Consider the following 144179-nt stretch of genomic DNA (forward strand, 5'->3'; position numbering starts at 1 on the left):
AGCTGAGCTGTGTGGCAGCCCTCTGTAGACATCCCTGCTCCTGTGGACATGACACCACAGCCTGGCTCAGCCAGGAGGGCTCCCAAGAAGCAAACTGCAGACAGGGACACCCCAGATGGCAGCACCAGGGCTGGGGTGGGCACAGCAGGCTGTGCCACGCAGCAGATGCATGGAGAGATCTGTGCTCTCACACCTCGCAGATGTCTTTGTCCTGTTCTAGGACAAATCCCTCAAAACACACTTGGAAGTGCAAGTCTGGAAACTGAGACCTTGCTACCTCCCCACTGCACTTCCCAACCTGCATCCTGCAGCACCTGCTGAAAAGCTGAGCTGAAAACAGTCCTTCAAATCCAGCACTCTGCGCTGGACCCCTGTCAAAGGGCTACGTTTATAGCAGAGATTATGGGTAAAGATCTTCTAAAATGCCCCTGGATTCTCCCATGACATCCCTCATCTGTCTGAATTTGAATTAAGCTGTTCATTCAACAGCCCTATTTCCTAACTTTGTGAAATCTTGTCTGTTACTGGCAACACAGAAACACATAAGCAGGGAAAAAAACAACAAAAAGTGTTTCTATTACTACAACTTTTAAAATGAGGGTAAGAAATTAACATAGAGAGATACTGTATCAGCAAATTGATTTAATTGCACTACATGAAAGCGAAGGCAGGTCTTACTGAAGCAGAGCAGTAAGACAGCATGCCAGAACAAAATTCCTCAAAGCAATGGCATATAAATATTGAATAAAATGCAAAAGCCAACTCTGCAGATGGCTTTGGGAAAAGCAGCCGCTCTGGCTGCAAGTATATTTCAGAGAACACACTACAAAACTTGGAAATCTGCAAAGCCAAGGAGTGAATAATCCACTAGAGGGAAATCCCCAGCTTCCACAATCAAGAACAGGGATTAAAAAGACATTTCTAAATTACTGAGGGATGGGATGAGACAGAAGACTGAATGTTAGGATTTTGAGTTTTTCCCTTAGCATCCCATACTGCCATGCCAGGCTCATACCTATTGCTGGTCTTTGGATACCTGTTTTGGTATTTAACTTGGGGTGTTAATCTCTCAGCAAAACAATATAATATCATCTCTGTAGCCATTACTTTCTTCCAGAGGCCTTTGCAAAAGGCATTTCCAACAGATTTAAATATATGATTGCCAATCAAGTGAGCTGCATCCACCCAATTTGCTTCTTGCCTTTTGCTCAGAGAACCAGCTGTAGGATTCACTCACAATAGCTTCTGGAGCAAAGAAAGAGGGGATTTTGTTAATCTGGATTTGTGAGCCCCAAGCTACTGGTTTAAAATTTCATGATGAATGTGTGTCACCCTGTGTTTCCTTCTCCCTTGGGAAAACAAAGGGCAAATGGATGTAGAAAATCAGGCTTATTCCTCTTAACTGTAAGAAGCTACCAAGGAGAAATAGATGAAGAGAATTTGGCATCACCCTACTCAGATAACCAAACCACCTGCAGCTTTATGTGATTTGCAGAGTGGGAGCAAGTAATATATATGTTAAAAAACAGCAGCCAAACCCCCAAATCAGACCCACAATGCAGTGTTTCTGTGGGTTGCTGAGGCAAGAGAATTGCAGTGGATGCAAACAAGGCCACAAGAGTGAGACAAGAGTGAAACAAAACACAGTGTCCTTTGCAGGACAGCTCTTTCAGAAGCTTGCAGGCTTTCCTCTGAGAGGCTGAGAGCTCACAACCTCTCTGCACCCAGGATATCCAGCACTATTCTTTTCAGTAGGCTGAGACAGAAGGTATCAGTGTGAGCTGGACAGCAGGCACCTTCAAAGTGGTGATGTTTAACGCAAAGAATTGGAAATTTTTCTTACAAGAGGTATTTTTCATCTGCAGGATTGGAGGTGCTTGAACATGCGCAACCAATGCCAGCTGCATCTTTCATACAGAGTAATGTGCCAAGAAGCATCAAGTTCCTACACCTACAAACACATTTCCTTAACTTGCTTTGAAGGGACAGCTATCCCAGTGTGGACTGGGACCAGAGGACACTCCAAAAGTCACACAGCAAGTAAGAAGGGAAGCAGCAAATGACCTCCAGTCACTCTGCTGCCCTTGCCATGCATCAGCCTCATCACTGGGCACCACAGTGTGTACAAGAGGTCTTATGGAAATCAGTTCTAAAACACACAAGACAATCTGAAAAGGACACTGAGAAATACAAGCAGGTTTGTCATCGTGCCTTGTGCCAACTAAGCTTTCAGCCTTTCAAATCTAGTACTCTTCTCATCCTCAGGAAATATTTCTGCTATGTGTTAAAATCACAACGAACCCCAAGGTTTTTACACATAATACTAAGAATATCAGAGATTAGTATAATGCACAGTATGTTTAGAATTGCAGAATTGTTAATGTAGATTAAAGTGCTTTGCCAGTAATCACTCACTTTCCTGACCCAGCCACATGGCTTTTCCATTTGCTGCCCTCCAGCACTGCCAAGCTGCACAGCTGGTCCCGGGGGGGCCCTGTGGGGCAATGACAAGTGCCATGAGACTGCTCTGGCCCCAGCCCCTGACTACAGCAGGGTAAAATGTGCTCTGGGAGACTGCCAGAAACATGGAACTCTCTGTGCTGAGCAAGTGGACTAGAGCTGGTGCTCCCATCACACACAGCAAAGGGTGGGGCAAGCAGAGGAAGCAGACCCAGCAAGACCCCATGCCCACAGTGCCGTGTGTTTTGTGGAGCATCCCCTGGGAGGCAGCCTCCGTGGCGCTGGTGTGACTGGGATGGGCAGCTCCGCAGCAAACACCCACAGCCCTGCAAGGAGCTGCTGTCCCTCTCTGGTGGTGTGAGTCACACCAGTGACACACAGGCTCTCCTTAGCAAGCACTCAGGCACTCCACTGGCTGGGCAGGATGCTGGTAAAACATACTCCTGTAAAACCACTACTATAAAATCCCTGCTCCTTACAGCACGGAGCACTCGTGAAGAGGGTGTCTGAGAGGGGGCAAGAAAAACTGTAGGACTGAATACCACTGAGGCAATAAAGGTAGATCTAGTATTTAATCATCTTTTCCAATAACTGTTTCATTTTTTAAAGAAGTATTTCTGAGAGATTTCTACATTTCATCACAGTGAATGGGTGATGATGAAAGATTTTGTCTAGACAGAAGGTAAGGTTTGAACTTCAAAATTAAGTTCTACACAGTGGGAAAAAACCTAACCAGCACAATGTCACGTTTGCCTTAAAGCATTAAAAAAAAAAAAGAAAAAGAAAAAAAAAGAAAAAAAAAGAAAACCCCCAAAAGTTAAAACCCCCAAAACAATAAATTTTTATTATTTTGGAAATATGTTCTATCTAAAGTAAATATTTTAAATATTTCTTAATAAACATTAGCAAAGATCGCTTTGTAGAGATGAAAGCAACATCATCAGGGAGTTTCATAAACTGTCTTAGTTTCTGGGTAGCTGCTCTTCAGCACTAACAGCACACAGCAGATTTGGTGCAGTGTAGATTTCTCTTTTTTTTTTTTGGTAGAATATACTTATTTAGTGCCATAGCAGAAGAAGCAATTAGCAGGCATTTCACGGGGCAATCTCCCAAGAACAGTCCTGAGACAAGAGTTACTCCACCACAGATCAGACACTGGAAGGAGTTGCAGCTGGGTGCCCCGCAGACCTGCAGGTGTGTCAGGCTGCCCCACCTCAGACCTTCTTGCAGGTTTCTCTTTCCACAAGCAGCCTTGCCACTCACAAATGCTTCTTCTTTTTTATCGCCTCTGCCCTGATAGCCAAGCTCTTGGCACAGATGGTCAGGACCACGATGAGGACTCCGACCAGGAAAGTCACCACGGGCCAGAGGAAGCAGTGCAAGAGAACAGTCTCATCATGGGTGCGCTTCAGCATCACATCATCCGGCCTGGGAAACAGAAGACGGAGAAAAGATAAATCAACATAATACCGCCAATTCATAAGTGAGAGCCATCTAACATGGTAAGAGTAGAGGTGATTTATTTGCCAAAGTGTTAGAAAATGATTAAGTGGATTATTTCGTTCACTGCTTGCATTTGCCTTTTTATCACCAGCACTCACGGCAGACTGGGAGAGCTTTCCACTTGCAGTGTTTACAGGCTAACAAGTTCACTTGGATTAAGAAAGAAAAAAAAAGTGTTGGTGCTCTAGATCTTCCAGCAAATGTGGTCATCACAAACAGCCATGAGAGATACAGGATCACACTGACTGTGGATTGCCAAACCACTCTGGCAAAAACATAATACCAGGCAGCATTTATACATATCTACCTCAAATGTTATCAGGCCCTGTGAAAGGATTTAAACAGTAATTAAAGCTTCACTTTTAGCTTTGAGCACTGATGTGTCCATGGGGCTCCATGGAGGTTCCTGATGAAGCAAGCCCTGGCTGTGGCTTGGCTCTGGGCAGGGAGCTGATCCCTGTCCTCAGCACTGGCCTGCTGGTGGCCCAGGTTAGCCCAGCTGCACTGGCAGGCAGCAGGCTGCAAGAAATCCATCCCCACCAGGACTACAGCCTGCCCTGGGTGGCCAAGGCTCCCAAGTCAGCTCCTTCCCAGCAGTGGCTGTTTCAGCAATAGGCTGGGATTTGGGGCTGCACACAGCAGGGCCTCAGTAGACTTGAGTAGGCTCCTACAGGGACAATTTGTCAAGACTCCCACGAAGGTCTGAACCTCCTTGCCTCCAGCAGCAGCATCTAATACGCACTCATGGTGGGGTCTGTGACAGGTCTATGCACTTCCAAAGGGAAACGAAGGAAGGAGGAGAATTGAGGTGGAAGTATCTTGAGACATTTGGAAATATAGCTGTGCCACATGTCTGAAAGACCTGTTGTCTATCTGCCTCTTCCAAGTCTGGAAGGTTGTTGGCAAAATGTGATGGCAGATTTTTCTCAGCTCTGGCTCTTTCTGCTCTCCCTTGCAGTTTAATAGTTATTAAATCGATCTTGTGACATTTGCACTTTGCTCTTGCTTTCCCATCTACAGCCAGAGACACACAGTCTGCTGGAAAACTATCTGCAAAGGAGGGAAAGAGAACTTTCTCCAACTAGAAAAATATCTATAGTCTCGACTCACATTGGTCCTCACTCACATTGAGCACTCCCATCGCTTGTTGCTTCACCAATGCCACCTGACACTTCTTGGAGCAACAAACCTCACAGCCTAAAATCCTGGCAAACCAGGCCCATCCAGCAACATCCTGGGAATCAAGGTCTCCTAACATTGTGGCACATGGGAGCAGATACCTGCTCAATGACTGTGCTGTCTCTCCCATGATAGCTTTGTCCTGATCAGACAGGAGCCCTAAGAAAGAATTCTCTGTCGAGGAAAAAGAAGGAACTCTTCTTCCTTCACTGAGAAATTGAATGGAGATGCTTGCAAGTCTACAGAGTTTTATCCATCCTTAAGGAGCTACTGGAGCCAGACTGTCAAGCTACACCTGATGCCAGATTTAATTACACCTGCATTTGCATTTGGGGGTCTCTCACCCAAAATTGCTGTGTGGAGAATCCTCTGCACTGTGCCAGCCTGAAAGTCTCCAAGGCCAGCACCATTCATCTCTTTTTGTTTCTGTAGTAAGGAGCAGAATAAAACTCTGATTGTGAGCAGCTCAGCTATATAAAATCTGAAATTCAGCAGCATAAAAAGATAGCAAAAGAATCCCAGGTGTATTCAGTAGTGGAATGTATGAATTCTGCACAACCAAAATCCTCAAGATATATAAGCAGGCACAGGTGGAGACTATAAATTGAATAAAGCAGTATTAACTTCATGGGTGCAAATTCACCAAACTGTGCACCTGAACAGAGAAATCCTCTCACAAGAGGCATAAGCCTTCTCCCCCACAGTTACTGTATCATCACCTGTAACAAGAGAGTGCTAATTGGCAAGGAGGCCATAAATAGGCAACACTCATTCTTCACAGCTCTGAACTTATTAAGTATTTTTTTAAGCAGATAGTTCAGAAATAAGGGACAAGCAAAAACCTAGAAAATTGGATTCAATTAAAGGAAAGAAAGTGTGATTGGGGAAAGTAAGATATCTTTTAGACTGAATCTTAAATGTTTTGAAAACCATAGATACCAAAGGTACCAGTGATGGATGTCAAACACTCATTATAGATATGACAATGACTTAGTAATTTAAAAGAGTTTCCCTTTTAGAAAAGAGTCAAAGACAAAGCCTTTAAGTTTGGAGCTGAGGTTTGGGTTTAGATGGATATTACTGCTATTTTTAAGTATAGCAAGAGTCCCTGCACACTGGAGTGGCCTCACCTTGATTCCTGTGTGCAGTTTTGGGTGCCACAACATAAGAAAGATGTTAAGATGTTGGAGAGCACCCAAAGGAGGGACATGAGGATGGTGAAGGGCCTTGAGGGGAAGCCGTAATGAGTAGTGGCTGGGGTCACTGTTCAGTGTGGAGAAGAGAAGATTGAGGGGAGCCCTCATTGCAGTTACTTCCTCACAAGGGGAAGAGCAGGGGCAGACACTGATCCCTTCTCTGTGGTGCCAGTGACAGAGCCCATGGGAACGGCAGGAAGCTTTGTCAGGGGAGGTTCAGGTTGAAAAATGTTCTTCATCCACAGGGTGGTTGGGCACTGGAACAGGCTCTGCAGGGCAGTGGTCACAGCACCAAGACTGTCTGAGTTCAAGAAGCATTTGGACAATGCTCTTGGGCACATGGAGTGACTCGGAATGGTGCTGTGCAGGGCCATTGGCTGGATTGGATGATCCTTGCGAGTGCCTTCCAATTCAGAGTGTTCCGTGATTCTGCAGCACTTGAAACACAGTAATGTAGCTGCTTTGGGTTTGCTTGGCAAACCTAGCAGTTTTGACTTTTCATGCTACCTTTTTAAAGGTGACCTGCCTGCTCCCACAGTCTGAAGGCTTGTTGTTTTACTTAGAAACAGAAATGGAAAGGCTCTGTCCCCAAGGGAAGACTTTTCATGGCAAAGACCAGTCCTTGCTGGAAAGCCTAAGAGCATCACTCCCCTGGTGCTGAGGCAGTGATGTTGAACCAAAAGGAGGTACATCATGCCTAGAAACATGTTTCTTTTCCCTATGAAAATCAGCTGATATAATTAAATTTGTTGCCTTGCCCCTGTTAGTACAGTGTCTTCAATAAATCCATCTTTGCTCTGTGACTTTCTACAGTACTTCATTTCAAAGATGTTGGCAGAGGGGTTGTGCATATTCACCCTAAGCACGATTATTGGCAGTCTCTTCTTTCTAGCAATGCTGCCAATCAGGTTTCCAGTAAATGTAAAGCCTCTTGAGGAGATGCACCCAAAATCCTACCACCAGTTATCCATGCATAAAACAGTGGCAGAGGCAAGAAAAAGGCCTAGTGGGACAAAGGGGGGAAACCCTGCAGTGATTGCAAGCCATGCTCAGGCATCCAGAGCTGGCTCTTGCTGCCAGCAGTGATGGCCACTGTGCAGCACCACCTCTGCCCAGCAACAGCCCCAGGGTGAAAAAACAAACAAACGGAAAAAAACATCCCCGAAGAAGCCTTTGCCCTACCCCTGAAAACACAGCTTTCCCTTTCCCTGAACAGACAAAGAGGAAGGAATTTTGTTTTCATTGCTAAAAGGTGAGACCAGGACTTATTTTTAGCAGGACTTTGAGCTCAGGGCTAGACCCTTGTGAAGCTTTGAGCAGGGATAACTGGATTAGTTGCATTATACAACACATCCCTGTTAGGTTCTGCCAGGTAGCTCAGACACCAAATAAAACAGGCCTCCATCAGAGCCTGCAGAGCAATTACTGAACATCATGGGGAGAATTGGAGGGCACAGATTACCAAAATGTCATGTAGGACCAAAAGGTTACAGGCACATAAGCATTTCAGTCATCACTTATGAACATAATGTCACACAACAATAGCTGACAGAGGTGGAGGTGCTGGATAGGGAAACCTTACTAATATCTTGGTATTCACACAATCTGGATTTAAAGATGGTTGAAATACACTGGCTTTTTCCCCCCAGATATTCACATCCCTTCACTCTGACAAGCAGTCATTTTTTCCCTTATTTTTGCAAGTTGCAGAGATCCTCAGCTGGATGGCTGCATGCAGAGGCAGCACAGTGTCTTACTGACAGTCAAGCCCTTTCCCCCTCAGGCCCAAGCACTGCTCCACAGGTGGAGGGAATTAATTTAGAAAACTGTGAAGTAACAGAGCAAACCAAGATTTATATTCCAACATTTTATGGATGAGCAGCCTTACTACCTGAGCACCCTTGGCTTGCACACATAATTATTCTGAGATAAGTGGGAACCCTGCAGGGCACCCCAACAACACACAGGTTGTCACTAATCACTTGACAGGGTTTCCTCTTCAAATCTCTGATGAATTTATGTACAGCATCCTGCAGCAAACACAGAGGAGGTTAAAGCATGGCTGGCTCATCTGCTGTGCCACAGCAAAGGAAACACAGAGTGTTCTTGTGTATGGGACAAACCCAGAGCTAACAAGCAATAGTGCCATAGAAATCAGCCACTAATAAGAAATGACTTGCCACAGGTTGCTCTGCCTGTCTCTGCATGGCATGAGACAGTGATGTCTCAGCTCATGGCAATCTTGGCTTCTCTCTTTTTTGTTCTTGTCATGGATGCCAATGGCACCTGGAACATGAAGGAATAAAGTGACAGGATCTTCCCCATCCTGCCTCTTCCCACAGGCCTCCCACTTTAGGGCATGCAGCCATGGCCCTTGTTTGCATGAGGTCATGACTGCAGACTGCTGGGACACTGGGTGTGAGACCCAGAACACCAAAGCCCTAGAGCTCAGCTCCTTCTCAAACCTTTGGCAACAGCCTGAGAACTTCATCTGGATTTGTCCTTTATTTTAGAGTCTGAAACCAACTGAAGGTTGGTTTCTGCTGTGCTGGGCTTCCTTCAGACTGGGGTATCATCATGCCAACAGACGGGCACCTTCACCAGAGATCCAGAAAAGCAACTTGAACATGCAGCTTGAACCCCTTGTCCCAAAGCTTGTCAGAGAAGAGTGCAACATTGAAATTAAGTGCCTTCAGTGGCAAAGCAAAACCTCACTCTTCAGTAAAGCACTGAGCTCCAAGATAAGCTGTACTTTGGTTCCCTAAGACAAATGTGAGGCAGCTAATTTTGCTGGGTAGTTTGATTTACAGTAACTAAGAATGGTTGAAATTGCCAAGTCTGCTTCTCATCCCTTTTACATAAGCTTGAACTGTGAGAATGGCACCCCTTTTTTTCATCTTTTCAAAATAACCTGTTGAACCCACCAAACTGAAAGGGAGAAGTTACCCAACAGTACACTCTGCATGCAGCAACAGTTCTGACAATGAAAATTGAGTAACCTCAATGTAGAGAAGATGTTCATTCATTGCCTGCATATTTACCTACAATTTTATTCTGCTGTTTCAAAAGAGGGAGTATTAATATCACAAACACTACATTCTCTAAGGAACTATTTACCATACATTTTATACAGACTGACAGAGAACAGTTCATTTATCCACACAGTGAAAAAATACTGTCAGAAAACATTTTGAGGGGAACAGATTTCTCCCTCTTTGTTGTGGTTTCTTTTCACTGCTTTTCAGGCTGCTTAGTCATCATTGCTCTAAAAGTATACCCAAGCAAGCACATTCCCAGTCAGCAGAACTTATCTCCCAAAGCTCATTGCTATCTCCAGAAGAAAATAGATGGTGTATACATTTCAGCTTAGACTATCTTCTAGTATCTCTGGCAGCAAGCCTCTCTCATCCTGTGTATGAATTGTTGCATGATCAGCAAAAGGCAGTGTTTCAAGGCAGCCATTGTGCTGGCAAAAACTTTTAGCAGTATAGGATTCAGCATCTTTAGGGAAAAAAACCCTTCCTGAATGCTGCATAATTTCTCAGTGCCAGCTTACATAAATGTCAGATGCTAGGCAGAAAGAAAAGGTTTGTCTTTGCTACACCAAAATGTAAGGTGAGAATCATCTCCCATAGCTCTGGACACCTATCACCCTCCACTCCTCTACAGGAGAGAAATAAACATCTCTGGGCATCTGACCTGTATCAGGCTTTACTTTGGGGTAAGCTAAAAGGCTCCTGCTTCTCTCCACTGGCTAAAAAAGTCACACAGTTACCTTTTACATCATCCTTTCCACACCAGTTTAGATGCATCCTAGCCATGACTTCTCCTGCAGACAATCCCATGTTTCTGACTCTCCTGCTCACTTGGGCAGTGGGTGCTGCAAGTCCCAGTTCTCAGGAGTACAAGGAACAGGCAACACCTGCCTGCCCAGACAAACCAGAATCATAACTCGGCTCCTGGTTACCAGATCCAAGCTTTGGCACCTTGTGGACCAGAGGACTCCCAAGAAGGTCCCCAATAGGTCTGATGCCATCACTCAGAGTGCCCTAAGTGTTAACCTCTGCATGCTGTAATCAATGTTTCTTTCCCTTCTAAAGGAAAAAGTTTTGCTTCAAAGTTTTGGTGGTATCCCTCTGCAAAGGGTTAACCAGGGACAACAAACTCATCCTGGGTATGCTGACTGGGTCTACAGTCTCTTCAGGACAACAGCTATTATAGCCAGCCTAGGACAAAGCTGAAGCCCCCAAGGCACTCGGCAGGACACTCACAGTGAGTCAGGCATTTCTCCACCTGCCATCCATTTTCCTCCTGATTGTCTTTCTGAACTTAAATATCTGGTGCCAACACTCCCAGACTGAGCCCTGAATTGCACCTGCAAGTCATGGGCTATTCCCTCATCTATTTAACTTTCTAGTGTTTGTGGGACAGGACTAACCTCCTCCTGCAGCCACATGACCTTTTCTTTCCTGGCATATCACATCAGAAAGAGACAGGAAAAAGGACTCCCTCCCCTTTCTGTTTACTGGAGGAAGGAAACCACACGTCATACACACGGAAGTCACATCAACACTGGCAGCAAAATTAAGAACTCAGACAGAAGGGGAGATTCTTTTTTTTTTCTACTCTGCAAGCATGTATGAAACCTGGCAGTTTTGTTGCTGTTTATTTTTATCTGATCCATTAACCCTCTATGAACACAATTGCTGAGTTAGTTTGTCGTATTTACTGATCTCCCCTTTTCTTCCATGAGCACAGTAGGGTTTCTTTCCTGTGGAGGAAAGGAATGTTAATATCCACACCAGAAATCTGCCATCTATGTGTTAAAAGGCAAGATGTTTTTTGCTATAAGAATTGCATGCTTTAAGCAAAAACTTTTCTCAGAGTTTTATATTTTTACTTCAAGCTGTAAAAATACTCCTTTCCTTTCTATATAGCTTTTCATCAGTAGAGCTGTCTTGCAAAGTTCTTCACTGAGCTCTGTGTGATAAACCACATTGCCCTGGAGGGGGTCTGTGTGTGTATGTACATATGCATGCATTTATATGTATGTTCAAACAGAACCAATGGACAGCTGTTAAGCAGATGCACTCCTGCCCAGCCAAATGGAGATTACTCACCTCAAGTGCTGGTTAAAGTAGCACGTAAACGGTTGAGATCCCACTTTCTCTTTCCAGTATTTCTGCTTGTACGTGACATTCTCAGAGTTCTCCTGATCGTCTCTTGCACAGGGAGGGATGTACGAGCACTGCCAAGACACATTGCAAAACAGGGTTACTGCTGTGCTCAAGAACTCAGGGCATCACTTCTCTGCCTTTTCCTCATGATACCAGCGTGACTGAAATGGACTGAGAATAATAAACAAAAGCTCCAAAGAAACAGAAAAGAAATATCTGCTGAACTTCATTTCAATTGCTAATTATTCTGTGCGGGTACTGGAAAAGAATAGCATTCAGATAGTAGTAGCATTCAGAAAGAAAATAAAGGCTTTGCCATGTTTGTTCCACTCTTAAACCAAACCACCTCATAATATTTTGGGGTTTGGCATGATGAATGTAAAAATGATAATTTCATTTTGATGTATTCCGAGCCAGCTGCATGGATTGGATTTGCATAACTTCCTATTTTCAGTGAGGCACGTAATCAGAAGTTTAGCTAAGTATCATGCTAATAAATATCCCAAAGAGTCCAGCAAGCTTTCCCAGATGATGGGATATCTGGCTGATGTCCACTGATGTAAGAAGGTATTCTTCCACTGTGTACAACACATGGAAAGAAGAAAAAAGGCTCAGAGCCCTGCTTCAGCAGAAAGGTTCAGCATCTGCTTCTGCTGTACAGAAGTCAAGGAGAGTTGAGCATGCAGCTGAGCTACCTGCAGATCTCACCCTCAGACATCTGCTTCAAAGCCCAGAGAGCAAGGGAGATTCCTCCCATAGCTTGGTGCCCTTGGGACTGGGCTTTCAGAGTCTCCCCCTCGGTCAGACACAAACCCCACACACACACACACTCCTTGTTTCCAAGTCTCTGCCACACCACCCTTAAGTCCTAGCCACAGGCAGTTCAACAACAGAAAACAAACAGTGCACTGAATTAAGTGTCAGCCTATCAGAGTTCAGTGTCCAAGCACAATCCCTCTTATTTTTACCAGGCATCCACACAGGAGATCATGACAGGAGCTGTTGAACCCCACTGAGTGACAGAGCTTGGCTGATCCTCCCATAACACAGAGGCTTTTCACCCTGCAGGACATACGGACGCCAAGTGAACTGAACACTCTGACTTTCAATCCCTTTAAAACTGGGAGCTGCAAACAGAAAAAAGTGTGACTGGGAAGGGAGCTAAAAGGCCTCCTGCTTAGGAAGGATGAGGAAGCAGGAGGTGAAGGGTGTGGGAAGCTCCTTAAGGGGGGCCCACAGCTGATCACAACATTAATTTCTCCTCTGTCCTGAAGGCAGGAACAGCAGGGAGAGTGATACCCTCTCTGACATGAGCATAAACATCACCATGGCCTAACACTGCTTCCTCTCCTCCTGCTGAGGTTTCACAGGGGCTTACCTTGCCCCCAGCTGCACACTATACCTAAGATGTACAGACCTACAAGACCGTGTTCACCATACAACAGCTTGAAGATTTGCCATTCCAATGGCAAGGGAGAAATCTCAGGATTTTATTCCCCTGATCATGTAAAATCTGACCACTTCTGCCAGCACCTGCAATTGCTGCCAGTGTTTTGCATGCTTCAGAATGAAAGAATCTGCAAGGTCTTCCTTGCTGCTTCCAGACTGAAACCTACCTTTCCACATGCAAGGATCTTCATTTTCACATGGGCTCCTGGCTGGTGTTGCCATGGCACAGAGCTCCATTTAGCTCCCTGTTCATAGGACCCTGAACAAGGGTTGTCCCACTGCTGATGATGGAGGACAGAAATGAGGGCAACACCGCTCTACTTCAGAAACCAGAATGCAGGGCTTATCACATGCTGTTATTGCCATCTTAGATTATATTCCTTGGTCAGCAGAATTTTTGGTTTGGTTGTCCACTTTGGAAGCATCAAACACTCCCCTTTTTCCTCCACACTCCCAGTGCACAAACACATTGTGCAGCAGCTGGGCAGAGTCAGCAAATTTGGCACAAAGACACCTGAGAGCACTGCTGGCTCTGCTCTGACCCCCTGCCAGCACCAATGTGCTGCACCTTTCCACCTGGTCCCCTCCTCCCTGCTTGGCCCGGGCTCCAGCGCTTCCAACATCCTCCACTCCGATGTTTTCCTGTAGGGAACTTTTCCTGCTTTGGAAATGGCCCCAAATCCCACGAGCTGTGCACTCACTGCCTCCCTCTGACAGTAATCACCACACTGCTCTTCCCAGCCCCAGCTTGTAGGCAGCCCCCAGATTTTAGGGGCTCTAGAAAGAGCTCCCAAACCAGACACTATTTAGCCAGCACACAAAATGCACAACTAGACAAACCAGCTAAGTACTAATAGAGATTATTTTGCCTAAACACACCCAGCTATCTCAAAACTCCTATTCCTGTGTTCCTGGCTCCAGTACACATATTTCCTCTATCCTCTGAAATGTTTCCTCTTCCTGGCTGAGCCTGCTGCTGTCCTCTATGAAAGTGCAACCAGTGCCCCACCAGTCCTGGTTAAACTTTCTCTGGATCCTTCAGAGACCTTCCACCCCACAAAATATTACTTGAATCCTTCACAAAGTTCATAACCTGGTGAGCTGTTGGTAAGCCCCAAGCTGAGTTTCAGGCTTAGAAACAACCAGAGAGGTCTCTTTCCCCAAGAGATGTCCATCTGAACAGACAAGTATCAAGCCTTAGCAATCTCCCAGGACATTTCACCACAGAGAGTTTCACATTTTTTTCCCATCAGTCCTCATGCTCAATATGAAGATATTAGAAATTGAGTTTTTCAGGGCAGGGATTTTTCTTCTGGTTTGGAAGATGTAAAGGGGCCCACAGAGTTTCTCTGGGCAGCACTTCTGTGTTTTCCTGTGCCAAAGCAAGGCAGTGTATAGGAGTGCTGCCAGTACCTACAGGAGGGACCCCTGGAAGTTGGGCACAACAGTGAATGCTTTCCACGGCCCAAACTTTACATCATTCTCTGCACACATAATCCCAGCTGACAGAAAGCATGCTGGATACATTTCTACCTCTTCCTCTTTGTCTCCATGTGGAAAACACAAAGGAGATGCCTGGAGTCTTGCCATAAATTGACGTGGCCTCAAGGCTTCTGCCTGTTGAGGATTAACAGTCCTGAGGAGAGGAATGGTCCCTGTCCAAATATGAATCCCAGGGACCACCCTGAAACATCAACTCAATGTGACAAAGGCCTTGAGCCCCAGAAAACACCCAAGATGCAATCTCAGGGTGAACATTATCAGCTGCTGCACAAACACTGGAGCTCGTTTGCCTCCCCAGGATGCCAGCACTGTCCCTACCAATCCAAGGTGATTTTTGTCCCTTTCTGACCCACACAGGGGCTGGATCTCTCTTCACTCAGCCTCCCAAGCACACTTCTAGGGCACTTTGCTCAGCCAGCTCTATCACCCTCCAAAGCAGATTCAGCAGGCAGATAAAAGGGAATCGTGTCCTCACAAATTTTGCTGCTGTGACTTGATGGATGGATGTGAAATAATTTCTACTTTGGCAATAGGCAGTTTCTGAAACATTAAATCTGTAGTCCTCCCATGCAGGACATGGCATGAAATACTGATATCAAAACATAAACAAATGCCAACTGAAAGCAAGCTAGGACACCAGTAAAAATGTCAGTTAATAGCCAATACATCTTTACACCAAGGTTTTGTAGGATTTGTATCTGTGTTTGCTGCTGGATGCTCCCACTTCAGTCTCTGCAGGTGCCTGGAAAGATTTCTGGTACTTCTGAACACTTAATGAGGACAGATATTCTTCCAAATCACAGAGAAAGAACAGATGCATGAACTCTTGACTATGGTTTAAGTTCCAGGTTGAATTTCATGCTTTTCAAAGATCAATTCTTGCCTAATTCAGTCACGTTTTTAATTAAAAAACGTGACAGACTACAAGTCAAAGAAAGTTTCAAATGTGAAGAGACATCCCAGCCCAAAGTAGAAGCAATTCAACCCAACAGAAGACAAAGTAATTCAGGAGCAAGATTTCAAACTCAGTTTCCAAGTGACCTGTGGAGGATCATCCTGCTGGCTCCTGGTGAGCTGTGGGACAGAGCATGTGCCATTGTTTGGTGTGGCACAGCCCTACCACACCTGCTGGAGTGGAGATCCACCTGCAGCCCATGGTGAACCCCCCAACACAGCAAAGGGATGCTCAAAGAAGGTTGGGGCTTTGAGGGAAGCCCACATGGGAGCAGGGTCCTGGCAGGAGAGGGGAGCCCATGCTGGAGCACTTCATACAGAACTACAGCCTGTGGGAAGGACCCACGCTGGAGAATGTGATGCAGGACTGTCACCTGTGGGAGAGACCCCACCCTGGAGCAGGGAAACAGTGTGAACAGGAAGGAGTGCAAGTGTGTGATGAACTGACCACAGCCCACATTCCCTGTCCCTCTGTGCTGGTGGGAAGGAGGAAGTAAAGAAAATCATGAATGAAGTTAAGAAGTAAAGTAAAGAAGTAAAGAAGTTTTCTTCTTTCTGGAAGAAAAGATGGGTAGGGGAAAAGCATTTTTAGATTTGATTTTATTTATGCAGTACCCTTCTCTGATTTAATTGGCAATAAAGCTGATTAATTTCCCTGAGTCAAGTCCATTTTTCCCATGATGATAAAGGATGAGTGATCTCTCCCTGTCCTTATCTCAACCCACAAACCTTTCATTATATTTTCTCTCCCTTATCCACCTGAGGAGTGATACAGCAGCTTGGGGGGGGACCTGAAGTCCAGCCAGGGTCAACCCACCACAGCAAGTAATAGATGAGCTTCTCCTAACTCAGTGCGCGTCTCCATGCACTCCTGGGTTACCTTCATGGCGTGGAAGGGAGGCACAACCATCCCACTGGGCAGGGCATGAGCAGGGGCACTCGCTCCATTAGTACAGAAATTGCCCCCTCCCAGCTGAGTGTCCTGAGGGAACTGGAGCTGAGCACCAGGCCTGGCTTTCACCTGCATCTGTCAGTGCAAATGATCATCAGCAGCACAGCCCACCAGGAGTGATCAAACCCATGACCCCTCACAGAGGCTCGAGGCAGGGAATGGTGCCCAGGTGAGACAAGTGGGTTATAGGGTTTATCCATGGCCCCTGGGCCCACTTCCAGAGGAATTGCTTGGCAGCCTCTGCAGAGTTTGCCTGTCACAGGTACCAGCCCAAACACAGATCTGAATGCTTCACCAGCCAGAGGCTCCAGACTCTCACAAAATTATTGTCAAGTTGTATTTTGTTATGATACCTCCTCTGCCATGGGCCCTATTTAAGAGAGTCCAAAAATTAAGCCCAAGTCTATTTACAGGTGTACAGAAGAGATGACTGCACATCATCTTGTCATGTGGAGCCATTACACAGAGGAGCATGACAGGAGCACGGGCAGGTGTGGAGAGCAGACAGGGGGCAGCAGCTGCTTTGCCCCTTGCCTGGGGACAAGGAGGGGGAGAACCAGGTCCTCTGCACAGCTGCTAACACCTGTCTTACCAGTCACTCCCCTAAAAGTTTCCTTGGCAAAACAGGGGGCAACTTCTTCCAACCCTACACTTAATTGCAGATGTAGAAAGGGAAATGTCTAAAAAGCCAGAAAGCAGACATTTTCAGCAGCTGCCACGCTCCCCTGGGCCTGGTCCCTGCGCTGGCTGTGAGCACCACCAACATACCCCATGGCCAGAGAGGAACAGCGACAAATTGACTTTGGAATTAATCCTGCTTAAGCCTTATCTCCCAGATTATTGTTGCTATCAAGGCAGCTGAAGAAAGGCTACAGTCACTCCAATGAATTTCTTCCTCTGAGACAGCAATCAGAAAAGAAAAAAAAAGGAAATCCACAGATCACTCAGACTGAACACAAATGTAATCGTGTTCGGTGCTTTATATATACATTCCTGGATTATCTCTGACCCAGCTATATAATCTTTTAAGAGCTAAAATGAATCCTGGGCTGCACAATGATGTGATTATCTTAGAAAGCAAGAGAAGAAAAAAAAATTCTTTTTCCTGCATCTAGAAAAATATTTTTCTTCACTGGAACAGACATTCATATCTGTGATATGTTTATATGTCAGCCTGCTCTACTACAGAAAGTAGAAGATTTTTAATCAAATACACTGGGGATTTTTGGGTGGAGTGAAGCTACCAACTGATTTTTTATTGTTGTGTGTTGTAAGGAGCTTGAACTATGCCCTTTCAACACTATTGATTTACAGGGAAAAATTGCTACCCCACAAAGAGAAGCACCTTAGCAGAAAGTAAAATATAAAAAATGTTCCAAAAAAAATTGGTCTTCTTCTTCCCTTCTAGCTAGTGAGAACTGATTAACATGTTGTATGTATGTCTAAATGGATGAACATAAGGAGGCATAATGTAAAAATATGATGGGAACAGGAAGGGTTAAACAGCTCTAAGTGTTTGTTCATCAGTACATACAGGATCCTGAGCATTAAATCCTGCAGATTCCTACTCTGTGGCTCTAGCTAATATGTTCCAGCATAAAATCCTGAAAGCTTTCAAAGACAGCAAGACTTTAAATCAAAAATTAAAGGAGGGTGTAAGTGTTTGGCTCCACAGGCATTGAAGTAGGGAAAAAAGGGAAAACCAATGAAACAGATGCAGACTTCAATCCCTTACAAAGGTATTTTTTCCTGAAGAGACCTAACCAACTTTCCTTCTTATTTTGTTTTTTATTTTACATAAGCTTCTCAAAGTAGGAAAAATAATTAGAGTACATTTTTTTTCTACCCATTTTTCACTGAGATAAATTCAATTACTACCAAAGATTACAGTTACATCAAAAAAAAAATGCATCCTTTCTGCTTGGTCAAATCTGGTAAATCAGATTTAGTCCTCAGCAATCAATATCCCAGGGTAAACAGCCCACATCTAGAGATGCAAGGTGGAAGGTAAAGAAAACAGATTATATTTGTAAAAGCGAGAAAGTACCACACACTGCCAACAGCCCTGTTTTCTTATGTAGAGTTAACATGAAATTAATTGTTAAATGGAAATAGTTTTCTGAGTGACATTTACAGGCATTACTTCTGAAGCTCGGAGTGCCTCCCTGCAATTGCAATTCAGCCAGGTGCAATCCTTCTCTTCCCGCCACACTTCCAGAAAGGCAGAAGAAAATAAGATCAAGAAGTAAAAACAGAACAAAGCCCTTGGACTACTCAGAAAGGCAGTGTGGTCACGGTCCAGTTTGAAAGCTGCTGCTGAACCTGCGGGTGCTGCCAGAGCTGCTGAGCCCAGGCACTCTGGTGGCAATCAGCACTCACCTCCCAGCTCCCACTTTCCATCTCCCAGCTCCCATCCTTGCTGGAATGGCCACAGCAGGGCCATAGGGCCGTGCTCGGGGACAGCCACGCTGCGTCCTCTGCAGAGCCACGTCATCCTTACCCCCTCTCAAAGGGTGACTTTTCTCCTGCATTTTGCCAACTCCCCCTGCCCACCTGAAAATGGAGAGGTGTTTAGAGGAGTCCTGCGGCTCGGCCAGCTAGGGCACTGCTGGCACACCTCTGCCACCACAGTCCTCTGCACAGGGAGCCTGGCAGCAGCACTCCCAGGAAAAGGTTTGCAAAGCTCCCTCACAGGCCAGCATTTCATCTGCTTTGTGATCAGGCTCCATCCAGCACTGCAGCTTCAATCACTCATCACTTCTTAGCGGTGCCAACAATTTAATCCAAATCCTGCCAGATTTACCATCCTGCTACTTACTCTGCTGATTTTTACTCCGACCACCCTTCCAAGCTGCCAAGGGGGAAAAAGCAACCCTCAAACCCTGAGTGTGAAACTTAACCTGCCTTCCAAGGGATGGAGCACACCAGCACAAGTATGACTGAGGAGATGTGAGGCTGCACATCCCAGCTGGACACCCAAGCGTGCTTCCCAGTCCCTGCATCGTGCTGAGCATGGCCCTTGGCACTATGTTGCATCCACATCTCAGTCAAAGAGCTGAAATTTCCTTCTCCAATACACTCCTAATCTCAAGTTCTTTCAGGAGTAGGAGGATTCTGACATGTTTTTTATTTCTTCAAACTCCTTAATAAGATCTCCACCACTTAGGTGTGTGCTGTCATCCTCACCCAGCGTAAAAAGAAAAAGGAGAAGGCAGAGTAACTGCCTTTAAAGAAAGAGAAAGCACAAGTCACACATTTGCCTTCAGACTTCCCCAGTTTGCTGGAAGATGCAACTTTCACGAATTCTTCATTTGGTCCCTTTTCGTGTGGGTGATGGAGGAGTTTAAGAATCAAAACAGCACGGGGGAAACTTTTGTTTTGGCGCAGCCGCTTCCCCAGCGCCCCGCCAGCAGCAGTTCCATTACCGTGTCTCCGTGCGCTTTCGGGAGCGGCGCTGCGAGGTCCCCACGCTCCGGGACGCGCCACGCAGCGGCACCGGGCGCTGCCCGGACAGACAGACCGCCCCGCCGGCAGCAGGAGCTTCTGCTCCTCTCCCGCCTGCAGCAGGAGCTTCTGCTCCTCTCCCGCCGGCGTCCCGGGCTCCGGCGGGCCGGGCCGGGAGCGGCAGAGGAGCCTCCGCTATTGTCCCTGCGCCACCGCCCGGGGGCTGCGCTCCGGACGCGGGCGGGACGGACGGAACGGGGATGGCAGTGAAGTGTGAGAGTGTGTGAGAGTCTGTGTGTGTGTGTGTCTGTGTGTGTGTGTCTGTGTGTCTGTGTGTGCATGTATCATACTTAGTATAGTACATAGTACAGTGCAATACGCTAGATAGTATATTATAGATTATACACAGTATGTTATACTATGCTGTATAGAATCACAAAATATTCCGAATTGAAAGGCACCCACCAGGATAATCAAGACCATCTCCTGGCCCTGTACAGGACAGCCCCAAGAGTCACAACATGTGTTTGCCAGCGAACGCTTCTTGAACTCTGTCAGCTTTGGTGCTGTGACCACTTCCCTGCGGATCCTGTTCCAGCTCCCAACCACCCTCTGAGTGACAAACCTTTTCCTAGTATCGAGCCTAAACCTTCCCTGAGATTATATAGATATAAACACAACACATAAATATAGATGTACAGTGTATAGCATGTTTACAGATACACACTGTAGAGAGACGCACTACTTTTTGCTCAGCAACAAGCAGAGCGGCATTTCGGACGGATGCCCCCACACTTCACTTACCACCCTTCACTTCTAGAAGAGAAATCCGCGCACTGAACAGAGGGCGGGAGCAGGAGCGGTGAAAGGGCACCGACCGCGGCGGGACCCCCGCCCGCACGGTGGGAGAGGAGGGAGCGCGGGTCTCACCTTGGGGTTGGTGCGCAGCTGCCGCTCGTCCTCATGGAGCAGGGCGGGCGCGGAGGAGCGGGAGGTGCGGACCAGCACCTGGAGGCAGGGGTAGCGGGCGGTGCCGCGGCAGGCGGCTCCGCAGGAGAAGGTGCAGGCGAAGCGCTCCCCCAGCTGCCGCACCGCCAGCACCGTGCAGTTGGCAGAGCCGCCGCCGCCCCGCTCCTGCAGCGCCGGGCGAAGCCAGCAACAACCCAGACCCAAGAGGGAGAGCAAGCCGGCGGCGATGAGCAGGAAACCCAGCCGCATGCTCTTGTCCTCCGCCTCCGTGTACTCGTAAGCCGCCCGGCTCCTCGCCATCGCCCGGCTGCCGCTGGCATCCGCCGCCGGGCATCAACCACTGCCATCGGCTAAAGCCACCGCCGCTCCCCGCCTCCCTCCCCGCCTCCTCCGAGGCTGACTGTGCGTGTAACCAGCACGGAAAAAAAAAAAAAAAAAAAAAAAAAAAATGCAAATGTAATCCCGTTTGACCTAATTCAGGGCCCTCCGGGGGTGGAAAGGGACAGATTGCAACGGGATTATCTGACCCTGGAGATTTGCTGTGCGGAGGGCTAGTCCGGATTAATACTGGGTACCATCATGCAATGTACAATATCTAGAAGGGGGTGGGTGGGTGGGGTCCTTTGGGTGCATTGTGGCCCCCATCTAAGGCAACATCTCACCACTGGCTTGGTTAAATCCTGGAGATCTTGTGTAAAGTCCCATTTAGTACCCCCAAGGCATCAAAGTCTGCAGGGTGTCTATGAGTAGAGGAGGAAACTAATCCAAAATTAAAGAAATTAAATATCTGTAAAGCTACTGAAATAGCCAGTAAATATTCAGTAGCTTTACTGAATATTTCAGTAAAAATACTGAAATATTCAGTAAAGCTATTGAAACTATTAAAGTGAGAAGGTAGCTTCTATATTTACCTTATTAATTAAGAAGGGACATAATGGGAATTGGCCAAATGTTAACATTTTTGGGGTGCAGGGTAAAGTATTCTGGCCAGCCCCATAACGACCATCTGCACAGCAGTGACAGAGAAAACAGACAAGCAAGATGATGGCTATCACACACAGGAATTGCTTTGAACAGGAAGGTATTGACCTTTGAAGGTTCACCCTAAGAAGTGCTCTCTTCCAAGCAGGTTTGCAAGAAAAGCAGCTGATTCAAGAAAGTACATTTATTTGGCAAATAAAGTTTGGTTATTACCCAGCATTTCCCACAGTGGCAACACAAGTTCTTTGGTGCCAAAGTACCATAAGCAATACTTATAGTTCTATTCTGTCATCTTTATCACAGGTAATTAGGTAGAACAAAATGTGAGCCTCAGAGCTGATAGCTTGAGGCTTGAACTTGATGACACAGCAGACAAGAAGGCATAGAAACACAGAAAAAGTTCGGGAAATAGCACTTTCCTTTTTCAATCTCTTTCCCACTGCAGAGTGCAACGTCAAACTTTTATAAATGAAGCTGATCCATAGGTTCTCCAAATGGACTATTAAGCAAGGTTTGTCAGGAAGGCTATTAGGAGTCCACACTGTGCCATGAATATAGATGGATGTAAATATTGTCCTTGCTTGCACAAGTGCACTACCACACTCCTCTCAAGCCAGCTGCTTTGCAGTAGCCTGCCCTGATTATCAAAGGGTTTCTGAAAAAGTATACCAGCTCTGAGCCAGAATTATGGGTTTTTCACTTAAACCTCCTACAGGTGTTTATACTAGAAACACAACTCCTCTTGCTTAGTCCTTAGCTCCATTCATTCATTCCCATCATCAGGTTTTGCTGCCAGCACTTGTGGTGACAGCAGTCTCTAATGGTAGAGGCTTGTTGCATACAGTTTTCAGAATATAAAAAATAAAATTATAATCAGGTTTATTGGTCACTTACCACCTGAAAGAGAAGCTCCAGCTCTGCTTTCTCAGTGTAAATGAGCTGCAGCTTCTTTCTGTCTTACCTCCTGAACAGCTGGCCTTCCGCACTCGGTCCAACTCCCTGCAGTCCCTTGTACATCAAGTGCTGTCAGGCGGAAATTAAGGCAACATCTCACTGGGTGACAGAGCACCCTCGAGTTAGTCCTCCTGTGTGCATCCAATCCCTACATCCTCCACAGCTGGGGAGAGGCTGAAGTTGTATTTTAACTGGGAATGGCCTTAGCATTCACCAGGTGATCTCATAGATTTTGAACTTTTCTGCAAAATGACTCAGTCAAGGCTCAAAGTCTATTTGGATCAATTGGAAGTGAAAAATGATCATGAATGCCTGATCATTGTAGCAGAGTGAAGGGGGCCTGCTGTGAAGATTTTAGCTCTGCTGTCACCTGCTGAGGGCAGGAGTGGGGATGCTGGCTCCAGGACCCTGGCTGCACCAAGAGCCACCAGGGCTGAGAAAGCCGGCATACGAAGTTCAATGTCTTTGAAAATCTCAACAGCAGGAGAACAGATCCTGCTCTTTTGGGCCCCTCCTTGCCCCACAGCCAAGGGACAGCCTTACCTGTGGCCAGCTGCCTGCAGTGGATACGGGCAGTGCTGAGAACACCTTTGCCTTGGTGAGGCAGCTGGAGGCTGGGCAGGCACAGGGCAGCTCTGCCACCACACCCACCCAGGCCGCTCATGGGGACCGGGCTCACAGCACCCTGTTCCTGTTTCCTTGCACAAGCCCAGTGCTGTCTGTGGATGCTGACTCTTCCAGGAAATGAACTGCCTTTTCCAAAAGCAAATGTTTATATAAAACAACAGAGTGCCCTCATAAAAGCAACACTGTGATGCCCACCAGAAGTAAACTGGCCTTCCAAGGGAAGAGAGATCTCTGGAACAACCAAAGCCACCCTTTAGTTGAGAATGAGTTTCAAGAGCACTGAAGGGTTTCCACAGAGGTTCATTAACGCCTGCACCAGAGCAGCTCTGGGACACCTGCCTTCCTTTGGCTCCCCATCAGGACTGTTTACAGCTGATGCAGGATGGCCCAATCATGACAAATGGCTGCTTCACTGGATTGTTTGCTAAACCACAGGGAGTTCAAAAGGTGATTTTACAGAAAATTATTTTGGTAGTTTCATCAGGAAAAAAACTTGACCTATACCTACATATATCAGCTCATTAGTACCAATAAGACAATATGAAATGCAAAAGAGAAACTGAAACCTAGAAAAAAATACACAAACTTGGTTCATGACTGCTAATCCAGAAGTGAGCTGAATCAGTAACAGTCACGACTACTGTTCAATGTAATGAATGTAATGCTTTAACATTATTTTCAAAAATATAAAGTTTACCTCTAGCATTGAAGTGGTTTTAAGTAGTAAAGCTACTGAAACTATTAAAGCCAAAATTTCAAAAGTAGGTTATCCAGCTGCATTTCCTCAGATCTTTTTAATGTACTGGAAGCTTTCAGATTTATGGAAACGAGAGCATGCATGCTTATCACAGAGAAACAAAAACTTAATTCACAAGCTATATATGAAAATAAAAGCATCAGCCACATCTGCCATCAATCCAGATTAACTTCTTAGTCCACTCTGCATTATCAGAATTTAACTTCTACTAGCATTAATTTTGGTCAGTGGCAAATTTTGAGGGACACAATGAAAAGGTACTTGAAAACTAAGCACACTCTGAAATTGGCTAGAATAGCAATTGTTATATTTAGGATCTTAAACCAAAAGCACTTAGCTATCCCATGCTTAGGATGGCAGCTGTGCATTTAGAGGCTTTTCTTGAGTGTGACAGATAGCAACCAGTTTTTCCTTTTTGTTTCATTCAATGTCCAGCCATGGAAGTATTTTCAATTGAAAGCTACCAGGAACTTGGGGGGGGGGGGGGGGGGTGGTCACTTTTAAGTTTTAGAAACTTTAAACAGTATAATTTAGAAGATAGACAGCCTTCTTCCATAGCCATGGCCACCTAGGAGCCACTCAGGACCAAGATGATGGCCCTACAGACCTCTCTTTCCCAGCACTGCCTAGGTCATCCCAAAGACTCTTTCTGGTCTCTTCATGGTCAACAGAAAGAGTCTGTCAAGACTGCAAAAATCTTGCATCTGACTACAACACACAAATTCTTATTTGGGTACATTCTCCCTTTTGTCATGGAAACTGTAAAATGGAACCAGACCAGTACAAGAAGTACTGGCTGGGGGTCAGAGAGGATTTCAGACCTGCCATGCAGCCAAGTGACACAATCATACATCTCTGCACTGCAGAAATGCTACAGAGCCACGAGGAAGTGGTGTGGTCAGCTGTGAATCCTGACACAGGTGCAGCTGACACTCCACTGAAGGTCACAGTCACATCAAAAATACTTTTACCCATGTGAGTACCTGCAGGCTTCCCTGAATTACTTGGGTCTTCAATTAGATTAATCAAGCCCATGAAGGTTCTCATGTGCTTACTTACATATTTGTGGCACCAGACCACTAAGGTGGAGGAGATTGAGTGCAGGGTGATTTTTGTTTGTTCATTTCTAAACACCCCAGTGGAGCATCCTTATCCCTTTCCTTCATGATTTTTCCACAAGCAGGGTGGTTTGAGTAACAACTGTTGAAATACAAAGTATCTTCTGCAATCCCGGGTGTAATCAAATCAGTGAATCTTATGTTAAACCCTGGAAGTTGAAGGTAGTGGATTTGCAGAGAAAGTGGAGCTAACTATTCAATGAAGATCTCTAAACAATATGCAACAAGAATTATGAAAGCATGTTGGACAGGCCAGAAATAGGAATACTTCTAACTTCTTTCCAAGAACACTGGGTTTTCTACCCAGAACTTACCTTGCACATTGTTGTACAAAACTAGCTATGGGGAAAAACACCCTCCTCAAATTAAAAAACAGGCTTCTAGTATATTCCTATTTATAGTGTTAGTGGAATGTAAAAACATATTAAATAAGCCTCAGACCTTAACTGTCAGTCTGAAAATCTGCAGGGCACTTCAGTCACCCATTTGCCATGTGAGTATGTAAATGAGGTTTGAAGTTTTCTTCCTTTCAGTAAAAAAAGCAGTATGTTCTTTTTTCAATTTTTAAAATTAATATAGTATCAATTAAGAAATTGCTTCAATCTTACACCTTGTTTTCTGTTTATATCTGTTTCTCTTGCTTCAATCCACAGTGTAATATGAAATTAAGTCACCGATTTTAAAGTCTCCATATGTGCTCATTTAACTGATAAATGAGAGCCAGACTGTCCTTCCACTGGAAGGAAGAAAGCACCAGTTCTGTGCACACCGGTGAGAAGTTTCCCAAAATCAGGCATTTCAGATTTCTGAAACACTGGGCAGTTGAAAACAACTGTATCATCAAGTATTTTTTGGGAGAGCTTAGGTTCCAAATTTCAGCTAAATTGTTTTTAGAAGTGTCATAGGTATTTAGTATTTTAATGTAGTTGATCTTGCGCCCTGTACCATATGCTGATTTCCATAAACATAAGAAATAATGACATTCGATTTGAAGAAGGAAATGTCACTTCAGGAAACCTTACAAAAAAGAAAAAAAACCCCCAAAACCAAAACCAACCAACCAACCAACAAAAAAAACCCCAAAAAAACCCAAACATAAAAACACCCAAAAACCCCAGGTTATAGTGAACCTCTGACAGTAAAAAAATGTAACATTAATTGTAGCAGGAACAATATGCTTTTCAAAAATTATTCTGAAAATTTATAAATTTATATTTGGATAATCAAATATATGTTTGAATCTGCTCTGGTTTGAGAAACAGAACAAGCCACGATCTTTTTCAGCTGTGTTAATTATATGGATTATAACCATTCTCTTCTTTCAAGCTGGAAAAACTTTGCTTTAATAATAGAAAAAAAATATAATGAACAGAATAATATCTTTATGTTTACCATCTTAAAATAGATATTAAAAAAGTTCAGAATTTAAGATCCGCCATACACCTGATACAGAACCACAGCAAGGTCGCTAATGGTCCAATTTCCAAGCATAATTCAATACATGCAAACAAGCTGCTTTTGCACTACATAGAAAAATGGGTCAAAATGGAAAAAAAAAATCCCAGGATTCACTAACATGTCTTGCTTTGGTAATTTCAGGTATTTTTCAATGATCTGCATCACCAGATGCAACTCAGTGAGAAGTGGCAATCATATCTAGAAAAAGAAAACCATCCCAACAGTTCAGGTTTTTCTTACTCTGCTCAGAACAGTTACAGTTTTCAGAACCAGTCTATATTCATGTTTATTTGCATCTGGAAGTTCAAGTAATAGCAATCACCAAATGAAATGTATTTCTGTTTTAAGTGGGAAAACACCAACATGGAACTAAGCTGTAATCAGCTCTAACCCAAGCTTCTCCCAGGTGATGAATTCTTGAAGCATCTTCCTATTATTTGACTTGGTACCCACCCACCTTTCTAAAAATTATTTGCTATCATAAAGAGGGGATCTGAAACCAAGGTTAACCAAAGTTTTTAGACGTGAAAACTTTACTGTGGAAAAGAATATGAAATTCTCATAAATTTACTTGTCAGCAGCAAAAAGACTCTTCAAGTGTCTTAACCACTGTACAGCTCGATAGTTTTAATACTTCAATTTTTTTCCATTTTTCATTGTTGAAGAAATAATTTCACAATCTCAAATCAAAGTCAACACTGCAGTGAGGAGAGCTTTTCTACTTTATTACAAAGAGAAGAAGCCTTTATGTGGTCAGAAAATACAAGATTGATCTTTTTTTTTCTCTTCCTATGAAACGCTGCTGTTCAAACAGCCAGAGTGAATTGTCTCAGTTCACTTCTTTAAGTCCCATCACATTCACTTGGGTATGGATGTCCTTGGCTGCTGAAAATCTGGCCCTTTAGTGCACAGGGCGACAAAGTAGTCCCCTGACCAGCAGTTCCAGAATGTCCCGTTTTCATATATTGCATCCATGCACACCTCCTAAAAATGAGGTACAGCAGGGCAAACATTTTCCAAAATAGATGTCATATATATAATATATACACATTCGTACATACATACCTTTATTCATGTGATGTCCAAAAATTTAAAAAAAATGTACACATTTATTACAAAATCGTAACAAAGACTGGACAGTGTTTTGCTCATTCTGGAAAGATGAAGCTCAGTAATACACAACCCTGGAAACTAACCAGAGACTGTGGCAATATCTTTCTTCTAAACAGTCAGATATTCTTGCATTAAGCTTGGCGAAAACTGCCTTTCAAAGACAGAAGGGGAAGTAAAATGAAGGAAGCAAACCTTGCTCATCTTTCCAAATGAAATACGAGAAGGATCTTCACATAAAAATGCACAAACATTTTTTATTACCAATAGTGCTACAATGAACAATGCAAATTTTGTTGTCTAATTTTTTGTCTTTTTTCTTTTTTTTTGTTTTTACATTTTGGAAAACTAAGTGGTAAACTTTTGTCAGTGTACTCGCTTGTCTTTACAGACCCAAGCTTGTCTGCTGGCAAAAAAGGAAACAAAAACAAAAATTCAGACCCTGCTCAAACTAAAGAAAAACAATTACAAATTTAGTTGTTGGGCAGCACATAATTAGTAAGGCAGGACCTCAAATGGTGACCCTTCGCATGAGCCAATTGCCAGATCCTCAAGGAATTAAAACCAGGATGCCTGAGCCACATCAGTTCTGCAGTTATGTTGAGTATTGTGCTGAGACAGCCATACCCCAAGAAAAGGGAAGTCTTTAGAAGGCTTGCTGAGCAGGGTTGTAGTTGAAGGTTGATGGCAGATGAGGCCTTTCTTCTAATTTGTCATATTCCAGGTGGAACTCCTACAATTAAAAAAAAAGAAAAAAAAGACAAACACAATAAAACAATGTATAATTTACCTGTCAACACCTGGTCTACCAGCCATACTTGAAAAGCACAAATACAGAGGAGATCAAGTACTAACTTATCCTAAGGCAAAGCCACATGACTTTGCTACCTTGAATTCCATATTTTACGAAGAAAAAAGTATAAATTACAACAACCCTAGCCTTTACACCCACAACATGCAGACTCTCCTACTCTTTTGAATGCTACATGACTCTCAGAACTCCTGTTATAATCTCAAACAATTTTATGTATGCACATACACAAAACACAAATACACAGTCACAGCATGAGCTGAATTATAAACAAAAGCTGTCTTTCAAGGAGACAGAGTACAGAGGATTATTCTGGATGAACTGAAGTTTGGGAATATTTTTGTGTCATACTTCCAGACCAAATAGCTTCATGAAGCAGCAGGGGAGGTTCAGGATGGGCACGAGGGAGGCGTTCCAGAAACAACTGGACTTAATGCCAAGGTCTGTTTGTCATGGTCATGATCAGTCAAAGGCTGGATTTGATCTTAGAGGTCTCTTCTAACCTAAATGATTCTGTGAAAATGTCCAGGTACAAAGTACTGAGACCCACTTAAGCCAAAATTTATCGAAATATTCCTCCACATTTAATACTCATATTTATACCCCATACCCACCAAACCTGAAATATTATATTCTTCAGACCCTTTCAGCAGTTTAATTGTGTCTCATCCCATTTAATTGTCATTCAAGAAACAGCGTAAGCAGAAGTTTCAGAACTGTTTTTTAGGGGTACTTCTTGGTAATTCAACAGCAACAACTTTGGACATGTAAATTATTTTATCTAACTTGGTGGAGAACCTCAGCAGAACAACATCTGTATCTGCAAAGCAAACTTAGCCCACTATTTTCACACAGAGATGAAAACACATGAGCAATGAATAGATTATTTTAGAACACTCTTTAAAGTGATTAAATAGTATAATACTTCGGTACATGTAAATCTGTACTAAATTAATGCAAGAATAGAAATAATATCTAGGAAATCCAACTCTTATACCTCTCTTCTTTCAAGGCAAAACAAGGTCCATTTAGCATAGAAAGAACATTCAGCATGGTAAGGAAACAAAGTAGTGGAAAATGCAAACCATTGTGCACTCCCCTGAGAATACTGTCCCCAAAACTGGAAAACCCTAGCAAAACCTATGTGAAGTTACAGCCATCTGTACTGAAATGCTGCACATCTGCTTCATTTCTAGTTCCCAGCTCTCTACTCCAACCAAAGATTTTTTTTTGTTGTTGTTGTTGGGGTTTTTTTTGGTTGGTTTTTTGGGGTTCTTTATTTATTTATCTAGGTGGTGTGTTTGTTTGTTTGGGCTTTTTTAGGTCATATATACTCAAGTGAATTACTTCTGGCATTCCTAATAAAAACTGCATGCCAGTTGGTGTATGCTCTCTTTTTGGGCAGATACACAATGCTGAGACTGAAGAGATGCTGCACCTTCCCCCTTGGGTAAGAAGCAAGATCAAGGGGTAGAAGTCCATACGTGTACTTTGGTGTCAAAGGCTGGATTAGGCTGGGTGGATCTCAGGCGGCCTACAGGAAGGGTGGAGAGGGACTTTTTTGCAAGGGCACAGGACACAGGGAAGTGGCTTTAAGCTGAAGAAGGGCAGCATTTAGATTGGGTATTAGAAATAAATTCTTCACTATGAGGGTGGAACAGGCTACCCAGAGCTGTGGCTACCCCATCCCTGGAAGTGTTTAAGACCAGGCTGGATGGGGCTTTGAGCAATGTGGTCTAGTGGAAGGTGTTCTTGTCCATGGTACAGGGGTTTAACTAGATGGTCTTTAATGTTTCTTCCAACCCAAATCATTCTATGATTCAATAATCTCCAGTAATTCTGCAGCCATTTTATAATAGATACCACTCAAGCTTTCTCTGCCTTTCATGGCTGTCAAAGTTTCTTTCTTTCACATAACCATGAAAGGGCCAGCAAATACTATCCATCTATGGTCAGCTTCAATCAGTTAACTGAGCTTCCACGAGCTCTGAAATGCCTTCAAAATTACCCTTGGCAAATTGCTAATTAAACCAGTAAGATACTGATACTCTCTGGTTTCTGATGCTTACTGTATCTTAAAAAAGGGTTTTCCAAACTTCAAGTTTTTGTGAGCCTCTACTGGCAGTGGGAGCTGCTAACAAGGTGTCTTAATAAATGCTCAGGGCTCTGAGCAATCCTTTGTGTCCTACAAACTGCAAGTCCCTCCTTCAGAAGGAGTATTCTTCCCTATCAAATTTTCTCTAGAAGAATGCGAGTTCATACTTCAAACTGCCATTGACTGTTAAAATAAACAGGCTTAAAACAGCCTTGATTTGCATCCCAGTGTCAGTAAAGCTCAAATTCAATATTCAGTAGCATGTAGGAACACCTGAAGTTCTGCCTGACAATACCTAAAGAAGAATTCACTGACCAGGATTTCTGGAAACTAAAAGCCAATTATTTATTACATAGGGGAAAATACTTACAGGTATACTGTATGTTTTTGCTTTTGCCACTATAGCTTAGGATGTCAACAGCAGCAGTGGTACTATTTAACATAAACAGATATAAAAAAAAGTAAAAAACCCCACTCATCCATTGATAAATGTGCTAAATTGCTTTCTTTTCCACATGGAGGTAAGAATTAAAACTTAAATACCCTTTATTAACCAGGAATAATGAATACTGAATGTGTGTGAAAACTTACAGCATGTGTGACACTAAATAAATTGTTCTATGCAAAGAAAATAATCACCTCTCATGTCATCCTGAAAACTTGCTTTGATGGCAAAGTTACATCAGTCTGTACATGTACAAACACTAACAGGCAAGGATACTTAAGGCAGGAGAGGATTGCTTAGGATGATCCATAGCAGTTATAGAGTAAAACTAAACAAAAAAAGTTAGCAGAATAGGCCTGAGGACAAAAGATTCTGGATTGTGGAAGTCCATGAGAACAGAGTAGAAATCCCATGGCTAGCTTAAAAATTCCCAATGGAACTTAAATTGGGAAGTCAGTAGCATTTATACTGACTTAAAGATAGATGCAAAGACCCACTTTAGGGGCTGAACTAAAATACTATGCTACATCTTTACTGGACTAATAAATTTAACTTTCTAGTAATTATAATAGAAATTATTATTTCAATTAATACTGATCTTGACAGGATAGGGAATAATTTAGTCTAGACAGCAACCCTGACAAGCAAATAAACACTTAAAAATTTAATTTTCTCTCCCATGAAGAATTCCATGTTTTAGAACTACATCATCAATGTAAAAAGGTTTTATAATCTGTACTCTAAATTTATTCTCCTTACTGAAAAGTAAGAAGAAAATTCAAGCAGCTTACTTCAGACAACTTAAGTCAGGATTTCAGTAAGCGTGCCATTGTAGAAAGCACTTTTGGTGTCAGAGCTACTTCCCCTCCTCTCTCATGTCTCCTCAACAGCAGCAAACTATAGCCAAAACCTCAGTGAAAAAAAAAATCAGTGTCTTTAACCTCAGCATACTTTCCACATGCCCTAGGATGAAAAACCATATAATAAACATGTCTAATCAGAATTTTTCTGCTTTTTATTTTGCATTTAAGGTGAATTTGAAGTCTGTAATTTATATTTTTCTCTCTTTTTACTACCATGTATCAAATCAGAATTAATTTTATTTCCTAGTAGTTCAGGAATTCTCATTACCCTGCTACTTTGCTTCTATTACCCATTAAGAATATAACAGTAGAGCCTACAGTTAAATAAAAAAGATAAAAATATTATTTGATTTTTCTTGAAAGAAGTTATTCAGCCTTCTTTGCTTTTGTTATAACCAATCCAGAACACTAAATCTACTACATCACAACTGGTTTATGTTTTTAAAAATGTAAGTTTTAAGATTTTAGTTGTGCTATCTAAAGTAAACTGCTGTATTTCAGTACAGCAATATTTCACACTGCAGTGTAATTTAAAATAGGGACAATAAATACATAAGCCCATAATGCAAAATACACTATGTCTGCAAAGCACAGCATATTAGGGTATGTGCTGCCCTATATTTGAGCAACTACACTAGAACAAGAACCAAATTTATAAAGCACCTTGAAAAATAATTGAATATGCACATATGAGACAGTAATTTATGAGCAAGTATTCCTGCACACCAGCTTCAATAAAGGACTAGTGAAACTGTTCAGCAGCAATTATTATTGTGGCCTTCTAAGTAACTGATATTCCCAGAATCCACTAATAATGTAACAGTTATAATAAGAGATTGCAATTTATCAGAATTCTTTCTTTTCCAGCTCCTTATAGGTCTAATTTCCTGAAATATTTTTTAATTCTGCATTTGTTAGGAAAAAAACTACTTTGCTGTACTTTTCTTTGCATGCAAAGCAACAGGGTGTTACCAAATATTGCTGTTCTTCTTAGGGTGAGTCTGTATTAGTCTTCCTCAGAGGAAATGTCCACTACAGAAATTAATACCACAGGTAATATTACCATGGAATGCTAAGATCACACGACATGTACCTAAGTTCTTATTTGTTTATCAAAGGTGAAAATGTCACAGAATTAATTCTAGTATGCAACTCATTTTCTATGCAACAAAAATCTCAGTTTTCCCCAAAATCATTCTCTAGCTTCCTCTGACCAATGGTCAATTTGCCTGCTCAAAGTTAAATAAAAATTTCAAAACAATATTCCCGTTCAATTTTTTACATTATGGAATACACAAGCCTAGAAGAAATGATATTATTGCTTCTTATGGACATTAGGGGAGAATAAATAAAATAATCACATTCATTGTTGCAATACCACTACAAGCACAAAACTTTAGAAAATCCAATCTCTCTCCTTACTAGCTATCCATTGGTTCCTAATGCTGGGGAATTACTTTCAGGGTGCAAATAAAAAGAAGAGAATCTATGTAGACCTTGTGAAAAACCATTCAGAGAACAGTAGCGCTCCTGTCTCTCCATATCTCAGGAATGCCCAGCAGGAGGATGGAGTGTACATCACTCAAGCACTGGATCCTGAGTTTCAGAATAGTACTCAAGATTTCAAACAGAGACAATACTGTCTTAAAGTAATGCTAAGCATCAAATAGCAGCTGCATACATTTACCACAGGCAGAAAAAGGAGACACTGAAGAGGTTATTATTATCCTTTACAATGGGCATTATCTTTTTCCTCCTAGTAAAAGAAATGCTGTGTGTCCACACAAACTAAAACCACAATTCCCTTGATATGTGAAACTACACAAGGCTTGTTGCTTGTAAATAAACAGAACATGTTCATTTGACTCCAGAAAGAAAACTATCCTTTCTAAAGGTAATTACTTCCCCTCTGATGATCTTAGGCAATAATAAAATAGCTTTAAACAGCATCTTGGGGAACCTAAGGAAGTATACCAAATGAGTAATTCAAGTAGAAACAAATAGTTTTCTTTTGTTTGTGTTTTCTTTTTGAGGCATGGCACTTTTGTTTAGAAGTTTTGGAATTACCTTGCACTTAGGAAAAACTATAATAGCAGGGCTCACCATTAAACCTGTCAGTTACAGATTCCTGGGTTTTCCTGCAGCAGTAGAAAGTCAGCAGAAGCAAGGAGTCACACGTACAACTGGATAAAGAACCTCCCGTAACCTTCAGGGTAACTGCAATGTTAATTCCTGAGGGGACTTTGCACAAACTATGCAAAATTACTGGGTGGAGTGGGGGAGGAAATAAAAATATCATGTATCTAGTTCATGTCTAGATGCCAAATGGCTGTATAGACAGAGGAGGACACTGAACTTTATTCTCTTTAAAATAGGTGTTTATAAACACATAACAGACATGTAATTATTTCATGCAATGTTCCCTAATCTCCAAATGAAATGCCTTTTCAGTGAACAATTCATAAGTTGGGCTGCAGGTGAAAAGATTTCTTATTCTATGAAATACCTAAGCCTGTGGAACCACAAAATGTAGTTACAACATGCTGGAAGCACATCTATTGAGTTCAAGGCTTCAAAGTTAATCTGATTTCATCTGTTGTTTTTTAGAGAAAAGAAGAATGTGATACAGTATCTACAGATGGTCTGACATAGAACATTATTGACAGTATTAATGGACAGAATGGGACCAACAGATTATGGCAGCTGGGGAGGGAAAAAGCCATAGCTTTCTGATTTTTTAATGCCTCTTGGTCTACAGGACAGAAAACAAGCATCATGGAAATATGCCTCCTCCTTAGAAGAAGTTATTTATTTCAAAGGACTCTGATTTTCAAACAACAGAGCATGGAATTCCTAAGTATGTTAAGGAGAGATTGTACCCAAAAACCAAAAAAGCGTTCCCTGCACCCATCCAACATCCATTTTAAATTCCTAAGTGAGGTGTGGGAGCATCCTCTTTAATTTTCTAAAACAAAGAAATAAAATGTTTGCAAGTGCAATTTCTAAAATGCCAAATAATGCTTTCCATTCAACTCTATGCTGTGAGAAGAGCTTTCAATTTTAACAAAACTCCTAAAAGAAGTCCTATGTCCTTCTACCTCCCAAAGAAAACTGGAAATAAGAGAGACAGCTCCTTTTCCACAAGCAAGGCAGTGTTTTAGACAACGTTTTTTCTCTCAGACATCAGGAATTAAGGTAATGAACCTATATAACAGGAGAAGAAAAAGTCAGAGATTTTTGTGAAGATTTTTGTGTTTTACTCTTGTTGTTGTAAAAATACACAGCTGACAGTGTATTTAAAGTATCTACACAAAGGAAAAGAGATACCTTAGCTACTTTCCTCCAGTTAAGACAGTCAAAGAAGTAATATGTTCCCCTCTCGTACGTATTGGTTTTCATTGTTGGCTCCATGCCAGGTGCCCTGGTGATCCATACTCGTTCTTCTTTGTGGTATCTCCAATCCCGGTTAAATCTTTCATTTGTGATAGAAAGGAAAAATAATTCTTAGTGTTAGTTATCTGAAACTGACTTAATAAACTTTAAAGGTTTCAATATTTACTGTACAATGCATTCAAATCCCAAACCAAATTTCTCCGACATGGTTAAACCTGTGATTTCATACCTCTTCCATACAGTTCTTATACCTCAAACTAAAATACACAAGAAACTTCAAGTCTGGTAGGTTCTAACAGTAAACTCTTTTTATGAGTATTTACTTGGTTCTGATTTGGTTGATGACAGGCAAGTTACACACTCAATAATGACTGGCACCTGCCATTTTTTCCACAGTGCTTCATAATGCAAAATACATGAGATGGGCTTTTGATTTCCACTATATATGTAAAAAAACTCTGTACAAAATGACACCAAGGTTGGAGGAGGTATTTTAAAAAAAGCTTTACCGTTCAAGATTGACTAAGCTTCCTGCTTTCAATGTCTAACTTGTTTGGGTGTTCTGGTTTTTATTTTGGTTTTTTTTTTTAACATCTGCCATTTCATTATTGCAATAGCTTAACTCATATAAGACTGACAAAATAGTTTGAACGTACAGCTCTACTGCTGCTAATAGCTGTAATACATCTCCTCCATTCATGTAATAGAGATAAAACAGGAGATCTTCTCCATATCGGCCAAGTTTTATTGCAGCCAGCTGCAAAAGATTGAAGAAAATGAGGATGAAAAATCACAATAGATAAATGTTTTAAAACACACTACCCCACTTAAATAACATAAGAACACATCCAGAACTTCCATCCTTCTATTCTAAGTGTGTTGAAAATGATATTCTAATACAACAGGCGTAATAATTATTAAAACAATTAATTTTTCTTCAGTTTGAATGAGCCTTTCCAAGCTAAAGGATACAATAGAAAAATACAGATGTAACAAACAAGCAAGACAGAATTTTCTACCTGTTAAGTGTATATTCCCATCTACGTATTTTATTTCAAAAAACCCAAAACCGCAACTTCTGCATGTATTTGTTCCCTTCACACCCTATTAAGTAACACTACTAAAATTTCTTATGCTATTTTTCAATGATCCCTTCAAACAGTTGAAAGAAAATATATCTCAAAAAATCTCTTTACATGTAGATATGGAATGCAACAGCTAAATGAGAACACAATTCTGATCTTATCTCAAGAAGAAATACCTCAATTTAATTTGCCATTTGAACTCTATCACAAAAAAATTCAACTTCACATGAAGGGCAAACTCTTAAAAACACGTTGTGCTTTTTAGCTATTCTTTTGCATGCCCATTCTCTTTTTGTAAGATATAATGGGGCTCGATGTGTGACATCAGCCTGTTAACTCAACACTGCTTCTAGAAAGACTGAGGACATGCACAAAATGGACTGACTTTGAACATCTATCTTAAAGAAAATTTAGAAAATTACTGGTAATAAATTAACAAAAAATGCACACACATACACACGTACTCACCTTATCCCTAATGTGAATGTTAGTTAAGTATTCAGATGGAACATGGAAGTCTAAAAAAGAATCGGAATTGATGCAACTATTAAGACATGTAAATGAATATAATTTGCAAATATTAATACTGAATTTTAGTTGTTTCTCTCTTACCTATGTCTTGAGGTCGACAAGGTGATGATGCCCATGGGGATGCAAATTTGGGATAAAGATTTCTGAAGAAAAAAGAAAAGCATAAATTTATAAAAATTAACCTCCAAACCAACCAACAAACCCCTCCATAATCAATTTTGCAAACCTAAGAGCTATATCACACAACCAAATCCCTAGCTGGGGTGAGAAGATAAAAGGAAACTTTCCTAAAGCAGTTACATTTATTATTTTTCTTTTTAATATGCAGAGCAATGTTGCATTTAAACTGCCACTGGAAACTACAGGGTCAAAATTTTCTTTTAAATCTATCTTTCCTTCAAGTTAGGTGCCAGAGGTCCCAACCTTTTTCAGGTATCCAGTGTTATTATGCAAGGTTTCAACTTAACTAGGAACAGTTGCCACAAGCCTGGTGGGTTCTGATTTATTAGCCTATGATTTAAAAGGGGAGGAAAAATTTGTACTGGCAGGTTGCTTTTTAAAACTAACCAGTAAAGATTTTACTCTTCTTCAAAACAGGAGTTAGAAGGGATAATTTAAGCCACTAGCAATAAATACAAAATTCTAAAATTTTGTTTCTAAAAGAACATTCATTTCTAAGTTTTTATGTCACACAGGTATTTTTACCAACCAAACTACCACACAGGGCAGAAACATTTGCCTTTTCATATGTGACACAGTTTTAGTTTTTCCAACAACAATCCACAGAGCAAGGGAAGAACATTTAACATAAGGAGAGATGTAAGGCCAGACACTGAGGTCTGCATGGGCTGTTTGCAAAGCTTTTTTGCAGCATGAAGTAAAACCAGCATTATAGTATAGGAACTGTCTGCATCAAATGTTAGCTCCTATCCTCTCCATCCAAGAATCTAAACACACTAAGTATGGTAATTAAATATTAAAAATACAGTTATTTACAGCATAGCTGCTAAGAAAAGCGGAATAATCGGGAGCCATTTTTCCTGTGCTTGATATCCACATTCATCAAGCTTCCCTGATTACATGCAGCTCCATATAAGTTTATGAAAGATGGAAACTATGTACATACACTGTCTGGTCTTCTGGGTTTTTTTAATATACTATGTGCAAACCTTAAAATATATATAGTACTCTGTCTATAAGGCTAACACTATATAAATCTGTGATAAAACAAAAAGGTGTGAGATTTTCATCTGAAAGAGCACCAGAAATTAATTTTTTTCCACAACTGCAGTCATCTGAAAGACACTAGTTTTGTCTAAACTGATCTGAGTTCCTTCAGTAATTAGTGTAAAAAGAAAGGCACCCTGGGTTGGCTGGTTATTCATCTCCCCTAAGTCTAAAGCACTCCTTCTAGCATTTGTGCAGTCACTAACTACTTTTCTCCCCATTGCCTCTATAGCAAACCTAGATGACTAAACTAGTTTATTTAGGTGAACTGAGTCACTGGAAGTCAACTGCTTTCATTTAAATAAATCTTCAGTGCAGCCTAACACTGCAGGTGTTCTGTTCATCATTACACTATATAAATCTAATTTATGCCCAAACTGCTAAGAGTTAAGTGTAAATATCCCCAAGGAATATTATTATTAGAAAAGGAACGTATACATTACATTTATAAACAATATACTGTCAATTCCTTGAAAAAAGTCCTAAAGAAGTTAAGAGAATAAACAAAGCCACTAGGTTTATTGAAAGCTTTCCCTGAAGCACAATTCTCTTTGTTATGAAAATTTTATTTTATTGTCATTACATTCTCAAATTTTATTTGGCAAACCAGTTTGTGGGTTTAATAGTCGTGAGGACTAAGTGAACGGACTATGAATGACAGCATAATAAAACCAAAAGTGAAAAGAGGATTAAATCCCAGAAACTTACTCAGGAGAGTTGAGATTGAGACCTAGTGTTGTTAAATCACTTCCTAATGCAAGATGTACCATTCCTGGATCTGTCTCTGCTGCCCTGATGAATGTTAACAAGCCAATCATTCCAAACTGGTCCGTCACCATCCCTTGGGGAATGTTGGTAACCCGACCTGGGAAAGAAGAACAAATTAATTTTCTCTTTTTAAGAAATAGAGGAATCAACAAGGTAATCTAAATGACTGTCAAAACTTTTAAAGGAGAAAAAGTGGAATGACACATACCATCAGGTAACACCTGGATCCCTTTTTTCTGCTGGTTGTTGTTTTGCGTAGTTGAACTTTTATCTCCAGGAAACTTGGGCCCATCTGTGCTGGATGATGTTTTGCCTGATGTACTCAAATTCTATTAAAGATAATTTGTAGAGTTGGTATGATAAAAAAAAAAACCAAAATGGAAATACTTATTGTCCATATTTTTTCAGTCAGGCACTCTAAGCCAGTACATCAAGTCACTTCAATAAATGGCATCAAGCTGAAGCCCCTGAGTTCTGCTGACAAACCTTATGTACTATTTAACCATTTTCCAAAGTATACCTGTCATACAGAACTACTATTAATAGGCTAAAAGTTTGAAGTCTAAAAGAATAAATTATTTTACACTCGAGTTGGAATACACAGTGGATATCCCCAGTGCCTGTGACTAGAGGTTCCTTTGGCTCACCACATCATTAATACTCCCCCATAGTCCTGCTCCTGAATAAACACTCCATGACACAGTAACAGATAATACTCAAGCCAATTTCAGGTGCAAGCAACATACAACTGGCACATTTGCAGCTATCAGGAAAGACATATAAACATTATGTCTGATATAAACACTATGCCGGACTGTGTCTGGCAAGAAAACAGACTATGCTCCAGGAATCTATCTACTGACAAAATATATTTGCCATATGTATAATTTCTAACTCTTTTATAGTCTTTATAACAAGTCTACAGTTATACAATTAATCACATTTACTCTCCCTCTCCTTACTGTACACAGTACTAATCCTATCAGAACATTTTCCTCATGATAAAACTGCCCACAACACTGGGGGGCAGGGCCAGACTTCCTCATGTCTCTCTTTTTGAGCAGTTCATTTTTTAGTTCTTACATGAGTTTGTAGTCACCTCTACTATATATTCAGTATTTATGGCACTGTCATTAGCATAGTTTTTGCAATTAGAAGTAATAAACCAATCAGTAACTAGAAACTAGTCCGCTGTTTGCATATAATAACTTTTTTTTTAATTACAAAGTTTTCAGAGTAAACAATGAATAAAAGCCCATAATCTTATGCTCTAAGCTATATATCTAATGGACAATAATTATGCCAATACTTAAGAGATAATGTACCCCACTAGTCTACAATATAGTCATCAATGCTCTCTATTAAGAGAGTTTGTTCCCTCTGATTCCACATCTCCATTAAGCATTTCACCTTAAAGAGATATTGTACCACCTAACTTTTAAAGGACTGGACAACTTTGAAGAAAAATCTTATAATGTGTGTATAACTACTACTGATGAGAGGCATCAGTAGCAAAAAGATGAGCTACAATTGATAGAAAAAAATTACAAATTGTAAACTTAAAAAATATTACGAATTCGCAAAAATAAGTTTTGACGTGTCCAAGCAGGGTGACTGTTTGGACCAAAAACCTTACTGAGAAATTCCATTTACATTATTACATTTTAAATGCTGCTTATACAAAATCTCTCATTAATTTAGAAGGGTAAATTTGAAAATCTCTTATTACAAATATAATCACTGACCATTTTAAAGTAATCACCAAAAGAAGTATGAACACTGAAAATAAGAGAAGATTTAAGGTTTGCTTACAGATTTATTGTCATCATTACTCGATGTTGGATCTTTGTAGCTGGAGCCTGGTAATGCTGGAAAATCTTCATTGTGTATTGAAAAGTCCTGGGACTGCTCACTTGCTGGTTTTGTTACCATCCCAACTATCATCAAAATGAAAGCAAGAATAATATTAAATGACTGCTAAGTAAAAACGTTTTCTTCTGCTGATCTTGCTTACTGTCCATTTTCATTACACGCAAGCTGTACAGCGATGACTTAAGAAACAGGTAAAGCAAAACAAAGCATATTCATTCAAAACATCCACACATATTAGATTAAAGCCTCTTATTTAAGTGTGAGCTGAGACACACTCTGGGTTAAATTCATAGGCACATCCACTGCACCTGTTTTGCACATCTAAATAATCAAATAATCTTTACGGGCATTGTTAAAGCTGTGTTTGGGTAAATCCACTGATAAGGATGTACTGCTTTTAGAAGTATAATACATTTTTTCTCCATCCCCTAAGTGCATGAAGAATTTTTTTGCATAGTATCTTCAAAAGCACGTATTCTCAAAGGACAACCAGCTAACTTGCAGCAGAATATGTTAACAATTAAATACTTGCCTGTGACATGAAGGTGACTCCTACTTCCAGTACAAAAACTGAAAACATTTAGCCTGCAACTCTCAGTGCTCTGATCCTAACTTTAAAAAAGCAGCCCAGTCACACAGAGACATGGATTCTGACAACTGAACAGGAACTTGTTTTTAATGCCAGTTCAAACCAAACCAAACAAGCCACCACACCACACACCCAAGGGTGACTAGACTTTGCTGAGACATAATACAGTGATTTGGTTCCAAAGGACACTGCACTAGAAGAAAAGAAGGCAGAAGGAAGTCTAGGTCCTGGTTTTTGAAGATTCTTAGTAGATGGATAGGACTAAAATGGTTCAGTAGATGACAACACATGACTTTCTTCAGTGTTCTGGAATTAGAGATCAATGCTTCTTTATTTAAGGAAATAAACCAACATTGAGTTAATCTTGTTTCTGCTGTTCAGCCCTTTCATCCAGAGTTATTACAATTTCTTCCACTGGATGAATAAAATTGATAATGAATTAACTTTAATGGATATTCTTATTCCATCTAAAAGCTATTTGAAATACAATTTTCCTGAATAATTAAGCATGAGGAAAGTAGGTCTCTGCTCTGTTTTGAGCTTGCTCTTTCTTGTCCACAACCAGAAGTGCTCTCCACATTTTGTGCTGGAAGACAACATCCAAAGTATTTCACATTTTCATTTTTTGACTGTTTCTACCTCCATACTCATCTGCTGCACTAAGCAGATGCTCAGGGTAGCTCTTTGGAGAACTTTATTTCGTGGTTTATCATGCAGTCATGCAAATAGCTATGCTAGCACCAAAATGGGGAAATGGTGTAAGCAAAAGAACAATTACAGACATTGTTATGCTGCAGTGCTGTTTAATACTGAAATCAAGCTCCGTGCTGGAAGTGCATCTCTGTGGATCTCCCTCCTATCTTCTCTCAGTTTTTCACATACTGTCTTCTTTTTCTAGAGCTGGAACTAGATTGTCCTTAGGGTTCCTTCCCATCCAAGCCATTCTATGTTGGACAAAATCTTACATAAGCCTCAAGCTGTACTAAGTCTCCATTCATGCTTGGTTTTGAGTGTCATTATGTGGGGAAGTCACTTTCCCCCCATATTTAACAATTCAGTTTAACTTGTTTAACCCTTTCTCACAGCTATCTTATGCAGAGGGCCTGGTTATGCCAAATCCATGTGGCTACTTTCTCTTGATAATGTGGTATCTCTTTTGTCCAATTGAAGTTGGAACTATCTCTGAAGAACACTAGTGTTTTATAGCTGGAAAACACTAAGTTATTTTTGGTTCAAAATTTGACAAGTGTCACAAAAATAACTTATGGTTATAAAAGCAACTTTTCACAAGAGCTGATGCAACATGCGTAACAAAATCTACTAAAGCAGTAACAAAAAGAAAGTTTTGTACCTCACACTAAGCTTACCTGAATTTTTTCAAGACCCAAATAGTAAGATTTGTATCCACCTAAAGGTTTTTCCTTTTATTATTTTTTTAACCTGTACAGCAAGAATTATATGACACATACTTGGAATCTGAGTGATAATAATTGATGCTTACAGGTTACTTTTTGAAATCTGATACTCATCATAAGGGTGACACTGAACAGTACAACAGCAAATACTATCAAATAAACAGTGAAAGTTTACAGTACGTTTACACCTTATGACTTTTTACACAGTAACACCTCTACTAATAAAACACTATTCCTGCAATTTGCTACTCAGACATCAACAGCTCTTCTCTACATGTAATTTGAATAAAACCTATTGCCTAAGAAATTTCTAGAGTGAGCAGCCTCAGAGCAATCATACTATACAAACCAAAAACCCCAACAATCCCTATTGACAGTAAAACTAGAACACATGTGTTCTAGTACTTATGAAAGGGAGTCTCCAACCACAGGTATCAATTATTCATTTTTAAAAATGAGTCTTAGCAGCTCACCTGTCTGGCATTTTTGAAAAGACTGGCTATTGTCTTATGAACAGCAACAGGTGAATCAAGCAAATTTCTTTTCATTCAGAGAGCTTTCAAAAGTTTGGTCTTACCATAGGGTGCCCTTCCAGCTAAAGGGTTTATTAATGGAGTTGGATTGCCACTTCCTTCCCTTCTGTTTCTGTCTGCTAGTGCTGGAAAATCTGAGAGGTCCAGTCCTGTCACATTTTCACTTCCATCTACAATAAAAACAGGTATTCTTAACTCCCTTATGTATTTCTGTCAGACTTCATTATGAGCAAGATAAATATAGGATGTATTTTCTTTCAAGTTGATCTTTTTTCTCATTCAGTAATTATTACATATAACTACAGCCTTTGTGTTACAAGATGACCCTAAAGAGCATCAGTATGTTTGAAGTTTGCTTTCAAACGACAGACAGTAGCATTTAGTAAAGCCTACTCCGCTTGAATTAAAGTCTGTACACATAAAATACAGGCAAACTATCAAAATTCCAGTTCTAGAATAGGTATTGAAATCTGTTTTAAATCTGTTTTAAGTTTGAAGAATTATAAAGAAGAAATTTGAGAGAATAACCCATATTAGCAGCAGCATCAAAGAGCTCTATTGTCCTTAGATAAGGTAAGATAAAGCTGAAGCAGCTGAAAAGCCAATGCAGTGCAAGTTACATGGGAACACTTTTTGATTTGCAGCAGGAAATGCTACAGAGGTGAGGCCAGAGCTGCAGCTCTATAAAAATGTCACAATGTCCTAGGGAATGCCCAAACCATTCCAATCTTGTGACATCACCAGCCCCTCAGGTTGCTTCATATATGCAGCCACATACAGAAACAACAGCACACATGAACCTAAATAATTTACAGACAAAGATATTTTCTCTTCTCTAGTTCATTAAATTCAGATGAAGAAGTAATTCCCAGAGAAAAATCACAACTTAAACAAGTAACTGAAAGGATTACATGACAATTCAGCTGCTCAAAAGGAGTTTGAGATTAAAAAAAAAATGCTTTCCCACTGCTTTTACACACCTAATGTTTTCATAGAATATGGATAAAATCTTCTCCAATACCCTTTTCAAGTTCAAGAGCCGTTTTGTATTTCTAACTGAGTAAGTATAATCTATAGGCAGGTGACATACAGCAAACATACTACAGAACTACTTTCACTTTGTCTTCAAAAGTATTAAAATCCACTGCTATAAAGCAGTACCAGTTACCTAGCACTACTTTTGAAGCAGGGTTTCTATGGAACATCTGAAAATTGTTAGAAAGTTGCACTGCAACAGAACAAAATAATAATTATTAGACTTATTTTAAAAAAAACTCTACTGTAGTTTAAGGTCAACATAAGAGAGTAAACTCACCTGTTCCATTAAAAATGTTACTTGATAAGGAGTTATTCATTCCAAATGCCTGATTTCTGTTCATCCCAAATCCAGACATACTGTGAAAAAAATCCAGAAAGTCAGACAAAAGGATATATATACTTTGTATTTTTAGTGGAAGATATAAAGGCGAGAAAAAAACTGAAATTATTTCAAGCCTAAGCAACCCATATTAGCCTAAACTTGGTTTTTAATTATTTTCTGAAAACAATGAGCAGCAGCATCAGGCACTGCTCAATCAGGTCAACTGGAATGACTTCAAAATAGCTTAGTTTTTTAATAGCCATTGTGTATTAAGACATCTCTCAACAAACAAGTTATGACTAACATGATCATTACTCAATAATTTAACATACAAAAATGAAGCCGCATTAAATGCAGTAGTTAAAAGTCAGGCTGCAATCCATACACAGGCAGGTGGGAAGCTGGATCATGAAAAAGACCAAGTTTGTCACGATTCATTTAATAAGCTGAACAGTTATGGTGTGCAATCACGGCCATGTACACATGGCATTACTGTGAGCAGAGGGATGGTCTCTGTCATACAAGGACATGAGCTAAAGGTTCATAAAGTCAAGCAAAAACGTTTGAAAACATCTAAGTATCATGTAGGACTACTGTGGTTGTGCAGACAGCTCCACAAAGAATCCATTTCATCCTGTTGAGAAGCCCAAAGGTAGGCCCCCAGCTGAATGAAATTCTGAATGTCTGCCCTGTGGAAAAACACAACATCCACTTCTCCCTGAAACAGGATAGAAGCTGATATTTTGGAAGTTTCCATAAATAAAAATATGAAAAGGTTCCCTAGTGGAAATTTTACCTATGCAAAGTTTTTACAGTTACAAATCTGAAGCATTTAACTCTAATTTGAAACACCTTCAAATGCTTCATGTTCAAAAATCTAGCCTAAAAACTTTCATTGCTCCAACTAAACAACTATTTAGAAAATGCTTCTTGAAAGTCACGTAATTCATGCACCTGACAAGCAAATGCCATAAATTCTTTTCCCCAAGAGTAAGTTGAAAATTTTGTTAAACACCTTAATTAGCCATTGGACATGTATACTACTATACTTCCACAGGTTAATAATCTGTGGAGAAAGAGCCAGTCATTGTTTCAGAGATATTTCCTTCTCAATTTGTAAAACTTGTAGCTTATTGAAAGTGAGCAATGCAAAGAGTAAAAGATGAGCATTTTAATTCAGAAGTTCCTACACATAGGGATTTCATTATCTACCCTACAGCTGAATACTATTTGAACAGTATTTTGTATACATGGATCAATATCCAGTATCATTGTTCTCTGCACATAGAGTTTTTAAGTATATTACTATTTCATCTGTTTGTGATCTCTAATTTCAAAAATACTTTAAAATATATTATCTTTTAAAATTATCAGGTCTACTTGCCACTAGACAGGACAGAAAAGGCAAATTTTTTGTAATGAGAGGCAAGATATAAAGTCTTTTCATGCTCCAGGACCACAAACTGCTATTAGGGGATCACTATTTGCTGTGCTTGAGAACAGTATCTGTTACATGCCTATATCAATGTGAAACTACAAAACGAAACAATCTGATTAAATATTAGATAACTGTGATGTTTGTCTTCACTTTCCTTTATCTATTTTGTAAAATATGAGATTGGGTTAGAGGTGGCACCTGACCACCATGAGCTTGTTTATGCTCCAATAGTCACTCCTCTAAGGAAGGGCCTGAAGGAAGAAAAAGGACTTCACTGGGAGCACAGAGATCATGAGGTAATGGAACTGAGGTTTAAAAGCAGCAAGCCATGCTAAGCTGTGACTACACACATTAAATAATTAGAACTAAGACAGTGCTTACTACAAGTTTATCAAAATGAATGAAGCAACACCATTAAAGCCTAATGATTTGTGATGTTAGTATCCTGCCCCAAGTTAGAAAAAGAGAAAAATCTATTGAGAAACTTTTGGCATCCAAATGAGCACTAAATCCTTAAATGAATGGCAAGCCACTATTTTCTGCATTATTAAAGAATTTAAAGAAATACCAGATCCTTACTGCATCCTAATCAGTTTACTTCCCTTCTAGAATAACTATCATGTTTTTAAATTTTGCCTTACTTCTTCCCAAAGCCCTAGATGAACGATTTTAAAACAGATGTGTATGCTGAAAATTTAAGGTATGTTTCAAAAATAACCTTGGGAATACATGAGAAACATCACATACTTTAAAGCGGATGCAGCAGAAGTTCAATAGTCAGAAAGAGAACTTAGCTTAAAGGCCTCAAAGACCTTACAAGAATATTACAAGGAGCGTCAAAGTTTATTGCCCAGACATGAGTACATGACCCAGGTTTCAAGATTTATTCTAATGGATAAAAATTACATTTCCAGAGCAGCATGTCTCTGGCTGTACAGGGATGGTCCAATTAAAGAGCCTTACCTGTTCACAGTAAAAGGTTGTCGAGAGGGTTGCTGCTTTGGCATACATATTATGCTTGGAGAGCTTCTGTTAGGGCTGCCTAACCCTGAACTGCTCATGCTGTTTGTCCTGCTGGGAATTCCAATGCCCTGACCAACCTGGGAGTGGTTCATCATATTCCTAGGATTCATAGGCAATATCCCCCTGAAAAAGAAAAACCATACACAGAGATGAATCTGTACAACAGTATTTGACTACTCATTTAGATTACTAATGCAGGATGGACTCCAAGCTGTTGCAACTTAATTTGTGCTTAGCGACCAAACACTGTGTTTGGATTACTCTCTACAATTAATGCAGTTCTGGATTTCTTCAGAAATACCAAATGACCTATTACATGCTAATCAAGTCCTTCATCAGGTTTAGATAAATACTTAAGTATTATACATATGAGAAGGTGTTACAGCTCTTTTCTAATGAGCACTTCAGACCTACTATCTTTATATTCTCATGCAGTGTATGACACCATAGCAAAGTTTTAACTGCACAATCAAATAACTACCTCTTACATTCTGAAGCAGAATTTGCCAGCAATTTGTCCTTTACAAACAAAAATAAAATACTGTCTTACAGTAAACCCTTACTTTTTTTATGGTATTATTTCCCTAACAAAGTAAGTGGTCCATAGACACTACTTTTCCTCTTTTTTAATTTATCAGACTGTAAAGTATGAGGCAAAATATGCAGAACATTTAACAAGAGCTCTGCAGAAAGACACAATGGCAGAAATATCAGCTATTGATAAATACCTGCTCGGAGATGGAGGCGTGTGAAGTGACATTGTTGGTACCCCTGTTGTTGGCGTTACGTGGCTCGGTAACTGAGTGCCTTGTGATAAGCTGCGATTTAACTGAGGGGTATTGTTGCTCATTCCCCTCATTGGAAGGCCTAGTGCACCTATTGAAAAAAAATTCAGAGGGGTGGAGATACAGAGCAATCAGGAACAAGGTCTTCTCCATCAGGTATAGATGGAAACAATTTATGCTGACAACATACAAAAAGAGTGTAAAGACTGAAGGAAAGTGCAGTGTAAAAACTAAGTCCTTGTTTGGATAGAAGAAACTCCACTATCAAATTTAGGCCCATATCTGTTTAACTTTGGAATGGCTCTTTGAGGAATTTCTCTGAAGTCACTTACGAAATTTTGTTTACTTTGAGACATATACTGTAGATGAAGGATTGAATTTTAAGTTTTTCAATACGGACATGAAATTCTACAATTTATCTCAGAGGAAGGCAGCATTTTAGGAAAATCAGTAACTGCACTCAAGAAATATGCTAATTACTCTTGAATAAATAAGCATGTATTTGAACAGTATTTAGAACACTGATTTGTCTTGCTAAAAATTAAGCAAATCTCTGATAAAAAAATGAAAGTGATGGATCTTTAATTAACAATAACACTGTTTTTAGGACAACAAAAGCGAGGCCAATTTGAGGCCAATTCTCTCTTTACATAAAGTTGCTTCTTTAAAGCATCAGTACTTCAGTGTCGGTGATCAAGTTTGACCTTATCAGAAAAGAAAGCAAGCAGAATTTTAAGAGCTCTCTTTCAGCATTTAAAAACATACAGAATGTATAGAAAATACTTTTGATCCGATTGTTAAAACCAAACAATCATGTGTGACCAAATAAAGCAAGCATTTCAGTGAGGTACAACTGAGAACAGCAGAAAATAACCAATTACTGCCCAGTTTCAAAATGTCCAAAAGTTTTTCATCATTCTCACATCACTTTTCTGTGTTTAAGTAGTTTCAGAATTATGTTCAAAGACAAGAAAAGTCATTTAGTGCAAGATGGCAGTAATAACAAAGCATATAAAAAATGATGGCTGTGACAGTTCCTACTGCTTTGGCATAAGGCTGCTGAGGCAGACTGACAGAAGTCAAAATCTTATCTTGCAGACCAAACAAAAGAAAATTCTGATGGATCAGCACTCTCCCATGATAGAACACCCCAGCAGAAGAGCTGAATATGACAATGCATAACGTGGTTAAATACTAAAATGCAAAGAACAGACACAGCATATGCTCAAAATATTATTGTGGACAAAGTCTGAAGAAATGTACCAGTCATTCAACTTTTACACTATAAGAACTGCAGTCTGTGTCCTACCCTACAATTTGCAAATCCAGGGAGTTTGCAATAAAACTCAAGAGTATAACACTCAGATTTATCTCTGTACATTCAGATTAAGAGGTAGTGTGACTTGCTATAAGAAGCATCCTAACATTTCATTAAATGTTGATTACATCAAAGTGTTCACTGTAAATATTTTGGCAATTTCCTGCATCAGAATAATTTCAATGAGCATAAATATGTATTATAAATAATATTTCATATTGATTAAAAATTACATGAGATTTTAAAAATAAAATGGTAAAGAAAAAATACATACACTTCCAAACTAGATACAGCACACCAAAAAAAAACACAATAAGGATATTCAACCTAATTTTGTGCAAGCATTTGTTTTAGCAAAGCCACTTTAGACTGATGGCTATTTCTTCTTATTGGCTCTCTTTAAACTAGATTTTTTTACTGATGAGGCTTGTTACAGTGAAGTAGAACCATATTGCCGGCAAGGACAGGCAGTTGAAATACTCAAGAAAAAAAAACCCCAAACCCTTTTTTTCTTACACTTTCTTTTTCTAGTTTTCTAACTGAGACAAGATCTATATGAGTAATATTGAAGGCAGACCAATGAAATGGCAGATTTCCTTCCTACTGATCAAGTTTACTGGTCAAGGTTACATTGATGCTGTAATATGGCATCTTGTTTAATGACTGACAGCTACCGATCTTTAAAAGTGCATAGGCACTATCAGCTTTGTTTTTCCTAAAGAGTATTTTAATTGTTAACTATGACTTCAACAAAAAAGTTTCTTGTCCCTTTTTCTCAAGATCTGGTAGAAACTGACACCTGGTAATATTTACTTTCAAGGTTGTAGGCATGTATGTCTCCATGTTACAGAGATTACATCCTAGGCACAGCAACCAACTGAATGAAAAACCAAATTGATTAAAAAGATGACCTTAAAAAATAAACAACAAATGACTGTGACAAGCAGAATGGATATACTTTTTCAGTATCTGTATACAGTAAAGTCTGAAAGGTTCAACAGTGCCAAAATCAGCACCTATAAGACAAGAGCCAAACATGACTAAGAAAGGCTAGAAGCTGCTCATATAAATCTCAGTAGCATAACAAAATGGCAGTTTATATTACAGGGTCACTCTTCAACAACCACTGAGATAGGGAAAAAAAACTTCCAAAAAACAAACGCCACCAAAAACAAACAAAAAACCCACCCCAAAATGCCACTGTGTTTTTTAAACCATTTGAAGAAAGCCAAAAGAAGTTGGAAGGCCATGCATCTAGCAAACAAAGCTTTTACTTTGACTAAATAAAAAAGTCCAGACTCTCTAAAGTACTCTGAAGACATTTTTTCTTGGAATCTGAGTCAGATGCACTTAGCAAGAAGCAGAAAACATTTAAAAGCACTGTAGTGACACAGGAGAGATGACATTCACAACCAGTTTTACTTGTGGAACAGTATCTAACTCGGGTATTCTGAGACACTGCCTGAGTGCACCTCTCAGTTACCAGGAGGTTCAGTTCTCAGTGCTGGCCCTAAGTTAGGCAGTCCTTGAGGCAGCATTACACTGTGACTGTCACTCTATAGCTCTTCCATTGCAACGGTGTCCATAGGAGTGGTAGACACATGACATTGTCAAGGAAAGAAAAAAACAGTGATGCAGAGAGCAATAATCTTAATGGCATAGCTCTTTGCCAAATGCAAGTTGCCAAGCATGTACACAAGATTTACTATGCTCCTGTAGAGCATGAAATATCAGTTATATTTAAGGTATAATTTCCTTCTATTCCTTACAAAGTTTTCTGAACTAGGCTCATTTTAGCTCAGCTTTCTTTATGTTTTCCTTCAGAGAGTCTGTTAAGTCACAGCAATTTTTTATAGTATGATTGTATTTGGATATTTAGCAGTAATAAACTGACAATATAATATTTTGCACACTAAACACTGCAAAAATGCATATAAAGCAAAGCAAAAATGTATCTTAAAATAATTGTATGTAAGGAGACATACTGTCATTTTTACACAATCACCAGAAAACAAAGCCATCTGCATGTTCCAGAGTGTCAATCTGCAATATATTTAGCATAAAATAAATGTACTATTAATAAAAAGAATTCTTACTTTGTTGCCCGTATAAACTTGCCCCAAACTGAGACAGCTGACCTGATGTTGATGGTGATGCCAGCATCTAAAATGTAAGAAGAATAAGAGGTTATTAAAGACATAAAGATAGTGTGCTATCTTGCTCTGGAAGTTGACAACACCATGTTACGCCAGGAAAACCAAAACAACTGAAAACTTGTTCAGAGTCATGAAAAATTTTAGAAACTCCCCAAAATATCTGCACAGTAACACCTGTAGCAGTATATTACACATCAATAAAAATGTCTGACTCTGCCTGTATAAACACAGATTTTACTTGCAACAAAGACCACAGAAAATCTAAAAGCTTTCAGGTTTTCTACCCATGCATCCAGAAGACCCATCGTTACAGAAAAAAGAAATATTCATTTACTTAAATCAGAGGTCTTTTTCCACTGCAAAACACGCCTCATACAACCAGATCCTTTCCTGCTCAACAAAGGGGTGCTTCGTATTGTCATTCACAATATGATTGGCTAGGTAGCAGCAGGTATATACAAACAGATATGAACTTCAGGTAAGATTCTAATGTTAAAATTATAATATATTGCCCTAAGAGCTGGCTTCATGCTTCTACACAGATATGAACAGGACCTACAAATGTCAGAAGCAATATTTTCTGCTCTACCATGCCCACTTTAGAGAAATCACATATCACCAAGAAAGAAGGCAACTAATGTAGGCACTTGACACTAGATTTCTACCCTTTGTTCTAAGAGGAAAAGAATAAGCTGTTCTCCATGCTTATAAAGAAATGTAAGGTATTAATAACTTTGAGAAACAGGACATATACTTAAAAACTTGGGAAAAAAACCCCTTTGTAATCTTAAGGGAAGTTAAATATTTGAACATCCATCCCTGCTTTTGCTGATCAGCTGTTCACCAACACTAGGTACAGCTGACTGTCCCCCTGTGGCAAGAAGTTATTAGCTGTCCTAATCCCTCCATCCACAACAGAACATGCTATTTCTACTTAGTAATACAAGGGCAAATAGCTGCTTGTTTAGTGAATTAGTCTGAACTTGGACTAAATTTCAGGATGGTTTCAAGGAAAAAAATGTCTGGATTCTTAGACATAAGGCAATTTCAAGGGTTTTCAGCGTAAGAGTAAAGAATTCAAATCAAAATAATTTTACCGTGATAACTGCAAACTGCTTTGTTGATATCATCTAGGCAGATGTAAAATTCAAACAAACCTTATAAACCAAATCTGCTAGTTGTCTATACTGGGGCCAAATCCAGATGGTAGAAATGAGAAAGAAGACAGGCAGGGTAAGTCACTAAGTATCAAAAGTAGCATTCATATCTGTAAGTCACAAAGTATTTATGGGATTTTTTGCATATATACAGAAGACATGAGAAAGAAATTACAGAAGGCAATTACCATAGACCATCAGAAAATATATCAGAACCTAACTCAGCATACATTTTACACATATTGAGAACAAAGTGCAGGTATTTGATAGTAAGCAACTATAGGAACCAACATCCACACTAGCATACAAAAAGGTTTGAAATAGCAATACAAGATCTTTCTCAGTGAAGAACTCACTGTGATCTAAAACCCACTTTAAGTAACACCCAGTGGCTTCAGCTCAGCATTCATATAACCAGGTTCACAGGCCATATCTGCATCAGCAAGCGATGCAGACATAGGGAAATACATTTGTTAAAAAAAAAAAAAGTTGGTTCTGGGGGCCTACCAGCTGCTGTATGTTTTCCTAAACTAAAACACTTGATGCCATGGACTAGGTGTCCATTAGTGAGTGGCACATGTCTGGTGCAGTGCTGCAGCATCTCTTCCAACCTGTTTTCATTCAGAAAGAATAAAATTCACTCACACTTAATATTGCTTTGCAACACGAACCAGAGAATGCTGAAGTAGGGACACTTGGGAGACAAGATTTCAAAAGCACACTTCCCCCCCACCCCAAGATAACAAATTGATGTTCATTAAACACTGATAAAACAAGCTGACACAGTAGTTTTTTAAGAAAGGAAAGACAGAGTAAAATGGAGAGGTTAAAAAAAACAATATTCAAGTTTAACAAGTTGGAAAATCCTAGCACATGTTGCAAGGTGTGAAAAATTATCATTCTATGGGAAAAAATGAGAGTCAGAAAGTTATAAGACACCTTCTGAGACAATGATAAAGGCATACAAGTTCAAAAATAAAAGTCAACACAACAGACATTGAGCTAGAAACATCAGTCAAAAAGTACTACCAGCTTTGGGACAGATAAGCAAAACAGTTAAGCCAAAAAGGAATATCCATAAGCACAGCTGCTCAGGGAATTAAAAAATTGCTGTGGTGGCATGTGATGTAATAAGCAGAAGATGGTACAGACCTCAGCATAAAGTCTTTTATTTATAATGTTAATTTGGGGTAAAAAAACCAATAATTAGAAAACCCCTAAGAGGCAATAGATTACTTTAAAGAGAGAAAAAAAGAATCCCACCTCTTGTACAATGAGTACTACTTGATTTTAAAAATTCAATTAAAAGCGGTAGCAAATAATATTTATATTGAACACTGCTTATTAGAAAGAGGATTTTCTTTTGAAACATTGCAAAGTAGGTCACATCTATTGTGCCACTTACTTTTTACATGAAAAGTTAATTGCAAAATGACTTGTAGAGAAACCTTTATAGAAAATCATAATAAAGGCCAAGTGTTGAATTCAGTAAGTCTGATAATTTAATGTCATAACATACTTAGAACATCAAAGATAACAAGCCTCAAGAAATAAATCAATAAAAAATCCTGTGGATCTGTTCCAGGCAGATTAAATGCAGCATTTCTCAAATCTTATGGACCAGGAATATGCTGTATGGATATCTCATTTCATCTCTACTTTATTAAACATCTTTTTCTGTCATATCTAAGTAAGGAACTGTTTAGAATCGTCTTGGTCTTTTATTATTTCCATACAATTCAGATCAGCAACAAAAATTAAATTCAGCAAAACCTTAACCTCTATTACCAGAACTTGACTTGCACTCAAAGCCTCTGAGTCACTATTATAGTCTACTCAAGTTTGGTCCAGCAAAGATAATGAAGATTCAAGATGAATGGTATTAGTAGTACTAAAAACATTTCTTCTGGCATTTTGCAATCATTATTTCATCTGACTGGGCTACTTGCTACACAACACAGAATATAAAACAACTCTCCAAAAGCATACTTGCAACTGTGACTGGTGGTTACTTGAATTTCTTTTTGTCTACCATGGCCAAAAGTCATAACCTTAATAAAAACCAAAGCAGACTAAGCCTTAAGGTGACTAAAGCCTCTTCCAGTTGCTAAGACCTATTAAGCTTTACCCCAATTATGTTACAATCTTAGGGAAAAACCACTCAGAATTATATGTGTAACAACCTAAATCAATTTGTAAGTGGTTAACAGCCGCAAAACCCAGCATGGGATTTCTCCTTCTATTCCTAAGTTGTATCAATGAACTAGGCAGACTTTTTTTTTTTCTATTAGCTTTCCCAATGTTGCTATTACAAGACAGAGGAGGCCTACGACTTGCCTCTCCCATGGGACAGGGGGACTACTGAGCAAAAAAGACCTTGTGGAACATGAAGGCTGCACTTTATTTTTCAGGATACAGGAAAGACCAACACTCAGTACTGGCAGGCTGATGACACTCAAGACATGGACATCATTTTACTCATGAGTCTCAAACAGTCACTGCAATTTTGATCGTGGAAGATTATGCATCTAAACTCAAACCAACGGATGATCCAAGTTATCAATTCTGCCCAATTTTGCTGGACTAATCCACACCAAGAACCAATAAGCTGCAAGGGGCTCTCAGACAATTCCCTATCCCTAGTGCTGAGAGATTTTTCTGTAACAGCTTTCATTACTCTTGATCAGTTTACTGCAGTAAATTCATTTGAGATTGTCAACAAATCTAAAAAAAAAAAAACCAGCACCAAGAAATGCTTAAATTTGCCAGAACTGTGAAGAAAACACTGCACTTTACAACCCTCTCGGGAGGGTGCAGAACACAGGAGCAGAGGGGGTAGTGGGAGGAGGCCCTGCAGCAGCGCTGGCTGAACGGGCTCCTGCCTCCCCTGCCCTGCAGCATCCTGCTGCCCCCAAGCACAGCCCCAGCTCGGCCTGGGGACAGCTGCCTGCCACCATCACTGCCACGGTAGCACATGTCAGCAGGGTGGCACCGAGAAAACTCATAAAACAATTCTGTGAAGGCTGCTACATTACCTAGTTATAGCCCAAAGCTACTTTCTTAAACATGAAGCAAGCCTAGCTAAGATATATAGATTAAGCACTACAAAGTCAACTCCTAGAAGCAAAATGTGTTAGAATAAGCAAGTTTGTGAGAAGTATCTGGCCTGATAAATGATGGGATTCTCACAGATGCAAACATCAGCATAATTTTTTATTTACACTACTTTATTTCTGGTATCTGCCATCTGTGCTGCACTATTTAATAACAACATCTGACCCACAGCCTCAAAAGAAGTAAGTGTTATACTGACGTAAAACCAGTAGTAAAACAAGTCAAGAAATAACAGATAAAAATACTAGACTCTGCCAGTTTTTCAGTAGTATTATTAGTCTTCCTCGTTACACCACCTTCTAATATAGCACTCCCAACAGTCCCATATTACAAGAAAGTATTTCCAAATCTCAATATCATAAAACAATGAAAACCTTGTATACATATATAAATACAGGTTATTATCTGCCAGTGAAAATTATTACTGATGTAAATAATTTGTGAAATATAAACTCAAATACAATACTGTAAAGTAAATGAAATTTTATTCAGTCTTTCATATTTCATAATTTCTGTTTGGTTGTGATCTTCTGCCTCCAGCAGCACTTGGCAAGCACAAGGAGGTAGGACCACACTTCTGATGGCAGCAATATCTCAAGATCTTAAAGACAAGATGTTGCTTTTGAATTACAATGACACTATTACTGTGAGGTTAACATGGCTACCCAAGTAAAAACAAATTCTCCCTGTGTAGAGACATTGTCTGATAGTACAGTTTATCAATGAGCCAAATGACTACTGAAAGCTCATTGAAAGATGCTATAAAAAATGCCAAAGCAATTGAGAACTAGGACAACAAAGCAAATATTTTACACCAATTAAATAACCAGCTGCATACAAAAAAGCAAAACCAAAATGCCCACCACTGAGCTCATAAACCATCAATATTACAAAACAGCATGTTCAATGAAATGAGTTATTGGGTAAGAAGCCATAGCCCTTCCCTTCTAGAAAATGCACATGATTTTATGCATGGAATTAATCTAGTTAAAGACCTCACTTCAAAAGCTAGAGCTGACATATAAAAATTATTATACATTGTGAAGTGGAGATGCAGTAAAATAAAGCTTCTAGATGAAGCTAAGATGAAAATCAGGAAAGTATAGAACACCCACCACAGTCATTCAATTATTCTATAAAAAGCCTAAATACAAACAGAATCATAATGAAAATTATACTACAGTCATCAACAGTAAAATTAATTTCCTTGTGACATAATTCCAAATTGTAAAGGGATGTGAACTAACTTACATTTGGATATATTTTTCAGACACATATTTGCACACTGTGTGAAATAGTATAAAACACTTTTGTCTCTAAGCAAAATTAATTTATGATGTATTGTCCTATTTGATAAATCCGTTCATGTGCAAATTCATAGGTGACACAGTAAAGGGTACATTTTGTATTTGAAACTTTTTGTTCTTTCAGCATACTGTATAACTTTCTTATGAAAATGCACACTCTAGGCAGAATGATGATAGGCTCTGAAAGAGAACTGCATTAAAACACAAAGCTCCTGAAATTGTTACTAATCTCATTCCCTGCCAATCCTTCCAACAATTTTGCCACTTTTGCCACTATCAATTGCATTGCAATTTCCATACATTTAAAGTTTGTTTCCAATAGGGTTTTTGCTTGTTTGTTCTTGGTTTTTTTCCTTGTGTTGGTTGCTAGGGGTTTTTTTTAAAAAAAACCACATTATTGTGTACTCAGTAATACATGCAAGGAATGTTTAATCACTCTTCTGGAAGGTGAAAAGTAACTCCTATTGCTTCGTAGCTCACACTTCAAAGAGTGAAGCCTAAGTCATGTGTTTCACAAAGCAAGCAGCAGGGCAAACCAACTCACTATTCAGTCAAATCTACAAGAATGCTTACATGCAAAGTAATGCATGTGAAAATATTCATTTGCCATTTATAATTAGGACATTATTCTATTTATTTCTCAAAATAAACTTAAGGGTTTTTTCTCCCTCCACAAATGGATCAAAACTATTCAGACAATTACAAGTTAGGTTAATGTACAGTATCTCTATTCAGCCAAGCAGCATTAATGTGAATGCTACAACTACACAAGGGGGTTTCCTGGGAATTCTTAAATACATACAACTGCATATGAAGCATCTGATGTAAAATTATGACTAAGGCAAGAAAGATACCTTAGGAAACACGATACCATACCATTTTCCTCAGAATCCTGAAATAATAGTATTAAAAAGTCAGCAATTTATCTGGATCAATGAGGTTCAGCAGCCTTAAAGTCAAAGTTGTCTCCAGAAAACTGACTAAACTCTTACACACTTAGTTTCCAAAACTTAGCAAGATTCTGGATCTCAATCATAATGGCAAGCTAAACCTTCAGGGTTTTCTCTCTTGTAAAAGTACCACCTCCTTGTAAGGCCAAGTCTTTCAAAACACAGTAAAAGTAAAGGTTCTATAAATCAGTTTAATAGAATCACAGTAAAAGGCCTTTGACCACCCTTTGTTGTATCAGCATCACTGACATCTGCCTTCGTGCAACTGTCTCATGACAGAGGAACCCCTGAATTTCATCCACCACAGACATGCTTCAGCTCAGGATGGAAGAAACCTCTGAAAAGCAGGCTCCCAGAATCAACAACCCATTTTTCTGTACACAATATCCAAATCTGGGGACTTCCTAGTGCTAGGGAGTTACACAAACAATTGCAATGAGACAAATCTAATCTTCAAGCTAAATCACACCTGCTACAATTAAAAACACAAATCGGAAGTATTACTACTACCTCACTGCAAGCATTTTACTATCTGTTGAGCAACTGGAAAAGAAAATGAACAGTGAAGGTCTGGGCCAAGATTTGAAAAAAATACTAACTGGAAAAATCTCCTAAGCTTTCCGATTGGGTAGACCTTCATTAAAATGCATGTGTGTCTACTGTCAGATTTATGGCTACAAAACAACAGAAGGTGACCTTATCTTACACTCTCAAGTACACATTTTCAGTGGGTTGAGCTAGATTGGTCAAACCTTGTGGAGCCCTTCTTACATTCTCATACTTGAGAAATCAAAGAAGTTCAGACTGAATTGGTCCAATCTTTTCTCAAAGCTCACCTGCATTTTTCTTTTGCTCATTTAACAACTGTAGTTTCAAAAGTACATGAGAACCATGAGTTACCAATTTCTACCACTGTCTCTCTATTCAAATAAAAAGACATGTATCCATGTCCTGAAAATTATTTTGCTGAGTGCACAGACAGCTCAATTAAGTTTGTGAAATTAGCAACAAGTAAGCTCTACAATTGTTTTGCGGGTGCCCAGTGCATCATCTTATCAATTTATATTAAAAGGATCCTACTTGTTGCCAGCAAAAAGTTACACTATTTTCTAAACCCGTTCTTTGTTCTGTAAGTACTGTAAAACAACTTATTTATTTCCCAAAGGATTATTGACCTGCTTATAATGCACTGACCAAGTGCAGAAATATTCACAGACAGAGCATTTAGGCATATACTCTGTTTCTCTCCCCTACTTAGCTCAGCAAGCATGTGATGATTCAAGTCAAAGCAACTTATTCAGTAAAAAAAAAAAAACCTAAGATGGCTTGAATAAGATGTAATCTCATCTAAGGAACCATATTGTGGGCCTAAAATAACTTATCCAATCAGTATCTGTATGATCTTGGAAGCACTTGCACATGTGAGTAACAGGCAACTTTTCCATTTCAACTACTGTATTAGTCCTGTTTATTTACAACTGCTTTCTCTAGTGAAAGAATAGGTAAATTGAAAGAAAGCTTTTATATCTTAGCTACACTGAGGCTGAAATAAAAGTAACATGTCCAAAATTATTTGCTGCTAGTTTTTTCCCCATGTCAATAGTATTTGAAATTTAGGACAGGATTTAGCTCGACTTTACTGTAAAAATAAAGCGAGAAGTAAGTTTTGAAGTTTATACAAATACGCTTGCAGTAATAGCCTTTACTCTAAATTTTAGGAGGATTTCACCATTCCCTAAGTTGCCCCATTCCTATACTCCCCAGCTTTGAATATACATAGACACAAGCAGCAACAGTTCTTTGGAAAGCAGTAACTTTCATGATCAGAATCACTAAAACTTCAACAAAATTAAAACTAGAAACACCTAGCTATATCCAGTATAAGGGCAAATATTAAACAAGCTTTAGCCCTTGCTGAAAAACAGAATTTAGGGAGTCCATTCACAGAAGCTTCCACCAAAACCATTCTATTTCAGTTGGAAGAACTCTAGAAAATAAATGAAGCATAAATGAAGGACTCTGCATTCATATGTAGATATCATACATTGGAGAGAAAAAAAATTACATTTCAGTAATTTTTTTATAGGTCAGTTGCAAAAGCCTGCAACATTAATTGTATCTGCTTTCAGTAAAGACATAAATGGAGCTGAAAATGAAAAAGGAGGAATAACTTAAACTGCAGTAAAATTGCACCTTGTTTAGATAATATAAGAGTAATTTGCTTCTTTTCCCGATATTTCTTCTGCCTTTACTTTATTCCCATAGTAGATGTGAAGACAGAAAGATTCAAAGTGCTTCAAGATCTAGAATGCTGGAATTTTTCCCCCAGGTGTTCATAAAACTGGATCTAGCTTTTGAACATTAGTCTTTATTAGCTTACTTGGAAAAACTTCTGAGCAATTTTATTTTAGCCTGTCAATACAGAGTCAATATATTTATTTTACTTTCATATACAGCATTTTTAGCTGAATTCTAGTTGAAAGACTATTTGAAAATATGGTTATTTTCAAGAGGCAAAGGTTTACAAAGCTGCGCAAGAAGTTGGAAACGAAGAGAATGTAACAACCTTTGCAACCCTCCTTATCTACTGTGAGCCAAGTGAAAGAGCAAATGGAACATGTAATACACAGTATACATTTAGCTATACCTGAGTGATCAAAAGGGTACAGTCAATATTATTGCAATAAATTTATTTTTATAAAATTATAAAAAAAGTCAGAATAGCATATAACAGTTTAAAATTTCATAAGCATAAACTCAGAAAGTTGTAATGGTCAACAGTTAAGCTACAGGACTTGGGGAACCTTAAAATAATTTAGAAATAACATTTTAAAAAGCTTTTGCAAATCCACTCTTCTATTTCCTGTTGGAATGACATCATTCTTCTGCCAACTACAGGCTTCTATGCCCCATTTTGGCCACTTCTCCCACAGGCCTTCAAGATTTCTCATTTGTCATTCCTGGTGTAGGGAACACCCACCTTCCTCCTCTTGAAGTGCCATTCTAAGATCCACTTCTGCAATTCTACCTACAGCAAAAGTAGGCAACTAAAACATTCATTCACTGTGTCAACAATGTGCCAAGCCATCAGCTTTCACTGTGTACGCTGTGCCGCATAGCATTTATCTCACTTTATCTTTCTTACTGCACCATAATGATTTTACCCTCAGTGCATCTAATCTAAAAGTAGGGATTTAAGGTACCAAATCACTTTGGAGAAATTCTCTCTATTGTTTTTGAGTGCTAGTTGCATCTCTCGGTGACCAGAGAAAGGATGTATATTCCACATCATAAATATTCCATTGTGCCTATGGGCATCTGTGGTACATGTATATGTGTAATCAACACAAAGAGAAAAGAACAGCCCATTTTGTTTTGTTTACACTGTACTACATTTTAATCCTTTGCTGGCTCTTATCAATTTATGAAACTGAATTGGAAAGCTGCATTTATACTTTTTTTTGTTTCATTTTGTCTGAAAAGGCCTTCTACTCTCTAAACCTATTTCCTTCTCTTTGAAAATCTAAATTAAAATTCAGCTAAGAGTCTGTAGGAAATGCTTCTGTTGACACAGGCCAAGGTCTATCAAGACTATGTTCACAACTGCTATTAACCATATTTCTAGACAGTCTTGGAGGCAGACTTGAAGCATTTTCACCTTTTTAAAAATTTGAATGGAATTGGTTTTTTTTTAATTAGGAAGAATGTGTTGCCTATACATATCAAATACAAGCCTGCCATGAGATTATATTACTGACCTGCAGATGACATGAACTTCAAGTCACACTTTCAAGTCCTCCATGTATTTCTTCATGCCACTCCATGTAAAAGTGACACACTTTACTGCCTAATATATTTATCTTTGGTAAGAGGCAGCAGAGCTTCACTAATGTCAATGCAGTTCTAACATACAATTTGTCATTAATGAGGGGGAAAAATGTTTAGGAATTGCTAGTTTTGTAACTGTGTGGCATTCCAAATAGGAGAAATACCTAACTTAGATTACTTCAGCAAACAAATTGCACAAAGCATTTTCATCAGAAACTAAAAATGGCTAAAGATATAAAATGCAAAACCACAAAAAAAAAACCTGAAGACCCTGCACAGAAACACAAGATGTAATCAATAACTCAATTTAAATTACAAACACAATGCTTCAAGATGAAAAAAAAAAAAAACCAAAACACAAAACAACACTGGCAAGCATATGGCTGAAGTTTACATGAATAAATTCACTGAAATTAAAGCACTTGCCGCTGGAAATGTAGAGCTTAAAGCTAAATGAAGACCTTCCTCACATACATTTCACATATTGAAACTAACTCAGTACTGAAAGGAGAAAAAATAAGCTTATTCAACTTACATCTTTTTCTGACCGATGTGGGAACATCGATGATTGGCTGTAGTACATGTTCTCATCATGGTAGTCACCATCAACCCCCTCTACAAACTTCTTCCTTGAAGCACCAAACATGCTGTTTGTCACCTAAATAAGAAGAAAATGTATTATACACCATATATTATTTGGTTTGTTACATAGTTGGTATATATTTTAAATATATATCTATAGAAGGATGGTTAAAACCCATTTCTAAATATCTGAAAATTCCTCTTAAAAACACTTTGCAATATATTGCCAGTGTAATGGTGCTTCCAAGAGGGATTTTCATGTGACAAACTCATATTCCAGAAACAATTGGGGTGGGGAAAGGGGACATATTTTCATTTTTTGGAAGGGTGTTGTTACATTTATTTTACACTCAAGCTTACTTAAAATTACAACATGTCAGAAAATAAAAGAGCAAACTTCCCTAGTTTTCCTCTCCTCAGGTAAGCATTCAGCCTAAAAGGAAATAATTAACAATATTCTTTAGAACTCAGTCACCTTAAAAGAAATAGCAAAAATAAAAGAAAGAAAAAAATAAAGATCTGTGAAATCTTCCATATTTCATCACCAGAACTTGGAAAACCAGCTTTCAACTTGACCCCACTCAGATCCATGATAAATAAGAGAAGGTTGAGCTTAACCACACTCAACAACCTCATCACAGACTGGCAAAGTTACTGCAGACAGCCCACAAAACCCCACTAGATTTCATTTTACCCTAACTCCCAGAATCGCACATGCACACAGTGCTGCTAAGTCAGGAAATGGAAACCAGAGAAACAGCAGCCGCACAGCTGGTCACAGAACCTTAATTCATTAGAAAATTCAATCCTGCAGCAAGGTCACACAATGTCACTAAAGCATCGCCTGCACACAGTGTGTACTTCTCTACCTTGCATTTGATCACCTGACTATGAAGCTCTGGCCCAGCACAGTGTGCGCTAACCAAGCCCTGTTTTAACCACCCAGGTTAATGTTCAAACCAGCCAAGTGGCACATGCCGGTCAGCACAGAGCAACTTCCCAGTTCCTTGCACCATATGGGGAGACTGGAGAGAGGGCAATCCAACAGGGTGATAATCAATCCTGAGCTACTGCCCTACAGAACTTATCTTCACAAGGATCTTTATAATCTCAAAAGGTAAGGAAGCTAAGGTAGAGTTTGCTTATGAAATGCTCTGAACCTTAAAATTTACTATCTTCACTATAGCATTAGATAAACTTAAAAGACACAGGATTTCAAACTTCTTTTTTTTTAAAAAAAAACCAGTCAGTCTGCATTACCTTAGGCTCATGCTTGAAGCTGAAATTTCAAAATATTTATTTTGGTTGGCTTCAAGAAGAGTTACTTTCAGCCAGAAATCCTCTTGACAGAAATCCCTGCTGACACAAAATTACTGTGATATTCCTCACAGTATGGCTTATTCAAAAATTTCCCCTTTACTGATGAAGATTTCCAAGCAGTATTTAAATAACATGGCTGTTCCTAGACTGGTAACAACTAAGCCTCATGGTTTCAAAGTCATAGTACTTTTGATTAAAAGTAGTCAACACCTGGGATGCATTTAATACAGCTATACTCCACAGAATGATCTCAAAACATTTGGCTGAACAAGAGTCTACTGTACTACTCCTCCAAGAGGATTTCAGATATTCAGACTACTGATATTCCAGAACAAATGTAAAATCTGTTACAAATATGTGAAGGATGGCATGTAAAGGTACTACATACCTTCCCCAGATGAAACTTGTCTTTTATGTTTTTTACAAAATATGTGCAAATATAAGGTCCCCAAGTGCTAGAATGCAATCAGCTGACTTTCACACTTATAGTGAAGCTTTCATTACACTGTAAGCATATCCCACTGTGTTAATCCCCTTACAATGCAATTATCACCTACCAGATGGGATGGAGCATTTAACAGGCTAAGGGGATTATCTTGTCCTTTGCTCTGCCTGAGTAAAGTGCAGAGAGATGAGCAGTTGCCTTTAACTGCAGCAAAAAGGATAGTGAAATGCTTTGGCGAAGCTATCTTCAGCAATGAAGAGAAGCTGCAGTCTCACCCAACTACTGCTCCTGAGAAGCAGAAAAGCAGCTTTACACAAATCCCAAAGAATTCTTTGGTACTCCTTTAATAATACATGGGATAAGTAAATGATTATTTTTTTGCCACATAACCTTCTCTTGTGATACATCATCAGAATAACAACTGAATTGTGATAGAAAGCAAGTCCCTGATGCATATGTGGTACTGTACTAATGTAATAAGAAACCCTGAGCTACAATACAGGAGCTATATAAGAGGAAAAAACTATTGTCTTTGACACAGCAGATTTTGATCTTATTTCTTCAGAGCTTTACACGTGGCTGGCTACCTATGTACTGTAAAGATCTCTAAGTCAGTGGGTCAAACCTCTCAAAATATATGTCTATAGCTGCTCCAAGAAAGTAGGTCCAAATGTAGTCTTTCTACTGAAAAGTTGAAAGATATTTTAAATTCCCCACTAAATTCAAACTTTCTAAAATATTATTTTCTATACTGAAAATCATAAATGACAGTGGCCCAAAAAACTAATCAAGACTATTCCCTGAAGACTGATGAAGTACAATGATATTAATATGGAGTCTGACAAGGGCATGGTTATAAAGAAAGAAAATGAAGAAAACTTCTAATAATTAGATAAATATTGCTTTTTTATTGGAAATCCATATTTCTACATGACACCTAACAGGACTGTGCTGATGAACTCCAGAGAAAACACAGCAGGCTGCAGCTATAGGGGAAGAGGGGAAGGCTGAGGAGCCTGCAGTGCTCCTGTCTGCTACCCAGCTGCATCACTGCACCCAAGACCTTTGAAGACTTTTTGCTGACACTTCCTCACAATAGCATTTTTGTATGTGATTTTGTGTTGTTCAAAGCTGCCAAGCGAAGCAGTCGCATGCAGTGTTCAACCTGTCCAAACTCCCACTGAGGGAAGTGGTACAGGCAGTGGAGGGCATTCTGGCAACCACCTAAAGGATTCATGTTAGGCACCCCTAACATGATTCCACTCCACTAGAAAGAGCTGTCTCCTGTTCTTAGGGTGAACCACAGCACAGATCACAACAGAGAAATGTGGTGGTACAATTTACACCACTATCCAGCCCTGTCACAAAACTAACAGCACAGTAACATGAGGCAAGATGCTAAAAACCAGTAACAGAAAGAGCAGGAACTGGGATTAGAGACTTAAACTGCAGCTGCTGTAGCGAGGTTGCTTACTTTGTGCTCACTCTGAAGCTAAAACCAGCAGCCAATTTACCTACTTCCCAATAGTCACTGGTGACAGTAAATGGCTGGCAGACTTCTGAATCAGAGCACTTATCCCCATGCAGACTTTTATATTACAGCAGGTCTATGCAATGACAGTGTCATACTGTTGCCAGGTTAGCAGCAGGCACCTTCCAATCCATGTTAACTTATTCCAGAATTCACTAACACGCTCATTAGTCACTCATGCTACAGGCATATGCACAGATATTGGAAAAACACTGTTGTGGTACTCTTTGTAAGAAGGTGTGAGAATAACTGGGTCTGTGCCAAATGCAGACAGATCTGCAGATGGAACTTAGTTGCTTATTTCCTAGGACAAGAAGCCACTGAGAAACCTCAAATGCAGACTGACAAGATCACTGCCCAATCAGCTATGAAAGTAAATACAGCAGAGTTCATGAAGCCCTTACAAATAGATCTTAAACCCTTTGGAAATTAACAGTGACCTGAGGTTTTTGATCTTCAGGTACAGGGTCTAAATTGGTGATGTGAAGAGAGGTAGAAATCAGCCCTTATATTTCAGTTCCTCTTTCATATATATCCATATACACATGCCAACACAATCTCACAGAAGTGGTATGCCAACTGCATGACAATTTTATTACACACAGAATTCTTGTCTCTCGACTAATGTCATGCTTCCCATCTCCTAATCCTCTAAGTACTCTTTCTTTTCTACTGTGGGAACTCATTTCTCCGTTGCACAAGACACACTGGCAGTGTAACCATTCATTAAAAATGTAAAAACAGTGCACTCAGGTCAATTCATTCTTTAGCGTAATGTTGCAAAAGTACTTACAACTCCCACTGGTAGTCCCATGCAAAATATTATTAGAAAATATTCAAGGTGACAGAGGAAAGAAAGGGAAGGAGCTACATATTAGGATGGAGTTAAAAGAACTAACCTAATACATGGCCACAAACCACATTGTCCACTTCTGATCAAGTGAACACATGCACTTCTTTCAAAGTGAGTGAAAGAACCTGGCTCAGGGCAACCCTTGGTATCAACAGAGGCTGGGATATGAACAGATCGAGAGCAGCCCTGCCAAAAGGACTTGGGTGTGTTGGTGAATGAGAGGCTGGACATGTGCCAGCAGTGTGCACTCAAAGACCAGAACACCAACCGGATCTTGGCAATCCAAAGCAGTGTGGCCAGCAGGGCGAGGGAGGGGATTCTGTCCCTCTGCTCTGCTCTGGTGAGACCCCACCTGGAGAGCTGCATCCAGCTCTGGGGTCCCCAGCACGGGAAGGACATCGCCCTAATGGAATGAATCCACAGAAGGGCCACCAAGATGACTGCAGGGATGAAGCACCTCTCCTATAAGGAAAGGCAGAGAGAAATGAGATTATTTAGCCTGGAAAAGAGAAGTTTTGAGGGTATTTTAATTGTGGCCTTCTAGTACCTGAAGGGAGCCTACACAAAATATGGATCATGTACTGACAGGACAAGAAGGAAATTATTTTAAACTGACAGCAAGTAGGTTTAGGTTAATGTTACGAAGAAATTCCCTACTGTGAGGGTAATGAGGCACTGGCACAGGCTGCCCAGAATAGTTGTAGATGCCCCATCCCCAGTTTTCAGGTTGGATGGGGCTGTGAGCAATCTGGTCTAGTGGAAAGTATCTCTGCCATGGCAGGGGTCTGGAAACACATAATCTTTAAGGCCCTTTCCAGTCTAGGCCATTCTGTGATTCTATGTTTAGAACTCACAACTTCAAGCTAATGTTCATCAAGCAAAATGCAGTCAGAAACCTGGTAAGAACTTTAAATTCTTCTGTGGAACATTTCCTAACAACAGGAGAACTAGAAGCACTGTACAAATCTTACGAACTTGAAGGATCTAATAACCAGTTTGCTGTGGTCATTGACCTTTATACTTCACCTGAGAAAATAACCCTAAACAACAATCAGTACTTATTTTAAAGAAGATATAAAGAGAAATATTTTAAATTGGGAAGAATACTCCAGTATAGCATAATTCAGGACACAAAAATGTCTCACCAATAACTGAAAAATATCTCATTGAAACTGAATTTTTACGAAAAACTACTAAAAATTTTGTCTTAAGCTGCAAGAAAATCTTAAAAATTTACTTATAAAGCGGTTCTGTGATTGTGTATCAATGTTAGTTTAACATCCTGCAGCAAATTATTAAAAAATGAAAACTAATTATATTTTTTGTTTTGCCATATTACTGTAAGCAGTGCCTACAGAGTGCTCACTCATGCCATTAACATAGCCAAATCTAAACTAAGATGATACTATAAAATCTCAGGACAATGAATACTTTTAATTTTCCATAGAGTAGAAAAACCAGCATTGAATTACAACTGATGAAACTCATCACCTTTCTGAGATTAAAACTATACACAGTAATAGAAGTTGGAAAAAAAAGAGAAACCCTTTTAGGAATTCTAGCAGTATCTTCCCTTTCCTGCCTCTCCAGTGACTACAGTGTTTGTCAACAGGCACACTATCATTACATGGAAGCAATTAAAAGTTGTAATCTCAGTTTGATGTTACAGAGCTTCTACCCAATTACCTACTATTGCTGCTGATGTTGCTGCCTAGGTATTAATAAGCAAAGGCAGTAATTTACTGTATTTCCTGTCTGTCACAAATCACTATTTTCACAGAAGATGACATACTTACACATGGGAAGGATCTACAAAAGTGACCCTTAATGAGCCTTTTAGTGAGAAATAAAGAGTCTCTAAAAATGTCTATCAAAAATCACATGAAACACAAAATGAGCCTGCAATTTAAGTCAAAATACAGAATCTGGAATTCCATCAGTTGGTTTGCTAGCATAAATTAAATTTATAGTAAAAACGACTACAGTTTATGGTCCTATTTCTCGCCAAAGATAATTCCTATTTAACTTGAAGTGGAGCTGATATACAATAGAACATATATTACCAAGTTGCTAAATGCAAAAAATCTTTCAAATCCCAAACCTTTAGCTTTAGATAAGTTAAAGCTATTAAAAATATATATGAAAAGTACACTGATAGAAATAGATTTCATTTTCTACACGAAAGACAAAACAAAACCAGAAGCTGAGACCCTTTGTTTTCTCATTTCATAATCGCAGTTTGTCCACTTCTTCAAGGTGAATGATAATCTCTACCAGAACACTGTATGATTATGCTATAATAACAAACAACAACTTGGTAGTACCAAAAGAACATCATCATGGCAAACAGAGTATTTCACTACATTTCTCTTTTTGTTAAAAAGTTTTTTTTTCTTTGATTAGCTTAATACTGGCACAGTTTTAAGACATTGCATTCTTAGCCATTGTAAAAATACAACAGTATAATAGGTATTTTGTGTATGTTTTGTTTCTGTGTGACCCTGCCTTGGCAGGGGGTTGGTCTAGATGGTTTCCTAAAGTGTCTTCCAACCCTAATGATTCTGTGATCTTTAACAACTGGCTTCATATATTTTTAAGTTATGTCAGTCTTCAAGTTTCAAAATCTCAAACATAGAAGACTAAAAGACAATCAATCACAACATGAGAGAGAAATCTGTCAAAAAACTTTTAAGTTGGACAGGCTTTAGAATAAACCCCAGGTACTTGTCACATGATAAATTGATTGTTTTCCAAATTCACACAGCACTGTAGAAAATAACAGCAATTACAGACTTACACAGGTCAAGTCTGAGAAGTTGAAGATGTAAATGATATCCTTAAAACACTGCATAATCTTTCCTCTCAAAAAGTAACTATGACAGACAAGATGCTCAAAAACCTAAATGCAGGAGCTCCAAACAAAAATTTTGAGCAAAGAAATAAAGGACATACAGTTATGATTTTAGACTACCCTCCACTCATATTCTCAGGATCAATCATCTACAGGGTGAAGTTTTACAAGTATTCTATGAAGTATAATAATGCTTTCAAAAGCTACACTAAAACTGTGAATCTTTGCTGCATACAAACTATATCCAAGAAATGGCAGTCCCTAACATCAAACAAGCCACAGAAATTCTCCTGAACAAGATCAACATGCCAACTGTTGTTAATCATCTTTAACTCTTACAAAATAAACATTTTAAAACACTCCTGAAATAGCACAGGAGGAATAGGAAAAATTATCCTACATTAAAATAAGAATAAACCAACACAGAAATTACTAAAGCTGAACTGGAAAATTGTGAGTATAAGAAACTCCATTTTGTCTTGTAACATGGTTGACACCATGTCCATCCTGGGAAAAAGTCTTGCAGGTTCTCCTCCTGGTACAGACACAACACTTGAAATATATTAGCAACCAAGAGTAGAATTTGGGATATGACTTCTCTTTAAGCTGGATGCCTTTTATGGGTTTGATCAATGAGTTATACTCATAGGGAAAATAATCTTCTGATAGACCATTCAAACGAAATCCAAACACATAAAACACCTACACTTCCGCAAATCTTTGCTGCCTTTCTTGTATTTGAAAATACAAGAAAGGCAGCAACAGATTTGCAGAAGTGACAAGGGCAAACAAACTCGCACTCCATCTAGAGCAGTCTGGGGAGAAATCAGGATGATGCCATATGCATTCCACCTTAGTCAATGACAGGACCTGAGAAGGAGGAATGTGTGTCCTCTGCAGACATGGCAATGAAATCTCAAGTCCTAACTACTGCACACATCTGCACACCCACACACACACTGTAAAATACACAGCTGTATTTTCTTGTCAAGGCCATGATTTAAAGAATATTGTCCATTGGGAACAATGACTACTTGTCTGATATTATTATAAAAATAAACCTTTCCTAAAAAAACTGGTACTTGGTTAATGTAGGAATGGGTGAATCTTAGGAGAAATTCAGCTGTAAAGTCTGTAAATAAATAAGCAAAAAACCTCAAAATTCCATTTCAGAAAGATAATTAAATGTCTTCAAATACCCTTATAATAAGCTTATTACTGCAGTGACACTTTTCCTGGCTCTTCAGAAATTTATTTTGTGAGCTCCTCTCAACCACTATTTTACATCTCAGCCATAATAAAAAACTGACATTGGCAGGTATCAGAATGGCACCTTCCTACCTTCTTTTGCTTGATAACCTTTGACTCATCCCATTATGTAATTCAGAAACACAGTGGTTGAAAACTACTTGCAGTTTAAACTAAAAATTGATTTTGTAATTGAAAAACATTGCAGTTTGCCATATGAGCTGCATTAGGGCTTTTAAGTATTTCACTGTTGACACAACAAGTTTAGTTGTTTTTCAGCAATTTTCCTTTTGTAACAAATCAGAATAAGATAACCTCTTATTCAGCAAGTTCATCTATTTGAATTTTATTTCCAGTTTCATACCTGGGCTTGCCTTTTTTCTTGCTTTGTGGCACATTCTTTTAAAAAATAAATAAAAAGACAATTTACCCAATTAGAAATTGTACATCTACTCAGATACCCTCTGGAGACTTCCTTAATAGAGCATATACAATCGTAAAGCCCAGCTTTAGAAGATCAGAAAATCCCTAATACATTAAGTTCTTCAGATATAACAAAATGCTACCATTTCCTCCAGGCCCCAGAGAAAGAAATTGGAATGTGGCATTTTCTTAAACACTGTGATTCTCAGAGCAAACTGATAAACATGCAACTTCTGGGTTCAGCAAAATTCTGTTGTAGCCAACTGTGCATACGGCCAAACTCACATGATGCATGTGCAGTCCGAAAGCTGAAAGGATTAAGGTAACTGCAGAAATGAACCCATAAAGTAAAATTACACTGAGCACATGCACATTGTTCTGAATTAGTTAGAAATGTAACAGATTCTATAAATTTCTCTTGGAAGCAAAAAAGGAAATTGTGACCAAAGCCAATAGTTCAAAGAAGTTTGCACTTCCTACTCTAAAAACTCATTTTTGTATGAAGTAAGTCATAGAACTGGTTATAAGTAACTTCAGCTGAAAATTCAAAGAGGGATGCCAGATGAGGCAAACCATATAGAGGGACTAAGAAACTTCTGTCTCAAAAAATTTGTTCCATCTTGTACTGGCAACAGAAAATGGATTTTAAAAGGGACATACCATTCTGACCTCAGAGTAGTGGTCCTCTCTTCAGGTAAGTAGTGCCCCTCTGCTAGAATGCACTAAAACAGGGCAGTTGTTCAATACATGTTTTGCAACACGTGTATGGGCACGTAGCAGAGCAAAGATTCTTAAGGGACATAAATGCACTCCTGTGAAGGGAGCTAAGCAGGTTAAGTGATAATCAGACAGGCCATAAGCCAAGTTTGGAATTCTAGCATCTTAACTCACTGAATCCCCAAACAGGTCAAATATGTTCAAAAATACAAAGAGAAATACAGTATGACTTCTGATAAAAAGAGGAGAACAGTTCTGAGAGAAGAAAAACAGTTTTAAGACTTTTCCTTCATCACTGGTATTTAATAGTCACATGTATTAAAAAAAAGACTTTTTAATAGCAATTATAACAGAAGTTAACTAAGTAGGATTAAATACTTTGGAGTCCAGTTTCACAATTAAGAGAGCTGCAGCGCTGAAGTATTTTTTCTCTATCAACTGTTACAGCTTTGTATCAGCATGACACACTTTGCCACCTCTGATGTTTGGTATCATTCACAGCTGCTCAAAAATATTTTCCACAAACAACAGACAACTCAGACAATGCAAAAATGGACCAATACAGTTTAAACTGGAAAACAAACCAGGTCCTCATCTACTCCAAGCCAGCACTATAGTCTGACTTCTGAAGCAGAGGTAACTGCTCCCAGTATCAAAGAAATGATACAAAGGTTCCATTATAAGGAGCAGCTCAAAAACCTTTTATGTTGATGAATCCTCTAAGAAGCTATCAAAACAAAAGAAAAACCCTGGTGGAGCAACACACAGACACTTACACTGAAATCAGAATCTGCCAAATCAGAAATGTTTACAAGGAAAGCTAGTGGTGAGGAAAGAGGAAACAACACTCTCAGGTTTTAGGGAGGCTGTATCCCTCCAGGGGATCAAAAGTGAAAATGGCGGGCATCAAGGACACTGTCAGGGCAGGAGGTGGTAGCACAGGGATGGGAGTGGATGAGCTGGAAACATGAAGGTCAGCTGGGCCTCACAGGCAAGGGAAGATGGTTACAAGGACAGGGTTGATATGCTTGTCAGTGAGCAAGTATTTTACCACATCACCATTACCACATGCCTGCTCTATTGCTGCGAGAGTGTTTTTTTCCCATTTCTCTTAACCTTGCTGTGGTCCCTTACAGGACACCTAAGCCAAACTGACAGAGTTTCATCTGCTAAGTGCCTCCAGCTATCTCTGCAGTCACTACCTTACATACTGTTCAAGCAGTATTTAACACTTCCTACACACCCAAATCAGCTTTCTAGATCTGTATTCCTACAAAATATTAAATCTTATTAGAAGATGTGTGTCACACTATCTATTAAGTATTCTGCATCTGTTCACTGAACACCGTTTTCTGTTGATTAATTTACTGTTTAAAAACTTCTGTACTATATATCAGACATGCAGATGAAAGCTTGTAAACCAAATGGAAAAAACAAACTCTGAAGTGTTAATTCAATTTTGGTTCACAATCGCATGATTTAGGTGTTTTCATCATGCAAAATCTCATTTATTGTATGAGAAGAATACAAGATTAAAAATTAAACAACGGGGCTCTTTTGACTTTTTATTTGCTTTCAGCTGATAGTCTCAGCCAGGAGGCTAGATTTCTGCATCTGTGCTTCAGCTAAAAGGGCAACCATTGCTCCAGCTGGGACATTTCCACAAAAATTTTCTTCTTCCCAGGAATACTGCAGTTATCTTTTTTATTTTTTTCTTTTTTTGGCACAGCACCGATTCCACTAACTTTTTACGACAGCTGCACTGCCTTCCTATCTCTTCCTGGATAGAGTCAAAACTTTCATGTTTGGTTAATCTAAAATACTGTATTTTAAATAAGCCCTGGTTTCCTGAGCATTTCCTGCAGTTAAGCACTGTACAGTGATATGTGCAGCATGATTAACAGAGTAAGAACAGAATATTTTTTTCTTTCATTACTCTGATGGAGTTTGTTGACATTAAATAAATCGGTACTACTACAGAGCCATTTCTACTCCAGCTTCTGCCAAGGTGAGGGGTGGGGGAAGGTGTATTGTTGGTGGCTTTGGGTGTGGGAGGGCTTTTTGTACAGGGAGCACAAGGTAGATAAATCTTAACTGAATAAGAGAGTCGCTACTTTTTATCTTCTATCAGTACATTCATACATACAGTATTTAATGTAAGCTGCTAACCATTTGTTTGAAGCACCTCAGGAAAGAGGTAATAACAGTACTTTTAATTTAAATTGAATTTTAAGAAATACAGGCCTCCATTTGGTTTGGGCTTTTTTTTTTTCCTCCTGGAGGTATTTTAAGAATAGAAATAGCTGAGAATATTTCTGGCCAAAAAATTTATTCTGCACACACAGCACATCAAACATCTTGTCTTACGTTAAAATACAACTGGAAAATTCAAAACATTAAGTATGTTTAATATATTGAATACTTGAAGGAAAAGAAGTATTTATGAGCTGCCACAACCTCCTGGCAGCATACTTGCCTCTCAGTGACTCTCCTTCTCCAGACTAATGTTATGGTCTGCAAAAGCAGAAACACTTCCCAGGAGCACAGACATGTTGAAGTAAAATTCATTTATGGGTTTTTGGAGTGTCCTCCTAAAACATACGTACGAGTCTGTGACTCTTCAGGGCAAATGAAAAAATCCAAGTCAAAATTACAAACTTTTACCCTCTGGTTACTTATTTACTGTGCTTTTTATTAAATGAAACTCTTCAGATGCTTCCTAAATATTCCAGGGCCTGTTTCTTGTAACCTTCTGATTACACAGCCAGGCTATGTTGTGATTACAGCTATACCAGGTTCAGACATAAAGTAAAGCATGACAAAACAACTTCAAATGTTTTCACATCATATCTGAAGTACAAGGCCAAACCAGTCTTAAAAAGAATTTGCTGATCTTTTAAAAAAGATAATGGAAAAGTACCGGAATTATTTAAGACGTTAAATTTCTGAACTGCAACTCCTCATAATTTTTATTATTTGATACTACTCCACAGTGGAAAAGATAAATCATACATAGACTGAGCTCCCTACGACACTATCAGAAATGCAATCAACAAGTAGAATTAAGGAAGTGGTAAATGCACCAATCATGTCTTTCCACTGTGTTAATCTTGCACATGTTTAATTTCAACCTCTCCAATCACTCTGTTGTCCATTAAAACTGTCAAAAATTGAATCAGACTAGCTATGCACCCTCTCTATGCACATGGACTTTAATCAGATTTCCATATTGTAAAAATCTGGCTTTATGCTGTAAACTTTGTTCAAATATCAGAAACTGAAATAACACACCAGTTTTAAATTAAAAGCAACTCTTCTTGGAATGGACAGACTTTACACCACAACATTTTAAAACAGAGCTATCTCAAATTGGCAGTCTAAGCTCAGACTGCAAATGTTGCTGAGACCTGGCCCAAGTCCCAGACATGGGATGGCCCCCTCCATTTCATACCTTCCTCACAGTTTCTGAGACAGCAGTTGTATACAGAGTTCCAAAACAGAACAGCAACATTTAGTGCCTCAACAGCCTGGTAAAACAACCAAGAGGGCACTGCTTTCCATTATTCTGGTCTCACTCCCATTAAAAAAAAAAAGGGGAGTACTTTTACTGAAATTGTGACTTCTCAATCTTCAGCTAATGTATACACTTTACCTAAGAGTTCCTAGTTCTGATTTCACAAAATTCAGAAGTTATCCAAGTTATCCTGACCAGCAGCATTACTTCACTTTCATCTAAACTTGCAATAGCAAAAACACTCAAATGAATTTTTGTCTCAACGACAATTTTTGTCTCAACATATTTTACCAGTATTGCAGATGGAGAAAGCAGAAGATTTAAATCACTACACCACAATCTGATGCCAAATTCTTTGAAGTATACTCAGAGTCAGCCAAGTCCTGAAAGAAGTTCTTGCTTCTTGAGTGATACAATCCCTTTCCTGCCCTCCCCGGCCTCCACAATTTTGAAGCAGAATCTTAGAAGACTTAAAAAAAAAAATTGTTCCAGATATAAATCTTGTTCAGGAAGATAAAAACTAATTTCTTTACAATATTTTCAAAATCTAAATGAATACAGTAAAGTCATGAATATGTCTTTCTCTTAGCATCAGGCTGGCAAGAATATGGAAGGTGATACATTTCATCATGGACCAATATACCAGATAACTGGAGGCAGCTACATGTTGCATAAGTTTATAGTTATTCTTAATTTAAACAAAATACCACCCAGATACTGCAGCTCTCTAAGTGACTGAAGTGTACACTAACTAGCTCTCAAAAACTGCAAATGTCAAAAGTGTTTACAAATATTGAAGTATTCTTTGTGTTTGATCTCCTTCAATACTGTCATTTTTTAAAAAAATTGTTTATGTATCTCTGTGGTGTCATAAGTTTTTTCTGTTAAATATATTCCTTGCAGCTTTCGTTAACCCTTCCCCCCTTTTTAAAAGGGAACTTATCCAAATGCTTATTGCTATGAAGAATAATGTTCCCAGAGGCAGCACAAATGAACAGCCTATAGAGCAAGCACAGTGCACAACCTGTAACTCCCCAAACCTAGCCACACACAAAAAAGTACGTTTTCCTAGCTCTGACCAGAATTTATCTTTAAACTAGTTCAGAAATGGAATATTATTAACGTATACAGGTAGAACAAAAGAGCCAAAAACATCTATTTCATATAGTGACTGGATATATATCACACATCAAAAGCTTTTTGCTGATTAACAAAAAAAACCTTAACAAGACTATATCACCCACATCTAACTGAAATGCAGAATCAGTCATAAACACATGATTTTTTAAAAAGAATCTGAACTTAAACAGCTATCTAATAAATTCTAATGCACACAAACCAGTTGCCTCCAATACTGGAGATTGCTGGAAAGGAGGATCTACTACTTCTAAAGTACTAACATGAATTATTTTAAGCAACTGCAAAGAAAAGTCTAAATGATTCAATAAATTAAACACCTAACAAAAGCTTTAAAAACAGAACAAGGAAAACCAGATACACTACAGATAGCTGGTAGAATGCCGTTCACTTAACTCCAAAGCATTTTTTGAGAATAAGGTTATTTAGGATACTTTAAAATTAGTTAAAAAGTGACAATAAATCATTTACAGGGAAGGTGGAATACAAACACATAACCCACCATCTATTACAGGCTGCAAGTACAAAATTTTAATGATAAGCAAGCTTTTTGGATTTTGAAGTGACAGATAGAAACCTTCTATACATTCAGTGGACAATTCTTACATTAAGAATATAATTTTTATACTAAGGCTTTGAATACAAAGATTTTGTGTTTCATAATGGAAGATTTCCTACAGGGGAAATCATCACAGAGCAGAATTTTCACAAGGCATAGTTTCACAGCAGTGAAGTCTACTGTCACAGTCCTGCTCCTGGCTGGCTCCTTAAGTTTTCAGCCAGCTGTGTTCTTGGCCCAGCTGTGTGGTTACAGCCATGGTTACACTATGCCATAGCAGGTGGGACAATGTAATAGCCACAGCCTCAATTTACAGTATCTTAACAGCCAAGAAACTGTATCAGAAGATCTAGGCAAGCACTCTGTTGACCATATTCACTTTATCAAAAGGATGAATTTTTGTATGATGCAATACACTATTAAGCAAGATCGTCTGTGATGGTAAAATTGAACTAGGGTGACCAATGAAGTTGCTATCCTAAATTTTTCCATCATGCCTGCTCCACAAGGGCTGCTGCTGACAAGCTGGAAACACAAGTAGCAACTGAAGTACCACCGATTTACTTCTGGTAGGTTACACTGAATTTCACACAGGACTTGCTACAATACCTTGTCCAACCATCCCTACAGCAAGGACAGAAACCTCTGGGACAGGAGCAAGAGCACAGATGAGGGGAGCAACCACATGCACCACTCCATTTCTCCAGCACAGGGTGTCAGTCAGCACCCAGCACCTGGGCATGGTTTTCTTTATTTGCTCAATTGTCTTTTCACTGGGAAAAAATTACAACAAAACCCCGATAAATCCACGGGTACTAGAAGATCTTAACTATTGTCACCTGTACGCTTCTCACATAACGTCAAACATTAACCCTCAGTCTAAATTTTCAATTGAAAAGAACAAAATATTGACCAATGCCTGTTAATTAATGATTCAAAAACACTAAAGGAAAAAAAATCTGTCAGCAAGTCATGAGGAGCATAGAGAGAAAAGATGCATTATCTGAAGAGCCTTTTTTTGTTAATAAAGATAAATTTGCTAAACTTTAGATTAAATGCTTAGACAGCTAGTTTGGACGTGCATAGCCCTAGTTAAGCAGATAAAATTAAGGAGCTATAAATTTTCTTTTAAAAAGGACTTACATTTTTACTGTCTTTTTAAAAAAGTTTCTACATTTCAGGTTATTCATGAAAAATTAATTCTATGAAGACTTCCTCTATACCATGGCTTTGTGCACTTCAAAAGTATACTCTGAATCCTTTTTGTATTCATTTCTCTGGGATTCCTGTGAAGTCTATAGTCAGATTAATTGACAAAAGACTGAAATGATAAACTTTTTGTTTTCTAGAAAGTGCATCCTTGGTTAGTTCTAATTTTCTCCTTTTGTTATTGTTTTCCAGTTTAACAGCCTTCTTTCTTAAAATGTTGGTAAATTTCAGAGGAAAAATTATTTCAAATATCAATTATTTATAGTGATCCAACAAACAAGGAAGAAAAGCTGTGACTTAGCCTAATTAGGATAAAGACAGGAGCCCCTCTGGGAACTTTGTGACTTCTAATACTTATCTGATCTTCTACTCTGTATTGATGTTTCTGAATTTCTTCTCATCAAGAGCAAAGTATGCATGTGGTTCTCTACAGCAATTTTCCAATCCTTTACATAAACATTACTAAATTTTATAAGTGGCCTTGCACTTTAACATAAAGTAGAACTTTACAGTTTGCTCCCTCTTCCCATATATGTTCATAGGGACAAACGTATCTCTGAATCAGGGGCTCTGAAATACAACTTTCTCATTCCTGTTCAAATCAACAAAGGATTTAATACAAACAAAAATCTACATCTGAAAACATTCTTACAAAAGCATCCCTCAGTTCTAAGTCGTGTTCTAAAGTACCTACTTTTTAAAGGAAGCAAAACATACTCTTGGATAACAGGCTTCTGTAAAATTCCTTGGTATAAAATGTGCTAGACTGGAAATGAGAGACAACATGGATAGAGAATACTCAACCAAAGGTTTCTTTTACAAGGCAAACTCATTAAAATGCTTCAGAAAGAACAAAGCTGAAGATCACTCTCAATAAATGAATGACTTTTCATATGTGGATCCAGTTTTTCAGAACAGGTCTGTCTGGTACTGCTTCATGAAGTATCAGATCTAGTCCAAATTTAAATAAGCTGAATCACATCCCATGGGGCTCTCAAGCTCTACTAGTCCGTATTCCTCCCACCCTGGTACCTGCATGTGTGTCAAGCGCTACTGGCTTTAAGAATGTATACTGTCTGGTCCAGAATGTATAAATTCATGAACAAGAACACTCATCTGCCTTCCTTATCACAGCAACTAAGGCAGTCATGACAACTTTTGTCATCCTGATACCAAAGATATCTGGAACTACAACTTTTCAAACTCCTGGTTACCAGTATGCACATATCATTGCTGCATAGCTCTCACCTGCATAGGGAACTGCAATTCCACACCACAGGATTCTCTGGTCTCAGCTTAAGCACCGCATGAGAGACTGAGGAGAAACCAACTGCCACAAAAATAATTTTTAGAAACTACTGGTGAAAGCCACAGTCCCTAATGGTAAACTACCTACCCGGCCTTGCTCTTAGAAAGCCAAAACAATCTGGAGACTATCTTGGATGCAAAAGGAACACACTGATAAATTACCCTGAGGAACAAGAAACTAACCTGTGCCAACTGAGCATAACAAACAATACATGACAACAGAAACGAAAAATTCTTCAAAATCACTTCTGGGACTTTCCAGAGTGTATCATTAAAATCAAACACATATTGCCAAAATGTAAAACACAGTAATCACAAAAGCCAGCTATTCTTGAGGTTTTGACTCTTCTGCTCATCTTAGCTTAATGAATCCTAAGCATGTCATGACATGTTCCTGGGAACGTGACCATGCTACTTTCAAATGCAATTTGGCAAAACCCCAAAGCTAACTCACCTGGTTTTAACTTCATGCTTTATCACATTCACTTTTTTTCCCAGTAATTTGTCAGCTTTTACTAACTCCCAGAGTCCAGTCCACCAAATTCCTCCCTAATTCACAAGAACGTAACAAATTTTACATTTAAAATGGCATAATACCCAATTTAGAAACGTCACCTCCTTCCTACTCTATGTTTAGGCCATAAATATCAAAACTGGCTACACTGCATAGCACCACAGTTTGAGACCTGCAATAAAAAACACAGCCACTGAAATTCTACTTATTGATGTTAAAATAAAAAACAGTCCTGAAATTGAACCTTTCATCTTCAAAGATGATTTTATTGAATTAAATGCAATGCTATCTTAAAGTATTTCATATCATTATTAACAATATACATTTCTGTTTAAGCAAGACCAAGGGGGTTTTTTGTAGATCTTTTCAGCCTTTGCCATTTCAGCTGAAGGAACACTAGGGATTCCAAAGAATGTTTATGTGTAAAGCAGACTGTTAATATGAAGGATTTTTTTTAAGGGGATAAATAAAACATGTTTCTTATTCATATTCCAAAATGCAGAACTGAACCACTCTCTGTGTGGTAAAGCTGCTGCAAATTCACAATCACAGAACCTTGACTAACTTTCATTATGATTACAGACTGCAGTAAATGATACTGAAGTGTAACAACTATTGCACTATGTTTCAATGCACTGAATGTAGTGAAACCCCATCCAACAAAAACTAAAGATGCTAAAACACTTCATAAATTAGTAATGTTCAAATTTGGGAGGACTATCACTTTTGGGAACACTGTGTTTACAAATCTTAAAGAAAAGTATTTGCAAAAATTTTTAAAGTACATGTAGACTTTTAAAAATTTCTCTTGACCACTCAAATGCATCAACACTCCTTGTCACTTTTTAATAAAAACTGAAAAAGGTAGGGAACACATTAATATACATCAAAGCCAGTTCCTTCAACACATCATTGTTGAATCTACTACCTAAATACTTTAAAACCCAAAATCTTACCTTTTGAGACCCAATCCCATTCCCTTAGAATAAGGTTCTCCTCAAAGAACCTTAAGCACACTGAAAATCGCAATGTACCTACACACTGTACTTTTGCCCATTAATTTTTTGTGTCTGCTCAGGTAAGCAAATTTTGACCAGTGACCACTTCCTGTAAATGAATTGACAAAACATTATTAGTAAAAGATATTGCTATCTTCCAACCTTCTTACAAGTCCTATTGTTCCATAAACAGGAAAAAAATCCATTTGAAAACATTTTATACACTGAAAAAAAATGAAAATAAACTAAAAAGGTTCTGAGTAGTTTTAAAGCAAAATCCAAATGCCATAAAAAAGCAACAATCACACTCAAACTAAAGCAGGAGTCATTAACTAGAGGAATTTCATTTTTAAAACAAAACTATTACTCACTTGAAGATTTAGGAAAAAGATGGATCAGCAGTAAGTGCTGGGGTCTTTTTTCCCAGAAGAGAAAAAATTAAAGGCTGCAGAGATCTAGCTCTATAGTATCTAGAGACCCTTTCTCTAAACACAAAGCCATAAATGCCTTTATCCTGTACAGACAAGGTATTCTAGTAATACAGATTTGCCTTATAAGAATACCACATAAGAAATCACAAATGGCCCTGAAGTTATTTTTAACTGTGCGTATTATTCTCTGTTAACCTCAACAGAGCTTGAATACTGACAACTCTTTCTATTATCTACCTTACAGGGAACTTTTCCTCCTTACAAAAAAACAGAAATGCTTCCAAACCCAGTGCTTGGGACAGCAAAAGATCAAGTTCAAATTCATGAACCAATAGTTTTCAGAGATGACTGGAAAGACAAAACCAGAAGCTGAAAGCACAAATTCCCTATTTCCAAATCCAAAGGAGAAAAAGGAAAAGCAAAACCACCCCCAACAGAAAACACAGTTTATTGAGAAAAAAATGGAAAGAAAAATAAAAAACCCCCAACAATTAAAAACAAACAAACAAACAAACAGAAAACAAAAGATCACCAAAAAGCAATTGGGAAAGCAGATGGTGACCTTTCAGGGTCTAGAGAAGGAGCCTGCTGTTGCACACAATCACAAAGTTGTAATTTGTTTTTCACCAGAAAGCAAAGGGCACATCCACACTGTAAGAGTGATGCCCAGAAGAGCCATAACACAACCAGGTGTGGGTCCTGCAGCTGCATGGTAGAACTCCAGCAAATGTTTTGCATCATCCCTTCTCACAATACTTTCCTACAGTTCCTTACCTCAGAAAAGTGGCAACATTTCAAACTACATTTGCTAACTAATTTGGACATACTTATTCTGCAAAATTTTTTAAGCCATTCAACCAAAACCCTTCAGTGAAATCATTCCCGAAGCACTGACACTGTAGGGGACCTATTCAAGGAGGCTACCATCAAACACAGCCTAGAAGAAAGCCTGAAAAAAGAAACCAAGCTGCCCAGGGCCACAGCAGTCAGCCTTGTGGTCCCTGGGCAATTGAAGCACAGCCCCAGGTCCAGTGCACCATGCAACACAACCCTGTTTGGCAACCGTGGGGCAATGGGAGGAAGAAAAGCAGGGCAGGCTGTTGTCTCCAGTGTTGGCACACACTGTACAGCACACTCAGCCTCATCACATCCAGCAAAGAAACAGAGGATAGCAGGCAAGCTGCTGTCTTCCTCCTTCCACTTAAAAAGGTTGCAAAGTCAACATACACCACCAAAAAGCCAGCAGAAAGTTTCAGATGCCTCTGGTTCTGCAAATGATCTGGTCTCCCAAGTTCCATAACCAGATAATCCAGACACTCTCCCTGCACCAGCAGTAGCAAAGAGCAGTACTGCTGCCCAAAGCAAGTAGGACTTGGCACCGCTGGATACAAGGATGTGTCTGACAGCTGGCTCTTCATCTGACAAAATGGAGGTGGTATCAAATACTGTGGAAAACCCATAGGCATCTTTTTTTGAGGAAGAGGTTTCCATAATAACTTCATTGGCTATAAAAAGTACAAATTACACCACCTAAGTCTTACAGAAACAATCCTGCCTGGAAAGGGACTGGATCTTTCAGGAGCATCAACGTGTAAGACATAAAACTTCACAGCTTGCTCAACTCCCTCTGGGTAGATTCTATATTCACCTCGCACTCCCTAATGCTGCTTTCTTTACTTGCCTTAAAATGTTACGATTTTGATTCTAGCGTACCTAAGTACTAAGTACTTCTTCTAACACTGTAGTCATGAAGGCTACTACATTTATTTATTACATTAAGTTCAGACTTGCTCTACATAGAATGGCTTCTGACAACAAGTCTCATAAACCTACTGATGGAAGCATGCACCGTAGCTGGCATGCAAGTAATAATGAAGTCGTAAGAGAAATTGGAGAGAAAGGGTTATATTCTTTTCCTGATCAGACATGACAAACTTAATCACAGCATAAGCAATTGGTATCAGGGTATAATCCCTAAAGTGTCATAATTCCAACACAGGGCTAGATTGCTCCTTTGCCTTGCAAAAAGGGAAAGAAAGAGCTTGGGTTGCAAAGCCTCTCTAGGCAGCCTCACAGTGGGAGCTGGGTTTCACTCAGCTCCTCCTTCTCCTCTCTTTACAGCATCAAACTACAGGAAAGCAGCCTTTTGTTTAGTTCCAATGGAAGAACGACATCTCACACCATTACAATGTGAACTTTACCAGAAGTATTAAAACAGTATTGCTGAAATTCCACAACACTCCAGTCTCATCATCCCTAAGATAGGGATTGATAAAGCATGAGTGGGACCCTCAAGTACTCAAGCACCTTTTGGTACTCAAGTACCAAAATAGGTAAGACTTGAGAGCACTATAGCCAAACCAAATTGGAAATAAAAACCTTTTCAATGAGAAAATGCCAATCTACATTGTTTTGTTACATATGTAAATAATGTTTTATTAAGAAGAAAACATGCTTATCCAAATATTAGTCTATTTCACCTCTATGAACACAAACTCTATTCTCACTAAAATCACCCTAATTTCACCTAATTTTCTGTGTTTTATAGGAAACGAGAATTCTTCAGCCCAATGGCTGTGCAACAAACTGTATTCTTCCCTTCCAAATTAGATGTTAATTTGATTAAAAATTTTGCAGGAAATGTGAGATTCTCCCTACCAAAGAGATACCTCACACTGAAGAGGAGCAGTTGCTGCCATATCCTGCATGGTAGTTTCTGGCTCCTGAGCTTTCAGTTCTCCAGAAGGTAGGAGCCAGTATCTAGTGGGTAACACCATTAAATGGCTCTCAAACTCATGAGAGTCCTCATGCAATCTCCCTGAGGAACCTAACCCCAGCATCTGACCACACCTATCCGAATACTCTCCAGCTTCCTAAAAACCCTTTTATTCAAAGCTTTATAACAACATTGTCAATTCCATTTCCCTCTCACTTTCCTGTAGCACAGCTCCAGTTTTTCCTCTCTGCATTTCTGGTCCAAATTGCTAGAACCATTCCTTTTTAGTCCTTGTAACAGTTAATATACTTCTTTAAGTACAGTGTTCCATGTGAGGTCCTAACATTGTTGAACGCAGCCACAGTATTTCACTAGTGTTTGCACACAGGCACTCCTATGAATACATCCCAGAACAGTGTCAGTTTCCCTCCTTCCCTCAACAACATACTGCAGGTTTGAATGTCTTATTGCTCAGTGGAAGCACTACCTCCTTTCCTGCTAATTGAGCAGTACTCTTCCATCATATATTTGTACTGTTTGGCATTTCTGTATTTGCCTTTTTATGCAAAGTGTGTACATTTACTTTCTATTCTATCTGTCAATAATTCAGGAAAAGTAGTGTCAAGTACTAGTCTCAAGAAGATGCATATGAAACCTGAAATTTCCTACAATTTCACAGTGAAATATTCATAGTACAGTTTTCCAAACAACTTACAGAAGCTTCAGTCTATGACACACCTTCTTAACTAAGTTATGTAGACTGTACCAGTGTATGGCAAAAGCTCTTGTTGAAACCTACAGGATCTATTGCTTCTCTACTCAAATATCCTGCTCCACCACTGGAGAACACATGGTTGTTTCAGCACAGGTTGGATTTGTACAAAACCTTTCAAAATAAGCTTCAAGAATAACACCCAATCAGATTCCATCTGCAACCTAAGTTTAGGCTTTAGCTTTACAAACCCTAAGTTACTCACCCTCCATTTTAACAAGGCTGAGAAAAAACATTGCTAGGGGTGTAAAAATCTTAACAATAACATTACAAAAAAACCCAAAGAAACAAACAAAAAAAACACCCAAGAAAAGACAACATACACAAAGAACAATCTTATTTAAGAAGAAAGTAAGAGAGTGTAGAGGTCACAGAAAATAAATAAAAATCTGTGAAAAATAAAAAGAAAAAATGGCTATTTTATTAGATTTGAGAGAAAAAAAGAAAATAAAATATTTTCTTAAAGAACAGCTTCTCTTCCTCCCTCCTCCACTTGATTTTCAGAAAAACTATGCAGTATTCACACTGGCAAGTCCCACTTTGAACCTCAGACCATAGATTTTGGACAACTGTCTCAATACAAAGAAATCTCAGTTAAAAAAATATACCAGAACACACACAATATGGGCCAGAAAAACTGCAAAGCATTTCTTCAAGCATTCCAAACTTTAATACAGATTAATGCAAAGCTAAACCAAAGATGCTTCTGACATGAAAACCTTAGGTTATATAGAGCAAAGACAACAGGAAGTATTTCACTACTGGAAAGATTTCATTATTTAATTTTGAAATTCCAGTAAAAAATCCAGTCAAAACAGTATTTATACTGAAGCACATTAAAATATGCACGTCATTTTGCAAAGTTTCCTCTACATTAAACTCAGATACAGCTTCTTATAGTCTGCTTCTATTTGAGATATATTAGTTTAATATTTGCATTTTGAATACTGCCGGCATTTTTCCCTGTAGAAGAATTACTTTGAAAGATGTTTTCTCTGTAGCCTCAGACTCAATTGTCTTGATGGACAATTTCATTATCTTTAATTTTGATTTGCATTTGCCATAGTTGAATATTAATTTTATTACAGCATTGTTCTTTAAATTCAAATATTCTTACACTGCTTTGACTTTACACACCTGAAAACCTTCATCTGATCAGTGATCCTAATCCAAACCACTTCAGGTCTTTTTCAGTAACAAACTATCCAGAGAATTTTTTTTTTTTACTTACAAAGAAATAGCACCATCCTCCCCTGTCCACTAATGCATAAATAAAGAAAATAAAAAAAAAAGGTTTCTCTAGGTAATAAGGCCCTTTTGTATGCTCCACCAAACCAACCAAGTCTGCAGTACAGGTTCTTTGCCAGTAATTGAAGAACTCAGAAACAGCTGCATTAAGAATCCTGCTTTCAAAAGCAACACCTAGGTTTAACAGGCAAAAGAAGTGTCAGGGACGGAATCGCTCCGGAGTGATCCCAAGCCACTGCCTATAGCAGATTTCTGAAGAGGCAGGTGAATCAGATTTCAAACTTGTTAGAAGTAGTAAAGCATAAGTGAGGCAGACCTAGTCACTGCATCTACTGGAGCATACTTCACATTTCCTCTGATCTTACTGATTGGAACAAAGCCAATAATGCTAAATTTGTCACACCAGAATTCTAATGGTTCATGCTAAAGAGAATACAACCATTTTATCTGTCACACAGATATGGAACTAGCATCTAAAATGAGTAACTGAACAGCCACACACAATAAACTAAAACAGAGTTTACCACTTATTTTATTTATTTGGAGCTCATTTACGTATTCTCTCCCATATTCTATTTCAACTGCATCTTACACTCGCCTAAGACAGCTCTACATTGACATTAGTATCTCAGGATGCAGCACCTGAAGCCTAAAGTAGAACAGGCATCAATGAACTGCTCTTAGGACAATGAAAAATTATTTATAAACTGCTCAAATGTGCAGAGTTTTGGAAGGAGCACAAAACAACTACATCAAAGACAGTTAACAGAAAACAAATATTGAGCATAAAGGACCAGTAATTCTGAATGATCTTTTACTACAGATATGACCACTATTAACTTAAGTGGGAGACAGCTCTCAAAGCTGTCTCTCAAAGTCTTTGCAGACTTTGTTCACCTCCTAGACTCGACTTAGTAAGAGAAATGCACAGAAATATCCAAGTTAGGGAGAAAGAACTTGGCGTTTGTTCTAGCATCAGTTTCCCCTTTAACCACTTTATGAAATAAAGTCACCCTTGTCTTTTCTTTGCATACGTAAATCCAAATTACAACAACGGTTTCCATTCAGAAACAGTCATCATCTGATAATTATGAAGAAAAATAATGCAGGATTATGAATTACTAGCTTTGACATATTAATGGAGAGATAATCCTAAAACATGTCCGTGTCTATATACTTTTCTGTCAAGTATCCTTGTAAACAAAAATGAACCCTCTCTACTTGGTACCTTACCTTACAACCACATTCTTGTTCACTTGCATCACAGAGACAACCTAACAATCCCAGCAGAACAAACATTCTCACTTCACCAGACGTAGGGGACAGGGGAATAACAAACCATAGATCAAGATATAAACAACACACATACATACATGTGTGTACATACAGATCTCAATAAAAAGGTCTCCCAACCAACTACAGATGTCAAAAGCTTTACCAACTGGCAGGATTTAAAAAAAAAATATATAAAACTCTTATAATGTAAGCTTTCTTTTATTCCTCCTGTCCTGAAAAGATCACAAAGAGCAAAGGAAGAGTATTCAAATTCATAAAACCTAAGATAATATTCAGTTTCTGGCTAACCATATTCACATTCAATTGCATTTCTCAACTGCTTCCTTCAAAATTCTTCATTAACCTGTATGACTTGACAACTCCTTTTCATCTTTCACTTTTAATTCCTCCACATATTGGACCTCTGACAAGATAACTAAAATCAACATCTCTTATCTGTGCACACACTCATGTCTTTCTCTGTACTTGGGAGAGCATATACACTGAAGATTTCATCCGGGGAGTGAATTTCCAATGGAAAGACTACTTATTTTTAATAAAGATGACTAAAAAATTACAAAACATTCATTTAATTAGATTTCAGTCTGCTAAATGGATAAAAAGGGGCAAGTAAATGTCACTACAAAAACTCATAAAAATACAGCACCGCAAAGACACTGACTTGGTCCCCACTGCACAGATGCAACAGAGGTTCCTTACAAGGAGGAGTGGTAAAAATGAACACCAGTAGTCTTCTTAGACAATACACTGGCAAGAAAATCTTAATGTACTGTATAGGGAAAAGTATGGAAAGTAGCTAATTGACATCACTGTAATACTGAGCCATTTCCAGTACTTAAATAACCCAAAATGAGAATAAACATGCAGATGAAAGCAACTTCACATGGGAATGGTAAAAAAAATAAAAACAGAAAAAAAAGTAGTAATTCTGGTTTGGGCCAGCATAAGTAAGTGTTTACAATGTCAGTGAAACCACATAATCTTCTGTTGATACTACCTGCTTCTATGGTCTCGTCTCTCTCTCTGTGACTTGGAAATTACAGCCACCCAAACTATTATGCTGTTTTATAGTGTTTTTCTTCTCAAGAAGGGTATTTCACAATATCCATTGTACTATTTAAATACAAATTTTAATTAAAGAAATATTAGACCAAAATTATCCTAAATCCGGAAGACATTAACTGCTGGAAAAATGAAAATGAAAAAATATCTTCAGGCTTCTAGCAATAGGTGGAAGCAAGTCCAAACAGGAGCATGGTTATTATTCAAAAGAACAACAAACTTTCTCACTGGTCTAAGGCAAACCTTGACCCTTGCTGTGCTAAGGTGTTCAAATCACAACACACACCATTTCAGCACAATCATAAACTGAAATTGGTATTTCAAGAACTATTCTCTAAATGCGTAAGAGAGATGACAGATCTATCTGTGGATGTCTACCTCACAGGTCCAAACCTCCCACTCAGGATCCAAGTCATGAAGTGACTGAGGCTTTTGCTAAGGTACTCAAAACATCCAGAGTACAATGAAAAGCAAACTCAGTCCATGACATGTTAAATTATTTTGTCTTGATGAACATCTCGTGACTTTACAGCATTTTCTTCAATACTGCTATACTGTATTGATATATATCATCACTGTCACCCAAAGACAGCAACTTCTTAGTCCTTCCACTTCACTTACCAGCTATAGAAAAATGATGTAACATTTCTGTTTCTCTGGAATGGACAACTCTAACAACAACCTGTGAATCCCATCATAGATTAAGTAAAACTAACACTAATTAAACTTTACATTGGAAATGTAGGGTTGTTTTGAAAACAACCCTAAGGACCTTAATCCAGGTAGCAGGACAAATTGCTCTAGTCAGCTGTATCCAACTTAATAGGACATAGGCAAAATTTCTGGGCACCAAGTCTAAAGTTTAGTCTTCCATTGAGAAGGAAAAGAAAAAAAAAGATGCTTCAAGTCAACAATACAGTTTCTTGAATCTCAGTCAAGAGAACCCTATTTTATTCCCATTGAAGGAGACATCATCACCATACCTTAGTGCTGTAAAGAAGCCAATCAATCAGGTATTTTACTGTTAGCAGATCTGCATCACTAAAAAAATACAGACACTTCCTCTGTGATGCTCACTTCCATATTTCCATTGCAGTGTCTTGAAAGCAAGAGAGACACCAATTCATTTCCCAAGTGGCCAAGGGAATGGCCAGTCACAAAGCCTGAAGGCAAAGGGAGAGGAGAAAATGAATGGTTCAGAATAAAATTATTTCATCTTTCTCCTCCTTTTTGATATTAGAAAAACAGGCAATAAAAAAATTCTCTCTCTCTGTAGTGCAATAAAATTTTATACAACAAGATTCCACAGTGACTCCAGAAAGACAAAGGTAGTGACAAACTGTAGGACATGTACGAATGGTAGGACTTGTGGCTAAGTGCATCAAGAACAGGAGAGAGAGAGAGTCTGTTGTGGGTTTGGCTTGGTTGTCTCGTTGGTTCTCTGGGGTCTTTTTCACTTCAGAGAAAGAAAACTGCTGGCAGGGTCGACAAAATGGGCAATATGAACCTGCTGGGACACCTACAGTGACAGCAAACAGAGTGAATACCAATGGGTCATTAGAGCTAGAGGTGAAGCTTATAAAGCCTTCAACTGTGACTATTTTTCTTCATGCCTGAAAAGAAAGTGAGGAAAAGCTGAAGCCAAGGTCTCCAAGAAGTGTAAAAGTCACCTTATTTGGGAAAAAAAGCCCCTAAAAAATAAAAGAGGCAAAAGAAAGGATGCTGTCAGCTAGAAAACCTGTCAACATAAGACCATCTGTTTTCAGGTCAAACAATGCAGGTAGATTCTCTTCAACAGATACAAGTGCTTTGGCAGAACATATTCCTGCCTATCCCTAAACTCTAACTATTAAAATTTCTCTGACTGTGTCAAGAGAGCCAGACATGAAGGCAACACCAAAAAATCCCCCTAGAAGGCTAGAACTCCTGACATTTCTTTCCTACAGCCAAGAAAACAGAAATCAGCAGTGAAGCAGAGCTGGGCCTCAGCCATTCCTGCAGGTAAGAACAATCTAGCTACCGCAGAGCATCTGTGAGGTCGCAGGATGCATCCCTTCCCTTTTCTGTTTCTAATACACAGGCCATTGCCACGCCTTCAGCTAAATCCTGGAAGCAAAGCCATTATCCTACTAACACCTAGGGATTGTGCTCTCTCTCATAGACAAAGATGACTGCAGACCTGTATTGTATTATGAAGTTACTTCATTTCCAGATGATGTGGGAAAGAGAGATCCATCATCATGCCCCACAAATTCACAGCCTGGAGCACATGCTCAGACAGGTTAATAAATAAGCAAGCATCCATCTCATCTGCTATTGAGAAGTTTCTTCACCTCGCTACCATCTTTTGGCCCTGTCCTACAATACACAGAGCTGGAAAAGACCACAAAGTCACTAACACAAATGCCAATGACAAGTAGGGCAAGTAGATTTAAAGGCCAGAAACTCCAAGGAAAAAACTGCACAGCTCAGGGAAAAACAAAAACAGCCAAGTGTTGTCATTAAAGTGTTGTCTTGTTGCCAGGGGAGGGCAACAAGAATACTCCAGCTAAATCCACTTACAAATAGAAGTAGTCTCTAATTCAAATAGCTGTGAGGGTCTCTAATTCAAATAGCTACAAGCATCTCTGTGTGAACACCTACATGACTCATACCTCAAAGGTAAAGGAATCTTCACATCTGTTAAAAACCTGCAAAAATAATTTTTTGTTTGTTTAGTATAGTTAAAGGAGTATTACATTCAATTAGATGTTTGGGCAAATAAGTTAGCAGGGTAACTAAGTATTTGTCCAACTGTTTTATGCAGGATCTAAGCTCCAGCTTTAGAGCACTTGCAGCCTTTGGCACAACATGTGCAGAAACAGAGCCAAGACACTTCCAACAGCAACAACCCTGCCCCTGGACACTGGGAGCTCAGCACAGATCAACAGCACTCATCTGAGCACATCTGCAATATTCCTGCTTTTCTGTTTGAAATTGGTCAGTATACAGCATTGCAGCTAAACCAATTCATACACTGAAACTGAATTTCACTCTATTTCATCTAATAGATTCTCCAAGTTTTCTCCCACTTAATTCCTCAAACATCATTTATTTATGTGGAGCTATAAGCGCACGTCTGGGCTAGTCTAATCCAGTCAGGTACTGATGCAGATCCATTTTGTTTAATTTATTCAAACAACACAGCCCAGACATGGGTGTATCTTTTTTCTCCAATTGCTCCATTTAACTCAATACCACAGTACATTACCCCATGCATGTTTCAAGAATTTTATCCACTGATGGTTAAGTGGATATTAAGATAACTCCAAATGCCCTTATTTTAAGATTGTGAGTAGAGTAACTTTACAATAATGCAGTTACAATATCAGAGCAAAATAAAATTGCAATTCATGATAAACAGCTACATATCTCCTAAGTAGGACTCAGGAATACAAAAGGTAAGGAGATATGCCTTCACCCTCAATATACACATACTCTGTAGAGAATCAAGAGCACATGACTTCACTAAATACCCCTCGTGAACTTTATTAAACCATGAAACAGTGGTTTATGCTCTTGTCAGCCCTGCTGGCAAACAAATGCCAAACCATTGAGGAAAGTTAATTCAAAATATCATTAGCCTTTTTGCTCGTTTGGCTTGAGAGCACTTTGCAGATCACTGGTTTCATTCTTACAGCCCCTTCGTGGTGCATCCGTGGACACCGTGCTCTGCTCATGCACTCCCATCTGCCCAGACCAACCAGTGTACAAGGGCAACAACCCTGGCCCTGAAGAGACAGCAGACAGCACAAGGTGCTCCAGGAGAGCAGAGTAGCAAGATACCTTTGCTGACTAGCAAAAGTTTCTGCAGCAAATTGTAGATCAGCAAGTGACATGCAGGGGGAAAAAATAAGTGCATTTGAATAAATAAAAAAGGCCTCATGATAAAGTATTCAAAATACGTTACTGGAAAATATCAACTTAAAACAAATTAGCAGTGCCTTTTCAATCACTCTTCTACTTCATTTTTACACAACATACTCTTAAGTGGAAATGCCATATACACAATGAGCCTCACTGAAGTCAAATCAGAAACTCATGAGTTAAATCAAGCTATGTTTAGTTAGGGATTGGAGTCAATCCCTTCCCCAAAGCAAGTGCTTTTACACACAAGGAATTTTACTGATACCAACAGGGCACAGACCATTTTAAATTAGGGTCTGAAAATAAAGCTGTATCCATATCCCTTTTTGTAAGGAGGGAAAGAGGATTGTAGAAGAGACTTTCACCTTTCCCTTTGTTTTTCCCTCCTCTTGCTTTAAACAGACAGCAAGGGAGAAAAATTCAAGCAGAAAGATACAAAAAAAGCACACCAGATATATATATATCTGCCCCATAATAACACATCCTTAATATGGGAATTTCAAAAAAAGTTGGCTTTCACATTAAATATCACAGCACAGTCTCTTATAACTGAATGTTTAACTGTCTTTGGCCAAGTACACTAACAATTTAGACTCAACTGCTTCTATTTAGACATGGTTAACAGATAAAACAATTTATTCTTTGCAGAGCACATGTACTTCTCAATCAAAATTACAAAAATCTAGCTGCATTTAACACCAAAAGTAAGCCTATAATCATTCCTTCTAGGGTCCATCCAGATTTTACATTCATTTAATAAGATGGAGCAAGGTAGTACTGACAATTAAGCAAACTGCACGTGTCTTGCAGCTGATTAGTGTCCAGGTTATTTTGCTTTTTATTAGAAAACACCTTTCTATTCCTGATTGGTAAATCCAAAGTACCTAGAAAAAACATGAAGTTTATTCATTTTGTCTCTCATAAACCTGCTCAATTCTCAAGTCAGTGAATGATTCAGCCTTTTGCTATTTAAATTGGAATAGCTAAATGGCAAACTCTTTGGGTCTAATTATTGATTGTTTCAGTATTGTCTATGCTACCCCACTCTCAATTTCTTGATGGACCAGAATAGTAATTGCACTCACTAGTTCATAAGGCACTAGTATCATTCAGATGGCAGCTAAAGAAAAAAAAAAATACTTTTTAATGTAAGCACAGATACATCTGAAAGCACAATGAGCTTGTAATTAAAATTGTGTCATTACACAGGCACTCATAAATGCAGCTATACTGAGCACTCCTTTATTTTACAATATATTAAGAATCATTCTTTTAAAGTAAGATACACTAGAACATTTAAGACTAAGTCAAATTTCATTATTACAAATGTTACTATGTATGCTAAATCCTTCTTCTGCAGTATTAAGCATCTAGAAATGAGCACCCAGAGATTATCTTGACTATATGCAATTAAGATTAAAAGATATGTATCATCCAAAAGTATCCAAAAATGCTCCAAAGACAAGACTAGAGATCATGATAATTACATAGATTTAAATATTAAAAGAGAGTATTTTTAGGAAGTTTTCCCAATAGTTTCATCGCCACCTACCTCACATTCCAATACTTCTTGCTACCTATTTGACAGCTTCTGTCCCTTAAAAAAAGCTCTGTAACAATACAATAACAAAACAAGTATTCAAAGCCATTCCATGGCAAATCAATTAAAAAATTATGCTGGTATAATCTCTGTTCATATATGTATCCAAAGTCTGAGTATGTTTTAAGTTACAATATCAATATGCAAAACATTTTTGAAAGTTCAGCACACTCTTCAAACAAAAAATGACAACATAACAAATTGAAAGACTTCAAAAAAACATAACAGTTAATGATTAATAAAGAATATGATCAAATAATAGGTCTCTTCTTGAGTTTGCTTTTAGTTGACTTGAACACGTACATCTATATTAAATTTTTGCTCACTTTGACAAGAACATAAAGAGAAACTGAGGCCAGGGAAAAAACCCCAAAGGTCTCAGACAGTACCATTTAAACACTGAGAGCAACAGATTGCTAATACTGTAAGCCCCATTGTCCCTAAGACTGGGAATGAGAATTAACATGATAAGAGCTATTTTTTCTTCCTTTGTATATTATTGAAGAATCTCTAAAGCTAAAATTCCACACTGATTTTTTTTTTTAGTACTGGACAGATCTTAACCAGTTGAGTGTAGTAACACAAACAAAAGTTACATGGAATTGTTAGCATATTTTGCAGCTACACAGAAGAGCAAATCCCAGGTTTATACTCTTTACTGAAAGGCACGAGTTCCCTCCTTCATTCCCTCACTATGGATAGAATGCAAAGAATGCAGCTTCTGTCTCCATTTAAAGTTTGAGAAGTGAGACAAACAGAACTTACTATAAAAACTGCTATTCTTAGCAAAATAAATTCTGTAGGTTTACTATAAGGCATACTCAGCCTATAGCAGCCAAGAGCATGACTTAGGACTTGCTACTACAGAAGTCTGGCTCCTGGAAACAGACACACTTGAAGACAAAAAGTAATTTGATTGTTAGGAAAGTATCAGAAAACTACCTTTGGATAAGACAGGCATAGAGCTAAAATCTGAAGAAAACCAAACTAAAAAAAAAACCCCAAAATAAAACACTGAGAGGCATGTAAGATGGCAAATTTGAAAATTTTCCTCCACAAAGCTTAATTTTGCTGTAACTCATTTTGCAAATTCATCCCAACTGAACTGTTCTATTTTGGGTTAGTAGCTTACTAAGTGATATTTGTAAAAAGCTGAACTTATTCTGAAAATGCTGTGCAAAAGAAGTATACATGCTACAAACAGAAAAAGCCATCCTATATAGAAAGAATTTCGGATTTCACCTCAACTCAGCCGATTTCTAATGGATACTCCATGAAATATCACTCCCTGAGCAGACTAAAAACATCTTAGTTCAATGACACGTTTAAATTAATTGCCAAGCCAAGATCTTGCTCCATCTATGAAATACTCCCATCTGTGACCTCCAAAACCTCATTCTGTGAGAACCCCCAAGAACAGTAATAGCTTCCTAGATCATGCTTAAGCTGGAGAAAAACACATCAAACTACCTGAAGTATCTCTTTAGAAACTTGTTCATCTTTTCCGGATGTAGCAGCTCTCTTTAATTCAGCTGCAGTTGCTGGAAATCAGAGATAATTGTTAGAGCCTAGGGCAGTGCTTGCAAGCCTGTCTAGCAAGAACAGTTTAAAAATTACTTTCCTCATTTATCAGAGGAGGCCCTGCCAACCAACTTCTGCATTGGTTCTCACAGCAACTTTCTATCCAGTTTACTGACTGGCCAGATCTCTTGGGTTTGTTTAGTTGCTCATTTCCCTTTCATACAGGTACCTGTGCTAGCAGACCATTGTTTGCCAGGAAGCATTTATGAACACAGAGAAAAAAGGAAGCACAAAGCTTTTTGTGCTGGTAATGATCATAAATAGCTTGCTCAGACATGGCTGTATCAGAGCCATTGCTCTGCAGCTGATATTTCACTCAGAAGGCTGACACCACAAAATATGTTTATATTGTTCTTCCATGATCTCTGTCTAGGGGAAACCAACATCTTGCATAAATGGTTTCTGTGTCTTGCTTCCAAAAGAGAAAATGTGACACTGTTCTGAACAGTCCACATTGTCCAAAAACTCAATTTCCACAATTTTTCTAAAATCCCTCTATCTAATGCTTTTTGCTTCTGTGATGGGTTGACCTTGGCTGGATACCAGGTGCCCACCAAGCTGCTCTATCCTCTCCCCTCCCACATGCACAGGGGAAAGAAAGACGGAAAACAACTCTAGAGTTAAGTCTGCTTACTAAACCAAAACCAGAAGTTTGCACATGCAGAAGTAAAGAGGAAACAAAAAAAGTTAACTCTCCACTTCCCCTCAGCAAGCCACTTCCCAGGAAGGAGGGCTTCAGCACCTGTAGCAACTGCTGTGAAAGCCAAACTTTGTAAAATAACAAATACCACCCCCCCCTCCTCCTCTTTGTCTTAGCTTTTACATGAGAGCTGACTTCATACAGTATAAACGTCCTTTGGTTATTTTGGGTCAGCTGGCCTAGTTGTGTCCCCTCCCAGGATTTTGCCCACCCCCAGCCTACTGATGTGGGGGAATTGTTGGAGATACAGCTCTGATGCTGTGCCAGAGCTGCTCAGCTGTAGCCAAAACAGTGGTGTGTTATCAATCCCTTTCTAGCCACTGATGCAAAGCACAGCACTGTGAAGGCTGCTGTGGGAAAATGAATTCATTTCAGCCAAATCCACTAAGACTGCCTGCAGAAAACACCTTTTGCAGGCCTATGAATAATCAACACCAGCATTCTCAAGATATGACAGATACGTAAAAATAATTCTAAGAGACACAGCTTATTCCTCTCTGCCCTTGGTGAGCTGCAAGACCAACTGCAAGGAATCAGAGCAACCACATAAATGAAGAACAGCTTAATAATAATAACAACTTCTACGTTATAAACCCTTAAACAGCTTTCAAGGAGCACCCTCCTTACAGTCTTTAATGGTATCTGTTTATCAACTACTTGTACCTTCCAGGACACTGAAAGCCAAAAGATTCCGAATCTGTTCTCCTGCTCCTCATTCAGCTGCAGCACTGGAATCCCTGGATCTGGACATTTACTTTTCACAACAATCCTATGGCAAGCTCCTTGGAGTTAACTGAGGAAAGCTAGACTTAATGCCTAAGTAATGTCTGTGTTAACCCTTAACAGAGACCTTATTTACTTAATGGGTTAACAGAGACATCAGAGACAAGACCTTATTTAGAACGTCCATCAGGTCATTTTAAACATCCAAATAATCCAAAGTGTTCACTTAACAAAGGCCTACTTTGAAACAAATAGAAGACAGTACTCTCTGTCTCCTATCTGGACACAAGCTAAAGATATTTTTAAATGGATATCATGCTTTTAATTTCAGTGCATTTCCCATAAGAAGGTACTATAAGGAAGACATTCACTGAGAATTGCTTACTTAGTTCTGCAAAAAAGAAAAATGTACCCTATCCACAATCTCAAGTTATATTATCCCTCAAAATTAATCTATATGTAAAAATCTAAACTGTCCAATTTTGGAATATATACCTGATGGTATATCAGTTTAGAGTTTGCAACTCGTATTTGCAAATTAAGAGTAAACATATAAATTCTTCATTAAAGAATTAGCAAAAATAGAAAAAAAAAATCCAGAAATCTCAAGACTTCTCTGTAAGAGGATGAAGACACATATAAACACACTCAAAAGGAATCTTCACAACTAAATTTATTAACTAAAATATCGAGAAACTATTGGTTTTAATGCTGGACATGAAATCCAGCAAGGCTGACACTAAATAAAACAGAAAATTCGCCTTTTAAAAGAACTGATCCTTCGAGAATTTTCAAAACCACATGAAACATCAGTTAAAAGTTTTAAATGAAGTATGAAAGAGTGTCATGATCTTTTCTAATTAGTTTAGTTAGGTAAAAGCCCAAATGAAAGAAATTGTGTCAATGTTTTACTCTTTTGAAGCACACCATAATTAACATGTGTCAGTTACATGACGTACATGGGAGCAATGTATGTCTGCTGCCCTCATGGATGCTCCCTTAACCATTTATGCATCTGTCTCTTTACAGAAAAAAATATTTTTCCATTGCATTTCTTAATTACCCAGAACTCTTAAAAAAAAAATTAAAGTAATTTTTTATAAGCAAGTCCACCAGGTTATGTAAACCCATCAGTATTAAGCATATTTTTACAGCTAGAATGCCTAATAGACATTTTAAAGAACAAAAACACCAGAAAGATAAATTAACACTGGTAAAACTCAGTGATTCTTGAGTACATTACATACTTGAAAAAAAAATACAATAAAAAAGCATTGAAAAAGCTGGAGAAAAATGTAGCCTGATTTTGAACTTTGTTAGGACAGACTGGTTGCAAGTACTACAGCTCACATTTTAAGGAGGTTTTTACAAGCAAAGTCTGTACCTTGAGTTAACTTCATACTGTCAGCATGGTGGCCCAGTAGGGACCTTTTCATAACAGATCTCAAGAGAAGTGCACAATTAGAGAGGACACTGAGTCGTTGAGCAAAAATTACATATTGCAAACTTTTTATTATGAATGTTCTACTCCTAATCCAATTTATGCTGTTCTGATTCATTAGAAAGAAAAAAAATCCACATGAAACCGTAACTTAAACACATTTTTTAGTCAGAACTGGTAATCATTTATACATGCATCTGAAAGGAGAAGCACACACTGAGACAGCAAAAGCAACACTGTACATCCTTATAAAATTATACATCAAAAAAATTATCACATCTCTCAACCAAAAGAATCTAAATAAATTTTCTGAAGTACAAACTCTGACTTTGTCAGACAAAGACGTTTGAAGACGAAAGATTCCAGGGGCACTGTGCCTAAAAAGCAGGCAGTAAGCAGTCTGTGAAGAGCCGGTAAACAAACCATAATTCAATACAGGCCCTTCACCAAGAAGGACAAGGACCACAACACAGGGAGGACAGAGCGGCAGAGAAGAAAATGTGAGTCCAGAACTGATCCCTAACAGGATAATATGCTAACCATACTCCCATTTGAAATCTTCATAATCACTACTCACACAGGCACATAGAGGCAGTCTTCAAAAAATGCATAATCCCACAGGGATCCTACTGACTGTACACTGTTGCAGGGCATTTGGTTTTGGGTTTTTGTGGGCTTTTTAAAGATTATTCAAAGGTTTCTCAATCATTATTATACTGTAATTGCTACACTGATACCAGGTTTATTCGGGTTCTTATGCTTTAGCACACATCTAGCAGCTCTACTCCCTATTTATATGGGAAGATTTTTACCAAAACCTTGGGTTACGCACAGAAAACAAGACCTGCATAGTAAGGAAAAAATATCCCTATCTGGAAATTGAAGCATAAAAAGAGGAAGTTCAGCAACTCACACATTTAAGTCCATCCTAGTGAAAATCCCCAATTATTTGCAGCATATCTGCACAACATAAAGCCTGGGTATCAGTGTATTGCCACAAGCACAGTCTGAAGAGGACAATGGTACAGCATCATTTACAATGTCCCTGTGACCTGTTATACACATTGCCCTAACACAGGTACTCTTCCAGTTAAGCACATTCAATCACAGAGCAAATGCCCACTTCTGCTGTATGCATGCACTTTCAAGGATACTCAAGCTCTTGTACATCTTTACCTGGACTTGCAGAGGCCTACATGCCTACATATTAGCCAGCTGAAGTCAGAAGACTCAATAGCAGTAAAACAAAGGGGAGAAAGATATGTGGGATAAATCTGGATCTTACAGCTGCCACTCAAAGACTTACAGCTGAGTCTGGGTATTAAGTCTCACTTGTAAAACACAAAGTGGAGAAAATGAGTCATATATTCCTTAAATAAACATCTTTACTATTTTCACAATAGTTTTAATGCAGGTGAACACACCAAATAAAACTAAAATCTTCACCTCACCTGAAAACATCCACTCCTCTTGTAACAGTTTAACTTTTAATTGCTTCACCCTATTTCTCATGACATAATCCTCCTATACCCTTACACAGAAAGTATCTTCATTTACAACAAAGTGGTAGTCATTCCTTAACCATGAAGTTACAGCTAACTGCTTTCCAATCAATTTCTAAAAATATCAAAATCTTCCTACAGACACAACTTATCTCCTAAAGTGACACCTTATTTCAGAAAAGAAAATTTAAAAAAAAAATCAAGAGCACAAAAATACTTTTTCTAAGCATTTAACTCCTGAGCCATTTTCGAAAGAAATCTTGGGCAGATAGTCCCCTTTGAAAACTCTGTATTTTAAAGTTGGGATTTCTGAACAAAATCCTGTAATTTGAAGTTTAAGTCAACATTTCTAAACTAAGGAATTTTCAAAACATTTTCTACAGTTCTTCTTATGCTTCATGTTCAGAACAGCACAATAAATTGCATGCACATGAAACGCACTTTAATCTGGACCTTGTTTAAAAGTGCCTTCAAATGCACTATTTTGGAAGAAGAAAAAGCTATGAAAACATACTGATTCTGTCTTACTAAATTAAGACTAACTTATATTGTTACAGAAAGCACAGGCAGTAATATTGTACTGTATGCAGTAGTCATTAAGACCCCATATTCTTTCATTTACCCCAACTACAGAATGCATAAGCCTTTTAGGACAAAACACAACCTTTAACCATCTTTCGGGCAAAACTGATCAAATTTATTCTTTTTTAGAGCAGCTAAGATAGTTCAGTGTTTTTCAACAGAAAAATACCCCCCTCCAAATGAAAACATTTTAAAAATCTATTTTGTTGGGATGGTCTAGTACTTGAATGCTGTGCAACAGTGACAAGTTTAGGACGTTCTTGTCTTAGGAAACCACTGTGTACCACCACAATGAAGAGCTGCTCAAATCGACTTCAGCTGCAAGGCTCTGCATGGCCGTGCTCACGTGCTACTCTGAGACTGGGCAGGCTCTCTGCTGATCTACAACGCATTTCCCCTTCATGCACAGGACTGCTGGGCCATGGTGTGGATGTAAGCTCAGCCATGAGATAGCTAAGGAGCTGCCATCCTCGGACTGAGAAATGCTCGGCATTGTCTTAAATACCAGTTGAGTGCTATCAGGAGAATAGCTAGAACACAAGGGAGGAGGAAACCAGAAGAGGAATTGGAGTTCAGAACAGGAACAGAAAAAGAAATTGCAGAAAGAAAAAGACAGATGTGTAAGGTGCTGATGGGTAGGCAGAGAGCCCCAAAGACTCAGACAATACAGCATGCAGAGCCTCAGATCCTGGACCCATCCCTTCTGGATTTTCCCATTATTTTGTTCAATGGACCAGGAACCACTGTCAAGATCTCCTTCTATCCTCTTCTAATTAATGACACAGAAACTATAGAGAGAAAACATGTCTAGCTAAGATGTTTAAATGCCACATATGTAAACCAATTTTATGTCTGTCCATAAAGGTTTGTATTTCTTTTTTTTTTTTAACAATGCTGAGGGAGCCACACACAGATTTTTACAAGTGCCTTCTGCTTGAAATATTTCACGAGTCTATGGAGAAGCATTAACTATTCACAGCTGCAAATTAAATGAAGGTATTTATGTTATGAAATCCTAAGCAAGTGTCTCAGTTTCTCTATTTGTAATGCATGGTTGTCATTTCAGTGAGGCAATATAAAAATGTAATTTTTCAAAAACATATTATAAAGCACTTCCATGAAACTATAATGAAGAAATTGGAGAGAAAACATTAATCCTGTATTTGCCTATAATTTTGGATATCATGATCTGAAAAACGGGATTAAAAAAGAAAAACCTCAGTGTGAGAACACCATGAAACCTCTCTCACCAATGAGACCAGAGTGCTCTGGGGAAAACATTATTTGATCAAAAAAACTGTGTAACAGTGACATGTATATGGAACCTGAGTTAAGATGGGAAAGAAAGCCTTCATTCCAGCATTCCTTGAATTCAGACTCCCTTGAGTTTGCAATTTTAATGGCCACTGAAGCAGGGTTTTATGTACTGAGGGAGGGGTTTGTTTGCAAGAAAACTTCAAACGCTCATTTAAACAGTGACCTATATCCCTCTCAGTTTATGAACTGAAAATTACACAAGTCTGACATTGCAAGACAAAATCTAAGCATCAGGAAGAACAATGAGGTGATCCAAAACATCACTTTTCAATCCAATCTTAAATTGCAGGAGAAGAAATGAAACGCAGCAAAAAGAACTGATGAAAGAGTAAGAAAAGCACAAAAAAAACCCAAACAAAAACAAACCAACAAACCATAAGAGTACCTAAGGCAAAAAAAGAGAGGCATTCTGGGAGTACAGGAGATAAAAAAGGCTACCTGGATTGTCTTGCACTTACCGAAACCCCTGTCTTCAGACAAAACTTTAGTTCTCAGCATAACATGCCTATATTAACACTGGAAAGCCTTCATGACTTGATGGAACAGAGCTGCTCCTCTCCAGGTTTATGTGCTAACCCAACTCAAAGCTTCTCACACTAAACAAAAAAAAATTTAAACTTGTAATAGTTAAGATTTTAAAGAATATTTTATATTAAAGAATCAATAAGTGAAGAATATGACCATATCAGCAGTGTTGCATAGATTTCTATCACTTCAAACCTCAAATTTAGATTAGATTCTCGTAACAGATGTGTAATTACAAGGTATCACTAGGAGTCTCATTCTTACTCAAGGGACACATTTTCATTAGTAATCTTGCCATTTATAATTCTGATTTTTTGCCCATTTTACTTTACCAGTTTCGCAGTTTCCACAGAAGTCAAGCTGCTGTCAGGAGCAGGACCTGGCAACATTTCCCAGGAATGACAAGGCCTTGCTGTGGGACCCATTCTATTAGCAACTATCTTGTTTTAAGATAGCACCCTTACCACCCATATCCTTACCACCACTGGAATCTCACCTCTGAGAGGAAAATAGAGAAGAGAAAGAAAGAAAAGAAAGCATTATGCTGTGGGCAGAACTGTGCCAGTTGCATTCATACAGAAGAAACACACCACGAAAGGGAACTTTCTATTGCAAACCAAGGAAAAATTTGATATGTCTTCTGGGTTTGATGCTACAAAGCATGAGGGCAACGGATTAAGCAAGACTATTTTCACTTTTTTCTTGTTTCAGTATTAGTTTAACACTGACAACTGAATTATTTTGAATGGTCTTCATGCATAACAATTTCAGAACTCACCTTCTAAGCAAAATCTGTCATTCTCTGTGGTCTTATGCACTTTTTTCTTTTCCAGTAAAAACAGTCACAGATACTTTAGAGTGTCACTACAATTATTAGTGACTATGAGTTTTCACAGAAAACATGTTCACTGCCAAAATATTCATATCTCAGAAGGATCAAAACATACCCACACAATTTTATAGCATGCCATGGCAAGAGCAACATTACAGGGATGTGAGCTCATTCTGACCGTGTATTAATCAATAAAATAGACCATCCATTCATTCTATAAGCTGCAAGTCAAAAAGGTAGATACTGAATAAACCTCACATAAAACTTCAAAGTTTTGCTTAATTAGACAGGAAAGAGAGGTTATGCCATCTTCCACAAAACTCTGAAGCTTTTAATAAATAGTAAGTTATATGATGAGTGAGGGATAAACACACTAATTTCACAAATAGAATTTATATTAACAGGGCAATTAAGTAAAACTTTACTGTTTAAAGTGTGTACTGACTTTCCACACCAAAATAAATGGCACATTCTTTTCATTAAACTCCTGTCACTCAACAACCCCCTATGAACCTGGTGAAACCAATATTTTCCTGACACAGCCCTACTCAAATCAGGCCAAGAAGGCTCAGTGCAGGACCTACTTCATGTTAGCAGTCTTCTCTTACCAGTGAACAAACAGATGACAGACAGCTGTGGTGAGCAAACTCTGGGACACACACTTAAAAAAAAAAAGGTCTGGGCACAAAAATGCTGAAATACAAACCAACACATTATTCTCGCATTTGGCTCCCTGGACACCTACTCAAGAAAAAGAGGAAATAATACCAGACAGAAAAGAACATATTTGCTATAACAATACTGCATTTCTTCTCTACAAGCACAGTATTAATGACAGGCTAGGTCTGGGCTGACAGACCAGGGACAGAAGAACACGGCATGGTCTGCACACCAGAGGCTCCTCCTCTCTGCAATGCTTCCCTCCCTTGTCCACCTTCTCCCTGCCTATCAGAGGTGCATGCCTGCTCCACGGGGGCCCAGGCACAGTCTCAGCCTTTCCATGCGAAGAACAAAACCCACACATGTAGAAATGGCACACATCTAACTACCTGTATATGTGCTGTTTGGCCTTTGTTAGGATAGACAAAGGCAACCCATACTTTGCCAAGGGTAACCATAACACTGAAGCTTGCGCTTCTGGTGTCGTAAATACCAAGCTTTACATTTTCAGTCATTCCAGATTTTACCTCCATGGTTGATAAAAGGAAGTCTGAGGGCTGACAGTGCTTCCCAGCACCAAGTTATGGCCTAGATATTGCTAGAAAATGAAATAATTTTAATTGTTCAGATAAAACAATTATTAAAAGCATCTACAAACATCTCACTTATTGTTAAAGATGCAACCTAATCAAGAGATTACCTGTTTGTTTAGTTTTACAAGTATCTATTTCTTCAGATCCCTTCGAATTCATTCTTCACTGAAGTACCAGACCTCTCAGGGAAAGAGAAAGATTTTGTACAGTGAAGCATTTGGGATGTCAGTAAACAGCACTACAGAAAATTAACTTTTAGAGGGACACTAAGAGAATAAAGAATGGTTGCCTCTGTTTTGGCCTCAGACTTTGAGATGAACTTTCAATCCTCTACTCTGAAATTTCAGCTGTGCCTCTAACATAAAAGCATAGCACCTGCTTCAAGCAGTGGTGAAAAATGAGAACCAAGTTACTCAGATAAAGCTGTAACTCTTGATAAATTTGATTTCTGTCCCTTATTTACATATGACAAGTTTGTTCTGTACAGGTGTCATCCTATCAGCAAGACATGATGCATTTTATCATCTAAGTTAATATGTTATTTGCAGCCTGAATTCAAAAAGCATGAGAAAAGCCACATTAAAGAGATCAAAACATTGCTAAGACTACAGCAAGAGTTGTACAAAACCTAACAGAATAGTGTAATTTGATCATAAATGTCACCCTTCTTTTCAAGATTTTGAGTTTGCCCTCAAAGCTGCATTAATATGATTAACATCTCATTTTCATGTCTGCAGCATCCACAGACTTTCAGAACTCTTACAGTTGCAGTGCAGAGCCAAATAAAGTGAGAGCACTGAGAAGGCGCACATACCCATAAGCAGGAATCCAGAGAGTTTCTTTAGGGAAACAAATGTCTACTGAACTATGTAGTATCTTTCCAACTGTTGTTTTGCTCAATTATGCAGAGGAGAAACATACTTCACCATGCAAACAAGGTACCTGATATTCCTAAAACTAGTAGTCATTCCTAAAACAAAGCTACTCTTTGCCCATAGACACTGACAGAGAAAGTATCTCAGATGTAAATACCCACAATCAAAAATCATGTAGGATGTGTTCCACTTCATACCAGTGGGGATGAAGCCTCTAGGTGCTAACAATACAAGATGTGTTACATAAGACTATGCACTTATTTTTAGAAGCACATTACAAAATTAAGTACTGCACTGGAATCTGTTGCAGAGCCATGGACAGTTGCATCAATAGGCACAAAGAACAATTGCTCAGCTGGAGCTGAATATTAGGTTCAATTCAGACTGAAGCTCTCTCCTGACAGTCCCAAAAATACTGAACCATCTGAGACTATAAAGTTTAACTTACATTCCGTAGACAAACAAAAAACAAACCAAAACACAAAAGCCCTACTAATCATAAAGACCTTTGCTATGAGTAGAAGAATTAATAAAATTTAGTTTCTTAAAGGTTTGTTCTGCTTCTTAATACTTGAACCACGATAACCCTCAACTTCCTTCTTTTCCACATCTCTTTGTGACTCTCCCCCCACTTCAGGGAAAAGAGTTGTGGTGCGGACACTCAAAGTCTGCCTGTGTTTACAGGATGCTTAACCAGCTGCCATCCTAGCAAATACATACCTGTAGGTCATGTCTGACTATTTCTTTTACAAGAAGTTGCACAAATCTGAAATTCCTTCCTTCACCTAGACACAATTTTATGAGGTCTGTAGGACCATATTTCCAATCTTAATTTCTCCTTCTGAGTTCTGTTTCCACATCAAAGCATATTTATATAAATTCAGTTAAATGCTTAACTTTTGAGTTAACCCAAAGTTGGATAATCTATATGTATCTGACTTATTTTATATTTTTACGTTTCTTACAAACATAAATTAATCCATGAAGCTCATTCTACTATCAGCAGTTTATTCATTTACTATCACCAACAGTTTACTCATTTGCAGCCTCTGTTACTCCTCTCCAGGCCCTCTCCTAAGTACATTAACACAAGGGCCTGTGAAGAACCTTTAGTCTACTAAGTTTTAAAATACACTGCTCAAAATGGTTTTGCTTTAATAACTGGACTCAGCAGATGCAGGTATTCATTAGTATAGAAAAGGCCAGCAGCTGGACACTGGAGTACATTGTTAAGGGGAAGTTAAAGATGCCTACTCTTAGTGAGTCACTCCTGGTTACCAACCTACGCTTGGCCATCCCAGTTTTCAAGACTTGATGAACTCTTGCTATAAAATCTAATTCAGACTAGTGTAAAATTGAATCTACCCTGTGGAGTGTAAAAGAACTGCCAGTTGCTTAAAAAAAAATCATTTAAACTAGTTATATGTCTTTCAGAGACAATAAAAGATTAGGACCACAGCTAATATTGAGAGTTTGCAATTCCTAATTAAAATACTAATCCAAATGGAAATACTACTTGCCATCAACCATATACTGCCGGTATTCACAATGTACACTGACCTAAGCTTAGCTCAAAAGAGCACCAAACTTCTGAAAACTAAATTTATCCTTGCAAGAAATTTTGAAAGTCCCTGTTCCATCATAGATGTCTCACAACATTTTTGTTCTTGCCTAATTAAACTTCCAGGAAATTGGAGGAAACAAAACATGAATTTATTGTCCAAAACATATCATCCTGAAATTTCCAAAAACAAAACACAAAATGCACACAAGAGAAAACCCAAAAAACCCCAAACAAGTAAAAAAAAAAAAAAATTAACTCCATACCACAGTAGCAAAGAAAGGAACCTGAATTCCGGAATTTACTTCGACTTCCACCGTGAAATAAAAAGTCATACTGACTTACTCTCATGCGTAATGCTGATCTTGATCAATTTCATCTTACTGGAAATGTGCATCCACATCCAGAAAATAAGTCAACAAATTAAGATTTCAACATAAGGTACCTTTCTACTTTATGATAGTGCTTTTTGACATGTTAGGAAAAGTATCAAGACCAGTACCAGCACTGCAATAAATAATCAAACATCTCATTAAAAAGATTTTTTGAGTCAAGCAGTTTTACAGATGGACACAGTATTACAAGGTACTTCAACATTCAGAATTGCTCATCATCTTGTCAGTCTTTCAAAAGTTGACATTACTTACAGCTGATTTCTATTTGAAAACCTTTCAGATTCCCACTTCTCCACATAACAATACATGGTACAAATATTCAAGAGATGACATTCTTCTATATGTTTTTTAGCTTACTTGGTCATTACATAAAATACGTGCTTCACAGCTATTTTCCTGTTTTATAACTTTTTCAAAAAATAAATATTTATTTGCAACAAGTACTTTCTCACAAACCTCATCACTATTGAATGGTAAAAGACTTGAAGCATATACCCAAACAAGTCCCCTACACAGCAGAGCAACAGAAGGAAGACTGGCAGACATTTTTTCCACCAGTATAATTCTCTGGCAACATTTCCTTTGCAAGAATAGTTTTCATGACTCAAATAAAAAATGCTTACAAGGAATAGTCATTCTACCCCAAACAATGCAAGGTTTTCATAAGCTGGAAGGGGAAAAATACTATTCCAGTGAAGCTCAAAGCAAAAACTCACAGTCATATAGACAGTAAGACAAGTACAGAGTTCACTGACACAAGCATTAGTTGCTCATTTTACACCACGACAGGCATTTTCCGACAACCCTTTTACAGAAAAGATAATATATGATATTACATTATCATTGTCTGTGTTACAAAGACAGCTTTAGAAAAACTTGCTTGCCAAGACATTGCCTACAAATGTAAATGTTAACATTTTAAAATTAAAAATAGTTGGCCATAATAAGTCCAACTGCCTCTTTTTGGTGCATAAAAACTCCCTGCTATTGTTTCCGAATGCCCACATATTTAGATTGCAATGAAAATGGCAATGCCATTCTGAAACACGCAAGGACAAACCAGACAACTGCCACCTACTGAACTTGGTATAGGGCCATTTTGGGGGGGTTAACATTGTTTTTGCTAACCATATGTACTAACTGCTACTGGCATGTGGCTCCACAGAAGTCCTGAACCAGGCAAGTGAAACATAGGAAACCCTTATCCTCTTACTGCAGACTAGAACTTGGCTATGAATTGGTTAAATGACTTACCCAGAGTAACCCACCACTTCAGTAACTCACACAGAAAGCATGGTCCAACTCAGCCCACTGGATTAATGTCTGCTCAGCAACAGCAATGCAAAGCAAGAGTTTCCATTTTATGTACCACAAATACAGCAGCCTTTTATACCAGTTTTCAGTTTAATAAACTACACCTTTTGATGAATAACTTGACCACAGCAAACTATTTTCAAACATAATTGATCGATCTCAAGCACATAAAAAATCTGAAAGCAGGATTTTAAAAATGCTTCTGAAGTTCAATAAACCAAAAAAAAACAAAAGGAAAAAAATCCCAAGTGACATGAGGTGAAAACTAATACTTAAAAAATATCACCCCATAAATTATCCCAAATCAAAAGAGAAACAGGAAGAAACAATGGTTTACTTATTACTGAATTTCTGATTAACAACTCTTACATTTCCATTTAACAAGAGAGAGAGAGATGTGTATGAAAAAAAGTCTTCATTATAATAAAATTTTAACCTACCAGCATAATTTGAAAGGAATCCTCCTAGGAAACGTAGAGTTGTGAAATTATACATATTAGCACTGCAAAAAGCAATCAGATGGCAGAGTAACCAAGATAGGGGGAAAAAAATAATGCAAACTTTTCTGTAATGCTACTGATAACCACTGCTACAGCAGGACAAATTAAGGGTTCTCAGTAACCCCTTCGGACAAGAACCACTTACACCTTGACTTGGAGCCTATTACACAACCAGAGCAGAAGATGAGCTAGTGCACACCACCACAACAAAAATATTCTATTTTATTAGAGTATTAAAAATGAAAGATAAAATATATATTATAAGCAATATGAACATTTTATGGCTGGGTTTTGGGGTTTTTTGTTAGGTTTTTTCTTCATTTTTGCACACAAACACAAAAATATTTTCAGTCCTACATAAGAATCTCTTGTTGATTAGCACAGACCATGCTTGGTATATACACACCTGCTCCAAAACCAAAATAATTCCACAAGGACAATTTAAAATATCCTACTGTGCAGTATTTTCATTTGACACAATTCTTCCTATGCTATTATAATGCTCAATAAAAGCATAGTTAGTTGTCAAAATACACCATCCATCCTGAAAACTCATGCACAAAGTTAACCATCAGCATGTAAGCAGGTGCTTTTAAGTCAAGGAGACCACACACAAATTTCAGGTGTTCATATGCTCAGGTGTTCTTTTCCAGGAACTTGGGTCAGGAGACCAAGAGAACACACACAAACATAGCACCTATGTGCTAAAGCTTATCTAGAAAGAAAAAAAAAAAAAGAGGGAAAAAAAAAAGGCCAATTCTACTCAGGAAAGACAACTGAAACAAGTTATATTGAATTGTTCAGTGCAGTGCAACTGAGGCATAAATTTAAAGTAAATATATTAGCAGATTTCTACTGTATAGCAGAATGCTCACATACTATTTTTTACTTATTTATGTCTCAAAAGCTCAGATAAAGCAAATTTAACCTAACTTCAACTTCTATGCTTTTGTCAATCCTTGAAATTTACATACACACTGTATTAAGAGTAATTTTAAATGAGAAAAACTGGATCATTTACAGAGCAATCATTTAAATCTGTTGTAAAAATACTGATTTGACTTCCTAAGGTACTGTACTTCTATAGAAACTGGTATAGGGCTTTCTATTTAAGCAAACATTTTTAAACATGTACAAGAAATGTGGCAAATACTCTGCCATGAATTTAGGAATTTTTCTTTTTTTTCTTTTTAATAACACATTTTTAAGGTGCCTTTTATTCAAGCAAATTATAGCTTTAAGACAAGACATCATTTTAAAAGTTAGATACAGGGGTCTACTTCCTTTTGAATAAAATTCTGTAAGTGCACTTTCTATACTACCTCATAGGAAAATAAGCCATTCTATATTTGCTTTAGCTTCCAGATAAAGTCAGAAAGCCAGGTGACAGAAACCTCTGTTTTAATTCAATTATGGTGCATTTTTAAGTTCTGTTCACTTCCTGAGTTCATAAAAAGATGACGGTGGAAGATATGTTTGAATAAACAAAGTTATGACACAAGGCCCCTTTAAAACCATAATAAGGTTACAACTTAGCAATTACAACACTGCAGACCTTGCATGAACGTGAATATTAGAGTAATTTTTAAGAAAGCTACAACAAATACTTAAAAAGCAATAATGTTCCTGATTTCAAAGCTAATCTCTATCCAGACAGAAATGCACTTAGAAATTTAAAATAAACCAGAAATACTTTCTGAGATCTGTCAGTCCACTGCGAGCACACACAATTTTCATATGAAGTGACTGAGGGAAAGACCAAAATTTTCAGGTGGAAACAGACACTTATGGGAAAATTTTTTAGCATCAAACTTCAGGACACACTAACTGTCCTATTTTTCCACTAAATGACAATTATCTAAAAGTAGATTCTGTTAAAGAGAATTCAAATCTTTTTTTAATATAAATTTCTGGGGTTTCTTTATTTTCAGTTTTAGCCAAGGGCTTTTCTTCCATTTCTTGATAGAACTGACACACAAGTAGGTTCCAATAACAATGACTACTTTGACAGCAATATTAAGTTTCTAGAAGAGATGTGTAGACAAGGTTTATCTACTACTATGCTCTTAGCTTTATCAACAGCTTCCTGAAAATGAAACGGAAATACACTTGCAAGTCAAGTCAGTCAGCTCTTGATAAGTGAGTATTCAAATACCTTTCTAAAATCAGAAGCAGTCAACACCTTGAAATTTAGCATACCAGCTGAATACTCAACATAAAGAACAGTGGAAGTGGGGGAAAAAAGAAGAGGGGAAAAAAGGTATGGGACAGATACATCATGTTCAAGTTCACAAAACTTGATCCTGTGAGCCATGTTCTATTAATGTGTCATTTTAAGAGTGCTTAAAGTACATCAACACATACACAACAATTCTTCCAGATCCAAAAGACACCTTTGCAATATAAATTTCTACAATTACTTTGCTCTTGCAGGTCTTCACTAGTCTTAACAGTTTGAAACAAATCCAAGTTTCCCAAAACATAAGGTTTTCCAATAACAGATATGACAGCAGGTTTGATCATCTATTTTCCTCAGCAGAAGAGTTAAGACTAGCAGCCAGTCACCAGCACCAGATGCTGCTGGTGTTTGGGCACACAGGAGTGTCTCCTTCACAAACTCAAGTCACACAAACACATATATATTTATAAAAGATACACAGAAAGTTCTTCTCCTCCCCTGGGGATAAAACAATGCAAAGTTGGAAACAACTTTTTCCCTGACAAAAGAGACAGCAGAAATTAAACATGCTTGTGTGAGGTTTGAATAAGCAGCAGAAGCAAATACCACCCTACACAAGCCTATTTTAATTTTCCCACACTACAGAGCCTCCAAAACAAAGTTACTTGTAACTTCACCAACAAAAACCCACCCTAAAACCGAGAATACCCATTAGTTGGTACCTTGTTTTCACCAGGAGCATACATACGATAACCAAACTGCTAACTCTGACACTTGCATCTTTCCCCACCGCCCTACTGTCCCCCTCTTATCCCTAACCTGTCACCCAGTGCCACCTCCTCTCCCAGCACGGGTCAGATTCACGCCAGAGCTTGTCATCGCCGCCCAGGCGGGCAGGGGAAGGCTGATTCCTTCCTCCGGCGACCGCGCTCTATCCCTTTCAAGTTTGTTTTACAAACACGTCCGAGGGAAAGCCAGAACCTGTTTACACACCGCCTTAACCACCGCCAGGAGGAGAGTGAAACAGGCGCAGGCAGGAAAAAAAAAAAAAGAAGAAAAGAAAAAAGAAAATAATTTTTCAGCCGAAACCCAGCCAGCAGCACCCCCGTCTCACCCCCTTTCTCCGCCCGGGGCCCGCGGTGCAGGCCGCACGGCCGCTCGGCGGAGCGCGGGGCCGCCGCAGCCCCGGCCGTGGGCGGCAGGTTCCGCTGCCCCGGCGCCGGGCCCGGGGAAGGCGGCGGGCGGGGACCGGGCGGCCGTGCAGCCCCGCGGGGCCGGGCTCGGAGGGACGGAGGAGGCCTGGGAGCAGCCGGCGGGGCGACGGCGGGAAGAAGCCGTTCGGGCGGGCCGGGCGGGCCGAGCGGGCCGCAGGGCGAGCTGCCAACGGCGGCCGCAGGGATGCGGGGCCCAAACACCGCCGGGCCGCGGCCTCGCCCGGCCCCGGAGCGGCGCCCGGGGGCCGCCGCCGCCCGCGGCCGCGGAGGAGGGAAGGGGGCGGCAGGCCGGGCCGGGCCTGCGGCTGCGCCCCCGGCTCGGGCGCCGCGCGTCCCCCCCGCTCCCCCTCGGAGACAAAAGCAAACGGAAACCTGGTGGGGCGGCCCCAGGTCCACCGAGCCCCGCCGAGGGCCGCGCCGCCGCCCGGGCCTCCCACATCGGGCCGCGGCCAGGACGGCGGCGAGGCCCGGGTCGGCGGCGGGGCCGGGGAGGGGCGGCCGGGGCCGGACTCACCGCATGAATTTTCTTGTCCCGCGAATCCAAGATGGCTGAGTATCCAGCACGGAGGATGCTGGGGGAGCAACCTTTACCCTCTGACCCGGCCGCCGCCGTGACCCCGCCGCCGCTCGTCCCGGCCGCCAGCGCCGAGGGGCGGGGGCAGCGCCGCCGCACCGCCCGCAACGGCCCGGCCCTGCGGAGGGGCTGAGGGGGACGGGGAGGAAGGGGAGGAGGAAGGAGCAGCGAGGCTCCCTCGGCTGCGCTCCCTCCGCCTCCCGCGGGATTCGCGGCCCAGTGCTGGGGGCAGGGCCCGCAGGCCGCGGGGCTGCCGGATGCTGCCGCTCTCCGCCGGCCCCGCTGAGACGCTGCTGGCCGGGGGCGCGCCCGGCTCAGATCTCGTTCTCTGAGGGGAGAGCGCGGCGCGCAGGCCTGGAGCGCCGGGCCAGAGCGGGCCGTGGGGCTGAGCAGGGTCAGGGCGCAGCGGGGCTCCCCGATCCTCCCCACGGCTGCCTGTGCAGACCTACCCCCGGTGGACACGCTCCCGTGGGAAGCGCCCCAGCTTCCAGAGGGGGCGTCCCGGCCCCTGTGGCCCTGCTCTGTCAATTCCCTTTGGATCGCAGAGGGCAGAAGGAGCGGCCTGGCCTCTGTGTCATCCTGGGGAGGTTTTAGGTCAGGAACGACCCGAGGATGGGGTAAATTGTGTCAAAGTTCCTATTTCCTCTGCGTGTGATAGCAGCGGAGAGACAGGTCCAGGTATCCGCTCGGTGTGTTAATAAAGTGGAAAAGCATTTACAAGATGACCCAAGTGGATTTTTAATTTATCGACCCTCAAAACGTGTTATAGCAGTGGCTTGAATACAGCAAGAACTGATGCACAAAACACTCATGCAAATAATCCCCTTGAATTCAATGAAACTGTCAATGGTATAAAAGCTAAGCCTGTGCACAAGTGTTTACAGGAGGATGGCCAACATCATTGTGAACTGGCTGCTCTGCTCCATCAAAAAAAAACCCAATGGCACTGACACCTTAGTTTGGTTGTAAAATCATCATAAAGTTCAAAACTTCAAGCAAAGAGATGAGCAGAAATAGCATGTTTCTTTCAATAGTTTCACACGTGTGCTTTCTTCTCGGGTTTGATTTTGAACCTCCAAATTGAATTTAGAATTACTGAAGAATTCAGCAGGTTACATAACACTAATATTTTATAGATAAAGGTACTACAGTAACATGTCTGTCAACATAAATATGTTTTGAAGATAAAAGAGCAGTCTTCCTTTTAAGCCAAGAGACCAGTTTCTTAATGCCACCAGCTTTAGCTGTGTGATGAGCATGGCTGCTGTGTCATTGAAATGAATGTGTATATACACCATCCAGGAAAGCATTGCATTTTATTATTCCGATCATAAATCTTTCCTTTGTGACAAATTCATGCATTTGCTAGAATCAAATGATTAGACAGTACCAAAAGTGACATGCTGTTTATAGTATGAACTTCTGGACCACTTTTATTGTTCAGTCTGAAAAATCAAACATTTCCTCTTTTACCACAAATCAAATATAAAAGCAGTACTTTTAGACTGAAAAATACAATCAATGTAATTAACCTTCAGTGTTATTAAATAAGTGTTTAGATAGTCCGATTCTTTTATATCTGTTTATAAACATTTTGCTTCATTATATTTCATTTCACACTTTAGTGATCTGAGTTTCTTTTTTAAAAGCTAATTTTCATTCCATTTTCCCAAAGAGAAGTTATTTAAGACAATACCCAGCAATATGATGCAAGTAAACTAAGAACCTGATATTGTCATTGCATCTACATGGACTGATCTCTCTGTTCATTACAAAATTAGTTTACATGCAAATTAATTAGCATTCATAGGACAAGAAGCTTGAATAGCTCAACAGAGCTAGTAATGGGGAAAAAAGTGTGTTATCTTGTGTTAGACTGGTTAGCTTAGTATAAACAACCTAACCAGCACTCACAATGTGTGTAAATTGTGATTTAAATTCTGTTAATTGAAAAAATCTAACCTGTCCTTCTGCCTAAGTCTGTGTTTTGTTGAGGAAGTTCATTACTTAAGCTGTAGTAGCTGTCTATTCTACTTCCTCTTTTGTTTTCTTAAAGAAAGTGAAAGCATTTAGTGTTTTAATGTGTTAAAATAACATCCAAGGCCACCATTAAAGAAGGTGTATTGTCAAGTATATATTCATACATTTGCTACTTTTAGTCTTGACTCAGTACATTTTGCTACAAAGGTGAGGCTGTTTCCCACAGTTGCATCTGCTTAATTAAAGAAGTGCCCTGAGCTCATTTAACACTAGGACTGCTAATTTGTGTGGACAGTCCTAATCCATTTTGAACCATGTATGGTACCGTTTTACCTCCTTTTTTAAGTCTTTGTCTACAAACTGATATGCATCTGTTATTTTTATTCTCATTTAATCAATGGTCTCTTACTATTGACTTATTTCACAGGCTAGACTGATACACATCCATCTTCAATCAGTGTAAGAATGCCTGTAGGAGTCAATCTGAAAACTTTTGTCTGTAGCAGCACAGGTGAAGGAACTAGAAAGCAGGATTACAGAAAACCTGTCCTGCAGTCAACAATCCACGTGGTGCCATTGACACAGCCTTCCACCTGAAGTTCCTGAGAGCTGGGCCCTGAACGTGTGTGTTCTGAAGCACTCACAACACTTGTCTGCCAGCCCTGTGGACTTCTTGGCCAATGCTTCTGCTAATACCTACAGAAGGCTAAAAGCCTACTGGAAAAGCACTTTGCTGGAAAGTTTGGGAAGAGGTCATCAAGAGAGTCAGGTATGCCTAGAATGCCCAAATGCTTTATGGATCTCAGTATTCATCGCGAATTCTCCGCAGTTTTTATGAGGCTTAGCTCCAGAGAGTTTGTCAGTGCTCAGCAACTCAAAGTATCACCAACAGATGTGGGCAATGCAGACCCAGAAGTGGGAGAAATTGCCCAGAGTATGTGTAGGGCAGGGTTAGGCTGTTCCACTTCTCCAAAACATGAAATTAAATTAATCATAGTAAGATCACCATCCTCAGTTATGAGTGGAGGCAGAACATGGTAAATTAGCAACCTTATAAGCAATTTTTAAATAGAACAAAAAAGTTAATTGGAATGCAGCAGGGGTCTTTCTTTCTCCGCCTATGTATTGTCACCATATTTTCAGGAAAAACAAATACAGTGCAATCACCTAGAGCAAGAGTTGGCAGCTTTTCAGCAGTGGTGAAACAAGGTTGTATTTTTCTTTCCCAGATTACGGATTAAGTCCCTTGGAAGAAACAACTTGAATTGCAAAGTGTGTTTGATCAGCTAAAACAGTGAAATACTGCTTTGGCAGAAGGCAGAGGTTTCTGTTTTCTGCTGGGCTTACAAATGTGAGTGTGAGACTCATGACTTTGAAGCTGCAGCTTCTCCCTAATGTCTTTCTTACTTAATGATGTTCAAAAGTCTCTCCGTCGCTTTCTTTGGAAGGTTGTAGAGTTACAGCACTGCACTGCATTAATCATTGCCCTAGAAGAACGTGGCAGATTTTTTTCATTATTATAGCCTATTTGATTTTTTTAACAATTTCTATAACAGAAGGATAAAGGTATGTCAAAATATACACCAAATCTAGAGATCTCACCACAGAGAGGTGTTGACAGCACTTTTTTTTTCAAGAATAAAAGTGCTGAGACCTCACATTTTCTTAGTGTGTTTACTCGTAGTTCTTAACTATTACACTGAAATCAAGCACAAAATATTTAGATTTGTGCATATTTGGTTAGTTAGTTTGACTTTTGCAAATTAGTTTCCAGTTGTATTTAGGAAAGGTAAAGGAAGGATCAGCTGTTTCCATGGCACTGTCCTTATCTATCCTTTCACTCCTACAGGGGATTTCCAGGGATGGCTCCTGGCAAGGGAAGCCCTAGAAGTGCAGCTCAATTACTATTTTAGCGTTAAAATGCATCACAAGGTATCCACACAGATGGCTTCTCATCTGCTGGATTTGTAGTTTCCAGGAGGGAATATTGGGAGCAGAAGTATCTTTATCTCAGTCTTTCATATTTTTACTACCAGGGAACCCTTTCTCAGCCTTCTGCTCCAGTGCCTTCAGTGTCTGATTTAGTGCTAATTATAACAGAGTATCAGGGGGAAAAAAATACCAAATTTAAAAAGAAGTCTGCCAATTCTGGAAAGTAATATGACCCCAAAGAGGAGATAAAATGTAGCATTTTCCCAAAATAAGATGCTTCATATTGCTGTATAGCAACTAAGAAGTCTGCCAGAGTGCTAGTAAATGAGAGGATAAATCAAGAATTAGAGATAGCAGTTTCAAGTGTCTGTTCAGACAGAGAAGAACAGTGATGCAGATGGAAATATGTTTTCCAGGGGAGAGAAGCATTAGAGACACAAGCCAGTGCCAGAGTAGGTGCTGATTGACATTCCTGAACAACATTATCCCCAAAGAGATGGGAGTTATGGCAGTGGGGAAAGAGAAACCCTTCTTATGTTAGTTCTCAAGATTGCAGTCAGCTGGTGGTCATTGGAGAGCTGCCTGGTCAGAAGTGCTGTTTCTCTTTCGAAACAATTGAATCATGGAATCATAGAATTGCTGAAGTTGGAAAAGACCTTTAAGATCAGAAAGTCTAATTGTTAACCCAGTACTTCCAGGTTCATCTCTAACCTGTGTCCCCAAGTGCCACCTTCTCACATTCTTTGGACACTTCCATGGACAATAATGCCATCATTTTCCCTGGGCAATGCCTGACTGGATTTTCAGCAAAGAAATTTTTCATAATACCCCATCTAAACCTCCCTTGTTGCAACTCAAGGCCATTTCCTCTTGTGCTGGTGCATGTTACTTGGGAGAAGAGACCAATCCCTATCTGGCTACAAACTCCTTCCAGGCAGTTGTAGAGAGGAGTGAGGTCTTCTTAAGCTGCCTTTTATCCAGGTTAAACAACCCCAGCTCTATCAACTGCTGCTTATCAGACTTGTGCTCCAAACCCTCCACCAGCTCTGTTGGCCGTCTCTAGACATGCTTTAGAGCCTTAAGGTCCTTCTTGCAGTGAGGGGCCAAGAACTGAGCACAGGATTCAGGGTGTGTCTTCACCAGTGCCAAATACAGGGGACAATCACTGCCCTGGTCCCGCTGGCCTCATTATTGCTGATACAGGCCAGGATGCCACTGGCCTTCCTGGCCATCCAGGCACACACTGGCTCATGTTCAGCCAGCTGTTGATCCAGGACCTTTTCTGATGACCAGTTTCCAGCCTCTCTGCTCCCAGCCTGTAGCACTGCATGGGGTTGTTGTGACCCAGGTGCAGGACCCGGCACTTTGCTTTGTTGAATCTCCTACAACTGGCCTTGGTCCATTGATCCAGCTTGTCCAGATCCCTCTGCAGAGCCTTCCTGCCCTCCAGCAGATCAATACTCCCACCCAACTCAGTGTCATCTGTAAACTTACTGCAAGTACATTGAATTCCCTCTTTCAGACCATTAATAAAGATTTTAAACAGAACTGGCTCCAGTACTGAGGCCTAAGAAACATCATTTGTGATCATGTCAAAAGACAGGCAATGTTTTATTTCAGGTGTTGGGGTCTCCTTGGCATGACTTTTCCATGTGACTAACTGTTGTAGTTACAATGAACATGAGCCACATAGGACATTCTCTCCATCAAGCTGCCCTGTCTATTGAAAGAAACATAAACTTAAGTGTTTAAGATGATTAAAATTAAGCTGGGAATAAAGAGTTAATGCCACAGTTTTTTCAAAAATGATGGGCAAATATATAACCAGCAGCCCGAGGAAAGCCATCACAGTATATAAGGCAAAAGAACGATTCGTTTCCCTTATGACAGGTCTTGACTGGGGAAGGGAACAGCCTGGGGGGCTGGAAAGTGCTGAATTCTAATTCTTGCTTTTTGACAGTTTTTCCAAGATTGACAGGCCTATTTCCAAAAATGTGCTCTCCTCTAAATAAGTGTTAATGAGCATAACAAAAGAACTCTCACTACACCAGCTGATGATAGTCTGCCATCCCACCAGAAGCCAGAGGACTCTAGTGTCACTGTCCCACTGGGCAGCACGATGAGCCCATGACCCCTGCCCTGTTCAGGCGAGCTGTGAGCATGAAGCTACAGAAGACCCCAAGGGACTGCTGCCTGGGCAGCCCAAATTTCTTTATTAGATCATTTCTTTATTAGATGATTGGTCATACCTAGGGAAGAGTCCCTGAGCTCCCCAGTGGTGCTCTTAACTACCTGTGTCTCGTGCTGGTCCCACAGCCTGCAGATAGTTTGATATGTGGACAGACACAGGGTACTTGTCTGCAGAAGTATTTGTCTGGGCTTTGTGCTTGCTGGAAGGGGAGAGTCAGCTCCCTTGGGATGCTGATCATCACATGGGATGACTCTGAACATCAGCAGAGGGTCTGGAGTATCTTATGTTCATCTCCATGAAGGCTGAAACCCAGATCCTGAGTTCAGAGCTGTTGCTTACCTCCTTAACCAATTCAACCAGCAACATCTTGCTAGGCTAATGAGAGAAGGAATTTCCTGCATCAAAGCTGATCTCTGTCTGCAACCAGCACATTGAATTGTATTGTGTTCTGCTCTGGCTTACATAAACCCAAACCCTAGCATTTCTGGGAAACTTCAGTAGTCATTACCACCACAGGACTGTGACTGAGCTTTTCCAGCTGGGCAACATACTGTGTCAGGGATTATAGTGTTCTCTAATGGAGCAACAGCAGCTACTTTTGACCTCTTATTCACCTTTGTTACGCTGCTCAACAAGATATATAAATATGTGCACATTGCATCTCAGAACCCTCCAAAAGTTTCCTAGGTCTGAATTTTGCTGCAGTTGATTGGATGCTGGTGTTTTATAAATCTGTCCCAGATACCTTGGATACCACCATGATTCCCTATTCTGGTCCTATTCAGGACCATAAATTCAGACTTTCATTTACCATGAAGCCAAGCTATTTGTGAAATCTCATGATACAGAAATTCAGCTGTAAATATTGCATGCACAAATATTTGAACCTCTCACACTTCTTCCCACTCCAATCCTGCTCATCATTTTCAGTTGTCTTAGTGGAAGAACTGCTCACATCTGAGAGCAAGAGTTGCTCTGCACATGGAGATCAAGTAATCAAGGCATTTTGCTGCTTCCTTAGTCAGATGTGTCTCAGCAGAAGTAAGCAGAATTTTAAATTCATGGCCTGCCATGATCCCATCACCACCAGCAGAGCCCAGGGTTCATATTGCAGCCATGCTCCTTGCCTAGCTCTGCTTCTTGCTTGGGTTGGCACTGAAGAAAGTGGCAGCATCTTCAGAGAAGAAGATACAAAGAGGTCTTCTCTTTCTCCCCCTCCTCTCTCCTCCTTCTCTTTCTCTCTCTCTCAATTTATCTCTTTCTCTCATCTTGCTGTCTTTTAGAGATCACATGCACAGTGACATAAATATTCTTGCAGTAAGCAGCAAATCCTTCTAGTACAAGAGACTGACCTCACTCCAGCTGTGATTCTTGTGCAAATAAACTTCTGTGCCTGTTGGGAACCCCTACAGATTTTGGTACAGGCCTGAAACACATGGCCTGTGTTTTGTGTAAAACTTATGGTTATGATATCTGCATCCAGGATGTTTCCTGCTTCACTGTGGATTGTGATAGCTAGAAATGGAAATATCAAAGCCCCATTTCTGCAGCAGTTTCTCAGGTGGTGCCTGCCTGGGCACAGGGATAGGTACACATGCTTTCCCTTCTGACCAAGCAATGGAGCAAGGCTGGTTCCCACTGGTAACTGAAGGGATACAGTATCACATCCTGGCAGGAGCCGTATAGCTCATATACACAAATATATTTTACTTTTTAAATTTTCTTTTGATGTTAAGTCAGGTGAACTTGAAAGCTAGGGATACACTTCATCTCACCACCTTTAGCTGTCTGAGAAGGAAGTGCCTGATCCAAGCCATTAATCCAGCATTCCTGCAAATCGGTGGGGAGAGAGGGGAATTTTTACTCCCTTCTGCTGCCTCCTGAGGGTGGGTCTCCCTGCTGGGATCTGGCATAGGTGGGACATGGGGCACTTGGATGGCTGGTGCTAGCTGGGAGAAATTGTACAGTCTGTTTCCTCAAATTAAAAGCCTAAATTACTTTTTCTGCATACTCAGGAAGTGTTTCCTGAAAAATAAATTTGTGCACGAATATAAAGATCTGTTGCTCAGGCCTGGGTTAGGAAGGTATGCACAAAGGTCTGTCTTTTGTACACATGGTAAAATATATGGTGAAATATTATATTGGCATAAGAAAATCAGAAATGATTGAATTTAGTAGAAAGATCCTAGATATAAATCTGATGTGTATTCCTGAAAAAAAAAAAAACAAAAAAAAAACCAACAAAAACCTCAAAAGCTCAAAAGGATCCTGCCTTTTTCAGGGCTGGAAAATTCAACTGCAGGAAAACAATTTCTTAACATGAAATTGTTATTAACATCTTAAAATGTAGGCATCAGCACTAACATCCACTGTTTTCATTTTGATTTAGTTATGTCTGGTTTTTTAGTATGAAGGCATATTTATTTTAAATTACAAGCTCCAGAGATCAAGGTTCTAGTGTTATAAATACATAGCTGGACAATCTTTCCTGAGTGCTTACTGTCAAAACAGACAAGACAGAAATGGAGGAGATGATGAAAAAGAACTGAAGTGGCTTGCTAAAAGTCATGTAACAATATCCTCTATCAAACTCCAATGAGGAGGTAAAGCTGCTCACTGGGACTTTAAATGGACTGAATTACCCTACAGTTAGCTTGGCCTTTCCAGTTCAAGTGTTCCCTTGGGTAAAGACAGTATGACAAATCACAGTTATATTCAAACATGGAATACCATGAGCAAGAATTTTATTCTTTTTAGTATTGTTAGAATGGCAAAAGATACAAGAAGATTTTGTGAGGAATAGTTATGGTTGCCACATCCTTGTTAGCAATCTGTACTAGCACCCAGGTAAACTACTAGCCAAAGGCTGATGAGTATGATTTTTTTTTAAGTGTACAAATATGAGATAATCTGAGATATCTTCAGTGGACCAGATATACGCTGGCTCTATGCCATATTCCCCACTCAGCCTCCAGTGTTTCTTTATTGAGGACATTTATGGATATTTCTCATGCTCAACCAGTAAAAGGATAGTTGGTACTCTGAGCCCTGAAAACAATTGAGGTTTGGTCAGAAAATAAATCTGACTTCATCATTTCCAATATTGTTTCTCAAAGAAAGTGGTCTTTCTTCTGTTGGTTTATATTTGCTTAGAAAAATATAAATGGAATCATTTTGTGGCAGCAGGCTTTGTGCCAAATCAAGAGCCCAGCTTCATGCCAGACCATGTACTGTTCATCCTTCAGCCATTGACATAAAATCAGGAAGAGCTTAGAACTGGCTCTGTGTGGGTCAGCAAGCCCATTCTGGGGGGACCAGAGTGTGCAGTGATCCAGCCATGTGTAGATCCAGCATGAGCATCATGGCATCACAGCCTGAGGGTAGATAGCCATATCTTGGGCTGCTTTTTTTATCCCACAGCTAGTCACATTGCAAACTGACAAAAGGCTGCTTAGCCCAGGAACCCTAATAATCAGATCTCTGTGCTCATCTAACAAAGTTGTGTTGTTTTCAGGGAGGATGAGCAGTGGGAGAGGCCTCACATCTGTCTGCAAAACATCAACTGGACCTACCCTGAGAGCACTGCCTTGCATTGCTCTGCTGTGCAGGGAGGCACCAGGAACTTTGGCCTTTGTGCTTCTTCCCCCTTTTCTTGGGTGAAACTCATGAGTAGGCCATCATAGCAACCTCTGGGGTACTTGAGGTGGCATTGCTCTCTCCTCTGGTGCAGATGTGGATTTTGCTGTCCCATCAACCACTCAAGCAGTATCTGGAGCCATCACTTCCAGTTGTTGAACCAACAAAGCAAAAAAAGGGAGTGAATTGTGGGACATTCATACCAAAATTGCCTGGATCTGAACTGAAACTTAAACACCGATTGCTAGGCATTAGTCTCTGCTGGCTTATCTCTTCATGAGTGAATTCACATTTACCTAAGGAGTTTTATAGACACCCTTGCAATTCCCATTGGCCTTCATAAGCAGGATTTTGGAAGACAAGATTCATACTATTATAGGTATGATCATTGCTACAGTTGCTAATTACCTGTGGAAGATTTGTGTTTAACGGAGCCCAGGTTGCCGTGTGTTAGGTCAGGACCTGCCCTGAAAGGTTCCCTGGACAGCACTCAGCTGCTGTGGAGCCAGGGTTATCATTTTTCAGCAAAGCCTGGGGCAGATCACTTGAGCCCTGCCCCCAGAAGCAGCCTGTTCTCTCTGTGTTTCTCCACATGGTTGCTCTGTTGCAAGTGTCCATGCTCAACTTTTCCATCCATTACCTGTTGCAATTGCAAATAAAATAAATGCATGATTCAATGACATTTTCAGTAGTTATCAGCAAATAAATATCTTCAGTCTAGTGTCAAGTGACTTCTGTGTCTTGGCCTCACAGTAGTTTCCGTAGAAGATGTTCCTGATACTATAGATAAAATTATGCTGGAGGAAGGAGTTAACCCTAGTCATAAAAATGTATCTTTACATTTTTTTACCACCACTGAACATTTTCATAAGTTTAATCATGTCTAATGCATTAAAAATTTATCATTTGTAACATAAAATTAAAATCCCTGTGGTATAATATATCAATAATTTGTACAAACTAATCTGGAAAAGTGCAAACAGTGATGTTTTTGTTTGCAATGTTATCAAATATTTTGCATTTTATCACAGTTTGGGGAAAAGAAAAGCTATTGAATTACTTTAGAATAATTGCTCATTTGTATACTCCAAACTGGGCAAACAGTCTTTCACTTCTTTTACAAGAGCATTGAGGCTTTACCCACCCACAGAAAGGAAGATAGATAACTAAGAATCATGTGTTAAGGGCTGTGTCACATGCATGTGTGTCGTGTGTGTGAATACTGCACTGTTACAGTTCTCTGGAGAGAAACAAAGAATTTGTGGATCCTACTTTCTAAACCCATCTCCTGGGATGGAAATAAAAGCTCACTAGTAGTCCTTGATGCTGCCTATCACATTACTTTCTTTTTCTTTTGGGTTTCTTGAGACAAAGAGATGCTTAGTTATAATTTCCACACAAACATTCCCTCCCTGAAATTCTGGTATAACAATTAACTGGAAAAAATTGGTAAAATCAAAATATTTTTTAAATGCATTCTGATTTCTCTTGTCCGCAAGATATAGCTGGCATTTGCACCCATTGGCCAACAGACATACTTCTCAAGTGCAGACATACTTCTCTTGTTTATTTTAGACTGTGAACTTTTCCAGAGGGGATATATCCTGATTATTGTATGTCAGTGGTGGAAGTATTGAAACACTACTTTTACACCAAACTAAAATTGCCAGAAAAATGAAATCCACTTCACATACAGAAGGAACCAAAGTGCCATAACACAACAAAAATGTCAGAGATATTCACCTCCCTATATCAGTTCTACTGTAGATATATTGATATTTTGTTTATAGCTTACATATAAAAGTATTTTCCTGTTTACCTCCTCAAAGGGGTGACCCGAAGTGATTTTCTTTTCACATCTTATAAAAGAAACATTTTTCATCTGTTGGTACTCTCTAAAACATATATTCAACATTGAGTTATTCTAAATCTACCTTTCAAAATGAAATTCTGATCTTGCATGAAATGCCTGCAGAGTGTCATAAGCTGACACAAAAGTCCATGCTGGACATCAACTGTGTGTCCAGGTTGTGTCTAGGTGCTGTGTGCCAGCACTGACCTGTGTAGCTGCCAGCCTCTCCTGGGCTGGGGAACCCACAGCATATATATATACACATTTTATATATATATATATATATATATATATATATACACACATTATATATATATATATATATATATATATATAAATATATATATATACATCTCTATATCATGATCTCCTAACTGTGAGTGGGATGTAGCTGCGGTGAGCAGCACTGGAGCAGTGATAACCACTGAATACACCCTATTAGTTTGGTTTGTGTTGTCCCTGAATCCAAATCTTGTGGATACACTAATTCTGAATTAAATATGTTCAACTGAATTTCATTTTAAGCAGCATAAGAAATTTAGCATATAAATCTCTGCTTGATTTCCCCACTGCATTTTAGTGTTATTTGGGATTTAGGTCAGTAAATTTTTATTGTTCATGACACCATTTGTCATACTTCCTCCCCCTACTTCTGGGATTCCCTTCTAGGTTACTCTCTTTATCTCATCAGGGACTCTTTCTTTCTCTCTCCCTCTGGCTTTTGACGATTTCTTCAGCTCCATTTGGCTCATCAGTGGAAAAGTGCATTCTTGCCCATAAACCTCTGTCTTTTAGACTGTTCTCAATGTTTCAAATTTTGGCAAGCATTTTGCTAGCCGGATGCTTTCTTGGACCTTTGTTTTGTGTTCCCTGCTTGATATATTCTGCATTCTACACTTGCCTCCATCCAGTACTTTCTTTAGCATCCCCTTTCTCTTCTCAGTGTGAAGTCTGAATGACCTTTTTAGCTCCTATTTACTCTTTTGCATGACAGGATTTTTATAAGCCTTTAGCTATGATGCTGCTGTCAGAGGGAAGGTGTAGTACACAGATTTCTTCAGTGCCATCAGAGCACACTGATATGTCAGGGATTGTACTCCTCCCCCACCATGCCAAAACAAGCTTTGGCATCTGGGAACCCCACCTTGGAGTCAACTGCTTTTTTCCAACAATGACACATCATGGAGGATCACCTCCAAGGCCAAGGATGTGGCAACCATGACTATTGATCATGAAATCTCTCACTGTGGAAGGCAACGATGGCCAGAGTGCAGCTTCAGGCCCACCGGGTGCTGCCTGTCATGTACTCCAGCTCTCCCCAGCCTTGGCCTTGCTTACAGTCATGCTTTGGTGTCACACATGAAATTGCATCATAGAAGTGAGAAGGATTGCAGCTAAAAAAGTGCTTGGATTAGAAAAAAGTCTGGCATTGCTGTTAGTAGCTACACACACGAGTCTGGCAACCCAGGACATGCAATACTTAGAGGAGCACAATTCTCTGCAAATTATTCACCCCTTTAGCCACTCCTCTTGCAAAAGGAGACTGAAAAAGATAGACTAATAAAAACATAATCCACAGTAGGTGGCTCCTTTACTTCTTTCTGTCTGAAAGGGCTGTGACAGGAGTATTGGGTCTAAGTAACTGCAGCCTTGCTCAATAACATAACAGTTTTTTCCTGGAAATGCATTTTATGCACCTCAGTTTCAAGCTCCAGTGACCCTCCTAGCCAGATGGAAATATAGCATTCATGTTTAAAAGGTAGATAAAAGATTTTGCTTTCCTGAAACATCCTTCTAATTATGAAAAAACTGGGTGACATTTTTCCTTGAAAGATGTGTTTATGTAGATATTTTGGTTTGAAAGAAGAAAAATGTTCAAAAACCTGACCAAAATTCAGACACCAATCATGCTAGTCATCTTCTAGTGTGAAGAATTCAAATAGGATTTCTAATCTGATGACTCTAAAATGCAAATAATCTGACAGCCTGAAAACCCTCCCACAAACAAAACCCCTGCCCAAACCTTCCTTGCAAATAATTGTTTCCTCTTTGTTCATTTAAAAACTCAGTCTAGTTGTTTCTCACATGCAGCCCCTAAACTCCTATTTAAAATGTTTGGGATAATCTGCTTCTGGCCTGGAGTGACACAAACATGCTCCTCTGTCAATATGGCCCACCGTTACTAACCTCAGTCTAAAATCTTTAGCCAAGCTCATTGGCACCAACAAGTTGCAGGTGTGATGCTGCCGACCCCAGTGCTGCTGCTCCTGGGATGAAGTCAGCCAGATCCCTGGCATGGCTGTGCTGCTTTTCTTCTGTTCATGTGGCATCCAGCCCACTGGCAAGGGCTTGTGCCAGCCTAAGCCACCGACCAGTGCCATAATGTAGGCACGGATAACTCTGTCCCCATCGCTGCATCCAGGCAGCTGGGCCATGGGGCTGTTTGGGCACACAGCATTGCAGGAGGCCTGGTACCCCACCATAAATAGCAGCTTTTGGGATTACAAAAGCCTTTGCTCACTCTCCTGGGTTTCTTTCCTGCACTGTTACCTAGCTAGCTGCTACTGAGCCTTGAAGGAAGCTGGGGGCAGTTGTTGGGAGGGCACTGGTCCCAGCTCTGCAGGTGGCAGCCAGTGGAGCCAGGGCCACATCCCACTGGTATGCCAAGGCCTGTTGCCACCACAGGGCAACGTGGCAAGCTGGTATGTTACACTGCCTCCTCAGGAACCTGTCAGTGTGAAATACAGGAGTGTTTGCTAGATTGATCCTTTGAAAGCAGCAGGAAGCTTTGAGATGTTATAGGTAGAAAAAGACTACAATAACCCCTTTCTCTTTTATAAAACCAGCTTTACACACTATTGCTGTGTGTAAAGCTGGTTTTATAAAAGAGAAAGGGGTTATTGTAGCCTTGCAGTCCATGAAAAACCTGAAAAAGGCCATAAGGTCTTCCCCACCATTTTGCATCCTGCAGCTGTTCAGACCCACCTCTTCAGAAACATAAAAACACACCAGTAAATGCTTCACTGTGTCCCTCCTCTAACTGAAAACAAGTTCTTTAACAACTAAATATCTTCTAAATATCTTCTGTATCTTCTAGCAAGATACAGAAAATTCATATGTAAGAGTGTTGTACTGGAAGATGCATAAGATGTATCTGTATATTTTTTCAGACATTCAGTAAAACTGTTAAGAGCAGTCCAAGTGACCCAGACTTACCCATCTTGCATTGATGGATAATCAACGTAAGTGCACATGTTTGTTTTCTGAAATGTTTTTATCCTGTGTTGTCAGTACTTGGAAATAACTTGCAAAATAGAGCTTGAGAACATTAGATTGGTTTTTAATTGGTTCAGAAACAGGATAATGGCCAGCTTGTCAGATAACTGATTTGCAATGAATAATTTAGTTTTAATCAGCTGAAGTTTTAATATATTATATCTTTCACTAATCAATCTCACTTAGCATATGGGGAATCAAGATAAATTCATCCTTTTGATTAGAAAATCAAAAGCCTTTATATGCATATTGGTTGATGACAGGTCTCATAAAAGCACACCACCAAACTGCTGATGTTTCAGGAATTCTGTCTCATATAGTGCAATTCGTTGATTATGCAAGGTGTTTTTAATCAGGAGATTAAATTCCTCAAAGATGCCTGATGCCAGCACAGCAGCACCTCTGGTCATGCTCTTTGACTCTTTAGACATCGGTGTTCCCGGCTCTGTGGCACCCAGGACGGGGTTTGGCAAAGGTCATACAGGAACTTATGGCAGGCTCTCATTTCTCAGGTGCCCTTAAAGGATTTGGTGCCTTTTCAAACAAGGAGATTTAAGATCTTCAGGGGAACATGATCCATGTCTGGTAGGAGATGCAGAAACAAAAACTTTTATGGCAATTTTACTACTAGAAATACCAGCTTTTAGAGAAGCATCTTTCCCTTAAAAATGTGCTACTGTATCTTGTGTTTTCTGAGTAGCCAGACTAGAGAGGGTGGGGCAATTGTTAAAAACATTAGCACAGGAAACAAATCACCCACTTATATGAAAAATTATTTTAAATTGTTTAAAAAAATAAATGAAACATTACATTTAAAAGTAACATTTAAAAAATTAAAAAGTAAATTCAAAACCTTGAGCTAAATGGAAAAAGTGAGAGATTGTTTATTGTGTTAGGCCCTCCCTCAAGGAGTATGTATTATTTAGGAGTAGCTTCTTTGGGGCACGTTTTGCTTCCTGTAATGGCTCGGCCTTTTTAATTTCCAGTTTACTTTGTAAGTGAACCAATTCTACCTTGTAGTAATCCTTTAATAGATTAAAAAAAAAAAAAAGGAAAAAGAAAAGGAAACATTTTACAATTTTTGTCCAGCTGTGGATCATAGTTAGATATCCATAGTATAAAGTGTATGATGATTTATCATAAGTAATATTTATAATTGTACTGATAGTGGCTGCAGTGTACTGAAAATGCTGTCCTGGGTTTTCATTGCTTGAGAACCTGAGCAGTTGTTCATCCTCATCAAAAAGAAAAAAAAAAGAAAAAAAAAAGGAAGAAGAGTAAAAAGGACTAGAGATGTCAAACTCCAGTGTAACAGCTGAGCAGTCTCCATGATAATTTCCCCTCATGGTGATGACATCTCTTGCTTTCACCGTCCCAAGGAATCAGAAGTAAGATGAGGTCACTTCAGCTTACATGGGAGACCTAAATTGCTGGAGCAGAGGTGTTGTGAGTAGCAATGCAGGTGACTCATTATGTGACACATTTCCTTCTGAGTCACTGCAGAATCAATGCCCTGTCAGGATGCTGAGAGGCATCAACAGGAGCTGTCTCCGTCTCCTGCAACCAACAAAAAGTCACTTGTTGACAGCGAGGTTCTTCAGCACTCACTGGCTGACCAAGAGAGAAAACAGAGGGGAGGTGCAAAATTTCTCTCTAACAGGAGCACCCCTCTCAGAACAGACTGTCTTTATTCTCTGCACTGTGCTTAGGTCCCTGGGGGTCTCTGGTGTTGGCAGCTCACAGCAGGGGCTTGTAGTCAACACCCATTGTGCAATAACCTGGGGATATGCAGTAGGCATCTTCCATCAGGATTAAATCCTGGCCTCTGCTGAATTTTGCTCTGAGTTTTTTCAGTATTGAAGCTCTGACATTTAGTTATATTATGTCATAGATCTAATATAACTAAATATATCTGTTAAATATTTAATAATGGCAAGGGCAGTGCAATTCACTGGTATGAACAAAAAAGGGCTGTAACTCAGACCTCTGTACACAAGAAGAATCTTCCCAGGTCTAAAAAAATAAAATTCCACAGTACACTTCTTTGATGATAAAAAACTGAAATAGCTATTTACTGGTAGCCAACCAAAAATACTCAATGATGCACAAAAATATATATCTAAATTAATATTTAAAGCAAATTTTGTCAGGCAACAAAAAAATCAGTGTTTTAGTAAATACCTATCATAGTAGTGTTTTAAGCATGATGCTCCAAAATCTGGTACAAGGAAATACTTGCAGAAAGAAGTGATATTTTTGTTAAATATCTGCAAAAACTAGGATAAACTTTTAAGCACACAGTATCTCCATCAGCTCTGGCAAAAAGGGGTCAAAAACCACAGGCTAGAAATCTGTTTTTTTTTAATACAATATTGTTAGAGTGAGATAAGAGCTGTTTGTCTGAGAGTATGTTCATTTAATTCAGCTAATCTGATAAATGTGTTATACCTACCTACACACTTCATAGTAAGAAGTGAAATGGAAGCCATTGCACATCTCATTGTTTATTTTAAGGGCAATAAAATAAGATCACATGGCTTGCACTGATAAACTTGCCTTTCTTGACATTCTTTAACTATGTCATGATGACTTCATGATAAAATTCACTGTACTATATTTAAAATGAAAGTAAACGCGAGCATCCTGTCTGCAGAATTAAGCAGGAATTTGATGCTGCTTAGACAATGCTTTGTTTTGTAGGTGGATAGGTGACAATAAGAACATGAACTGTGAGCTCTGTACTTTAAACTTACGTCTTAAATAGTGAGAATTAATAGGAGTACATCAGGTAATGCAGTTTCCTTATGTGAAAGATGTTTTTGCATTTTAAAGGTGCATTACTTCACATTACTATGTGTCTGAACTCAGCAGATTAGGGCCCATGAAGAATCTCAGAAAAAGCAGTTAGTTTCAGCTATTCAGAGGAGATATTCTGGTACAGTCAGTGAGATAGTAATCAATATCTTAAAAATTACATGATGAGATCTTATTTAAGACTTTTATTTCATCTCTTATTTTGTTTAAATTGAAACACTCCTGAAAAATATTTATATTTTAATGACAGAATACACTTCAGCCAAAATGCTTTTGAACAGCTTTCACAGGCTATGCAAAAAAAAAAAAAAAAAAAAAATTATATTGGAGAAATGAGCAATTTCAGCATGAGGAACAGCTTGCCTTTTTATTCAGTAATCAAGAAACACAGATAAGCTGCACACAATATAACCTGAAACTGTGACATAATTCCCTGTTGTATTACCTTTGAAGTATTCAGTAAATGATTATATCTTTTTTTCTTTTCAGTAAGATGAAAGTAAAAATTTTTCCAAAATGGGAAATCCCCTGTAGGTGGCAATTTGGACTTCATTCACTCCTTAAGTAATTGCTTTCAACTTCTGAGGACTCAGTTTCAGTAACAATTAATGCCCTGCACTCGTAAAAGGACTTGATGAAGCTGACACGCATCACTGACTAACCAGACCGATGTGCCAAACGCACAAGAAGGTATTTTGCAGGTGCCAATTATTCCTGGTAGTGGTGAGCGAAGTGCACGCCGCAGTAAATGGCACGGGGGTGTGCTGCGGTGCTGACTGAGCTGCAGAGCACGGCAATCACACGCATTTGGATTTCTGCTCAGCAGCAGTTTCTGAGCCCTCTAGTGGCCCTCTCGGTATTGTACTGGCCACCAGCGATGCCATCCGTGTGCTCAGACGGCTCCTCACCGTGAGCTGGGCGAACCAAACCTGTATCCTTCTTGTGACACGGTACACGCGCTCCCGGTGCTTCCCTGAGCATCCCTCCCGACAGCCTGGCAGGGCGCACAGACGGATGCTGCTGTGCCCCATCACAGCTACCGCTGTCCTCCGTGGGCTTCCAGGTCTGTCAGCAGCTAGGGGCGTGTTCTTCCTCAAATTATGGTGGGCATTCATGCTGAGCAGGCATCCAAGTGGCCTCGCTGCCTCCTTCCACACTGCTTTCCCTCCCAGGAGGAAGGTGGGAGGGACATACATTGGTGATAGCAGGAGATGAGGCTGGAAGTATGAGAGAAAACCAGGGTGGCTTTTGGGCTTTCCAGCTTAGTTCTAAGTTTGAACCAACATGACCACAGCCTCTAGCAGCTGAATCATGTCAACTGCCTCAGAACAACTCATTTGTCTGTCCTTAATCATTTCTGGCCAAATGATTATCTCTTTTTCCTGTTCCTTGGGATCTTGAAACTAGAAACTGCCTGAATACTTTTCCCCATGTGTGTAAAACAATTTCTGAGACTCCCTACCCTATCGTTTATAAATAATCCCAGTCCCCTGTGATTACCACATTATAATGGGATGTATTAGTGTGATAATTTCAGGCATCCTGCCAGCACTTTGCATCCCATCACATGGATCTCTTACAGTGCCTCCTCATGAAAGTTACTACAAAATAAATCTTCGTTCTGCTAATGCTGTGACAGCACATGTTAACGCATGGGAATGACAAATACACACACCTCATCACGCATCATTTGATAAACATGGTTAAATTTGGCTGTCCCTGGCACAATAGATAGACAGGGACAATCTATTGTCCCTGGCACAATAGATAGGCACAAGAGAGCTTGGTGGCAACACCTTGGTGATATCACAGAAAACCTTTAATGAGCCCACGTTCAGGGCATCAGTGCAGGTTCAACAAAGACAGAGCAGAGCTTAAAAATTTGAAAATGGAAAATGTCATCTGTCATGTCAGATTTAAGGGTCTAATTGCCAAGTGAGGACATGGAGCATGGCTGACTGAGCAGTGGTATGACATCCTGGGAGGACACCAGAGGATATTCATGGACGCTGCCTTCCCTGCCTGCTGCTGCCTGACCCCACTAAGTCCAGGTGCTTGTGCTGAGCATACCATGCTGAGTCCTGGGACAAAATGTCCATCCACTTCTGGCCCAGGATACCCTCCCTGGTCCTCAAAGAGAAAAAAAACATCCACAGTTAATCACTTGCATGGCACAGACCAAGTAAAGCTGTACATTGCCTCTGCAGCTCTGCACACTAAACAGAGAAAATTTTTTTCCCATTAAGGTTTGTAAAAGCAAATGCTACAAGCACTTCATGCTGATACACACAGCATTTCCAGCAAATATATATAACTAAGCTTTTTGCCTTCCCACTACTTTCACTTTATTCTGTCTTTTTCTATCTTTATAAAGCAGAATTTGAAAGAAAATAGAGGGATATTTTCCCCTCCTCTCCAATTTAAGTCCCATTTTTTCCTAGTAAAAAATTTTGCAATCAATATTTAACCAACCTCTTAATGTTTCTGAAGTTCTCCATGAAGAGAGTAGCAATTCTGCTATTGTAATGTAGTTCAGATAAAGTAGTTCATCCCACAAACAAAACAAAATGGTCACCAATGTTATTGCATTGTAACAGATATGACATGGTGATGTATTTTCCTGAAAATCTGAAAGATCTTTAAAATACTAGATCACATTTTTCAGCTGTGTTGTTGTTAGTATTTTGTAAACTGTAGAAAATTACTTGACTAAGGCACATAAAACTCAAGCATCCAGAGTATCAGTCAAGGGATTTTATATGATCATGTCTTGCTTAGCTTCAAAATTATTTTCTCCTTCAGTGGACTTTGTGAAGCAAGAGCTTTATGGTGCAAATCTGTATCTGTATTTGAATTTCACACTAAACACTGCAATTATATACAGTAAAATTAATATTCATAATCTGGTCTCTCCATGGTGAACATGCTCATCTTAAAGTAAACTTTACTATGAGTCAACTGATAAAATTTGTGTACAGGAGTATAGGCTTTCTAGAGTGTCTGGAGTAGTATGTGATTGAGTCCAGCTGATGGGATTGTACCAAAATCAATTAAAGCCTAGGAAATTTTCTGCTGGATTTCATAGAAAATAGCAATGGAACAGTGCTCCAAGTTCAGATGAATGGGGAGACTAAAAGTGTGGGATCCAACCAAATAACCATTGCAGTTGTAAAGACAGAAGTGACTCAAAGATTTTGTCTTCTGAAATCTGGGCAGACAATCCATTTTTTATTATAATTACTTTGACCTGGTGAATGCACTATACAGGGAATTACTTGTCAACATTTCATACTCTGTAGATTCTTTTCATTAAAAAACACAGATTTTAGCTAGTTCATAAGGACTGACAAAAATAATTTTTAAAGTTTTGTAAGTATATAATTAGTGTTGCTTCTGGCAAAAGACTCTGTAGATGCAGTGCTGAGTCCTCTATTACCTTATATGTAACTGGTTTTACAAAAGAAATCTGATTTAATAAACTCTAGGTAGAAACAGCAGCAAACAACCCTCATAAAATATAAAGAAATAATTTTCCCTCTAAATTATACATTCAAATCACACCACAGTACATAGTGGTCTTGCATGTTTAATGAAAATAAAAATTTCAACAAGTTCCAGATACCACTGCTGAATAAAATACAAGTATTTTCACATATCCATCTAGCTGGACTCATGAAAGCCATAAGCTACATGTATAGAACACCTGCAGGTACACTATTGTTGAATTCAGGATGATTACAGCTCAGACAGGTCTTCCAGCCCCTGACATACAATGCCCAGCATATTATACTGGAGATGCCCCTTTGAATAGGGACACACCAGCTTAAGTGGTCTGACAGAAACACAACATTACCAAAATGGCTTTGAGGAATTTCTGGGGAATAACCCAAAGTGCCTTTTTTGGGGAGTAAGCCAGGCCAGACAGAGCAGGAACAAATATTCCTTAGCTACCTCCTAGTAGGAGAGCCAGAAGGTAAACCACCTCAGGGGTAAATATAGCTGTGGTGGACCCTCTTGCACCCCTCCTGGGAAGTCTGGCTCTTGATTCCCTCTCTGAAATGCCTGTACACCAACACACACAGCCCAGGGAATAAACAGGAGTAAGCAGAGACCTCCATGTGGTCACAGTGCCACAACCTCACTGCAGTTACAGGGACATGGTGGCACAGTTCACAGCATGGGAATGCTGTCATGGAGAGCTATGGACTTTGTAGGTGAGACAGGACAGCAAGACAGAATGGTGGAGCTGCTCCTTATGTGAGAGAGCAATTGGAATGTGTGGAGCACTGCCCTGAGGTGGATGAAGAATGAGTCAAGAGCTTGTGGGTAAGAATTAAGGGGCAGGCTAACAGGGGTGACACTGCTGTGGGTGTTAGCTGCAGGTCACCCAGTCATGAGAGCAAATTGATGAGACATTGAGTTTGCCCAGCAAATCACAGTGTTTGCCTGTGTGTGACAAAGACTGATCAGTGAGGTACCCATGTCACCATGGCTCATTTTGTCATGGAAGGGATTCCCTCCAGATATCCTTAAACTCTAGAATGCCTCAGTGTTCTGTTAGTGTCATTTTGTGCCCTGTGATCCTCCAGGCCTGATCCTAACTCCACGAAGTTAAAAAGCTTGACACCACCAAATGTGAGCTTTGCCATCTTTATTGTTAAGGTTCACAGGAATGGCAGGGCAGAGCAGATGCTGTGGAGAGGCTAACCTGCATCAGCAAGCAATAGGGTGCTTGTTCAATCCACATTGCTTTTTTTCTTCTACAGTCATGTAAGATCTCATGTTTTGCTCTCTTATTAGTATATTTGTCTAATCTTTCATGGCTACAATCTGAAATGGACTATAAAGAAGTAGTGGTGGTAACAAAATGCTTATTTTGGGATGATGAAGTAATTTGTCCTTCCATGGATGGAGCTATATTGTTTTCTACTAGTCCTTTTTAACTCCAATACCTTCTCAGTAGTTGGATGTTTCATGTATTTAGCCTCGAACTCTCACAAAAATGGCAAAAAGTAAAACAAAAGTAACCCCCAGCTTCCTAGAGGTCTCCCACAAATTGTCTTTTCAAGATTATTGCATTAGCACAGCAGATTAGCTTGATGGATTGGTGAAGCAGCATTAGCTAAAATGAGAGTGCATTATATTCAAAGGGACTAACAAACTTAATTCTATCCAGGCCAGGATTACCTGACTGAGTAACTGAGTACTTTTGTGCACTAACAGATAGGATAAAACAGATTGACTCTCTTCTTTGCTCTCCTTGCATTACTTTGTTAGGAATTACTTCTCCCAGGACTTACACCTACGGTCTTCACTGTTGGCTTGAGGCTGTGGTGAGGTCTCTCACCCCCTGGAGGGGTTTGCCAGCCAGGTCCAGTAGCTGAAGGCTCATCAAAGCAAACAGACACGTTCTAACTACATCTCCAGCCAGCCCCTTGCTGCCAGCACCTGCACAGGGTGCAGTGGCCACTGGCAGGACACCGGGCCAAGAAGGGAAACACTTCTCCAGGACCTTGCCCACACATGGGGGCCCTTGCCCTCCTCACTCTGAGCCCATCTCATGGTTTCTGAGCTCCCAGGGGGTATTTGCAGCTTGTACCTGCTTTGCTGAAGGACAGAAACCCCCTTGGGGCCAGGGCCAGGCCATCTCTGGGTGTGTCCTGTCTCTGTCACACCCTAAGGTCAGTGAGCAGCCTCCAGTGCAGACATCCTGCAGTTGCTCTGGGAGGTATTGCACTGCATGGGTAACCTCACATTTACAGTGCAGGAGACAGTCACAGCTTAGCAGGGAAACACTGAGGCTCTGACAAGATGCAAGAGCCAAATCCATCTGGGAAACCATAAATAACAAGGCAGTCACAGCACGAGTCGCAGGGCTATAGTTTACCCAACCTGTAGCAAAGCAGAAACCACTGTGTGAGTAACATTCCTTTAAAAGACAGACTCCAGACCTTCTCATCACTTTAATTATATGGTGGCAACCAACAGTTAAAACTAACAGCTCTTTTTTTATGTCTGTGTTTGGTTTTTGTTTGGGGTTTGTGTGTGTGTGTGTGCTCATCATTACTACGACCATGCTGTGGAGCCTCATGCATTTCAAAGGCCTTCTCTGCTAATGGAGACTGGAGTGGCCATAGCAAGGCTTCTTTGAAAAAGAAATTCTAGCAGCGAAAATCTTCTGTAGCTTGCTGCTGGCTTCAAACAATCTCCACAGTCTTAAAATGCAAGAGAGGACATGAAAGAGGAAATTCAGGCCACAAGAAGAGGCTAATGGGAGATCAAATTGCATATCCTAAGAAAGTCCTTTATGTGAGGCTGAGGATAAGTGACAAAAGGAGTTTCATTCTCAGGGAGTTTAAATTATTAATGTCCTTGTAAAGAGGTCACTGTAAGGTCTTTTCTACTCTCAGAAATAGTAAAAAACATGTCAAATGCAAGAAAGTACTGAAGAGAAAAATAATGATGGCAATCTAAGTGGGATGGCACAGCAATCTCACTGGGAAGGAAGAAAATTCTTCATTAAGAGCTAAGTCTTACAACACCTAAACATTTTCCTCTGGTACTGTTGTTCATGGACTTTAACTTGCTTTATCAAAGGTTTTTTCCTTGGTTCCCCTATTTTACCAAGGAGGGATCTTACATAAATTGAACAGCTGAAAAGATTTTGAGGTGATCATAGTTTCCTTTACCCACATCTCTGCAGCATGACTCTTAAAAATTGTGGAGGATCACAGACCCCATCTGATTAATTTGTTTTGGAAGAGCATGAGCAGTACTGGTGTAACCAAAATCTCTCCAAGTAACAGTAGAAGAACCTTAAATAATAAGCATAAGTCATAGTTCAGCTTGGCAGCCCACCCCAGGGAATATGTGCTAGGCATTAGGTCTAATTGAGCCATTTGGGGTGGGGGAGAAAAACCAAACCAACAAAAAAAAACCCCTAACACATGCAATGGCAAAACTAAGAATCTAAGTGAACGTTGAAATCTGACTCTGTTGGTCTATCTGAAAATAGTCTGTCCTACAACAATAATGCTGCTACATTTGTATAACTGACAGCAGCAGGAACATCGAGCAGATTTGAAGTGTGACTGTTTCTGAGACTATTCAGTGTTCCTATACTTTGGCTGCTCTCCCTTTCTGAGCTGCCTGACAGATCTTTGGGATGTGCAACCTTTGCAAGCAAACCTCAGGCTGGACTGTGCAATAAGGGTGTTGGTCAGGTTCCTGGAGCCAGATCAAAACCACACTGAGCAACAGTGTGTATCCTCCATTACGCACTCATTGTTCAACTTTGCTCAAAAATAGTAGTGATTAGACTTTGCATCAACAGTATTTATGTTTGATCATGCCTTGTCTCTCTTTGCTACTTTTAGTTTCTGTCAGGTCAGGTAATGCTTGTGTTCCCACAGCCAGGCTGGAAACATGAACTTTCTGTCATGTGCATGGGTTAACTTACCTCCAGCCTGCAGACGTGCCTGGGCAAGGCTGAAGCTGTGCTTCTCCAGGCTCCAGGATTAATTCAATATTAATGAGTAAAGGATGCCAGGATCCCTGGCTTCTGCAGGCCAGCCTAAAGGACTAAGCACTAGGGAAAGACTTGTGTTCAATCCTGAGAGGTTGTCTCTACAAGCAGTTTGATCAACACATACACTTTTCCAAATGACATTTTGTTCTCATGGACAGTTTGAGGTGCTGACAGCCAGCTTTGCCCATCAATAAACCCTGTGTGAGGAGTGCAAGGGTGCTGCCCTGGCAGCCTGCCCAAAGCCTGTTCTGCTGCCATTTGCCTCGAGGAGGAGGTGTGGAAGTTTCCAGGCACTTCGTGGTGAGCCTGCAGTGGAGACATCGTGGCACAAGGCCTGGGAGACCTGCCAGGGAGCAGGGTGGATGCAGGCAGTGGTAGGAAGCAGGGTGCTGGGGGTGCAAGGGGGAAGTCAGGGAGTAGAGCTACAAGAACAGCTGGAGGCTAAAGAAAGGTATGGTTTCCAGCATCTTGTTGCAAACTTTAAAATGAATAAGGTAAAGCCTAGCCTAGACTAGCCCAGGCAATGCACAGATCACACATATCCAACAGTTTCTTTACACCTACTTCTTTGCATCATTGTCATAAGCCAAAAACAAATACAAGCTTTGCATTTCAGAGTTTTAATCTCTGACATGCTCTATGTTGATCTTTCTTACTGGAAGAAACAACTTCATCTCCTGTGAGTTTGTCTTCACAAGTCTCCCTTTTTAAAAGGAGAGAAAGTTCGCATACAGAATTATTTTTCAAGTTTTTGTATAGAGGTTTCTTATTATAATTGAAACTATCCTGGCACCATTAATAAATATAATAGTTTCTATGTTGTGATGCCTGTACACCAATTTATCTTCTTGGAATGCTGTGTTGTTGCAGGGAGTTCCCAGGATCAAAGTCCAGCCTGTACAAAGACATTATCTGATCGCCTTCACACTAGTGCCTGAAATAGAAATTTAATACTATAGGAAAGGAATGCAACAGTTCCTGCTGTAAAACTTCTTTCATAACACTGGGCAACATACCTGGCATTTTAAGTGCTGGTTAACATGCCATGTATACTAGTTGATTCCAGCTGTTGCAAGTAACCCGATACGTCATGGTGAGGAGCAGATCCAAGAAAAATGCAGATACTGCCAGATTCTGGAAGTCCATATTAGGAGAAGTACTGCCCTGTCCTTCTGCATCAGCTGTATGCATCAGTATGCATCTTCCTTCTAGGACAAACTTTTGCTTGCTTATCCATTTATGAGTCAGTCCATTGTGAGTTCTGATTCATTTGTCCAGGAGAATGCTCTGGTCTCTCAATTTTGGTAAAGGAAGTGAGCCTTACTTTTATGTATCTGAAGGTGAAGACGTTACAGTTTGTAGGATCTATAAATGTAGCTCATGTTGACAGCAATCAACACATTTCCATATAGCAGACTGTTCCATTAATATGCATGAAAATGTGTATGCAACCCAGCAAAAATATAGATGGTTTTTGTTTTGGTTTTTTTTTTGTAAATGTAAGAGATCCACATATACCATTAATATGGTCAGAAGGAAAGACAATACTTTTGGTTAAAAGACAAAAACATGAGAGTGGTCCAGGTCTAAATTGGTATTTTATCCAGGCAATTTCTATTTCCTTCTGCCATCTCCAGTATCTTAAATTTTTTATTCTTGTCATTCTCTAGTAACAGTAGATACACGTGGCAATATTTGCAATGTAGCTGGATAGACAAGTACCATGGAAAGAAAAAATATTAGCTTTTCATCTGTACATATATATTTCCTCCAACTTTTAAACCATTTTCCCAACACTTTGTTTTTTCTACCTGTTTGGAAAACACCTTTGAAATTATTTGGGATAGGGATATAGAGATATATTTGGGATAGGGATGTATATGTTAACTTTGTAACAATACGAAGTTAAAAACAAAGATAAAGATTTTTCTCACATGTTACTCAATGCTGTTAGGAGACTTCTTGAAAATAAGAAATATTTAGTGAATGTATTTTCTGTATACCCACAGAAATGGACTTCTTATTTTTCGTGTAACTTTGAAACTCAAATAGTGGCTTTTTAAATTTAGCTTAGAGTAAACTCCACTTTTCTTGTTTGAATTTACCAAGAGGTTTTGGGATACATGTTTTATTGATGCTATTTTTCACTGATTTTCATATTTGGAGATTTTTGCATGTATTTCTTTTGTGAGGAGAAGAGGGAGATGACCTCTGCAAATGACACTGTTAATTTTTTTTAATTTCACCTATGCTTTAAGGAGTAAGTGAGAGAAAGACTGCATTCAATACTCAGAAACTTTTGAGGGCTTTGCAATGAAACACTGCAAGTTAGGAAATTCTTAACAGAGGCTCAGCCGTATGAGCCAACTTCACTCAAAACCTGAGAGTAATTTATTTAGAGATTTTAGGCTATTGTAGTTCTGTTCACTCCTGGCTACCAAACATAGCATCCACTCAGAGATGAAATGGTAGAAAAGGCACTTGAAAAATGGTAACTGGAAGTTTCTGCTGGCAACTTCAGTCTAGCTCTTCACCACAGAACACACAAACCTCGTGATGGATTAATTGACGTCTTACCAATCACAAGAGAGGGCAAGAAGCAGAGCACCACAGTGCTACATCCATGCAGTGTGTAAGTCCTGTTTGCCAGTCAGTTAAAGACTAATATTTTTGCCTGCAATATCATCCTTTATGTAGTGCTTGCTTTTGAAGGAAGATTTCAACACTAGCTGAGTTAATTGATTTTCCTCTCCACCAGACTTGAGTCCAAAATGTTACTTTTAGATGCAGTATTAAGTGACCTTTGGTGTGGTGTGGCCTTGAAGGACCACACTCAAGTTTTCTACATTAAGATCTAATTCCTGACATTGCTTTCTGAGATAAAATAGTTCCCATTCTCCCCAAATGAGCTTAAGACTCCACAAATTATTTTAATTTGTAATTTAAATTCATAAGAAGTAAGTAAAAAGAAGAAAGATGTATCTGTATACACTACCAGTGTGGAGAGTAACATGAGAAAAAATAAATGCTAACTTTGACTGATCACTGGGGGCTTTTTTCCTCAAGAAAGAGACTGGGTTTTTGACAATTCTGTAAACTAATTTGTTGATTATCTGCATATCCTTCAGTGAACAGTTCAAAATATTAAGGATCTCTTAGTTCAGTGACTCAGATTCACCTCACCTATTTCAGTGTCTGGGCATGTTCAACCATCAGTAAGGGACACAGGCATCTTCCTGTTGGCTTATTAGTCCACTGAAAATTTCTGCATCAACTGTTAAGGAAATCAAGGTGAATACATGCTTCACTTCAGTAGGTATCTCATTTCAACAAGCTGCAGTTTGCACCAGTGAGCCTGCAGTCATACCCACGAGAGCAGGGTTTGGCACTGCATGGGTATGGTATCAAACCGTAACAAAGGCATCCAAATTCATCCAGCAGGAAACCTCACACTACTTAAAATGCTAATTAAATTACATGTTGAAGTCAAATATCTTTACCACTGCAAGGGAAAGGGTTATAACATTGTTGTATGAGGACTGCTAAGTATAGATAACCTTACTAATATAGGATTCATTAATAATCATGAGTAACAAATGAGACTAAAAAGCAGTGAGTTTTTGCTGCAACATTACACTTAGTGAAGCTATTAGACCACTCACTGCAGTGAAAGGCCATGTCTTGCTGCAGCAGCAGTGCATTTGGATACAGATCAAACAGCTCTGCAAGTAGCACAGTTAGAAGCTCCAATTTACAAGTCCTACTTCACAGGAAGTCATAATTAAAACCAATCCTTATCCACAATCTGTCTATTCCTTGCTTAAAATTAAAATAATATTTTATGCACCTGAATAAACTTTAAGAACTATAGATGACTTACCTCTACTGCCATGTGTCTCCTTTCTCTTTCTAGCCCCCTTACCCTTACATTTTTCTCTCATAGATCTTCTGAGGAGACCCTTAGCCCAATTTGGGCTAAGAAGGGCTTTACATCAGCATTACATCAATGTGCTTTCACTCTCTTCCACCTTATCTAGGCAACTGAGAGCACTACAGAGTGTTTAGGGCCACATGCTTATGTAAGCTTAACCAGGTGGTCTATATCACCTTAACTCTTGGAGCTTGTTAATGGGGTCAGTGGGACCACTCTACAGGAAGGCTGGATTTTTTTGTTTGAGAATATGCAAGAACTTGGCTTCTGTGATTACACAAGAGGTGCATGTAAAGCATATTTTAATGTAATGATAATTTGACAAATGTTGACTCCTGCTGATAGAGCTGCTAATTATATGCTGCAACCATGCTACTAGATCAGCGGGATTAATACATGACATTCATAAAAATTCCTATTTTTATGGATATCATGCATTAATTTAGTAATTCTTCATACATTCCTGTAGTCCAGTGAAACACAGAAATACTGGCTTACCAAGGGCCTATAAAGCAACACTAGTGTTTATGGAGCTGCATCCTTTTAAGGCCACCTTCACTGCCACTTTTTATTTTGCCTTGGTATTTACATTTTCAGTGCAAGAGCAGGATTTCAACTCTTGTGCTGTGAAAAATAATGCAGTGCTTATTGCATGTAAATTTGACACCTGAACAGAGAGCTCAAGCCCTCTTCCTCCAAGATGTTCCTTAACTGCAAGAACTGTGTCCAAAAGGAGAGGGATAATTCAGGCTACACATCCATTTACTACTTAGTCCTATAACTGGGATTACATACAAGGTTGTAGTTCTTGGTCATTTTTGTGATGCATCCAAATGTTCCTGGGGAATTATGCTGCCAGGACCAGAGTCACTTGCATGCATCAATTAATAAAGACCTGGGTGAATTTCAGTCTACTGCCTGCAGAGAGCTGAATGAGTCTGTAAATATCTGAGATCCTCAAGACATCCAGATTGTAAGAAACCCTCTTCATATATTAACGAAAAGTTTCCAAGTGCTTAATCTTGTGGAACTTCAACTTTCTTGCTGCTATACTTTTAATACAAACTATCATTGGTGATCTGTCTCACAGATGCTTTCGGCTCTGATACATCTTTGAGAAGACTCTTCATTTTTCTAAAAGTCAGCTCCTAGTCCTGTAATGGCAATTTCCACCATAGCAGGTGCCACTGGCTGCAGGATTACAATGTTTTTATAGGACAGACACATGGCCCCATTCTCCTTTCCTCTAGGCTCCCCATATAGATGGCAGGTAGCTTCTCTGGAGTTAGAAGAAAGCTGTAAGTGCAGGACAGCTGCAAGTAAGCACAGAAGCCAAGGCGCTGCAGATGAGTAATTTTTAGTGTTCATTGTGACAAATGTGAGCCTGAAAGTTGCTTCCCTGATGCCACACATCATCCAGTAGGCTCAGGTCAGGACCCTGCTGAGGTGGAGACATGTCTCCTTAAAGAGAAGTGATCCTTACAGAATGAATACTGGTCTTCTCTAGACATTATATTTCTTTGTTTCTTTTTTTTTTTTTTTTTTGCCAGCTCTTCCATTTTCCCAGACCTCTCCAATCTGAAGGCTTTCTGCCTGGGGAAATGGAGAGATTCACAGCATGAGTCAGCCTCAGGGGCAATCTTAGCTTGATGCAGTGACATGAGCACAGTCTAAACTGAAATATTTGGAAATCACCATAAAGGGCACATGAAGGGATAATCCCTCCCTCTTTTCATATGCTCCTAAGAGACTGTTTGGCAGGGTTCCCACAAGGCTGTGGCAGCGGGCAAGCAGAGTCTGGCCAGCAAACATCACATATTAAGGAAACAATTAATCTTCATTCCAAATTATCTGCCATTACTGACTGCATACATGTG

At 39.4% G+C, this 144179-nt stretch overlaps 2 protein-coding genes across 3 annotated transcripts; both read right to left on the bottom strand.

Annotated features, from left to right (window-relative positions):
- Positions 1–3276: 3276 nt before the first annotated feature.
- KCNMB4 (potassium calcium-activated channel subfamily M regulatory beta subunit 4) lies at positions 3277–21123 on the bottom strand. The gene is made up of 3 exons (XM_066550396.1): positions 20748–21123; positions 11459–11586; positions 3277–3888 (listed from the first exon to the last, which is right to left on the bottom strand). Exons 1-3 carry the CDS (start codon positions 21084–21086, stop codon positions 3720–3722), a joined length of 636 nt encoding a protein of 211 aa, XP_066406493.1. The 5' UTR covers positions 21087–21123; the 3' UTR covers positions 3277–3719.
- Positions 21124–27385: 6262 nt separating this feature from the next.
- Positions 27386–113204, bottom strand: CNOT2 (CCR4-NOT transcription complex subunit 2). 2 transcript variants are annotated; one of them, XM_066549645.1, is made up of 15 exons: positions 113103–113204; positions 62390–62512; positions 51439–51505; positions 47968–48115; positions 47180–47362; positions 44734–44813; positions 43463–43588; positions 40822–40946; positions 39218–39338; positions 38950–39106; positions 37096–37157; positions 36952–37001; positions 36055–36155; positions 35333–35477; positions 27386–28524 (listed from the first exon to the last, which is right to left on the bottom strand). In XM_066549645.1, exons 2-15 carry the CDS (start codon positions 62498–62500, stop codon positions 28438–28440), a joined length of 1563 nt encoding a protein of 520 aa, XP_066405742.1. In that variant the 5' UTR covers positions 62501–62512; positions 113103–113204; the 3' UTR covers positions 27386–28437. The 2 variants fall into 2 exon arrangements, with proteins under 2 accessions (XP_066405742.1, XP_066405743.1); XM_066549646.1 differs by lacking the exon at positions 113103–113204 and adding an exon at positions 102399–102451.
- Positions 113205–144179: the final 30975 nt, after the last annotated feature.

Source organism: Molothrus aeneus, chromosome 5, assembly GCF_037042795.1.
Source record: "Molothrus aeneus isolate 106 chromosome 5, BPBGC_Maene_1.0, whole genome shotgun sequence".
In the NCBI taxonomy this organism is placed as follows: domain Eukaryota; kingdom Metazoa; phylum Chordata; class Aves; order Passeriformes; family Icteridae; genus Molothrus; species Molothrus aeneus.

Coding starts and splice junctions, on each gene's coding strand:
- KCNMB4 (XM_066550396.1), bottom strand. CDS start 21,086: ATGGCGAGGAGCCGGGCGGCTTACGAGTACACGGAGGCGGAGGACAAG. Junction 11,587..20,747: donor AGCTGCGCACCAACCCCAAG/GTGAGACCCGCG, acceptor GTGTCTTGGCAG/TGCTCGTACATCCCTCCCTG. Junction 3,889..11,458: donor TACTTTAACCAGCACTTGAG/GTGAGTAATCTC, acceptor TCTGTTTCCCAG/GCCGGATGATGTGATGCTGA.
- CNOT2 (XM_066549645.1), bottom strand. CDS start 62,500: ATGTTTGGTGCTTCAAGGAAGAAGTTTGTAGAGGGGGTTGATGGTGAC. Junction 39,339..40,821: donor GTAATGATGACAATAAATCT/GTAAGCAAACCT, acceptor TATCTTTAATAG/AATTTGAGTACATCAGGCAA. Junction 36,156..36,951: donor ACATTCACATTAGGGATAAG/GTGAGTACGTGT, acceptor AATCTTTTGCAG/CTGGCTGCAATAAAACTTGG.